At 41.9% G+C, this 132,500-nt stretch overlaps 11 protein-coding genes across 11 annotated transcripts in view; 4 read left to right on the forward strand and 7 right to left on the reverse strand.

The window, feature by feature from the left end:
- Window positions 1–10,073: 10,073 nt before the first annotated feature.
- On the forward strand, window positions 10,074–11,079 carry LOC139645687 (kelch-like protein 10). The gene is made up of 2 exons (XM_071521473.1): window positions 10,074–10,219; window positions 10,515–11,079. Exons 1-2 carry the CDS (start codon window positions 10,074–10,076, stop codon window positions 11,077–11,079), a joined length of 711 nt encoding a protein of 236 aa, XP_071377574.1.
- Window positions 11,080–23,506: 12,427 nt separating this feature from the next.
- On the forward strand, window positions 23,507–26,748 carry LOC139645671 (uncharacterized). The gene is made up of 5 exons (XM_071521456.1): window positions 23,507–25,075; window positions 25,205–25,428; window positions 25,801–26,008; window positions 26,180–26,304; window positions 26,422–26,748. Exons 1-5 carry the CDS (start codon window positions 23,507–23,509, stop codon window positions 26,471–26,473), a joined length of 2,178 nt encoding a protein of 725 aa, XP_071377557.1. The 3' UTR covers window positions 26,474–26,748.
- A 306-nt stretch (window positions 26,749–27,054) lies between these two features.
- LOC139645681 (histone-binding protein RBBP4-like) lies at window positions 27,055–32,956 on the reverse strand. The gene is made up of 12 exons (XM_071521466.1): window positions 32,820–32,956; window positions 31,937–32,087; window positions 31,678–31,823; window positions 30,808–30,981; window positions 30,509–30,624; window positions 30,153–30,313; window positions 29,857–29,983; window positions 29,574–29,651; window positions 29,071–29,147; window positions 28,932–28,989; window positions 28,681–28,791; window positions 27,055–27,965 (listed from the first exon to the last, which is right to left on the reverse strand). The coding sequence occupies exons 1-12, from the start codon at window positions 32,833–32,835 to the stop codon at window positions 27,903–27,905; spliced, it is 1,278 nt and encodes a 425-aa protein (XP_071377567.1). The 5' UTR covers window positions 32,836–32,956; the 3' UTR covers window positions 27,055–27,902.
- Window positions 32,957–33,622: 666 nt separating this feature from the next.
- Window positions 33,623–43,499, forward strand: tert (telomerase reverse transcriptase). The gene is made up of 16 exons (XM_071521471.1): window positions 33,623–33,838; window positions 34,458–35,784; window positions 35,895–36,084; window positions 36,175–36,328; window positions 36,835–37,002; window positions 37,200–37,361; window positions 37,472–37,573; window positions 37,668–37,753; window positions 38,007–38,123; window positions 38,275–38,346; window positions 39,137–39,325; window positions 39,670–39,796; window positions 40,599–40,660; window positions 41,117–41,241; window positions 41,472–41,609; window positions 42,421–43,499. Exons 1-16 carry the CDS (start codon window positions 33,623–33,625, stop codon window positions 42,522–42,524), a joined length of 3,339 nt encoding a protein of 1,112 aa, XP_071377572.1. The 3' UTR covers window positions 42,525–43,499.
- A 321-nt stretch (window positions 43,500–43,820) lies between these two features.
- On the reverse strand, window positions 43,821–51,068 carry slc6a18 (solute carrier family 6 member 18). The gene is made up of 12 exons (XM_071521458.1): window positions 50,924–51,068; window positions 50,022–50,162; window positions 48,935–49,072; window positions 46,860–47,041; window positions 46,359–46,469; window positions 46,146–46,258; window positions 45,906–46,034; window positions 45,643–45,799; window positions 45,081–45,285; window positions 44,696–44,855; window positions 44,271–44,433; window positions 43,821–44,018 (listed from the first exon to the last, which is right to left on the reverse strand). The coding sequence occupies exons 1-12, from the start codon at window positions 51,066–51,068 to the stop codon at window positions 43,821–43,823; spliced, it is 1,842 nt and encodes a 613-aa protein (XP_071377559.1).
- Window positions 51,069–52,465: 1,397 nt separating this feature from the next.
- LOC139645673 (sodium-dependent neutral amino acid transporter B(0)AT3-like) lies at window positions 52,466–65,253 on the reverse strand. Its single transcript, XM_071521459.1, has 15 exons — window positions 65,109–65,253; window positions 64,274–64,362; window positions 63,873–63,983; window positions 62,493–62,640; window positions 59,979–60,119; window positions 58,884–59,021; window positions 58,000–58,181; window positions 57,295–57,405; window positions 56,698–56,810; window positions 56,243–56,371; window positions 55,992–56,148; window positions 54,527–54,731; window positions 53,476–53,635; window positions 53,202–53,364; window positions 52,466–52,669 (listed from the first exon to the last, which is right to left on the reverse strand). Exons 1-15 carry the CDS (start codon window positions 65,251–65,253, stop codon window positions 52,466–52,468), a joined length of 2,196 nt encoding a protein of 731 aa, XP_071377560.1.
- A 5,381-nt stretch (window positions 65,254–70,634) lies between these two features.
- On the reverse strand, window positions 70,635–81,163 carry LOC139645674 (sodium-dependent neutral amino acid transporter B(0)AT3-like). Its single transcript, XM_071521460.1, has 12 exons — window positions 81,022–81,163; window positions 78,706–78,846; window positions 77,233–77,370; window positions 75,906–76,087; window positions 75,591–75,701; window positions 75,203–75,315; window positions 74,847–74,975; window positions 74,607–74,763; window positions 73,341–73,545; window positions 72,448–72,607; window positions 72,181–72,343; window positions 70,635–70,838 (listed from the first exon to the last, which is right to left on the reverse strand). The coding sequence occupies exons 1-12, from the start codon at window positions 81,161–81,163 to the stop codon at window positions 70,635–70,637; spliced, it is 1,845 nt and encodes a 614-aa protein (XP_071377561.1).
- Window positions 81,164–81,874: 711 nt separating this feature from the next.
- On the reverse strand, window positions 81,875–89,432 carry LOC139645675 (sodium-dependent neutral amino acid transporter B(0)AT1-like). Its single transcript, XM_071521461.1, has 12 exons — window positions 89,234–89,432; window positions 85,572–85,712; window positions 85,260–85,397; window positions 84,992–85,173; window positions 84,038–84,148; window positions 83,828–83,940; window positions 83,584–83,712; window positions 83,173–83,329; window positions 82,881–83,085; window positions 82,619–82,778; window positions 82,165–82,327; window positions 81,875–82,033 (listed from the first exon to the last, which is right to left on the reverse strand). Exons 1-12 carry the CDS (start codon window positions 89,430–89,432, stop codon window positions 81,875–81,877), a joined length of 1,857 nt encoding a protein of 618 aa, XP_071377562.1.
- A 1,612-nt stretch (window positions 89,433–91,044) lies between these two features.
- LOC139645669 (sodium-dependent neutral amino acid transporter B(0)AT1-like) lies at window positions 91,045–96,071 on the reverse strand. The gene is made up of 12 exons (XM_071521454.1): window positions 95,873–96,071; window positions 94,743–94,883; window positions 94,518–94,655; window positions 94,002–94,183; window positions 93,766–93,876; window positions 92,981–93,093; window positions 92,761–92,889; window positions 92,362–92,518; window positions 92,049–92,253; window positions 91,805–91,964; window positions 91,473–91,635; window positions 91,045–91,254 (listed from the first exon to the last, which is right to left on the reverse strand). The coding sequence occupies exons 1-12, from the start codon at window positions 96,069–96,071 to the stop codon at window positions 91,045–91,047; spliced, it is 1,908 nt and encodes a 635-aa protein (XP_071377555.1).
- A 3,824-nt stretch (window positions 96,072–99,895) lies between these two features.
- Window positions 99,896–110,694, reverse strand: LOC139645667 (sodium-dependent neutral amino acid transporter B(0)AT1-like). The gene is given in 10 exon segments (XM_071521453.1): window positions 99,896–100,059; window positions 100,167–100,371; window positions 100,475–100,637; window positions 100,817–100,945; window positions 101,184–101,323; window positions 101,375–101,491; window positions 103,760–103,941; window positions 104,017–104,154; window positions 106,163–106,303; window positions 110,496–110,694. Coding segments are annotated over 10 exon segments (1,578 nt in total).
- Window positions 110,695–114,680: 3,986 nt separating this feature from the next.
- Window positions 114,681–132,500, forward strand: part of fhod3a (formin homology 2 domain containing 3a) — a 57,857-nt gene continuing 40,037 nt past the window's right edge. Inside the window, exons 1-3 of the mRNA XM_071521469.1 lie at window positions 114,681–114,845; window positions 120,146–120,255; window positions 123,991–124,058. Coding sequence (XP_071377570.1) covers window positions 114,681–114,845; window positions 120,146–120,255; window positions 123,991–124,058 — 343 coding nt within the window. The remainder of the gene's footprint in view (window positions 114,846–120,145; window positions 120,256–123,990; window positions 124,059–132,500) is intronic.

Genomic DNA, 132,500 nt, shown 5'->3' on the forward strand with positions numbered 1-132,500 from the left:
GTTATATTATGATATTTAAGCAGATACAATATATAACAGCAAAACTATAAACGATGTATAGCATCCTATAGGAATATTATAGGAAATTATTATAGGAATATTAAAGTGATACCATAGGAGTTAAAAAATACCATAAAGTACGAGAAGGTGTATGCCACATACACACTGTAAATCCTTATAGGGATATTACAGTGTGTTTAGCTGTGAATGTTTGTGTGTGTGTGTGTGTGTGTGTGTGTGTGCATGTCACTAGGATTATTCAAATTGTAGGCTGCTGGCTGGATAGCTATCTATCTTTTAGACCAGAACATAAGGGCGGCATCAACATGTGAGATGAAATCTGATTAACACACAGATTTCAATAACTGGGGTCGTGACCCAATGCTCATTATCGTTTCTATTCTTTCTGTTACCTCCCATCCTCCCTTTCATTCCATTGCAAAATGTCTATAATGCTACATCATCACATTAAGCGTGACCTGAACGAGGATTAATGTTTCACGTACTTCTTCCACATAGACATCACAATCAGACCCGACCCTATTGTTAGCTCGCGGTACCGTCGCCGTAGCGACCGGTACCTCACAATAGCGTCGCCCGGGTGACGTTTACCTCACCGGCAACACTTTAGGTCTGCGGTGATGGATGAGGGCTGCAGGTATCTGTTTACCCAGGTGAAATTACCTCGCTCATCAAAGTGTGTGTGTGAGCGGTGAATGATGTCCGCAGGAGACATTGTGCGGCAGCATTAAACATTCACACTCCTCCCTGTCCACCGCACGCTTTTCTTTGCCCTCCGCTCACTCCCTTCATCCTGTCACAGTGTATTATAGTTGTCCTGAGTTGTGGCCTGTAATATAGCAAAGGCTCTATGTAATGTAGAGTGAATCACTAGTGAGTGGAGGAGCTGTTTACTTTTCTGTTACCCTACCAGGTCTGTAATCTGCGTAATGGTGTGCTGCATCTACACGACCACGACAAACACACACACACACACACACACACACACACACACACACACACACACACACACACAAACACTTAAGCAAAGAATTGAACCCCTTATAAACATCTTCACAAGGCCTGCCTCTGTGACACAGTGAAATTCATAGATACACACACATACGCTCACACACACAAACACAAACAGCTGCATACGCACACACACACACACACACACACTCCAAAACAATGAATACCCACACAGACACACACATGGAATCCCAGGGATTGTGTAAAATGACCTCACCGCTGAAACAGCCGAAGATGGGCTGCACTGGACAAAGCAGGTAGTTGCAGGGGCTCTGCAGTGCTCTCTCTGTGTGTGTGTGTGTGTGTGTGTGCGTGTGTGCGCGAGTGCGTGTGTGTGTGTGTGTAGGTGATGTAATGAGTGCTGGCGCTGGGTTGGCGCCGCCCTAAGCCTAGCAATATGCTGCTAACACACAAACACTGTGATACCGTCTGATACAGGGTAGCACTGGGTCACACACACACACACACACACACACACACAGCACTGTAGACATCCACTTGCAACTTTAAACATACAGTGGTTACATAATAAGCATTGAAGACAAACACACCCACAGTGGTGCTGAATAGAGGCTATTAAGCGAACTGTGAAGCAAATCAAAAACAGTTATATGCGGTAATGAATAGGCAAAGAGACTGCAAAAACTTGGGAGACAGAGACAGGGACAGAGAGAGGGGAGTGTGTGTGTGTGTGAGTGTGTGTGTGTGTGTGCTGAGGGGTTGCTCTAATTAAAAAAGCATTGAGAGAGTGTTCCCTAAGAGTCCTCTCAAGGCTGAATGAGGCTTTGTGATTCGCTGTAATCTCTCCTCTCTATCGCATAACTCTAGCCCCAATCTGGCAACCAGGCAGCCACACACACACACACACACACACACACACACACACACACACACACACACACACACATGCACACTAACAGACCTAGATACACACACACACACACACACACATACACACACACACATAGAGCTCTGATACTCTGCTCCCAGGAATTCAGCACTTCAAAGAGTGTTTTTTTTTTTTTTTATAGGAGAGGAATCTCTATAAATTATGGCGGGCGGGCGGGTGGTCAGCGCTGGACGGCCGAGCTCTGGCTCACTGAGCCACAGAGCTTAGCCAGTCATGCAGCAATGACACGGCCAATGTAAATCCACCAGGGCAAAATATTTCATCACAGGCTACATGTATATAAACCATTAGAGGACACCATAAAGATCTCTGCGCACAGTTTAGGTCAGGTTCATTACCATTAGCTACAGAGACCGGAAGGTGCAGCAGGTTCATCAGAGGACAGAATCAGTCTGCTGTGGGATTTGGGAGAAACTGAAAACAAAATTCATTTTGTGTTTTACTATCCTTGATGTGATGAGCTGAGAGGTGGACTTAACAGCTACAAAACTTCCACTTCTGCTAACTTCTTTTTAGACGATGATGAAAGACTAGAGCTATGCCTCAGATGGGTGGATTCTAGGTGGCAAACTTTGTACACTACAATGCATCCAAGTTAAATTTAGTATTGAGTCTTAAAACCTGATTTTCCTTAAAACAAGTGAAACAAATCTGTCATTGGGAAGAGGTCATTTCACTTGTTTCCCATGCAGTTTCACCTGTTTCAATAATCTTCTTGAACCAAGTGACAATATTTTGAAACAAGGTGGGTCCTTGATTCAGTAAAATCCCTTGTATGTGCAAATGAATTTTCATTGGAAAAAAATAAAATTATTTTTTTGTCACTTTTTAAGGCTCAATATTACACTAATTGAACAGTATGAATGGATGTGTGTAGTAAGCCTATGTGGGCTTGGCATGACAGTGAAATCAAATCAAATAAATCTAAAACCGTCAGACAGGATAGTCATATGGTAGTTTCACACAAAGCAGAGACAGTCAGTGCTAGCAGACAGGGAAATATGAGGATGTGTATGCATGTGTCTGGGGAAGAGACAGTGTGTGTGTGTGTGTGTGTGTGTGTGCTTTTGTGTGTGTGCATGTGTTTGTGTGACAGCTTTCTTTGTGCAGACTGCGTTTTTGTCTCGTCAGGCTGGTGTCGGGGGGTAAAGTCACCCAGCGGGTTCGGGGAGAATGAAAAACAACAGCAAGGAATAAAATAAAGGTGCAATGCGCTGTTCCTTAACTGCTGGGAAAACAGGCCTCCCTCGCTCTCTCTTCCTCCGTCTGAGACAAAAGGAACAGAGGAATACAGGAGAGAGACCAAACAAGGAGGTATCTCACACACAGGTGAGACAAACAACGCAGCGATTCACATTGGTGAATAAAAGGACAAATCTCTCTGTCAAACCGACTCATTGCTCCCTTTGTCAGAATCAAATGGGACTTCCCGGAGTACAGACCTCCTGTGTGTGTCAAAAGGAGGTCAAAAGTTCACTAAAAGTCACTCCTGGAACTGTAACCCAGCTGGACGTCCACGATTGAATGTGATCAGCTCTTTTCGACACACTTGACACTGGTCTTGTTCAGTTTTAACATCAGAAAAGTCACTGGGAATGACTGCCAAAAAAATATGGTTCCCACACATTCTTACTATCAGCCTTGACCACATCCTCTGCTGGGGAATTATTAGCCGTACTACTAGTTAATCTTTGGTTTCAAACGGAGTCACTGCCTGTTATCCATCCAGTATTCATAGTCCTCCATAGACCTCGCGAAACCACAATCTAAGACATAACAAGGGATCATGGAAGTTGCTTTTAGGTGGAACAAGTACAAAAACCACAACCGCTACATGTCAATTTCAAAATGGAAATCGAACAAAACAGGTTGGAAAAGATCGTGAACTTGGGTTTACATGAGTTGTTGGATAGTGACAATAGTGACAGACACACACACACACACACACACACACACACACACACTCACTGGCAGGAGAGAAAGGGACGGCTTTAGAGGTGGAACAAAAACAGGAAATGGGGACTGTGGGTAATCTCTGTGCCGCCAACCAAGCGAACGCATCAGTAAACAGAAGAGGGGATTAGACCCCTGTGTGTCTATGTGTGTGTGTGTGTGTGTGTGCATGAATGAGTGTGTGTGTGTGTGTGACTATTGCCAGCACATAAATGTACAGACTGATGTCCCGATGATAACGAAATCCCTCATACCTTTCCATCTAAATCCAGCCGTCAGCACATGGCTCTCTGAAATATCATATCATGACAGACAAAACAAAATAGAATTATAAGAGCTGCCAAACAAACACACCAGGACTCAACACGGTGTTGCTCAAGTGAGTGGCTGATGGTCTTAACTTGACCTTGGCAAGGAAAATCCACCCTGAAACATGATTTTTTAGTCCTATGACCTTGGAGAAAGCCCAAACTCTCTTGATGATATCAGTCTGATTCCCTGGAGCTGATAAATATCTTCTTAATGATATCACAGATTACAGATTACAGTCCTTGTTTCTAGTCTAGGTTTAGGTTGAATTCGCCTTTTGGGTTGAGATTCCCAGTCCAGTCAGAGCAGCAGATTCGTTCCCCCATCTTCCGTCGTAGACCGAAAACTCATCTCTGCAAAAAGTACTTTGCATTGCACTCTTCCACTGAATGATTTCCCCTCTCTACTCACTTTGCTTGGTCTTACAAAAATCCCTTCTGTCTCTCTCCTTCATTTAATTCCCTTCCTAGAACTTTGCTCTTACATTATCGTTCTGTGGTCACAGGAATATTGTAAGAGCACTGCAGCCTTGATGTCTGCAATCCTTATATTTGGTTTCTTGTCATTTTTGTAGATCTTGTAATTGAAGCTTATTCTGCTGTGGACAGAGTGTAAGTGTAAGGTAACGCCCCACTCACCTTTGGCAGGGTCGTGGTTTTGAAATCCCAGTTTGACATCCGTGGCCCCGATCCCCGTCCGGCTCACCCCGTTGCCGATGCTCTTCTTCCTCCGGCTGCCCTTCAGCCAGCTGAAGGCCTGTCCCAGGGAGCTTCCGGGCTTCCTCTGCCCGCGCTGAGCCCTCGCCTCCCGGGCTAAGATCTCAGAGATGTCCCTGGGCACCAGGTCGCCCGTGGAGCTCCTCCGGGACATCCTGGATGTCGGTCCTGGGAGCTGAGGCCTGGCACCTCACCCCAGCTCAGCGTGCCTTTACTCGGGGAAGGGTCGCCGGGTCTGAACCCTCCCCCCCCGCCCCCAGGGATTGGTGAACCCCTCTGTCCCTCTTTCGCCTCGCTCAGTGTCTCTCTCTTTTTCTGTCTGTCACCACCTGGGACAACAATGAGATCAACAGGGTCAGAGAGAGAGAGAGACAGAGAGAGAGAGGAAGATGGAAAGAAAGAGAGACAGGCTGGGAAAGAGAGCATGAGAGGGGGGAGAAGAAGAGAAAGAGATGAGAGAGCAAGCGAGCACGAGGCCAAGAGAGAGAGGAGATTAATTAGAGCAAAGAGATTAATTGGAATAGGATAAACTCACATGGGATTATTACAAAAAACGAAAATGAAAAAAAAAATGGTAAAAGAGAGAATCAAAGCAGAGCAGATGAGAGAAAAAGACAAAAATGAAGAGGAGGAGCTGCAGAGCCTGACTACACTGGAGCCCGCTGTTACAACAGTGTACCAAGACCATTCCCACATTCCCACATTGTCCTACTAAAAGTTTTCTCTTCATCCGTCTGCCCCCACTCCCCCTTTTGCTATTCTCTCATTTTTGTGTGTATGTAGAGAAGAAGCCCCAGGGAGGAGAGTTGGACCACTGCAGCGTCTGTATTTGTGTGTGTGTGTGTGTGTGTGTGTGTGTGTGTGTGTGTGTGTGTGTGTGTCTATGTGTGCGCGTGTGCGTGAGTGTGTGTCACATGTGGTTCACATCAGCAGAAACGTGTGTGTGTGTGTGTGTGCTTGGGAGAGTGAGTGAGAGAAAGAAAGGAGCTCAATTAGATAGAAATAGCAATGGAAAAACACTTGGTATGCACGTACATTCAAAGACTGCAGAACATGAACACACACACAAACACACAGATACACACACACAAACTCTAAATTACAAAAAAATACAAAGTCAAAGTACACAGACAACATATAACTGTATTCAACTCACTCAGCGAGCTTGCTGTGTCCTCTCCTCCTCGGCTCCCCTCTTTTCTCTCTGTCTCTCCCTCTGTCTGAGAACAGGCTACTGAGTGTGTGTGTGAGTGAGTGTGTGTGTGTGTGTTCAGCAGTGTGAATGAAGCTCCATGCTCTCTGAGCAGTCAGTCCCTCCCTCTGCATGAGAGCCAGCCTCTCCTCCCACCTCTCACAGAGCTGTGAGGAGTTAGCCGAACCATTCCAGCGCCAGTCGCCTCTCCTCGCTCTCCAGGCACCTGAGATTTAGCATTGAGCCTCAGTGTTAAGTCCTTTACTTCAAGCAGCACGGGGCATTGCTGGTTTCTTGCACTGCGGTCAATGCAAGTGCATCCACCCTCCCTACCTTTCTCCTGCTTTCCTTTGTTTTTTCTCCTAGCCTCCTTTGCGGGGATCAGGTGCAGTCGTCCCCTTCTCCCCCAGGAGGGGAACCCCAGGGTCAGGAAGCATTATGGCAGCCATGAAAAAAAACAAAAAACAAAACAAAAAACAAAACAACAGACACCTCAGACCAGATTGTCCACTCTGGATCACACCACAAGCCAGAACAGAAATAGCAAACCTGGCTTTACCCTTACAGCTTTAGCAGAGAGGTCAGGGGTAATGCTTTCTTCTTGAGGTATAAAAAGGATATAAAAAAAAAGGAAATCTGACAGTGAAATAACACAGAGCAGTCCAGTGGTGAGAGGTGGACAGGTAAAGGTGAGGAGGGTCCAGCTTCTGGTGCTTCTTCTGCAGAGAGAGGGAGTGTCTCTTTCCTGTCACTTTGCAGCGAGGCGGAAACCGGACACCCCTTGTTAAACATGACAGACACACACACACACACACACACACACACACACACACACACACACACACACACACACACACACAAACACAATTAGGCAGACAGGTAGGGTGAGTCACAAGGGGCCAGTTCCCTTTAGGGCTTGTCCAGAACTCGCCTTCAACAGACAAGTCCTTCCACTGGCCTCTGACGTGTGTATGTGTTTTAAATTTCACTGTGGTGGGGACAAGAGGAGCTGACATCATTGTGTGTGTGTGTGTGTGTGTGTGTGTGTGTGTGTGTGTGTGTGTGTGTGTGAGTGTGTGTCGGGGGGGACACTTGTCGGAAGGGGGTGGAGTGTGTGTGTGTGTGTGTCCTGGGACTGGCTCATCTGGTTTGAATGTAGAGTAGACCCTCAGGGGTAAGAGCTGGAGAGGAAAAAGGATGGAAGGAGGAGGAGGAGGAGGGGGTGTAGCAGCCTTGGGGGAACAGACAGAGACACACCTGTGACTTCAGTCTACAATACAATTTGTCTATTAGCAACATGAACCTTCATTCAACTTACATTCTGTGCTAACAGTGCAGTATTTCCTGTATTATAAAATCATAATATTTATAATATCTTTATCCACGGAAAGTTGACTGAACATGTAGGCTGTTTTTCAGCTTACATGTTCGCCCCGCTTCACATTCACACCTGGGAGCTGCCCAGTACAACCACAATCTTTTACTGGTGGCCACTGAGCTGCTCCACTGGACCAGTAGGGTGTTAAAGGAGCCCTGATCTATGACTTTTATTGATCTCTATCGGCAACTAGTGGGAACTGCAACAACATTGGCGAAATTTATCTCCTCCTAAGTCTCTAGCACAATGTCCACCTCCCACCTCTCCTGTCCCCTTGAGTTACGGCAGCCTGTAATTGACACAAAGTCACATTTTCACAATAGAGAGAAGTAAGCTGGCTAATTAGAGCATTGATCCAACAGAAAAGTCTAGTGAAGGTGAGGTAATATATCATCATACTAAATACTGTAATAATAATGCTGCTTTGTCATGTGCTTTTTTTGGATTGAGAATGAGGTTTTTAAGCTTTCGTAGCTGAAATGTCTTGCGAGGCTTGTCGCTCGTTCGTAGCACCATCCTCCATCAATGAGCAGTTGAAAAGGTGAGTGGGGGGCGGGGGATCATTGTGTGCTCTGGGACAGTAAAAATCGTACTTATTGCCCCTTTTAAGTGCCTTGCTCAACAATACTTCACAGTAGTTGTTTTACATTCACTTTCCCCACCCATGATTTTTCCAGCCAGTCCAGAGGTTTGAACTGGTGACTTTCCGATCACAAACCTGCTTCTCTACCCTCTAAGCTCCTGGCACCACCTAGACTTGATTCTTGAGGGGTGAAACAAATATGATAAACCATTTTTATCCAAATGGTAAGAAAGGAAGAGAATTATCAGTGCAAACCATTGTCATACGATGAACTACCTAACTATTAAACTGTCATATACACCAGGTCTATTTCATCTATAGTCAGGGACCAGTGGGTCACGGTCTTCATTTAGTTCCTGTGATGAGCCCACCTAATTACCTGTCTGTTGGGATTCCTGGGCTAACTCTGGCACACGACCTCAGGATATTACTGTCACTCAGACCTCAGCCCTACCTCTGCTTTTATGTAATAAGCAAAAGAAAACTCTATAGAGGGAAAAAATGCATTGGGTTTTGTTATATGCTGCAAGTGCAACTCAAATGGCCTTTGAAAGTTCATTCCTCAAGTAGATCATATGTTATAAGTGATAGTCTACAGCTTTTTGCTGTATGTCTTTTGCAGACATTATGGAGAATTATAAGGATTTAATCTTCAGATGAAGACAAGGCTGCTATGTGGAGGGGAGCTGAAGATGACTAATATAAATATTGTGTCAGAATTCAGACGGCATGCTGGACTCCCTTTACATAAAAGCATTAAAAGTTTGCTGTATGGTTTGAGTGTGAGATGATTTCTGTGTGTGATGAGTTTTGTTGTAGTTATGTGTCTGTGTGTGTGTGTGTGTGTGTATGCCTGTGCATAAGTATGTCTTGGTGTCTAGGGAGGGGTTAAAATGAGTCATAGTTTAGTTCACTCATGCTGAACAGATTGAAATGTTTTAACGTTTCCATGGCGATCCAATAGAAAACAGCCACTCTCTGTATGTCTGTGAGGGAGCTGCAATATGAGTGTGTGTGTATGTACGTGCCATAAAAGGTACAAAATCATTAACCACCAGAACTCTATGAGCCTACTGGGGAATGTATCACCAATCCTCTCCCAACTCTGTTTTCCTCTGTTTCTCTCCAATCTTCTTCGCTCAACTGTGTGTTAGCTGCCTTCACTGGCAGGCACACTAATATTCCCTCAATATCCTGGAAAGTGCTCCATTTATGGATTTACCTGGGATAATCTGTCATTATCCAAGATACTGATGCATGCAAACATGTAATCCTGTTGATTGTTAGTTTTTGGTTACCATTACCAGCAGTATTTTCCAGCTGAAAGCTGAGGTGACACGTATTCTTTAATACGGTTTATCACCTGAAAGCTGATGTGAACAGCATTTACCAGTGGGAAGCTCGTATCGACCGTCTTTCCCATAAGACATGACAACTACCATCAAAATGTATCTTAAACTTATATAACATAGAAATGAGTTGCATACACTTATCAAAATAGCCTAACGCATGTCTAGTGGCCCACTGTGTTTGCTTAATTAACAAAATAAGCTATATTATTGTTTATACATGTATGTATAAATAGTTTTATTGCATTTTGGCATATATTACTATAACTGCAGTCAAAAACCCACTTTGGAGCAAAAATGCAAGAATAGTGATAAAAAATCTCCATACAACAATTTTATTCTATTTTCATGGCCTTAATTACATCATAGTAAGGTGTTGTTGGAGTAAAAAAGGTGTCACACTATAAAATAAATAATGAAAATAATGAAATTGTGTTTTTAGTTGTATTTCTGTGTTACTATAAAATCCACTGCTTTAATTTCTGTTTATTTTGAGGCTTTGTGATGCAGTAAAGAGATTCTAGAATCTGACCAAGAGATGCTTGAAGGTTCATGATTGTCACATGCAGACAAACTGGTGAAACCTGTCGAGAAGGACAAAATCAACCTAAAGAGTAGAGTCAATTATATTGTGTTGATCGCTAAAACAAAATGAATGAACGAGCCAAACAACCAAACAACCCGGTGTTTAATGAGCTGCGTCTGGAGGGCAAACTGTGTGACGCTGTGATCAGAGTCGATGGCGTCACATTCAACGTCCACAAGATCATCCTCTGTGGCTGCAGTCCATACTTTCGGTGAGTTGGTTATCTCGGTGGGGAGATGTCGGTGAAGTTCTACTCTATAAATTAGGAGGAAAACAAAAGCATGCTTCCAAAATGATACAAAAACACATAGTTTGTCACATAGTGCTTTACAAACAACAAAGGACCTAAAAAACAGATGAACACAAGAGAGAGCAAACACATCACAAATAGTAGTCAGTCAACATTAATTTGGAGGTCTTTGTTAGAATACAATTTTAAAATACAAAGCCAGATTATATCATCCCCAAAATAATCCTCTGTTTTCCTCTCCATCCTGATCCCGCAGCGTTCTCTTCACCCACGGCTGGTCATCCCCACAGCAGCTGTTGTACGACATCCCCGGTGTGTCGGCCAACATGATGCGCCTCCTCATCGAGTTCGCCTACACCGGCTCTGTTCCCGTGACCGCGGAGAACGTGGAGGAGCTGTTGGCGGCAGCGGACCAGCTCTTCTTCATGGGCGTCATACGTGTCTGCTGCCAGTTCCTGGAGGAGCAGCTCTGCCCGCAGAACTGTGTCGGCATCTGGAAGTTCGTGGACATCCACTACTGCCCCGACCTGAGGCGCAAGGCCGTCCAGTACATCCTGGACCACATTGAGGAAGCCTCTGAAGAGATCCTGATGCTCTCTCCGCAGCAGCTGTTGGACATGGTGGATACCCTCCTGCGGGACGATCCCAACGTGAGCCAGCAACACGTGCCGCACCCTGCCCACCATGCTGCAGCCGCGGGACGACCAGCTGTTCGTGGTCTGAGGCTTCGACGGCGTCTCAACCTCCGTGGCGCATGGACTACCCAACGTGGCCGAGTACGCCGCGCCTCGCGACGCCGTGTTGCTCCTCGGCGCCGCTGAGCCCGCCGGCGGGACCGGGGGATCCGTCTAACAGTCTGGATAGGGCTATTTTTAGCCCAGGCCCCCCCCCTCCACCTTGGCATAGACTGGCATTTGTAATTAATTAATAAATGAAATTAATTTCTCTTTGCATCTAACAGGAGTGGTACTGTTGTTATTCTAATAATTTCTAAGGTTATTTCAGGTTGTGTGACTCTTTGTTAACCTTGTGTTATGAGACAAGAGTTCAAGCCCCCATAACAGTGAGCATCCACCCTGCTGACTACTTTTATATTATATACTGATTATACTGATTACTTCTATATCTCTACAAGTGTTACTTCTTAATGTAATATAGCTCATTAACATCAGTAGACCTACAACACAGTAGCATCCAATCACTTATAAAAAGGCTTTCCATCCTGACATCTGCATTTCTTACATCCAGTACACACAATGCCAAGTTGTCACATGGCAAAGCAAGTTTCACTGTTCAGTTCACTATTCGTGGCAATATTTAATAGATGGTCAAATAGTGCAAATCACCGAGCAGGGTGAGTACCAATGAATTTACCAGGAGACACTAACAAAAATGACTTGAGTCTTGATCTACGAGAAGTTACATTTGTTGAGAACCAAGGCAACATTAAACTGTCAGATTCTTGAATGGAGTTTCTCCACACCAGAGAATGAAAGGTTCTATATACAGGCTGAAGCAGAGTGTGTAAGTGTGTATCACTGCCTATTCCTGTTATCATGTGTACCAGATGGGAGACATATATTCACAAATGTGTCCAGACAGGCAAATATGCACTATAAAATATTCATATTATCGGATTTACAAATGGAGGTAACATATGTGCATAAATCTGCGCAGAACGTGCAAATGTGCAGTGTTATCAATCACCTTGTAAAATTTACAGATGGAGGTTCATAGGCTGTTCAGTTCAACCTTTAACTGTGGATTAAATGGAGGTTACTCATTCTCCTTTCCTCTCCGCCAGAGGTGCGACCGAGTCAAAGTTTGCTCCAGTCCCAAGTCTTGAGGCACAAGTTTCAAGTCAAGTCTCAAGTCTGAGTTTGAATTTGACAACAAGCTTTAGAAAAGAGGTGAAAACAGCAACACAGCTGGCCTGCGTGTGGCTATGTAGAAGAGCTAAATCATTTACAGAGACTGAGAACAATGTTGGAGAGAGAACATCTGCTTCACACCAAAAGGCGTGGAGAACCAACCTGTTCTGAATTCATTGACCTGAACACATGCAGAAGGTGCTCGATAGAGAGCCTTAATGGCAGAAAAAAATTTCCCATTGACACCAGAGGTTAACTAGGATGCTGTCGGGGGCCAGCAGCAAGGGTATATCCCGAAATTCTAAAAAGCCATTCAATAACACACAATAAGACTCCAGTGTTAATCTTCCCAATTATATTGGTTGTATGTCCCAACTATTTTTATTTTGCCAAATAATAAAAATTTTCCTTCTGGGCTAATCTAAAGTTAATTATATTATTATTACTCCTAAACACTCCAAAATGAATGGATATATTCCTCTAAGGATTGTCTCTCCGATAATAAAGGGTATGTACCTTAACTATTTTTTTAACTCTCAATAATAAATGTAACTAATTAAATATAGCCACTAGCGGCGATGACTGGGTTCATGCCAGTAGAGCAGCCAGAGCTGAAACGTGGGAGTTTTATTATATTTAATTATATCCCCGAAATGAATTTTGGGGATATAATTATTTAAGGTAGTTGTGGCAATAATGCTGTGATGCTGGGACTACTGAGCTAGATAGGTTTCAGATCCAACGTATTTCAGTGTAGCTGTAAGTAGCTAGCTATATCACTGGCTGGAGAACACAGATAGGCAGGAAATCTGTTTTGTGTTTTTTTTCATGAGAACATGGTTATAGGGATGGATAATCAAGAGCTGGTTATTAAAGATGCATATAAAAAGTCCATCCCGCATATGACCTTAACTGGAATATGAGCTAGTGTCCAGAACACTATGTGCATCTAAACATAGTTACCGAAAGTCCACTTCCAAAAACCAGAAAGCACTACTACAATGTCCCTGTATTAAATAAATAATAGTGAAACCTCTTAGAGCAATCTGTGAGTTTTCTGCCATCTCTACAGAAATAGGAGCCCAGATACTCTGCTGCAAACGACCTGCCATTCCATTCCAGTCCAGCCCAGGCTGTCATGAATAAGAGAACCTCGGATAAACCATTCACTGGTCCCTATAACATACAGCATTGTGAATGAGCGAACAGCCAAAAAAGTAACTAACTAGGTTTTTCAGTGAAGCTGGCCACATTGACAGCATGGATCAGTGAGCAGCGAGCCAAGGCTTTCTCGCCTCAAAAATCATTTGCATTGTTTATTAAACTTGCAAAGTAAGTTGCAAGTCAGAATTAAATCAGAATTGGTACAGTTGTCAGAACTGATTAAATATTACTTTTTAGAGCATTAGATTCCATTATTGCATTGATAAACTATTACATTTTTCATTTTAGATTAGACTCATTTTCGGGGAAAAAAGTAAAAACACACAGGAAAAGAGCGCAAATTAACGTTTATGGCCACACTGAAAACCAGTTGATTTGTACCTCAGAGAATCTGTTTGGACCACGTCAAGAACTTTCAAGGTGATATCATCGGACGTTCACTGGCTCGCAGTGTTAGGAGTCGCCGTAAGACTATCTAAAACTCAACAAACTATATGAATACAGCTGATATAAGGCATAAAACAAGGTCCAAAGATCAAGACCTAAACAGCTGTTGCTTGGATATTTTTTAACCTTTATTCATCCAGGGAGAGTCGAATGAGGTCGCACACTGTTTCCCAGCATTGCCCTGCTGGGAGCTGCCCAGTACAACCACAGTCTTCTAATGTCGGCCAGTGAACACTCCAGTGGAGCAGTTGGTGGTTAAGTGCCTTGCTCAAAAGCTACTGCTTCCCTGGATAGTGTTGCAACTACGCTGACCAATAAAGTACACGACAGTTTCGAGACTGTCTAATCACACGGTACCATAATCGTACAGTACAAATGCACCAACAGCATGATGAACTGTTTGTCGGAGAATTGTGTGTACGTGTGGGTGTCACATGTGACTGAAAGGAATGAGGCAACAGGCAGGAAATCCATACTGCCGGTTGGGATAAGCCCCCCTCTCTCAGACCAGCATTATCATTCCCAACCTGCCTTTGTCCTGCGACGGACACATTCTTTCTGCACCAACGACTGCTTCTCCCTCCGGACCTCTGAAACAGTTTCAGCATGCAATACTGAAACTAAACGAAGTGACACTGAACTAGAGACGCTCCCAGGTCTCAACTGCACTTATCATCTGTCGTTTGTTCCGTCACCTCCTTCACCAGTAGTGTTTGTGCGTGTGCGTTTGTCAATTCATCGTCTAGAAATGCATCTCTAAGAACCGATGAGCATTTCCAAGCACTGACCAAGAACAAAAAACACTATTCTTCTCAGCAGCCAAAATTACATTCCACAGTCCACTATTTATAACGTCCACCGACTAAGAGAGGATGGGAGGGGTGGAAAGAGAGGTGAGAGAGAGAAAGAGAGATAGAGACAGAGAGAGAAAGAGAAAGAGACTGAATGCTTGTAATAATAGTGTTAGAGAAGAGTGGGAGAGGTTCCAGTGGGATATTCAGCTGTGAAGCACACAGAGGGGATTCCTCCGCACAATAGAGACAGCTTTGTGTGTCTATGTCTACAACAGATAATAGCTCTAGGGAGAAAAAGTGGAAAGATAAAGGTAAAAGGAAGAGGAACAGGGCAGTGCTGTGACCCCCACCCTGCTCAACTCTCCCTTGCCCAGACATGTTGTTGCCCTTCCCTCTGGATTCACCCAGTCACTGTCCCCACATTCCTCTGACCTGCCCCGTAATGGAGACACAAAAAGGCTACAGAGGGGGGCAGAGAGGCGGAGGATAGAGAAAGATTGGGGCAAATGTGACCGTTTCATTGCCTTTCCTAGAAAAAGGGAAGTGGTAGGAACGGTGATGGATGGGGGAGAGAGAGTTATGGCACTGGCAAGTGGGTTAAGTTAGGTGAGGAGAAGATAAAATATGGGCTGAGCCTGCTGAAGATGAAGCTGTAAGAGCTGGCTGTTGTGTGCTTTATGGTGCCTCCAGGGAACAATGTTGCCTGAGAGCCTGAGAACAGAAAACTAAGGCTAAGGGAGGGCTATTTTCTTATTAGCCATTGGTCCTGCCCTAAAATAAAGCAATAACACTATGTTTCATAACTCTCTCAGTTTTACTACACTGTGTCAAGCCGCTGTCTGTCACTCCTCTGGACAGGTATGTAATTACTTTCCACTGGCTGGGAATAGATCGCCATGTCAAGCACACAAATCGCACAACACACACACACATATACCAGTGTGACCCATCATTCAGTATGCATTGCCCAGTTCCAGACAATTACTTTTCATTTCTGTCACTAAAGACCTCTACCTGACCTTCTCCTTGTCAGGGAGATGACAACTGCTGCTTTGAAGCTGCCCTTAAGCACACATCTTTATCAGCTTTAGTGCTTTGGACTTTAAGTAGTGAGGTAATGGAGAAACTGACGAAATGTAAAAAGTGACTCTGAAATGTATGAAAGTTGACTCTAGATCGGTGTTTGAGAGATCTATATCTGTCCGATGCTATCTGGGGGAGGCGGAGGCGGGGTTTCCATGTGTGTCTAACCATGTCATAGGCCATCTGTCTGACCTGTAAGCCGTCTATCAGTTTTATCAGCCAATCAGGGTTTGCCTCTGCCTGGGCAAGTTGAAGCTGGTCTGTTAATGATGCTTGCTTCAGGTTGAGTTGACCCTTCCTAGACAAACACACACACACAGACATAAATTAAATCAAGTGAGCTATAAAATATGTGGTGGAGTGGTGCATGACCGCCGACGCTGCTCCTCGAGTTTTTTTTTTTTTCTTAAAGATGAAATAATAAAAAAACAACAGTCGGAGTAAACATGGAAGGCCATCTGTGTGTGCTGTTCAGAGTGAAACCATCTTCGCTGTGGACAGTGATGTACTTCTCAGGATTCAGGACTGGTCAGAGCCAAAACATACTGGCTGTGTACAGAACCATCTGGCCAGCTATCCACACACACTTAACAAGCACGCACACACACAGACACACACACACACACACAAAGAGAGGCTTCACTCAAATAAAAACCATGTTGGAATACTTTGGCCAGAATAGCTTAGATACCAGATACTTTATGATGAAAGACGACTTAGCTGTTTTTTTCTTGTTGTTTTGGCTATCCTGTCCATTTGGCCTGTTGTCTTGTTTTGCTGGTATACTGGTTTGGCAGCATACTCCAACACAGTAGTTTGACACTGACATCGTGCAGAGGAAAGTAAGGATGTGGAGGTCAGGGTGGTGGATGGGCGTACACATCTGTCTGCGACCCGGGTTCAATTCCTAACTCGTGCCAAGAAGTTTTCTTCTGTGAATGAAGCTTTCATTTTCAGCGGAAATCTTCTTATTCAACCATGTGAAACATCTTATCCTAACCTTAACCAAATTGTTTTCGTTTCCTGAGCTTAACCAAAGCTTTAGTTGACTAAACCTAACTCTAACCAGGGTCCGAATCCCTACCCCACACAATATTTATCACATTGGTGAATGTTTATATTCTGTTTTCTCTATATATTTGTTCACGTTAATGATTTTTAGGTTTATTGCTTTCATTTTTATTTAGCCTGTAAAGCACTTTGTAATCCTGTTTTGATCTATAAATAAAGGGAATCAGTATTATTATTATTTTCATCATCATCAGCATTATTATTATTATCATAGAGACAAGCAGTGAACAAACCAATATACTGTACTGAGAATTAAAATTGTACATATCTGGTAGTATTTAGCTGCACCATCCATATGTCCTGTGTTTTACCCTGTAGATCCCATTACGTAACAGGGGGAGCGTTTGAGGTAAGAAAACACTGATATGTTGTGATAAGAGTGAACTGCTCCTTTAAAAACATGACATGAATTATTTTTGCAGCAGGAATTCCTGAGAGGGTGTGGTTACTGCTGGGTTGTTTGGGACTGGACAAAAACAGGCCATAGTTTTCCATCCATTCATCCATCCACCCACCACAATATTTCCCCGTTCTCCCTCTCTCTTTCTTTCTTTCTTTCTTTCTTTGTCTCTGCCTCCACTCTCTCTGGGGGGTCGTTTAAAAGAGACCCTGACGTCACAGTCAGGAAGCCTAATGTGACCTCTGTCAAATCAACTTTATTAAAACACCCGGCTTGGCACTGGAACATGCGATGAAGGGAAGCTGAAAACACTTTTTCTATGTGGTGCTGCTCTCCTAAGAACCCATTTCTCAAAACTAACAACAGGCATAAAGAATAGATTTGTACAGTCTAAGGACTGCATGGTGAAGGCTTTTGAGAGAGCGCAAGAGCAAATTTGTTGCCTTTTGAAAAGTCATAAAATTCATTTTATTGTGAGCAGCCATCACAATATTTACTGCGGTGCCTCATACTAACATTTAGACTACACCATTAAACATCTCGGCAAAATGCAGTCCCTTAAAAGGATGCAAACAGGGACACACACATGCGCACACACATTAGCTCCCATCTCAGCTATATGTGTTTGAGTTTGGAGGCAAGCTGCAGGTGGACAGTATGTCTCCATGAAGCCCTGTTGATACATGGTAGTGCTAAAAGTAGCACCGGTAAAGGCCTGGGTGAGCCTCTACTGGAGAGAGATGAGTAAGACCAGAGGAATGCTACATTTCATTCTGACTGGTCTCTTTCCCCAGCTGGACCTATCTTTCTGAGCGAGATCCAGGTGCACAAAACTGCAAAAAAAATATCCATCTGAAGACGTCATTAAATGTAGTTTGATCCTTTAAATCATATGTTTCTTAAAAAAAGTGAAAAACATCTGCCAACTGGATTAAATAATTTCACTTGTTTCCGAGGAAAATCAACTTGTTTCAAGAATTTTTATGATAAAATGTTCATTTTAATAAGATTTTAAGACAGGACAGGAGACTAAAAGACTTAAGATGGATATTTGCAGTGCACTTGCTATATAAGCATACAGCAAATGCATAGCTTAAACACATGCATGTACGTACATATGCAAAGACACACACTCACTTTCACACACACATACAAAAAAACAGCCTGTTCCACATGGACAAACACATCAAAACACTAACCCAACCCCTCTTTGAATCCCTCTACTATCTAAGATCTCTATAACTATCCATTCAAATCTTTGGTCACTGATAGGAGATAAACTGTAAACACCTCCTCCGTGGTTTCATTGTTGAATATATTCACTCTTTAGAGAAGAGAGAGTGAGGCTCACTGACCGAACAGATGTGATCTCATCTCCGTCAGTTCCTCTCATCTCTCCATATCTGCTGCTTTCATCTGCCGTGTCCCTTCACGGGAATTGGCTGTGACTGTGCTACAACATAAAGGTGGTGCACTGAATTATAGAGGAATGTGAAGAGAGGCTGATGTAATATCGCGAGCATAACATAATCATTACAAACATAATATCTTTCCACAATAATATGTATCTGGGCTCTGCCCCAATATTTCAACTATTTTCACCCCTTTTGTGAGTGGGTTGATAATTTGACTACATGGACGACACCAGGGTCTTCTGAATTCTTCTAACTCAACCACCTTTTTTAGGGAAGTGAAAAAATCCCTCAGGGAAGACTGCATTTTCTTAAGAGAAGTAGATTGAATTAAGTTTTGGGTGAGAGAAAAAGTTAATCAAAAAGCTATGGAATCAAGCCATGGTTGCTCTGTGTCTTTCAGGGATTAGTGTGACTGTCTTCTTTAAAAGGAGGAAACATGCTTAATCCAGAACAGTGGAAAAACACACTGAAGAAGGGCATGGGGCCCCCTACTTCATTATATTAAGTGATCCCTTAAGACCATAAAAAACCAACTGGTACAAACACCGGGTGGCTGATGACAGTAAAAAGATGGTGGCTAACAATCATCTAGCGGAGGCTCTCTCTTTAAAATAAACAGCGGATAAGGTCACCGTCATTAAAACACACTCAGCCGTAGTGAGATGACACTGTACGCCGCACAACTTGACAGATGGTTGGGAACAACACAAGTTAGAGAATACAAGCTAGAGGTTGGAAAAGTGGGCTTGTGACCGGACAGTCGCCGGTTCAAATCCCCAAACCAGGTGGGAAAATGTGCTTGGGGAAAGTGAATGAGTAACGCTCTCCCCTCCCACAACAACTATGTGTCAAGGTGCTCTTGAGCAAGACACCGTTGAACACATATTATTTATTTTTCTCATGGATGCAATACCAAGGAGGCAGAACAGATTGGCACCATTATGTGGGGCAGATACTGTGAAGGTGAGGGAAACATAATGTGAAGAAAAGTAAAACTAAAAGGGGAAGATGATAAGAGAGAGAGAGGAGGAAGATGAGAGGAGAAAGAAGAGGACACACAGAGAGGATGTTCTGGTCAGTTTGGACAGTACTGTAGTTTGGAGCAGATAGGAGCAGGCTAGTCCAAATATGCTGGACGCATATGGTCTATCTCAGTGGGACATTCAGTCCTCAACCACAGCGCCTCCCTAAATATTTGGTTTCCTCTTGTCCTCTACACCCCCACACACAGACTGCTGATCTCTCCAACTACAAAGGAAATGACAGAAATGAGAGGCAAAGAAAAAAGTAAATAATAGCTGAAAAGATGATGATTTTTAATGACACGCGAGTGAGGAAAAGACTCAAAGTCTCTCTCTAGATCCTAGTGGGTGCGGGCGTGCACGTATACATCAGCACAAATGTGAAGCAGGGTGTTAAATGGTGTGTTGAAACAGATAATCCCTGGACATAACGTCATGTAAATTACCACTTCTCTCCCAAGGCCCGGCCTTGCCAAAACACAGCGTCACAGCAGTCAACATGGGTGAATTCATTAAACATTACATCTTTCATGGAAACACTGAATCAGAATCCCCGAAGAATTCACCTCACCATTTTACAGAGTGTGAACTGCAAATAGAAGGATATGAAATAAAAGAGAGTTACATAAATATTCTGAAGTGGAGCTTGTAGAGGAGTCAAGTCTGGCATACTGCTGTCCATGTTATAGAAGAAATTGGCTACACAGTGAGCCATCGTTTCGTCTCTCTTTCTATCGCTTCATCCCTCATCACTTCTTACAGGCTTGTTCTACACAGGTAGCGGGGCCTTTGCCTTCCAATGGCAATTTGTAAGAGAGGAAGAGTGAGAGAGCAAGTTCGAGAGACACGGACAGAGAGAGAGGAGAGAGAATCATCCTCAGTGTTAAGGTAAATCTGTATCATTTCTTTATGGCCCATTTGTTTGAGATTGTGGATAATATAAATCCTACCCATGATATAATTTTGACTATCACTTGAATTGCTGTTTTGACACAAAGGCCTACAGAAAGTCTGCACAATCATGGCCAGTCAACATTAGCTTTTATGTTGCCCTTAGAATGAGAGGACTTATAGTGAGACTGTGTTGCCATCTAGTGGTATATGACTGTTATATGCTTTCATAAATAATAAGAGGTGGCAACAGATAAACTAGAATGATTCTGAATCCTATTCTCTTATAATAATGATGATCTACAGTTATAAAGCGCTTTAAGAAGAAGAAAAAAACCCGAAATTGAAGTCAAAACCAATGAAAGCAAGGTAACAAATATAGAAGCAAGGCACATAAAAGTAAACCATAAAATGGAATTAACAAACAATTAATAAAAGGCCATTACATAAAAGTAAGTCTATCAACATGAGTTTTAAGAAGAGAAGAAGTTCCTCACACAGATCGCTCCAAAAGCTGCATTTCAATGACCATTCCTCAACATCTGTCTTTCTCCACATTTCACCACCAATCTCCTGCTTTTGTTCCACATCTCCCACACCTTTCCATGCCTTCTCCAGCCCAGTCCCATCCTCTCAGTCCCGTCCTCAGACCGCAGAGCAAGACCACCTGTGATGCATCATATTGGGGTCAGAAGTTTAGGGGAAAACCAATCCTCCCGTGGGAGGGGGCCAGAAAAGTGCAGGGAGCTATTTAAAGGCGTCTCGATAATGAACAGGCATGGGCGGAATCCTGGAGCCATGTTCCCTCTCAACATAAACACACGCACCATGACACCCCCCACCCCCACCCCACCCCTTCATCAGTCTTAATAGATGCTCCCAGCTGTAACTCTCCCAGTCTTTCTAGTATCAGAGGGAGGGAGTAAAGGGAGGCGTATGTGCGTGTTATGCTTCTCTTATGCTTCTCTTATTTCCTCAGATGCCATGGGATGATTTCAAAGTGGCCCAATGCAAAGACAAATGTCAATCTTAACAAGTCATTTAGTTTAGTATTGAATCTTAAAATCTTGCTTTCCTTACAAGTGAAAAGATCAGACAATATTTTAGATAATTTCACTTGTTTCCAATGCAGTTGAACCTACAGTTTCAACAGTCTTGAAACAAATGACAGATCACTCCACCAGTATCAAGGATTCAAGAAAATTCCCCAAAATTCTAGAAACCAAGTTCATTTACAATGAAAACAAGTTAAAGGATCTCGCCTAAAATGTTTAAAAGATTTTAAGACTACAGTAAATGAGTTGCTAAGATAAGACATATATTTTATGCAGTACCTTTGCTCATTTGCACAATATTAACCATCATGGCAAAATCTGAATTCACATATGGAAACTGGTTTTGGAATTGTAGGCAGAAAATATGGGAACCAGGTGTTCATGGTAAGCCTTTGAGGTCCATGTTGGCAGGTCCGTCATCTCTCTTGGGCAGACAACAGCCAGGCTGCTGTGGCTCCTCTTTCTCCCTGCCTAGTGTTTATTAATAAACCTAAACAGATTCAGCGTAGTCATGGTCACATAGCTACACACTGCCTGTGAGAGCGGAGGCTGGGTCAACTCACTCCACCCCGCCTCTCTCACTTCATCTCCACACACTCCTCCCGCTCATTCTCTGCCACTCGCTTTGTCGTTCAAACCGCAAATACCACTTCATAGTTTCATCCCCTGGATACTGTGTGAGGACAGAGGAGGCAGGGATATATGCTCACAGGTAAGTCTGATGATATTGATATTGACCAAAGATGATGTGACAGTTGACAGTTGTTCTGATAAAGTTTGCATGGAAAAGACTGAACAAAAGGCTAAAATACGAACCATTCTTCTAGCTCTCAATGGTCAACCTTGAAGACTGTGGAACTAATTTAACAATCAAAAGTACGAATAATAAGTTGAAATTGAACAAAAAGATGTCCGGTTGATCTTGAAATGAAACGAGAAGTTTGTAATTCTCCTCAAATGTAGGCCACTGCTCTCTTTGGGTGTTGGAGGGACTGGAGGAATGTGCCCTGTGCCCACGGCTGCCCTCCAGCAGGACAGCTGGTCACTGGGCCAGGGATAACTTCCAATCTGGCACTGGTAATACTTATGAGACAAAATAGACAGAACCAAAAAGAGAACGAAGTTAGAGGCTCCTTCAATCTGAAGAATCAACCGTTTTTTTTCTCCATGTGATCTAACCCAGTTCAATATAAACAGTCAAACTGCATCTTGAATTTCAGTGAAGGCGGCGTTGGCCAGGAAAAAGGAGCATCAAACAGCAACTATCACATGAATGTCACAGCAGTCTTCCCTGCCCTTTCTGCATTACTAATTGCTGTCTGATGACACTATTGGGTCAGTTTGATCAGTTTACTCTCAGAGAGTTTCTGGCCAGCCTTGGCGAACACTTCAAGGGGTGAAATTACAGCTGCATTATTCACCAGTGGAGTATGAATGCCCCATCCACTGGTACAGTGATGTTATGATAATGTACTCACTAATGTAATCTGTGTAATGCCACTTGTTGAAGCAAGCCGTTTGTGTGTTTATATTAGCTGTGTTACAGTGTTGTTTGTTACAGTGGCACTGTGTGACTGCCATAGAGTACATGGTGTGTGTGTGTGTGTGTGTGTGTGTGGTGTGTGCGTGTGTGTGTGTGTGTGTGTGTGTGTGTGAGACCATGGCCCAGCTGTCAGTTGGTCCCTATGAGGCTTCCTGGCAAGGGGGCAGCTGTCAATGAGTAGCATTCCTCTTGCTGAACTGCCCCCCTTACCCCTCTCTTCATCCCCCATGTGCTAACGACATCAACATACCTTACAGAGAGGTCTGGCCAAAACATTAATCCAACTCCTCCACTAACATGTCATCACAGGCCCGGCCTAGTATTTGTGAAATTCAACAGCAGTGCCAATAACCAAAGATATCATATGTGTTCAATATAAATTAGGTCGGCTGTCTAACATGTTCATCTGCTTTTGTCAAGAGACGGGTCTTGGTTGAAAAGGAGCTTGTTATTTCAATGGGACAAGTGGCTACATGAATAAAGGATAAACTGATGGAGGACGACAACGTATCATCATCCGGGTTTGAGACTCTCTTCATCCAGGAAGAGGATGGGGAGCAGGACAGAGCCGTGATGGGAGAGAGAGTAGAGTGCAACACAACACAATCTGGACTCACCTTCGCAGGAACACAGCTGAATCAGTCAGCTCCAATTCAGCCATACTTACAGGAGATGGATGACTTATTGAAGAGCTGCGAGGAGCTTACTGGAGTTCCCTTTGGCTCTCACTTCTCACCCAGTTACGCAGACACAAGCCTCAGTGGATCGACTCAAGGTCAACTGAAAGAGTATGTTACGATGGACCGATATAGAGAAACAAGTATATCACCCCAACCATATATTTCAACGACCTACATTGACACTCGAATGGATAGGGCAGGACCAGAGGAGCAGCAGCAGCAGGACTTGGGCTCCATCATCAACAGGTATGGAGGTACAGCAGGAGTTTCTCCCCAAACAGAAATGTCCCTCACCTCAGCAGGCACCGCACTGAGTGGATCCATGGTGGAGTACCAGGGCCAGTTGCTGGGGATGCTGGCCATGCTAGAGAGCTGTATGGAAGAGGCTGGCATGGACTTTGACCCACAAGAGTGTGCTACAGATGCAAACCAAGAATATGTATACATCAGTCAAAATCCTAGTCTTTATAGGGCCACAACACTGGGGCCCATGGGACGGAGGACAGAGAGTTTCGAGACCCAGTCAGTGCCACTCCAGTCCTGGGCTGGTCAGCCCATTCAGGGGGCTACAGAGAAAGGATCCATGGAGAGCCAAGATGGAGTAACACTGGGTTCAGCTACAAAGGGAAGCCCACAAAAATCCTGGCTTAGCGGTGAGGACATGGGGGGTATGTCAGTGGAAAGAATGCAAAGGTCAGGGACTGAAACTGGGGTTTGCATGGATTTCAAAGTAGATGAGGGGGGTTTTGAGTCTCAGTTAATGCTTTCAGAGCCATCAATGCCCATGAAGAATACACGAAATGAAACAGGATACTGTGAAGGGACACACACAAGAGGAGACATATCTAGGATGGATATGGGAGATACTGGATTGCCTGCTGAAGGAAGTCCAGAGCTAAAGATGGAAGTGACTGATCCGAGATCTGGCATGGATGAACTAGAGGCTTTGGGGTCTCGGCTGGAGGAGTGTATAGAGGAGGTACAGCAATTGGAGAGGAAGAGGGAGGAACTGCTGGTGGAAGTGCTGGATCTGAGAGGGCAGAAAGAGGAGAGAGAGGAAGCAGAGGGGAGCATGGAGGAGAAGGAGGAGAAAGGGGAGACAGAGGAGAGAATTGAGAGGAAAGTGGCAGAGCTGATGGAGGCACTGAAGAGGGAGGCCGAGGTGAGGAGGGAGGAAAGGCAGAGGGAGGTGCAGAGCCTGAGGGAACAGAGGGCAGAGGAGGAGAGGAGGGTGTGGAAGGTGAACGTGGAGAGACAGGGGCTGCAGGAGGAGGCTAGGAGGCTGAAGAGGAGGCTGTTCACCATGGCTAGGGACTGCGCTCACAGCCAGGCCGCCCTGACCACCCAGCAGCGTGAGGTGGAGCTGTTCAAGAGAGAAGAGGTAGGAGAGCGATGAAGTGTTTTCTGCAACTTTCAAGAATCCCTCTATAACCTAGTTAGCACTTCAAAGCAAATCCCCACGTAAAAATCACCCATTATCCATCCCTGTCTTCTTCTTCCCATGTTCCAGGAGAAGCTGGAGTCCCTGGTGCTCCAGCTGACAGAGGAGGGCTCCCAACTCCGCTCAGCCCAGCAACAGCAGCTCTCAAGCCTGAAGGAAGAGCTTCATGCCCAGGGCTCCAGCCAGACCTCCAGCACCCAGGAGATGACCCAGGAGATGACCCAGTGCAAGAGGCACTCCTGTGGGGACATCCAGCAGTATCTGCAGGGTGGGCTGAAGGCGCTGGAGGAAAGGTGCTGTTATTATCTGAGTTCTGGTCTGGCCTGACTGAAAATCTTAATTCACTTCCTTAAATAATAAGTGAAGTATATACCGAGTCATTCTGAAACATGTAATTTTAAAATTTCATTCCCTACACTTGACAACAGGTATTTTCTTGTTGGTGATGTAAGAATTCAAAATTTTGACAAATCAGGGTCCTGTCACACACCGAGTTCCCAAGTAGTATTTACCAATTTAAAGCTGGTGTGAATGGTATTTCCCATATGATGTGAAAACAGGATTGGAAACTGACAACAAATGTTAAGGGAAATCGGCACTTATGATCTCATACTACAGTTTTAGCTAGAAACACATTTGAATTGTCAATGGTCCCTATGGCCCAGGTATGAGCCCATGTTGCTGACCCTGCTGAAGAGGAGGGAGATAATAGCCGCAGCCTTGGTGAAGGCCAGAGAGCAGGCCCAGGAGCTGAAGGTCCAGCTGGGACCCTTGAGGGAGGAGAGCCAGAGGCTGGGGCTCCAGAGGGCCTGTTTGGAGGAGAGACTCAAACTAATGCACATACAGAGGAAAGAGGATGTGGGGCAATATAAGGTAAGACACTGTTTTATAGCTGACCCTGACCTCCTGTGGAGGGAGAAAAGGGAATTTCCCAACAGGCAAAAAATTAAGTATTATGTTATTAAAAGGCAGTATCATTTTGGTAAGTATTTAGTTATTTGTCTGTCAGTTTATGAAGCCACTAAAGCATTGAAACCCTTACAGGAGACAGTGTATTTTCTGGAGGAGCGCAGCAGAGAGCTGAAGACAGAGCTAAAGATTCAGAAGAGGAAAATGAATGAGATGGAAGAACTCAAGAACAGCCTTACCAAACAACTCCTACTTTACAAGTAAGACATCCGGACTGCATCATTCAAAATAGTTCATACTTTATCAGATGACTCAAAAACATAAAGAGCGTTTATAATATATAGGCTAAGGCCCTAATTAAAGCAATCTTCTTACAGGGCTGCCATTGAGGACCACAACAAGTGTGACCATAAGGAGGAGAAAACATGACCGCATGCTCTACCTGATGTCAATCAAATGAGTTCTGTGGTTAATTTAGTAACAAGATGAGGATTATTTTCTTATTTTATCTAGGGCATAGAGAACTCCAGAGGTTCAATGGATGCACTTTGGACACATCAAAAAAAAATAAAATTCCACAACACTGATTTCTGGAGGTGTCTGTAAAGATGAACCAGACTGCTGCTTGTAGAAAGGGTTTTGTTATGAATAAAGGGTTTATGCTTTCAATGTAACCTGAGTGCTGCTGATGAGTTAATAACTGAGTAAGAGAGCAGAGACAGGTTGGTGTACTTATAAGGGCTGGAAATCTAAACAGTGGGACAGAGTAATAGAGTGAGTAAGCTCAGGGGACAGAAAAGGATGAAGACGTCACACCAGACTCAACATAATAAAGGTCTGAGCAAATCCTGTGTGATGAGGTATATCTAAACTTCTCAGAAACAAATGGTTGTTTAAAAATACTTCCAAGCTTAGCAAGACACTTTGAACTTAGTAGGTACTGAGAAATGTTACTGAAAATGGATGAACTGTGCACACAAAGATTAATGGAAAAAAAACATTTTTATTAAGAATGCACTCACTGTACAATTGCAAAATATGCAACATAGAAAAAGTTCCAACTACTAATAATCTACATGACGACAACAACATTTAGATGACAAAGATACGACTACGGTGAGGTGGGACCAAAAATAGATTTTTCAAAATACAGATTCAATCAAAAAATTGTATTTCACTTTTGAATTGACAGATCAAAATTAAAAAAAAAAAGTGGTTTCATTAACTTTGCAGAAAAGGCTGGTGTGAAAAGTCCAGAACAATTAGGTGGTGATCAGACTGAAGCAATGAAAATGTGAGCCGCATTTTGGACCATAAGGTAGCAAGTGGACTACCTCTCGACCTACCAGACTACCTGCAACTGTTGCTATGCTACAACAAAAATCCCTAGCAAGCACCGTTTGTTGAAGTTGGATGGCATTCAACTTCAAATGTGTTGTGCTCTGCAATGCTCCCAACAATTGTTTGTACTCTAAAATCATGAAAAACAGCAGAGAGATATGCATCCGCACCTCTGCTTTGGGCTTTTAGTATGATCACCACCATAGTATCTATAAAGGCAATTTATATAGACCAAGCACCTTGTATAATGCAGTACAAAAAACAGATGTGGGTGAAACTTGTCAGGCAATAAATTAGTTATTTCAACCTATAAAGGAGAGTTCTTCATAGTAAGTATTCCAAAAGGGACTGGGGCTAAAGATGAACACGTCCTCACCTCTCCTGCGTTCCTTCATTCACGTTGATTTGAGACTAACTGTCCCAGCAGTAAAGAAGAGCTGGTTGTGAAGAAGTAGTTGAGTGTGATGGCCTTTTGGCAGTATGTGATGAGGTTGTAGAGTCAGAGGTATAGGAGGCGTTATGCTGTGGCTTCAGGGTCTGTCGAACCCTCAGGATCTTCATCATTGTAGATGTTCTCTGCCTACAAGGAGAATCAGCATGTGAGACATTCACCCATGTACTGCCAGAACTGTTAGAAGTATCTACATGTCAATTACAATAAGGCATTTTTGATCCCTGGAGCTGGACAGCCAAAGAAAAGATGAGGAACTCTCATTTGCTGCCAGTCAAAGTTTACATAGAAAACAGTACAGAATGACTAACTGCTACCTTTTTTTGGTATCTACTGGAGCACTGTTATAGAGCACTGTTATAGAGGACAATGTGTTATACAGTAAATCAAGTTAACACACAACTGGGTTAGTAAACCTACCATTCTCTCTCCTTCTCTCTCCCTTCTTCTCACTGTGCTTTGAATAAGGGCTCTACAGATGTGGCTAGCCTTGTTGACTCAGAAGTGGGCACTCAAACAGGTACATCAAAGATCGAGCTTGGGTGGGATTTTTTCCATTACAGTCAGTGGTTGAAATGTTGGGGAACTTTTCACTACACATTTCTTGTTGCCTGCTCTGATCCACAGGCTGTTGTATTATCCCCCACAAAAGAGACAGGGACTCCTGAGAGGAGAGGCACCTGTTGTCTGTGACCTTAACATGTTGCTGTTGCATGATTGACATCATCTCATTTTACTTCAAAAATAAATTATTCCCTCTGAGACATTACACACACAAGGGAGGAAATGTCTTCTCTACCTGCCCATACCCAGCATGCCTGCTTGAGGTGTATTCTTGTCTCACCATTTGCCAGACTTGCATAATGTTGTCTTCAGACACCGAGCAGATGACCCAGGGCTCGTTGGGGTTCCAGGAGAAGTCAGAGATCTTGGCTGTGTGACCTCCATGGATGAACTGGTAGAGAGGAGGAAAGCCATCACTGTCATTTATAATGATATAAGATGTGTTACCAGTATTGAACAAACTCTAATGACTGCAAATTGTGCATCCACTCAACTAGATTGAAAAGTTCAGCAGACATCAATAAACCTTACCAGCAGCTCAGGAGGGCCGTCCTCTGTGTCTTCTGGTGATTGCTCCTCACCAATTTTACTACAAACACAGATAGAAGAGTTAAACCTGGTTTACAAAACAATATTACAATACAACTAATACTACTGCCTGGTTGTTTACCTGAGGTCCCAGACGTTGAGGCGTCGGTCTGTTCCACTGGATGCCAGGATGGTCTCATTATGGGGTGACCACTGGACCTGGAACAACCAATCAGAGAGCTCAAGTCAGAACGCCGTGAATACTGATAGGGTTGCACAACGTTGATAAAACACCTCAAAATTATATTGGATTTTTGTTTGCTATATGAATTTCAGTGTTCATGTGTGCTGGGGGTATTAATGCTTAGGATTTGCTCATTTTTAATTCTACAAACATTTAACAATAAGTAACTTGATTTGTTGGTCAGGGATTCTTCACAGCACCAGAACATCTTGTTTGCCTGGAACCTTATGATAAGGTATTACAACATGTTGTGATTTGGTCATTGCAGTAGGCAATATTGCAATTTCATTTGTACTTTTCCCTTTCTCCTCTTCCCTTTTTCCCTTAACTGTACAGATTTAAACACAATGGATCCTGCTATTGTCATTTCAAGAAAACATCCAATGTGAGAAATCTCTTACCTGGAAAATTTCGTCCTTGTGCGACTCAAAGGAGTGCAGCTTCAGTTTCAGGTTCCTCAGGTCCCAAAGGGCCACAGTCTGGGAAGAGGAGAGAAATGTTACACATACCTTTCAGGTTTTCCTTATCTGTGCAATGACACTGCAGAAATAAAGCAGTAACATTATCAGAGGTATTTATTAAGTTAAGGAGTTACACTGTACACTAGATATAGCAGAGTTAAGCCCCACACTATAACTGAAACTGAATGAAGGTTAATGAACATGTGGTGGAGTATTGCATTACCTTGTCCGCGGAGCCACTGGCAAGGATGAACTCGCTGTATGGGTTGAAGGACAGACAGTTGACCTCTGCTGTGTGGGCGTCCACTGCGTGGCTGGGCTTGGAGGTGTTGTTAGAACGAGTGTCCCAGCTGAGAGGGAAAGGAGAGAGATGCAGGGTGATGGTCATTCATTGACCCGTTTGAAAAGTGACAGATGCATATGAACTGGGCAAAATGATATTATTTGGAATAATTATTCAGATGCATCGTTTCATTCGCTCGTTTAGACTTCACTGCTATTTATTTTCAAGTGTCTTACATCATGAGTTTCTGGTCATCTGCTACGGATCCGAAGAGGGACTCGTGGAGCAGGTGCCAGGAGACGTCTTCCACCACGGCTGTGTGGCCGGTGAAGATGGTCTTAGCATCCACTACCTTCCCCTCTTTTGGCACTGCGCTGATGTCCCACAGACAGATTGTCTACAGATGAGAAAAAAGTGACCATCAATATTTCAAATCTCAAGTCACACATACTGTATGTTCATTTCTAAGTCATGGCATGAATATATTGTTAATACATGCTACTAATTTGGGAGCACTGTAGAAGCCTCAAAAGAGATGGGAAGAGGATAAATGACAATATTTCTGTACAATTGAATGGGAATCTTTTCTTACATGGTCATCAGAGGCACTGAGCAGGCAGCCGGAGACATTTGGATTCCAGGAGAGACCGTAGCCTTCTTTCTGATGGCCTCTGAGACGCAGGTCAGGACGACATTCTCCAGACACATCTGTGGACGAAAAGGAACAAAATACATATTGTCTATTTATGTTCACAGTATAAATAAAAGCAGGTACACATTAATTAGGAAGAGTTTTCTGTGGGCCGACTGTACCATTAGCATACTCTACTTTCAAAACATGCATTCAACAACATGCCATCTTAAGTAGTGTCTTGTGTGTATTCTATGTACCAGGCTTGGAGGGGTGCTTGGTGTAGTCAAAGACCAGCACATCTGAGGTGGGGGTCTTGGTGGCGATGATGCAGGGGTTCTGGGGCATGTAGCGGGCACGGTTCACCTCTCCTTCATGGTTGATCTTGATTTCAATCTCGATCTTGCCGCTCACTGAGCCGAAGCCTCCAAACTCTGCAGGGAAAATAAAAGGGGACCTGTTTGTACACATGGAATATGGGGGCAATACATATCTTTCTGGCTTCAGCCACTTGATTAAGACTAAAATAAGGTTGTTGTACAATGTTATGAATTGGTCCAGGTTTGTTTTTTTTGACATCATGCTGTTTCTGATGCATTTAATTATTTACAGAATTGTGAGGCGGTAATAAAGATACTTATGAGAAGAGTAAGTTAGGCCAAACACTAAAATACTGGATTAAATGTGAAGAGGATTTAACTTAAACTCAGGAACAATACCAGATGTTAACCAGGTTGTGCATACTCTGATTATGACTTTAATACAATTAAGATAATCAGATGAAGGCGTTTACATGACCATTTCAATAGTTATTGTCTTAATGGGTTAAGACTGAAGTATTAGCGTGGACCTGCTTTATGAAGATGCTAGGCTGATCATTCAACTCTCCTGGTCAATCCCACAGAACAATGTATACCAAGCGTTTTTTTCATAAATTATTCTAATGTCTTTGAATAGACATTGCTGTTTAGACTTTTTGCACTATGGGACAGCTGATAACATCAAAACAGCAGGCTGCCATTTTTGAGAACAGGGTCCATTAGAAGTGAGTGTGAATATGGATGCCAGTCTGCCCGTCTTAATGTGCATGACATTCACTTGTCTATCAGGGGACTGCATTCTTCTCCCACCTCCTTTTTCACTGTCATAATGTGAGGCGTCAAATTGGGCATCGTCGTTGGGCAGCTGGACGCTGGCAATAACCAGGTGATTCTGCTCATCAGATGTGTGAGTGCCCAACACCAGCCGGTGCACACTGAAATCCTTCCCCTCTGGCCTGGGAAGGAACAAAAAATAGTGTTTAACATTCACATCATTATGACTAATGCAATCATTTGAATGTGCATATGGAAGAGAAATACTGTAAGCCCAGTGTGTGAATGTGTGTACCTAGAGACGTCAGGCAGCCACTGAGCTGTGAGGCTGGGCCATTCTAAAGCGTGGGTCATAACCAGGTCATACAGGAAGGGAGTGTTTTTCTTCCAGATCTTATACTCCTCATTTATCACCCTCTCCTCAACTGCATCATCAAATGCACCTGCTGAAAGAGAGAAGACAGAGAGAACTCAGACCTAGTGATACAAAACACGGTATGCAATACTTAAAGAGATCCCCCGACAATTTCAATTTTGTTTAGTGTCTTTAATTGTCACTTGCTAGCCTTGCCCATTCGTTTCAAGGGTTATGTTATCAATGCCATTTTTGTTGGTGCGGTGCCAACTAAAGTTTAGACCGTACGTCAAGTATTTCCCATCAATGGTCACGACATTAAGGTCGGTCAAGATGCTCAATCAATACATGTCAGTAGCTGTCTAAAACTGCTATATTATGGTTAGCCCGTCCCCGCAACTGGTAACGTTACTTAAACTAACTGTCGGACATTTCTAATAATACAGCATGTGTAGCAAGATTTTGAATTGTTATGGTTTAGCAACCATCACGTCCATAGTAGTTGCTAGCATGTCAACGTATTTGCTATAGAAGAAAGGCACAGCGTTAGCTAACGCTACGGCCAAATTAGCTACTGAAGCGTGGATAACATCAACAGCTAGCAAACGTTGCCCTATGAAAAACACACACTGTAATCGGGGACTAAGACAATTACTACGCAAACAATGGAAATCGACCCGGGTTGTGTTTGCATGAGTAACAAGATGGTTGGCTCGAGAGACGTGGTGGCTTCTTGCTAGCTAAGCTAGCCGACTAGCTACAACATATCAGTAGCGTTAAATGTCGCCAAGAAGAACAAAAGTGTTCGATGCGTTTACTTTACCTTCCTTTTCTGTCATTGTAGCTAGGGTAAGCAGCTGATAGACCACGGAGAAATGTAATGTTAACTGAGATGCGGAGCCCGGTAGCTTCGTCTCAGGTCCCCCTGCCTTGTGCCAACCTTCCCTGCAACTGTTTAAAGAACAGGCTAAACTAAGCTAAGCTAGCTGGCTAGCCAGCCGACTGAGAGACGTGGGTTTGTTCCTGTTCGCGCGCTCTGTACAAGTGAGGGAGCATCCTTCCACCAATCAGAAAAGCAGAACCACGACTCGTGTAGATCAGCGGTTTAACCAACAGAGGGCAGAAGGCTCCCCTCCGCATCTCTCTCAAACTTCAGCCTGCATAAACTACAACGTACGTACAGTTTCAGAAAGGTTATTTGAATAAAATGACAGCTCTTGCAAAAAAAAATAAAAAAATCTTAATACTGCATTCCATTGTGGTTAAGAAAACCCTTTTGAAAAGCATTTCCCCATGAACAGTTTATATGCTTCCTTGTGTGCAAATCACACTCAGATTTTTATGGTCTTTTTCTGGCTCGTTTTTGCATAATCGCACACCTATTCATAAAATCCAACAACATCCATTTTCTGTTTCGCTATTGGTCAGTTGTGAATTCCTTTGTGCAGTATGAGGGTATCTGATTGGACACTGAGTGTGACTTGCTCTCTCATTGGTTGGGGCTGAAGCGGGACCCTTAAACGCCTAATAAACGGATGTTGAGCTCAAATGTCTTGCTAAGTATAGCACAGATACTGTCTGCCATGTCGTGAAAAACATCACAACAGGTTCAGTCAGTCAGTGGGTATGTCTACGGCTGATATGTCTCGGGTTCTTGATATTCTCCGTTCACTGTATCCGCATGTACAAACACTGGAGGAGTTTGCCGACAGTATCGTGTTCAGAGAAGGACAGAGAGCAGTTCTCATTGAACAACCGGACACAAACCGCTTCATATCCTTCGTGCGGGGCGTTTTTGTCTGCTCTGACAAGAAGCTGCAACAAGTGCCAAGCTGCAACCAGGTAATATGAGTTGGATTAAAACCACCCCACATGTAAATTATGAAGTGTTGACACCTGCTGTTTCTGTGGTGTGTTGCCAAGCTAGCGCCCATATACATTACCAGCTGTGCACTAATAGCGCCGATACACGCCGCTCTATCAGTAAGCCAAACTCTGTTTAAAAAATCCGACAGTTTAACGTTGCCTTGCTTAGGGTAGACGTACGTACTTGTCAAACACGACTCAAGTGCTTTCTGAATCTATAGGTTCTTCCAGTAATTTCGGCATACATCTAATCCACCGAGCAGCTCTTATTCAAATAAATGTAAACATTTTACAATCTTCTTCCACTAATATACACTGTGGAGGGCTGTAGCGAGCAGTGTGAACCAATTTTAAAGTTAGATTTTATTTATATGAAATGCTGCTTTGCGGATCATCTATATGGGGATTTTAAGACAGTAAAAAAGGTCTCATGTTTCATGAGGGATGCACGATGGGCAGTAGGCAAAGCAAAATTAAGCTGCCAGCTTTCATAATGGAAGAGAGAATGGAACATATCAGGGCTTTTCACATTTCACTCAAATGAGAGCTGTTTACTTCTTTGTTCATGTGACTCTTCGTTTTATGCTTTCCACAGATCTGCACTTTTCCTGAACTGTTGGCTTTTGTTCTAAACAACCTCAAGCGGAAAAAAAAGAGGAACGTCCTGGCACATGGCTATGGTTTTCTCTCCCTGGCCCAGGAGGAGCGGGATGCAGACCAGTTCAAGTTTCAAGGTGATATAACTCAAAGCGCTGCCTACATCCATGGCAGTGACCTGTGGAAGAAAATCGCAAAACGTCTCGGCACAGACATCACACGGTACCTGCTGGAGAGCTGTGCCGTGTTTGTGGCAGTCCCTCCTTCATGTGTGTTCCAGGCGTGTGGAGTTCCCGTCTACGACAGGGTCTCCATGTCTACTGTCTCCTCTGGTTTCCATCTCCAGACCCGGTCCAGGACACATAATGGTAGTCAGTATGGAAGGTATCAAGGGAGTGCAGTGACCTTGAAAAGGAGACAAGAAGTTGGGAAACCTGATATCAGCAAAAGGAGGAAGAGCAGAAGGGATGTCTGCAGAGAAAAGGGCAAAAGGAAGAGAGAAATGGATCACAAGGAAGACGAGGAAAGAATTACTTATTCAGGAAAGAGGAGACGGGTAGAAGAGGATGGGCCGACACAGGGAACCCAACAGGTCTGCTATGAAACGGGGGATGATGGGCAGCACAGGTCAGTGGAAACGACAGTATCTGTGAAGCCTTTGGAGTGTAGTTGCACTGATTCTAAGCAGCCTGTTGAAATGCCAACAACCGTACTTCCCTTGGAGGGAGGTCCCAGTTGGAGATCAGGGCTTTTCCCCCCTCTACCTCCCTCCCAATGTTTCATCCGCACCCTTGGAATCCTGTATGGGGGGAGGGGCATGCGCGGCTTCCTTCTCAACAGGAAGAAGAAGGGTGGAGCTGAAGGGCCGAGGAGGCTGCAGGGGCAAGACTTGGTGAGAATAGTTTTCTTTGAGGGACTGGCCTATCTCAACGGGCTTGAGAGGAAGCCAAAGAGACTTCCCCGCCGCTTTTTCGACATGGTCCCCCTTTTTAGCCAGCTGTTGCATCAACACAGGAGATGTCCCTATAGCACAATACTGCAGAAGGTGTGCCCACTGGTGGAGGAGGGAGACGGAGAAGGACAGGGGAACTTAAGCGCTCTCCTGCCCCAACACTGTGCACCTCACCGGGTCTGCCTGTTCATCAGGGAGTGCCTCTCCACCGTGGTCCCACAGGAGCTGTGGGGCTCTCACCACAACCGGCTTCACTTCCTTGCCAAGGTCAGGGCCTTTCTGCACAGCGGCAAGTTCGAGAGGCTCTCATTGGCTGAGCTGATGTGGAAGATGAAAGTGAATGACTGTGATTGGCTGAAGATCAGCAAGACAGGTGAGATTATAGCAGATAATACACTTTTTTTTTTTTACCAACTTCAGATTCGACCGAGGTCTTTCCAGCTACTTCCACTTGGTCAGCTTAATCACCCCTCTCATCCACAGGTCGCGTCCCACCCAGTGAGCTCTCGTATCGGACGCGAGTGCTGGGTCAGTTCCTGGCTTGGCTGCTGGATGGTTATGTTGTTGGCCTGGTTAGAGCCTGTTTCTATGTCACTGAGAGCATGGGGCAGAAGAACGCCCTGAAGTTCTACAGACAGGAAGTCTGGGCCAAGCTGCAGGAGCTGGCCTTCAGGTACACACATGTACACACATGCAAAGGCACACGGTCCTAAGTTACAGAACACAAAGTCACTTCTAATTGTCAAACATTTGTGTGATTTAGAGGTCACCTCTCCAAGGGCCAGATGGAGGAGTTGACCCCGGCTCAGGTGGCGTCCCTCCCCAAAGCCACCGTCACCTCCCGCCTTCGCTTCATCCCCAAGACTGATGGCATGAGGCCTATCACACGAGTCATGGGAGCAGACGCCAAAACTAGGGTACATTTTTGACAGTGACATGACATTTCCACTGTCCCTGTCCATGAGTTTTGTCACATGCTGCCATTGTATGTTGTGCTGTATGGGTCTTGAAGGTAGGGCTGAACGATTTTGAAAAAATATCTAATTGCGATTATTTTGACTGATACTGCAATTGCGATATGATTTGCGATATTAGAGGGAATGATCATTTTTGCATCATTATTCTCATTTTCATTTAAAAACATATTAAAATGATTATGGTGTGATTTTTGCGGGGGTCTGTACCAAACAAAGATGTTTTCTTAAGTCTATAGAATATGATGTATAGGCCAGGACATCTCTGCAGCACCACAATATTTAATTTAAAATGGTATTTTGACACACATTTCGCCTTTAACAAATATTGCGCCTCCTGTGATTTGAAAACTGCAGTAGGCCATATTGCGATTTCGATAAAATTTCGATTAATTGTTCAGCCCTACTTGAGGGTGTACAGATTTTTTTGGGGGGATTTTCCCCTGTAGCTCTACCAAGGGCGAGTCCGGGACCTGCTGGACGTGCTGCGGGCGCGTGTGCGCTCCATCCCCTCCCTCCTGGGCTCCACAGTGTGGGGGATGACCGACATCCACAAGGTCCTGCACTCTCTGGCTCCCGCCCAGAAGGACAAGCCACAGCCCCTCTACTTTGTTAAGGTTGGGTTTCTTCCCCTCCTGTATTTGTCTTCTCAGAGACTGAACGCAAATTGTATTTTCGTAAGCATGCATCTGAGTAATGATATTACTACTAGAAAAAAAGCATTATAGTTTTAGTTTGCTAGGCACTGTGGAAATAGGTTTCAGGTATTTTCTACCTTCACTTATTCATTATCTGTCCCTTCTCTGTATTTCAGGTGGATGTGAGTGGGGCTTATGAGAGTCTGCCCCATGACAAACTCATGGAGGTGATTGGCCAGACTTTGTCACCTGTCAAGGACAAAGTCTTTACCGTTCGTCGCTACGCCAGGATCTGGGCTGATCCCCATGAGGGCCTGAAGAAGACGTTTGTTAGACAGGTACACACATACACACACCCATATGTGCGTGTGTGTATACACACACACACACACACACACACACGATCTTTGACCCCTTTGTAGAGATTTTCATATGTTTCTTAATATAGGCTGATTTCCTGGAGGATAATATGGGATCCACCAACATGAAAGGGTTCTTGATGTCACTGCAGAGAAACGGCAAAGGTCATCATGCCATACTGGTGGAGCAGGTGAGACAATGTCTAACCATCCATTTCTTTTAGATCTACTTTTCCTGGAAGTGGACAACACACATCAGTGTCTCACTACAATTGTTCTTTCCAGCATTTCTCCTCAGATCTTCATGGCGGAGAGGCCCTGGAGTTCTTCACCCAAATGCTCACTGGCAGTGTTGTTCAATTTGGGAAGAGGTAAGTATCGCACTTCTATTTTAAGTTACCAGCAATGTGTGTGTGAGAAGCTTGTCATACCTCCTGCTGTTACTTTGAGAGTATTGAAAAACCATTTGAAGTTCCATACAGTTTTAACTTCTGCGCTAAGATCTCAAAAGAAGACCGAAAAGAAGCAAATGCTGTAAAGAGGCTCCTGATGGTCATGCAGCCTAAGGTAAGGTTTTGGCAGTTAATTTGATTGCGGCCCTGTGGGTTGCCATATGTGTTGCAGAACGTACCGTCAGTGCCGAGGGATTCCTCAGGGATCAGTTGTGTCCAGTCTGCTCTGCTGCCTCTGCTACGGCCACATGGAGAACTTCCTGTTCAAAAACATGACAGAAAAAGGAGGGTAAGGAACGCCATTGCTGCAGACATTTCAGTTGACATCAACTTCTCTGGATGTAATAACCTATTGTTGACAGTAGAGTGCAGTCTTCCTGTATTGCAACTCATTTTCTATGTATGTGTATATGCTATTTCTCTCTCTCTCTTTCCTGTAGATGTCTGATGAGACTGGTGGATGACTTCCTCCTGATCACCCCTGACCTACACCAAGCACAATCCTTCCTCAAGTATGACACACACCAACCTGTCAGAAATGTTATTGTTCATGTTACACCATGGTTCTCAACCTGCAGGCCACGGCACTTCGACTTGCAGCCTTCAACTGAGCGTGCCTTGTTATTTATTTATTAATTTTTATTTTTTACAAACTCAGAACATCATTGCTAATGAATTCACAATTCATACAATGTGCTTCAAAGAAATTAATACTTTGCACCCTTAGAAAAACTATTTTTCTAAAATTAAAAATGTTCCACTGGCGTGTGATTGGCGATTGGTAACATAAGATAAGATAAGATTGCACTTTATTGATCCCCTGGGGGAAATTCAGGTGCCACAGCAGGAACAATGCCAAGGAAGTCAAGTACAGGAAGGTAATAAAAGAAAATAAATGTAATGTACATAATATAAAACTGTAATAGACAGTGCAAATAATAAATGCAGAGTTGGATAAATCCATGGATATATTCCAGAGGTACGTAATATCTGTTTGCAACATAGTCAAGAGTTTAAGTTAGTTGTACCGGTTAGGGGAAGGGGGGTCTAAGGGGCTAGGGTCCAGGTGCCAAGTTATTGTGCAGGTGAGTGGGGGGTGTGGGGGCTCTGGGGGGGGAGAGATGGTGACGGCTGACTGGCACTGAAGGTGTTGAACAGGCTGCAGGCACAGAGGAACGCCTAAGGCCCCCCGTCCTGCAACATGGAAGGCTGAGCCGGTGGCTGAAACTGCTCCTGCTCAGCCTCAGCTCATCATAGATATAACTAAGCAACTTGATAATGCCACTTCCTCTTTCTGTGCAGGACCTTGTTGGTCGGGGTGCCACAGTACGGGCTGGTGGTCAACCCCCAGAAGGTGGCGGTCAACTTCCAAGTGTCAGGAGGTGTGGGCTCTTGTCCCGGCATTCGCTTGCTGCCCCCTCACTGCCTCTTCCCCTGGTGTGGACTTCTGCTGGACACACACACACTGGACGTCCATAAAGACTACTCCAGGTGATTTTTACACACACACACACACACAGAGGAGGAAAAGAAGCATTGTGGTCGATTGTAATTGCACCATAGTTATAACCTCTAATTTGTCTTTTACATAACATTGAGGCTTATTGGGCTTTTGACCTTCTTTATGGTTTCTTGTAAGCCGAGCCGAGTGTACTTTGTACTTTCTCATAAAAAATCCTTACGGACAACTCCCAGTCTAGCTTGTATAAATTACTCTGAATATTCTTGCTTAAAACGCAGTAAACTTTTTAATTGCAGCACCACTTAAACATTTCCATTGGTGAATTCTTGTTTTTTTATGTTTTGTTTAGCCCTTTCCTTTTCTCACTTCACAGCTATGCAGGCCTGTCTCTTCGCTACAGCCTTAAATTAGGCTCCTCCCACTCAGCCGGACAGCAAATGAGGAGGAAGCTGATGGGTATCCTCAGACTCAAGTGCCACGCCCTCTTCCTGGACCTTAAGGTCAGAATTTAGAAATTCCTTTGACTTTATTTCAAAATCCTTTGACTGCATGATATTGACATAATTCACTGCTCCCACAATAGTGGTTATAGTCTGAGGACTTCCTGAATATCATGAGAAGTTGTGTGAGATGGGTCTCAGTCGCTTGGCTTACACTGATGTCTCACCGGTTAAGACAGAACTCCACTGGAAGTGTCAGACATGTGGGTTTTCAAACATAACAGTTGTTATTCAATGGCTCAATGGCCACTGAAAATGTCTCATGGTGTATCAAACCACCATTTACCTCTTTCAAGGGAAAAGGACATGGTTGCATGATAATCAGGGTTTTCATGTATAGAAATAGGCTACAGAGAGCCAACACGTAGTTGAGGAAAAGATAATTAATGAAATCCAAAAACACCCTGTAGTATACAGATGTAAAATCAGTGGCCTGTTTGGCTAGTAGCATAACAATTGTTCATGTATGGACAAACAGTGAACACACTATAGTCTTGCTGGTCTCCAAATATATGAAGCACACTGTGGAACAGGCCATGGAACATAAAATATGACGTTGTAACATTACCTACGACAAATATCACGTGTCAATTATTGATCGCAGGGAGATAATCGAGAGTCTTTAGTGTTCCTGTCTGTCATAACCTTTATTGCACTTGAGTGAAATGCATCCATGGAGCGGAAGACCCACATATTACTTGTTCTTATTCAGTCCATTTCAGTTCAAGTCTGCACTTCCACTTCTATACACTACACTGAAGCTAACCTATTAATGCTTTAATAGATTAATTTCCCTTCTCAGACCAATTCTCTTGAGGCAGTCTACACAAACATCTACAAGCTGGTGCTGCTTCATGCATGCAGGTAAATACTGAGAACTGCGGCCTGTTAATTTTTCCAAATGCCAAATCTTATTTAATTTTTGACTTTATGCCTTAATTTTTTCAGTGCCACATAATATGCATAGTTATCAGTGTCAATTCAGTTGTGTTATTTAAGGAAAATATTAAATAATTGCCATTGTGACTAATTTTCTCCCAATACCCACCTTAAGTACTGAAAGATGGTGGTAAACACAGAGCAGGGACTTTAGACTCTTCCTACTTCCCCTCTAACATGCTCAGTGGTTTTGGCTTAATAAATAGGCCTATAGAGATAACGCTGCTATTCAAACAAGCACAGGAGTGGTTCTCAACCAATACCTGCTCCGAGCTGAAAACTAACCACACCACCCTTCACCTCAGAGTTTATATGTCTGAATGGGCAGGGCTTTTTCTCCAAAGCGCAGTGCTTTACCATTTTATTTGTTTGTCTCTTTAGGTTCCATGTGTGTGCCCATAGTTTGCCCTTTGGTCAGACGGTTGCCAAGAACCCCGTCTACTTCCTGCAGATGATTTGGGACATGGCTGAGTACACCAATAAGCTTGTGCGACTCGGCAACAAAGGCAACATTTCCCTTTCATATATCTCTCTCTCACTCACACACACACACACACACACACACACACACACACACATATAAATCAATGTGAAAAGTTACAAGGTGAAAACTACTGTATTTTCTCTCCACCATTCTGTCTTTTGCTCTCTCCCCCTTTCTCCCTCTCCTTTCTCTCTCTCCCTTTCTCCCTCTCCTTTCTCTCCTCACCCTTGCACCTCTCCATCCTGCCTCCAGGTATGATTCTAGGTAGTAAGGCCCAGACAGGCGTTCTCCAGTATGAAGCAGTGGAGCTGCTCTTCTGTCTTTCTTTTCTGCTGGTGCTGTCACGTCACCGTCCTCTCTACAGAGCTATGCTCCCGCACCTGCACAAACGTATGTACCTCAGGACATGGACACACACACACACACACACACAGGTATCACACGCAAACAAGCTTGACACAACTGTACTTGAAGAGCACTATTGTCATGACATTCTTCCATTATACCATTATAACCCCCATAAACACAATATGAAAAGATCAGCAGTGCAACATCCCAGAAAGGCCAATACCTGTGGATCTGGACTTTGTGAAAGATACACCCCACCCAATGACACTAGCTATAGGGAAATGTTTTAAAAACCCTGGCGTGACCTTAAACAAACACAATTCTATGCTTTTGGCAAGTCATGTTCATTGTCGCCTTCAATTCAGTTGTAATTTTACAGCTGTTACTAATTGAGAATTATACAGTTCACCTCCAAGACACAGGCTTCCCACACTCCTGAATAAACTGGAAAAGGCCTGGAATTTTTTTTTGGAGAAGTTATTAAAAATGATAAAGGGGAGAAAAGTTTTGGAAAAGTCACAAAATATTATTTGTGAAGTTAATGATTTGTTTTTTCTTGAATACTGTCAAATATCACAAAAAGCTGTAGCTGGCTCCAAAACAGGCTAGACCTCCCTATCGAGGGAAAAATATTGTTGACAGATGCAATGATATTATAATCCTTGATTTTTAAAGTGAAAAACAAACGTAACAACTTAAAGTCAGTGTAGTCGATGGTTACTATTTAATTCAGTCTCATTCAAATTTGGTTGTGGAAATTTGAAAATGGGTCATGGAGAAGTCATGGAAAAACCCTGAAGGCAAATAAACTAGTCTGACGTCTTTCTCTGTTCTGCTATCTTTCTCCTGACAGGGAAGCGCCGTCTGGAGAGGTGCCTGGGGGATCTGAGACTGGCCAGGGTCAGACAGGCCACTAATCCCAGGACCCCAGAGGAGTTCCTGGCCATCCAGGCCTAGACAGCCAGCTAGCCCCCATTACAGCCTCCAGCCCAACCAAGAAGCCCTCGACAGGTGGTAAGGTACGGATAAGAGCCTAGTCCAGTCTCTCTGCTGTGTCCATATGTTGACATTTGGTCTATTTTTTTCAAAAGCCCTTTCTAATGATTACCCTCATTGAAAATTTGTAAGCACTGAAAGTTTGACCTAATTTCTGTCAAAATGAAGTTGCTGTGCAAAGCAGTAGAGTCAGGGTGGGGATGTGTTGTTGTTCCTCCTTCACCTCCTGAGTGTCATGTCCCTTCCTCCTGATTCGTTGTCTTATCCTCAGGCTTGGTGGCAGTGCCCAGACTAGCAATATGTTGAAGTCAATGATTAGAGTTTTCCTGATACTCAATGGAACAAACAAACTATAAAGTACATCTGTCATACACTGTCAGGAAAGATGGAGGCAGAGACAGGGAGAAAGAGTCCCTACTCAGCTGATATGAAACACTTTAGTGATAAGCCCTTGTCATAAAGCTCCCTATAAAACAACAACCACAAGATCAGTAAAGATGGATCATTAAGAAAAAAGATCGACTGATATAGTAAATCCCATCTGTCATCACAGTGCCTTTTCTCTCTCAATTCCCACTTTCCATGGTTGTTTTCGGACATATGTTATCATTAGATAAGTGTATTATATGTAAATGTGTTCACTGAAATATTGTAAGCCATTATAGTAAATGGATCAAATGATTTTGTTTTTGTACAAGTAAAAGTGTTTTGTTTTTAGGTTTTATGCCACTATAGTGCAATTAATTCATGACCACTTTCAGAAAGCTCCTTTTGGGAGTGGAAGGTTTCCCTACAAACAGTAGGAAATACATTAATCTTTGACAGTTTGATTGAGAACTTGTTATAATTAATGTGATATGATGTGAGAGTTGTCCTACTCCTCACAAGAGTGTCCGTTACAACAATGTACATAACCGATACTCTAAGGAAAGGATTGAGCCATTCACTGTTTAAATAAAACCAGTTTTGTTATTATTGTGGAAACAAATGTAAACTGTCACTTGTCAAGTCATTTTTTTCTTTCGTCTTCACATTGATGAATGTAAATATGATGTCAACCATCAAGAGGAACATCTAAATCACTGCTCATGGCGACTATACTGGCAATTATATCTTGGTTTTCTGATTAATACACATCCACGAAAGCAATGATGATCATCAAAGTTGGGGATGTCCTTTTCAGTTCATGATGAAAGCCAGTAAAGTTGTTACTAGCAATATTCCCTTGAGCCTTGAGCACTCGGGCTTCTTGTGTTTCTATGTTTCGATCTCATAGCCGTTGTTGTTGTAAGGATTGAGGCCGTTGCGATTGGAGGACCTCCTGTGGACTCCGCAGCAAATCAGTTTGTAGAGAGCCACCAGCGGGATGGAAATCACAGGCAGCACACAGAGGAGGATGATTATACCAAACACCCAGTCTGGGTAGGGCTTCACCTCAGTTTCGGGGAACTTTTCCTGAAGAGAGAGACGGGGAGATAGTTAGGCTGTAGTCACCAAGCGAAAAGATAACTTTGAAGATGCTTTATTACATATTCAATTGGAGCTAAAGGCGACTGCTAAATGTCATTTTCAGCAGATTAAAAATAGGCACAGTTTTTGCATGTACTCTTATGACATGATTTTTTTTGTGATGTAATGGATAGGATGGGATTCAAACCCATGCCAACATCCCTAACATTTCCTTATCAGCACCCTTGGCTTGCTTACATAGTCTGGGTTCCAAGCAGGATAGGTGGGGTGCTTCTGTGCCTGGATAACCACGTAGGCAACCAACACTGCCAGGAGCATTACAGGACTGATAAACGTCCAGCAAGCCCTCCAAAAGAAGTTGGGCTTCTTCCCAGTCATGAAATAGATGTCCTCACTGAAACTGTCAGGGGGCAAAGGAACAGTCAGAAGAACCAATGAAAGTTGCATTGAAATAGGTTGTGAAGCTCATAAGACTATTTTTAGGTTTGCTACAGATCCTACAACAGCTACAGCAGCTAGGCTTAATGAGTTTCAATGACTTTTTTCAACTCTTGCAGCAAGTCATTGTACACTGCGATCTTACTATGTCCATAATGTACTAACAAAATGACTTATTTAAAAAAATGAACAGATAGACAGACTAGAAGAGGAGAAAAGATTACTTTTTCATTCCATAGACATAGATCACTCCAATTATCTCAAAGAAGGCAATGACGAGCAGAGGTACAGAGCCCACGTAGCTATTGAAGATCTCCAGCCAGTAATTCCCTGAACCCATGGTGAAGATCAGAGCCATCAAGAAGGATACCAAGCAGATGACCGCTGAGGAATTGAGAGAAGAAAGGCATTTTTACACAAAGGAATCCAAAATAAACAGTACTGATTATTTTGTCTGCAGACCGTCTGCTCCCTTCATTCCAGTTTAACAGGGATCACAAGAACAAAGTGTTACGATACTGTTCTAGCATGAGACCAAGCTCATGAAGTTATGTACTTTTTGCCTCGAGAACAACTTGCACCTTAAGGCCTACATTGAGTGGCAGGTACCTGTTACTAGTTCTTTAGGGATCCACTTGGGCACCAGTTTCAGGTCATTGAGTGGTGTAAGGATGCCCTCTATGTCGCCAAACATAGTAGAGAGACCCAAGCTGAAGAGCATGACGAAGAACAGTACAGCCCATACCTGAGAGCCTGGCATCTCTATCACCGCCTCAGTGAACACAATAAATGCCAGGCCAGTACCTGATGCACTCTGGGAGAGGAGGATGAAAGAGAGAGTGAGAAGAAAATAATGAGGCTTGAAATTATAGTAAATGCCAGATCACTTCCTAACGTACTCTGGGAGAGGAGGATTGAGGGGGAGAAGGAGATTAGCAAAAGAGGCCAGACGAGAGCGAAGATAAATGAGGATATGGATGAGTAATAATTAAATGAGAGTTTGGGTGAGGAATTGAGTCTTATTGGGATGGAAATTGTTTCAAAGATCAGTTTTTGCAGGGCTCATCTGATGGCCTGATTGCTAAACACCCATCCCGGAAAGTTTTGTTGCCAAAGTAGAACCCAGTGTACAAAATGAGTCCTCAGATATTTTCTAAATCAGCTACAATACCTGGTCGAGGAAAGATTGCAGATTGCAGTGCCTCAGGTTCAAACTGGAGACCTCATTTGGAAATGTCCCATTGAGATATTCAAACCAATTATCATAGCTGTCCACTGTTATGTTCTGGTCTGAAATCTCAAACTGGTTGGTCAGAGCCAAGATGTTGCTGCAGATGGGATACAAAATAATCTCTGAGGGTTTCCACGTGCCTAGTTGGTATCAGTAAGCAAAGAAGAAACATTACAGTTACACAAAATGTATACTGTACTTACTGTTCTAGACAGGAGTTGAAGTTGGAGTTAGCTTTAAAGCCCAGGATGGAAAAGATGGGAATGGAGGCGTAGATAGATGTAGCGCTGTTTATCACCCCCACCAGAACAGCATCCCTCTCACAGTTATTTCTGATACACAGAACAGAAAAAAACAACAGAGCTTCACAATAATTGCCCCATTTTTACAAAGGCTGTTGAGGAATTCCAGTCTTATGGTAACTATAAGAACAGAGAACTCACTTCTCGGGATTGTAGCTGGAGAAGGCTATGAGGCCTCCAAAGGCCACAGAGAGAGAGAAGAAGATCTGGGTGGCAGCGTCCAGCCACACCTGGGGGTTCTTCAGAGTCTCCCACTGAGGGAAGCATGTGGAAACAGCATATCAGGTCATCGTGTCTGTGTGTGCAAGATGCAACTTTCCCTCGACTGAGAGAGCAACAAATGACCGAACTCACATCAGGGGTGAAGAGGTAGATCAGTCCATCGCTAGCTCCAGGCAGAGTGAGGGCACGGATCAAGAAAATGGTCAGTACCAGGTAAGGGAATGTGGCTGTCACATACACAGCCTGAAGTAAAAAAAAAAAAGTAAAACAATTGACAACTAATTTTCATCCCTCCAGGATGGAAGAAAATCCAGTCTCCAATGAACAATTGGCAAGTCTACTAACAGTCAAAATGATCCAGGAAGTGTCAATGAAATGAGAGTTGAGGTGAGAAATGGAATCTTGCATTGGGGTGGGAGAATGGAAATTACATTTTCTTCAAAGAGCAATTCTTGCATAGCACATCATATCTGGTGCTTTCAGATTGCAAAAATGCTGTTCAGCTCTCATTTTTGAGGCTGTCCTTCCATATCTCAAAAAATAATGGATGTAAGTGCCACTGGTCTCAAAGACTCAGTACAGCGGTTGATTTTGGACTTGGACATCATTATTCGTTTAACCAGTTCCACCCACCTTTCCGATGGTTTCGATGCCTCTGATGAAGCAGACGTAGACCACACACCAGGCGGTGGCCAGACAGACGACCATCCACCACTGCAGGGAGCCGTTGATCTCGATGTCAGGTGTGATGTTCAGGGTCTCCCGGTACCAGAAGTAGTTCGATGGAGTGCTCACCACACACTCCTCGTTATAGGCTGTTTGAACAGTCATTGCATAAACAATTAAAAAAGATCAGGAAACAAAGAGCAAACAGAGGATCTCAAAAATAATAAAAGCTTACTCTTAAAGTTCTTAGAGTTTGTTTTGTTTTATACCTGCATAAAAATCTAATAATAGAACTCAATTCATACAATTTTTATTTTTATTTAATATTTGTAAGTTCAATGGGATTTTTTTATTTCAGCATTGGAGTAATACTAAAAGTGTGCCTGGATAATTTTAAGTACTATTTGTAGCATTATAAAACATTGATATATCATTATGAAATTAATTATGATGGCTTTGTATAACTAGATGGCACTCAGTAGATCGCATACCTCTGCCAAACAATGAAATTGTCAAGATATGCCAGTTCATGTCGGAAGTTAATTTCTTCCATACCCCATTATGTCTGCTGATAGGCAAACAAAGTTTGATGGTGTTATATGAATTGAATATATGCGTACGGTGTATGCCTTTTTGTGAGAAGCCACAGCCACCACCAAGCCCCCCTTTGGCCAATTGGTATGACAAGTTAATCAGTTCTTTCTTGCCCCATGACCAATCTGTCCACAAAGTTTCGTGCAAATCCATTGATAACTCTTTGAGATATCCTGCTATCAATCAAACAGACGTAATGGGGCGAAAACATAACCCCCATCCAACTCCGTTGGCAGAGGTAATTACTGTAAACAAATGAGAGCATGGTCGAGACGAGTGGTAGCCTCTATCTCACACCAGTGGTATTGGTAGGCCTAGTGCTACTCAGTATTATGACCACATTTCCCATAAACCCCCTTGTTCCTGTTGCAAAGAGGTTGTTGCTACTCGTCCCCTCTCCCTGGTGTCTCTCAGCATGCATTAGTTCTCTCTTTCGCTTGACTTAACAGGATAAACATGTTGGAACTGATTTTTCAATTGACCTTTCATTCATTCCACCATCTGCCATTGCCAGAAACACTGAAAGCTTTAGCTCCATTTACCCTGGAAGATCAGCACCCTCTTTCTGTTTTGTGCCGTAAAGCAATCCAGTAAATTTCCCACAAAATCCGACCTGAAAATTGCAGTGTAGAGGCCAGTAGAGACTACCAATCTTCTCTGTGATAGTCTTGTTCATTCTCAGTAATTATGTACCTTGCGAGGCAGCTGGATTCGCGAGATCACGATCACGCGAGAATTATGCGTTTGTGGCCGAACCACAGTGGTGTGGACCAAGCAGTGTCCTATGAGGTCAGCTAGGGGCGTGGCTTAGGTGTGGCGACAGCGAGAAGCGACTGTTCGTTCACAACAATGGCGGCTCCTAAAGAGGCTAGCGTAGATGCTGCTATAACATCAGTTATTTCTGAACTGGAGAGTATTTCTTCATTGAAAGAAGAGCAAAAAACGGCACCGAAGGCTTTTCTGGATGGAAAAGATGTTTTCGCTCTTCTCCCGAGTGGCTTCGGCAAGAGTTTGTTTATATGGTTTGTTGATCTGATTGGTTGAAGTTAGCCTGTGATAGACGGTGATAGACAGATGGTTCATCCAATCACCTGCCAAGTATTTTTTGAAAGAGCCTGCCTTTTCCAAACAGTTTCCAAGGACGACTTCCCAGATGGTTCTGTGTAACAAACCATCTGGCAAGTCAGGTTAAGTAATTATACTAATGTCTCAAAATGTATTTAGTATTGAATTAATGATGTTAAAATGCTACATGTTGCACCTTTAACCTGATATAATCTGCTATCAAACAATATTGCTGTTGTTGCTATGGCTGTAAAAGTCGCAGTCACAAACTATATAGTGCTGATTGCATTCATAATATTCTTTAACTGTGGGATAATAAATGTATGTGCCCTAACAGTCGTTGACCTACATGTGAATGACTGACAAGGGGGAGTCCTTGTTACCTGTGAGGTTGGCATTGAGTGGACAGTGGCTCCAAGGCAGGGGGTTTTGGAAAGAGTGGAAGAAGTACCAGAGCACCCAGGCGATGATGGTGTTGTAGAAAATGCCCACCAGAAATGACACCAACATGGAGGCAATGCCTACACACAGGAAATAATATTATTCACTTTAGGAGGTTAAAAACAGTATATTGTATGTATGGTACAGTAATGCAAGTAAAGTAATACAGTGATATAACTGGCCGTGCAATGTGCATTTCTAACCCATTCATGAAGAATCTTTGTGTTACAAATGTAAATGACTCTGTTGAAATGTAAATGAATTTTTCACTTTGGTAGAACATTCACCCTTTCTTCCCCAGGCATACCTTATGAGTTAATCCATTGCTAAGGCTTTTTTTTTTTTGTTAACTCTCTCTACATCAATAATTAATAATAAGAGATAAAATTACCAGAAAAAAATAGCAACCATGGACCAGGGTCAGTTTTCCAATAGCAGTTTTCCAATTTGAATTATTGTTTAATTTTATTTTCAGGTTGGAAATCTATTTCAGTTTACATTGAGTTTGTTTTCAGTTTTTGCTTAGTTTCTGTTGTTCAGAAATGTTTAGTTGTAGTTTTTATTTCATGTAGGTTCAATTTAACTTTTAATATTATGACTGATTAGTGTGTCCTGAGTTGCTACTCATTGGTTCTTATTTTTATTTCATTTCAGCTAGTTCTGGAGGCAGTATAGTTTTAGTTTAGTTTCAGTTTTTCTCAAATGCTCTAGTTTTTATATTATATCACCATCTTTGCATGCAAGTTTTACTTAGTTTTATTATTAGCCATTTATAATAACCTCGCTACAGACACGTTCCTGTAGCTCTGTGAGTTAGAAGTGTGATTATTATTTTTCAGTTTTTGAAAGGAAAGGAAGTGAGTGACATTAAAATTGATTCTGGGATAGTAAATAATTAACTCTTCATGACCTCATATGGAAATATGCAATCTAAAATGTAAACAATTCTTACCAAAGGGTAATTGCTTAAAAATCAACTCATTCAGCAGACGCATATTACAGAGATTGTAATTATTCTGTTCTACTTACCGACTCCACCCAGAAATGGTGAGATGGAGTTCCAGACACCGACACTGCCCATGCGGAGCCTCTGTCCTATAGCCAGCTCCAGGTAGAGCAGGGGAAGACCCTCAAATACCAGCGCTATCAGGTAGGGGATGAGGAACGCACCTGAAGAGAGGAGGGGGTAGATGGTTTCAGGCATTAGCCAGGATACTTAGATGATGTTTCATGCTATGCTACATAGGGACATTGTCATCCTGCAAGACACGGTTTCCGTCCAGAAATGAAATACATCATAGGAAGAGGGAGATCAGTAAGAATTATTATGTTTGTAGTGATTTGAATTTGCCAGGTCCTCAAAAAGATGATTGGACTTGAATTATGCCAGTAAATGTAACTAAATCAATATACAACCATCGTTGCTCTTCACGGTAGGGGAGCTATGTGTGTGTTTCTATTATTTTGTTCATATTATGTAGATCTTGGGCTACAGTGACTCAAGGTGACTAACTGAAGTCAAGGTAAGATAGATGTTCAGTTTATCCTAAATCACTGTCTGTGGGAATCTTAATCTCAGAGTCAATATGTAAAGTTAACAGACCCTATGCACATTCCTGAGATTGGGTGTTTACTCAGCTCAGCCTGACCCCAAACCTTTAGGATTCTGTTAGCTGAGGGCTCACGATATCTCACCAGGAGCTATGAGGAAGTAAATATTGGAAATGGGTCTGTTCAGTGGAAATCTCTGATATATCTGAGTATTATGTTCACCAAAACCAAACATGGACCCAGAGATATAGCATTGCTGCTACTACTGCTACCTCTACATTTACATTTCTAAACTGCCTGTGATATCAGATAAGTATAATAGTTTTTATAGCAAGCCATTATGTCATTGATGAATATGTGAGGCAAAGCCAGCATCTCACCTCCTCCATAGATTTGGCATAGGTAGGGAAAGCGCCACACGTTCCCCAGTCCTACTGCAAAGCCGATGCAGGTTAGCAGGTACTGAACCTTGTTGTCCCACTTGGGTCTCTCCTCCACTTCAGTGGAGTCTCCTGTTTTCACCATCCTCAGCTGGCAGCAGCTCACAGGTTTAGCACAGCTCCAATTCCAGTTAAGGTCAAATCCAATGATGTAACTCTCACAATTCTAATATTCACAGCAAATCTGTTGATAGAGTATTTTTTTTAAATATTTGGTCCTGTTTTTGTTTTATCTCCAGTGCGTACCAGAATACATTTTGTTGCGGCTGCTTTTTATTGTGCCTTTATTTAGATACAGTATCAGCTTCCCAGGCTAAATAATGTCCAGTGATCCTCTCCTTTCCTCTCCTCTCTTCTTTCTGACTCTCCTTAGTGGGTTGTTCTCTAATGCCCTCTCAGTTGCAGCTTTGAGCACTAGTGTAGTGGATACAGTTTTTATGGGTTTGACAAGAAAGCAGGCCACCAGGAAGGGAGTGAAAACAATAGGCATGATGATTTAGTGGTAAACCTCCCTGCTTGTTTAAAACAGGATTGTACCAAGCCCCAGATTAATGGATAACCCGGTGATGCTACACCACTGTTAACCAGACCTAAAGCAATTTGGAAACAGTCAATAAAAACACATCATGGGCTAGACAGTTGTATCATGTAGAAGCTGTATCTTCTTTGTTTTTTTATTTATAAATCATTAAAAGATTTTGCTATGGAATGTTGCAACAGTTACTGAAATGACCAAGAGGCAAAGTTCAGTGCATATTGTAACAATGTAGAAATGCCATCTGTTTATAGACTTTACTGATAAATCTCAGTTTTTGGTGAAAAAATAGAAAAATAAATATCAAAGTAGTATTTATTGTAGCAGATTTTAATCAAATACAGACCACAAATACAGCAATATGTAGGCTATCACAGTTGTTTGAGTGCTTGCATAACAATGTATTTACTCTTAGTAAATACATTGTAGTGGCTGTTTAGCATAAAAAAATAAGGAAGTCTATTTTTATATCAATATCTGCTATTGCTACTGCTATTGTTATTGCTACATATGCTAGAACTTCATATCTGGAATCTTCACATAATTTGGCACAACAAAAGCTACTGTATCCTATTACCTCTACTAGAATTAAAACACTTATGTAAACAATCGTGAAACACAAACTATTTCAGTAGCAGTTGTGCTTGTGTAGTATCTATGTTTATCACTTTCAGAGATGGCTGCTTACACTGAGAAATAGTAAACCAAAGTATTTTCAGGAAAATACAATATTCATCACGACGGGTATTTGATTATGTTGATCAATGGCTCTGAACATGTGACTAGTGAAGCGCAGAATCCCAAGTAAGATGAGGTGAAGTGCAAACAACATTCAAGTTGTATTCTGAGGCTTCTAAAAGCAACTGGAAAAATGACTATATGTCAAGTGAAGACATCCTAAAAGGATATCTTGTGTTGTAGAATGTACAGTCTCTCAGCTAACTAAACTATGTATCCACAGTATAGCCGTCGTTGGCATAAGGGTTGGGCCTGTTCCAAGAGACTTCAGAGGACCTCCTAGAGATCCCACAGCAGATCAGTCTGTAAAGAGCTACCAGGGGAATGGGAGCTACAGGCAGCGCAGAGAGGACGACAATGATGGCAAACACCCAGTCTGGGTAAGGCGTCACTTCTGTTTTGGGGAAATCCACCTGATGGAAAAAAAAAACAATCAGTCAGGGGTGTATTCTACCTACTGACATTGCCAAGTCACAAATCAGATGGGCTTACAGCAAGGCAGTAATAGCTGACCAGATATTATTATTAGCTAGTTAATAAACTGACATTATCTAAACACAAATGCTCAGATGTATCAATGGTGAAATGATCATTTCCCAGTGAAAAAAAGTTGAGATGAGGAGTTATGTTTAGAAACGCAGCCAGCTGTTCTCAGCCACTGTTGGCCAAGATCTCAGGACCTCCAGTATGGCCGCCAGCGGGTGGGTAACATCACCTGAAAGCCCTCTGTAAGTCATCTATTCTTCCCTGTATCTACACTTAGGCTTACACTTAGTTAAGAACATTACATCCAGTAATTTACCATCTTGCTACTGGTCTCAACAACAATAGGCTAATGGGGCGGGTGACCCTTGTGGATTGAAACGGCTCGCTCAGCAGTCCAGAAAGGGAAAGCTAGCCCTGCTGGCTTGAAACTATTTCAACCATAGTTGTATGTAGTCTTACATAGTTTGGGTTCCATGCAGGATAGGTGGGGTGCTTCTGTGACTGGACAGCAACATAGGCTAGGAAGACCACTAGCAACATCAGAGGACTAATAAACACCCAGCAGACCTTCCAGAAGATGTTGGGTTTTCTCCCTGTCATGAAGTGGATGTCCTCACTGAAACTATAGAGCAGAAATGATCACAATGATCAATACAAACTGCATTAAGTCATTTCTTTAGTCAAAAGAGGGTGACACCCAGAGCAGAGAACACAACAGGAAAACCAGCGTTACCGTCTCAGTCCGTAGACATAGACCACCCCAACGACCTCAAAGAAGGCGATGATGAGGAAAGGAACAGAGCCCACATAGGAATTAAAGACTTCCAACCAGTAGTTCCCCGAACCCAGGGTGAAGATCAGAGACACCAGGAAGCATATCAAGCAAACTAATGCTGAAATAGAGAGAGTGAAGGTTTGCAGTACAAATACATGGAGTCCTTACAGGTTGATAGAGATAGGGCAGATGAAGAACTAAACAAAAGCAGATACTATGTGCATAGTATGTGTTTGATTGATGTGTTTGATCAAGATGATCTTGTTGGGATCAAACACAGGACACCTATGGAGATTCTGACAAAAAAAGGGAGAATTTGAACCCACTTTAATGTTTTTTACTTGTGGCACTTAAATGTATAGGGCTATACTTCTTCAAGGCCGATGGGTTCTTCTCATAACATCCTGGTCAAATAGTAATCTAAAAGAAAGAGTTGGCCTTGCCTTTGAACAGTTTTGACAATATGAGACACAAACAGAAAGGTACAATATCTAAACTGATATAATAAATACATATTACAGTGTTTACCTTATTTTCAAATTAAGAACCATTGACTTCTTGCACAAGTTGTCCAGCTACTTTAAATTATTTCAAAGACTACAACACAACAAAAAATGGACAGTTCATCTGAAAATCTGGCATCCAGCATTCCAATATAGAAGAAACACGTTCCCCTTAGATTACCATGGAAGGTTTTCCAAAGTTTAAATCATGCTCAGTATTAGGCTATTATTTAACAGTTTTGTAAGAAAAATTATTTAACGGGTTTTCAATGGTGGTAATGGAAGTTCCAAAGTGAACTTTTTACGCAAAGGTGCATGAAGACATAATTCCATCCCAGTGTAACAAAACTTGCTGTTAGCTAGATAACTACTAAATGCAAAACTAGTTTCAAGATTCTTGGCAGGCTATGTTCACAAGCTGTCTGTCTTCCTCAACAGTGTTCCAAATATTTTTATGCACTTCACACTTGGACAAAATGTACCAACAGACCACTGATAACTGGTACCTGTGAAGAGCTCCTTGGGTATCCACTTGGGTACCATGTTTAATTCATGGAGGGGGTTGAGGACTCCTTCCAAGTTTCCAAACATAGTTGAGAGACCCAAGCTGAAGAGCATGATGAAGAACAGTATGGCCCATACCTGAGAGCCTGGCATCTCTATCACCGCCTCAGTGAACACAATAAATGCCAGGCCAGTACCTGATGCACTCTGGGGGAGGAGGATGAAAAGCATGATAAGAAAATAATGAGGGTGCCTGAAAATACAGTAAATTCCAGACCAGTTCCTGGCGTTCTCTAGGTAGGAGGAGGAAAAAGTTGGAGCAGAGAAGAATAAGAGAACATACAGTAATGTATTACTTATGTCAAGAGGATGCCTGTTTGCATATTTTGATTTTATTTTCACCTCCCTAATGTTTGCTGCATATCCAACCCAAACTGCCAACTGGGAAACCTCTAAATGTTGCCAAAGTAAAACACAGTGTACAAAATCAGTTTTGTACACTGTGTTCACTGTGTACATCCGATACACTGAGGCCCTCTTTACACCTTGCATTAAAATGCGTTTTGGGTGATTGGATTGCAATCGGATAGTGCTTGACCACATGAAAGTACAGGTGTAAATGCACCCAAGACGCATTGAGGACGGATTGTGATCCGATCAGCCAAACCACCGGAGGTGGTCAGGGACGCATTGTGACCACATTGAACACGAGTATAAATGCAATTGCATTTTCAATCCACATACAACAACTACGTGGGCGGAAATACGTAATCGCGCCAACTTTCGTCTTCGGCATTCCAGTTGTTGAAGACAGCTGTGTTCACGGCAGACTCCGTTCTCTCCGCAGAGCCACAGCATTTCATGGTAAATGCGGTAGCAGCGCGGTGTTCACGGAGAGCGCAGAATCTCCTCCTATTGTCCATTTTTGCCGGTTGTCAGCTGTCACTTGGCTGTCACTCGATTACACTTACTTCCCTGGTAACCAACTAACATAGCAACCATTAACCAATCATAGCCTCTGAACTGATTGCAGCGTTTGCGGAGGCCTCGGCAGTGTTTCATTTTTTGAGAGGAGCGCGGAGCTCGGTGCGGACCCTCCACAGACCCCCTGCGGAGCGCCGCACTCGCCGCACAGACCCTCCGCACCGCGAACACCAGGCACACCGCAGAAACCATAGTCCATAGCTTCACAGATGGGTATCATCTTTTTTTTTTTTTTTTGGACCCATGCAAATAAGAGGAGGATGTGACGTTCGGTTGTTTGAGCCGGACAAGTGATCGGATCTCAATCGGATCTCAATGTGGACACTGGAGACATGTTAATACCAGGTGTAAATGTAATCAGGTTAAATCATATCTAGATACAATCTGGATACGAGACGCATGTTAATGCAAGGTGTAAAGAGGGCCTGAGTGTACACAGTGTATACTGATTCACTGTATATTTTCTAACTCGGTTAAAAATACCTGGTCGAGGAAAGTTTGCAGATTGCAGTGCCTCAGTTTCAAACTGGAGACCTCATCTGGAAATGTCCCATTCAGGTATTCAAACCAATGATCATAGTTGTCCACTGTTATGTTCTGGTCTGAAATCTCAAACTGGTTGGTCAGAGCCAAGATGTTGCTGCAGATAATAAAGCAATATATATCAGTTTATAATTCATGAGGCAAAACAGCAGCTAGGGATTAGGTTGAAAATATTACATTCACATACATACCTGTCAAGACAGGTAATGTAGTTGGAGTTTGCTTTAAACCCAAGGATGGAAAAGACAGAGATGGAGGCATAGAGGGATGTAGCACTGTTCACCAGCCCGACCACAACTGCATCCTTCTCACAGTCATTACTGATAGACAAAATGTGAAAGACAAAAAAAAGTTTTATACAGTATTATATTTTACATTTTAGGCAGTTTATTGACACTCAATAGTAGAATAAGTTGAAATGCCTATCACCAGTGTTACAAGCAACCAACTGGAAGGCCAAAGGTCAGAGCCATAGTGCACCGACAATATATGTAATTAAATACTCCTGTGACCATTGAATTTCATAAAATAGACTTGATTAGTTGGCTACTGATATAAATGTTAAGGATCTTTTTTTTTACTCGAAGTTAATACAATTTCATTGATCATAGTGGGATTGTGAAAACTGTCCCCATTGGACACTAACTTTGGAGGATTGTAGCTGGAGAAAACAATGAGGCCTCCAAAGGCCACGGAGAGAGAGAAGAAGATCTGGGTGGCAGCATCCAGCCACACCTGGGGGTTCTTCAGAGTCTCCCACTGAGGGAGAAATGACATGTCATATAAAAAAAAGGGCAGAGGTCAAACCTCTTGACTTCAATGTCCCCTACAGTCCAGAAGAGAAAGTGAAAGAGATAATACTAGTTCTAAAACTATTACTAATACTAATGCTGTTGCTGTTACCACAAATAATAAGAATCCTAATAATAATAATGCCACCACTACTAGTACTACTTCCACAGTACTACAGCAACAACCATTACTACTCCTCCTTTTACTATCACAAGTACAACTACTCATACTATTGCTACAACTTCTACTATGTCTGCTGCTGCTAATACTACAGTTGACAGAACTAATATTACTGCTATAACTACTGCTACTATGGCTACAACTACTGCTATTGCTACAACTACTATTACTAATACTAATTCTAATATTAATATAACTGCTGATAATTAAATACATTTGGTGGACACGATAGTGTGTGTTCATGTATTTTGAAATGGATGACAGCACTTACCTCAGGAGTGAAGAGGTAGACTAGTCCATCAGTGGCTCCAGGTAGAGTGAGGGCACGCACCAGGAAAATAGTCAGTACCAGGTAAGGGAACGTAACTGTTACATACACAGCCTGGAGAAATATTAATTTAAGGATGAGTCCAGTCCTCGTTTTCTGAGGCATCTCACATGCTGCTTTGGTGGACATTTCCTGTCATATTGGTGCTACTTTATCAGCTCCAGACAAAGAATATGCAAATAATTCTTTATCTTTATTTTAATCTGCTTGGAGTACCCGATGGGTGGGGATTACTATGTCAGGAACACTGCCAAACACAGAAACATATACTAAATACATTCAAATACTCTCCCGTGATTGTCTGCTGTTTCTGACACCCATTGTATTCTTTGTGGTAAACCCATCCCATCTGGCACATAAAAAGTATTTGCAAATACTAGTTGACCCAAGTCAGGTAGATCTGTACATTGATTTAAGATGGGATGGAAGAGGTGTGAAACGTTCCTTTTCTACCACCACACGGTATGCCCGACATTTGGTTATCTGCCCATATCTATCCTATCCTATCCTCTATCCTTATGTGAATATTTTGACTAATCTGAGCAATAACAATGCCATCTTGGTCTGAGCCTTTTGTGTGAGGTTGGTGAAGTCGGGTGTCCATGTTATGATTTGAGCCTGGGTATTAACCACCACTACACCACCCACCTTTCCAATGGTCTCGATGCCTCTGATGAAGCAGATGTAGACCACACACCAGGCAGTGGCCAGACAGACGACCATCCACCACTGCAGGGAGCCACTGATTGCAATGTCAGGTGTGATGTTCAGGGTCTCACGGTACCAGAAGTAGTTCACTGGAGTGCTCTCCACACACTCCTCATTATAGGCTGTAATGTAATGGAGAAGGGATGAGACACATGGTAGCTGTATGGGCATCAATTGGGTATGGGAATGTATTACTTACTATACCTTAGCTTAAGTGAGTCCAAATTTGACCTTGTTGTTTTAATCATGATAATGGAGAACAAAAATCAAGTAACAGTAGGTAACATTATTACCTGTGGTATTGAAGTGACATTGGTGGAATAAGTAATTTAACTGATTAACGTGTCGTGCTAGCTGTCCCACACACTGAGCCCCACTCTTTGTCATTAATTTACAGATATCCACGTCTTCTGCTGCCCTAAACTTTAACGGTAGGTAACGTTATTGCCTTGTGGTACTTAAGTAACATTATGGAATTAGGTAATTGAACCATGTCGTATTGCTTCAGTGCCTAGAATTGAACACGCGCCATGGGTCTGTACAGGATCTGTGCTTGTTTTTCTTGACCACAAATTTTTAAAAATACACAATTGGTTTTGAAGGGATTTCGTAAGCCCAAGGGTCAGAGATTTTTTTTCAATCCACAGAGTGCCATTGTAATTCTTCAATTCACAAAAAAACATGAAAGTCATCAAAATTGGAGAAAAAGTGATAAATTGAGCACAACTCTACTTTTTTGAATGTATATTTTACAATACATTTTGAATATACTGTAGATCAGGAGGTTCCTACCAAGTTCTGGTGAGGTTCCTGTTTCTACCTACCGGTGTGGTTATCATTAAGTGGGCATTGACTCCAGGGCAGGGGGTCCTGGAAGGAGTTGAAGAGGTACCAGAGGACCCAGGCCACAATGGTGTTGTAGAACAAACACACCAAGAAGGAAACCACCATGGTGGCTATGCCTAAACACAGAAAGTACCATTATTCTAACTGCCATATGTAAACTGGCATATGTGCTCAGGACACCCATGTATAGCATGACTGCTATTTGCAGTACATCAAACCAACAGTGTATTTATGATCTGATATTGAAAGTATTAAGGTAAAACTAACATCCAAGAATCATTTGTTAAATAATTTGCGTTTCTTTTTTACAAAAACAAACAGAACGGTATATCTGATGAAGCATCACTTGAAATTAAATGAGAAATGACAAGGGATGATTAACAATAAATAATACTGGCAATCATTTACAGTATACTGCATACCTGCACATAATAATATTGCTCAATATATTTTCCATCAACATATTCTCAGCTACATTCCCACATACTCTATCGCACTGTCTCTCAATACACTGATCCTTTAACCTCCATTTAAAGTTGGTACGTGTAGCATTTTAATATCAATAAATACATTACCAAAACATTACGTTATTATGTAAAATTATAATTAGTATGATTACCGTAAACAAACAAGGCCATTGTTGAGATGATTGCCAGCTCTACACTAAATTTTATATATTGTGTGCCAACAGGTTTGATTTTGTGAGAAATCTTGATTGCTTTAAGGCACCAAAGGATATTTCTGTACAGCACTAAACAGGAAGAGGGCGCTGTTCTTCCAGTGCAAACGGAGCAAGTAGCAATATCCTCTTTACGACAGGAAGCAATGGGGTTTATGGGAAATATTCTCTTAATTTTGAGAAACACTACCATTAGCAATACCACTACCGAAAGATTTGTCTCATTTGGATACAGTAATTATACCAAGGTATCAGAATTAATTTGTCAACGATATATTGAAGTTTAAAAATACTACACAGCGCACGTTTAAACATACTCACATCCACAGGTTCATCCTCATGCAAATACAATCATACAATCATTGTGTCGTCATTGTCATTTATATCTACCTACCGACTCCACCCAGAAATGGTGAGATGGCCTTCCAGACTCCGACGCTGCCCATGCGGAGCCTCTGTCCTATAGCCAGCTCCAGGTAGAGCAAGGGAAGACCCTCAAATACCAGCGCTATCAGGTAGGGGATGAGGAACGCACCTGAAGAAGAACAGCGGTGGTGGTGAGGGAGTTCTATCAGGTTTTTATACAGCTTTAATGACATTTAATATGTATATTTAAGGTAAGTGTCACCATTTTGTAATGACAGTGCATAAGTCTCCTTTAAACACTATCATAAACATTGATAATTGATATTGTAACTGCAGAGATTCCATTGTCATAGTATGGATTAATTATCACAGGTAGGTTTCAGAGTCTGGTTTAATTGCTATCCATGTCGATGTGACAGGTTTAGTATTAGGATCCAAGAAACCCAAGGGAGTAAAGTAGAGAAAATGCATTGGCACTAGGACCCAGGGGAAAGGGGAGAGGATAAATTAGGGGTGCATCCCAAGTCTCTTATTTGATATTTCCTCGCTCCTCGATCCTCGCTTGAACCGGAAGTCATTCTGGTCCGTCATTTTGAAGGTCGTCCCAAAGCTCTTATTTCTGCTCCGAGGAGCGAGGCTCGAGGAGCGAGGAGGTATCTCTGAGGAGCTATGAGCGAGGATCGAGGATACACGAGAGCAGCCTTCCCGGAAGACTTTCAGCTGAACGCCATGACGTCAATTCTCCGCCCCTACATCTGGCAAATTTGAACGAGATGGCAGAGAAACAGTACAAGTGTAAATGCCCGTTATTTTATGCTTTTTGATATATAACGTTAATGCAAGAACATTTGGAACCTAAATTACGACATCGCTTCACATGACGCTTCAGAGGAAAGGACGTCTCATTTCTCTAAAAACATATTTCCTTGTTTCCTCTCTCCTCGCATGGTTTCCTTGCGTCTCTCCATGCATCCTCGGTGGGAGGGACTAAGACGCAAGGAAAAGACGCAAGTGAGGGAAACGTGGATGCAATTTAAGAGACTTGGGATGCACCCTAGGAGTGCCGACTATCACTGGGGCTGTCTTCCCCTGACGTCTTCCCTTCAGTGAGCCCCCTAGTGACGAAATGCCTGATGTACAACAAGTAAACCCTTCTGGTTCCCAGCAAGGGAAGAAAGGCCAGGGATCAAACCTGAACAGCCCTTACTACTTTTTATATAAGTGCTATACATTTACTTTATCTATTCTAGCAAAAGGCTTTTCCAGCAAGAAGTCTGTGCATTTGCCCGTCCGTCACGCACAATATCTCAGACGCTGCTGATCGGATTTTGATGAAACTTTGGAGAATGATGATTGACATTGTTTCATTCCGTCATTACACTGATTGCTGTAAGGAGGGCGCTAAAGCATTTGTTTAATTGTCCATGTTGGAGAGAGAGTTCTCTCTAACCAAGATTGGCCCCACTACAACTCTTCATCATTGATCATTCATGGGGGTGACATGTTTATTGTTTACTTGTTTGACTTGGTAGGTGTAAATTTAAGCTCTTAACCGCCTGAAATATGACACTGGGGCCCTTTTAGTGAAATCACTCAGTGTCAGTGGTTTGGGGAAAAGTTGGGTTCCAAATTACTAGGCAGTGGAGTGGTGCTGCATAGGCATTAATTGCTCATGTACTTTTGGCCCTTCTCATATACAGTAACTTACATATATTCACCTAATTCATGCATTCATGTAAATTCTACTGTACAGTAGATTCCAGTCACCTGCAGGTTTCTCCTAAAGACTGGTGATTTTCTGTACTGACAACTAATGTCTGTATCTTAGACACCAATCGCCTAACATCTGTAAAGCCCCACCTTAAATTGTACTGAGTTTTTGATGAGCCTACCTTTGCATTATGCTTAAAGTTCATGTGTTTTGCTTTCTTTTCTTCATTATTTTTCTTTGGGACATTGTGCTGACTACTAGGCCAATACAGGGGGCTTGGCAGTTAGGTCTGCTATAAGGAGCTGTAAGTGTATGGGTTTATGGTCCTTGTTACTAGGCTCTAGTGATCAGGCCCTGCTTGGTTTTTAATATCCATGTTAGGATGTTTAGTTTCGCTGGCTCCTTCCCTTCATGCCCTAATGCTGTGACTGAGAGTTGATACAACAGTGTGCCCATTTCATACTCTGATCCTTTTTGCCCAATACATTTATTGTTCATACGGAACACTGGTCCCATTCTGGGTTATCTTGTTGCAACATGTGTACAGCAATAGGGCACCCTGACCTCCACTATTCAGTATTGGTGATCCTTTATGGTTAAACCAGTAGTAGTAATCTTGGTATTCAGACTACACAAGAAATGTACAGTCATAATGATAACTATTTAGTTAGTTGCTACTGTCTGAGGAGTGTGCACAGAATACATAATTTAATCATTAAATGTTATAGTTCAGAAATTCTGAATCAAGTCGTACAAAAGTTCTCAAAGAAAGTTATTCAAAAGTGCTACTAAATGATGCTAATACTATTTGAACCATAGACAGCATCTCACCTCCTCCATGGATCTGGCAGAAGTAGGGAAAACGCCACACATTGCCCACTCCCACAGCAAATCCAATGCAGGACAACAGGTACTGGGCCTTGTTGGCCCACTTGGGCCTCTCTTCTGTCCTTGAGCCCCCTAAATCTGCCATCCTCAGCTTCAGTTGGATCGATGTTGGTGTTATCTAGCTTCTAGAGACGTACTACAGAGATTTGTCTTTGTGATTGAATGGCTCTAACACAGTGGAAATATACCAAGGAAAGCGTGCCAGGAATTAGTTTAATGGATAACCTAGTGGTGGCCTACTGTTGCAATGCAGCCTAGAGGTTTAGGAGCCACCAAGAAACACTCAGTTCTCAATCAAGCAAACCTTAATGGCAGACAAGAGTATATATTATTCATATGTATATATTTTTCACACAGGTATTGTCTTTTGATTGGAAGATATTTTTAGATGGAAGATTTCATCAGTCACTTACATGATAAAAAGGCGAAAAGTGAAAATAAATCTTCAAAAGAGTCAAAAATGATTTCATACATTTTAATGGCAAGATTCATGAACAAACTATAAACAAATAAAATCATATGGTGCCTTGTAGAACAAGAATGATCTAATGCAACAAGTAACTATAATGGCAGGCATATCAGCGCAATGAGTAACAATATATAACTAGAGTGGTCATATGATATTGTGTCAAACATGAGCATACTTGCAGAGCATCAGTATACATTAGTTTCAATAAAAGTTCAGAGTAGTATTAAAAAGTCAGTATTAAAAGGTCAATATATAATGGTCTTTTGTGAAATCAACATGGCAACTTCAATTGCATTTTTTTTATTTGCTGAATTTTATAACTTTTTAACTTTTTTGTCAGACTGGGGATTCCTGCCAAAACAAAGATGACCACGTTGACCCATGCAGAGTACGGTACTAATGCCACAGACAGGAATTCCTCCTTCAAACCATTAAGCGGTATAATTAGTGCATTTGGCATGTGAGGGCTAACCACAGTGAGGTAAAGTATTGTTAACCCCTGACAAGCTGTTATGATATGCTATATTGTAACAACATTTAACTCAGAAATGTTTGACACATCATGATTTTTTTTTAAGACATTTTGCCTTTATTTGACAGTTCAAAGTAGATTTAGTCAGCAAAGATTGGGAGAGAGAGCGGAATGACATGCGACAAAGGCTCTGGGCCGGCCCAAACCCAGCCCACTGAGCCACTAGGACGCCCTGACAAAGTATGAATTTGTATATTTTGCAATGAAGTGATGAGAGTGCTAAGAGGAAAAAAGCAGCAGACAGGAAAGATGAAAGATTGGGGCTGAGATGAAAGCTGATACACCCAAATGAAACATTATTTTCATGAAGCAGTGTGCTTACAGAGTTGGGGTCCCAGACTAAGTAGATCAGCTCTTCTTCGACTTGGGTCACCAAGTCCAAGAAGACCAAGATAACCAGGACGATTAGAGGACTGATGAACCTCCAGGTAGCCTGCCAATAGATGGAGGGCTTATGTCCTATCATGAACTCCAAGCCATTATTATTATTCATTATCAGTCAACTATAATGATCTTGGTATGGACAAATTTCTGTAGCTCTTGCGCTTTAGAAGTATGATTTACTAGATGCGTTTTAAAAAAAACATATGGTTAACTATTCACAACCTCATTTGGAAACATGCATACTAAAATGTAAATGTTTCTTACTAAAGTGAAATGTTGTTTTAATATTAACTCGAATCATTCAGCAGACAGATGCTGTAATTATTCTGGGCTTCCTACCGACCCACTCTGTCCTATAGCCAGCTCCAGGTAGAGCAGGGGAAGACCCTCAAATACCAGCACTGTCAGGTAGGGGATGAGGAACGCACCTGAAGAGAGGAGGGGGTAGATAGTTACAGGCATCAGCCAGGATTAATGGACTTAATTCAGACTTAATTGCCTCAGGCCAGTGAACAGAGAAAGAGAGTAAAATAGAACAAAATCTTTATGATTATGAGTGGTCATCTGGGCCCTTGACCTTCCATCTTTATGAAACAAGTGAAAACTGCTGTCTGTCATCTTGATCAAGCCATTAGGTGACACTGTTTCCCTCCAGAAATTAAATACATCATAGAAAGAGGGTGATTATTCAGAATGTTTGTTTGTAGTGTTTCGAATTTGCTAGGTCCTCATAAAGATGATAGTAAATGTAACTAAATCTGTATTAAAGCCACAGTTGCCATTCACTGCGGGTGTGTGTGATCCTGAATCACTGCCTGTGAGAGTCAATATGTAAAGTGAATAGACCCTATGCACATTCCTGGGATTGGGTGTTTACTCAGCTCAGCCTGACCCCAAACCTTTAGGATTCTGTTAGCTGAGGGCTCACGATATCTCACCAGGAGCTATGAGGAATTAAATATTGGAAATGGGTCTGTTCGGTAGAAATCTCTGATATATCTGAGTATTATGTTCACCAAAACCAAACATGGACCCAAAGATATAGCATTGCTGCTACTACTACTACCTCTACATTTACATTTCTAAACTGCCTGTGATATCAGATAAGTATAATAGTTTTTAAAGCAAGCCATTATGTCATTGATGAATATGTGAGGCAAAGCCAGCATCTCACCTCCTCCATAGATTTGGCATAGGTAGGGAAAGCGCCACACGTTCCCCAGTCCTACTGCAAAGCCGATGCAGGTTAGCAGGTACTGAACCTTGTTGTCCCACTTGGGTCTCTCCTCCACTTCAGTGGAGTCTCCTGTTTTCACCATCCTCAGCTGGCAGCAGCTCACAGGTTTAGCACAGCTCCAGTTCTAGTTAAGGTCAAATGAATGTGGGGTATTTTGTGATTTCTTTTTTTTCTATGTCATCCAGTGTTTCCATTTTTTATCTCCAGTTTGTGCTAGAAATTTTGTTGCAGCTGCTTTTTATTGTGCCTTGATTCAGATTCAGTATCAGCTTCCTCATCTTCAACAAAGGTTCATTGGCTTAGGCTAAATAATGTCCAGTGATCCTCTCCTTTCCTCTCCTGTCTTCTCTCTGACTCTCCTTAGTGGGTTGTTCTCTAAGACCCTCTCAGTTGCAGCTATGAGCTCTAGTGTAGTGGAAACGGTTTTTATGGGTTTGACAAGAAAGCAGGCCACCAGGAAGTTATTGACAGTAGGCATGATGATTTAATAGCTGAACCTCCCTGCTTGTTGGTAGGCTAGCTGAAAGCTAGTTGGTTGGCTGAAAGCTAGCACACCATTGTTACTGTATTTACTTTTTGACTATTTTTTGTTGCCATTTATTTATTTATTTATCATTCTCCCCAAAACTTTGGACTTGCAAATTGTGCAGCTACTTGCAGAGATGTGTGGAATCAGTTATGACAGCAATATTCCAGATGGTGGTGCTGTAACCACCGGTCCAAAGGAAAAGAATTCAAAAGTTTCAGAACTCGTATCAAATATCCAGCTATTCTTGTTCTACAGATTTGCCTGTTGGACCTAGCCCGGTTCCAGACTCCTGAATCGCGTCCCGCCCATTTTTCAGATTTTGTTGTTGTTGCTCTATAGTCAACAGCGTGTTCTAGTTCTACTTGGAGAAACAATTGAGCCAATCAGCACCTTTGCGGGCGGGACTAAAATTTGAACCGTTCGTGCAATGGTTTTTCATTGGCGTTTTGGCAGAATAATATTTGTTGAAATCAACCCCTTAAAAAACATATTGTCTTGGCAAAGATATTTTTGTTAAAAACGACCGAAATCTTGGTGAAGTTAGTAAATACACTGAGCACAAGCGGCCAAAACCACTACTGAAACCAATATGAGTGCACAGCTTCAGAAGACTGAGATACACAAACTGATGTAACAGTTTTTTGATAATAACAGTGATTTCTGCATGGGCCTAAATACAACTGAAGGAATACTCGCACAGTGCTACGAGTAGACACAGAGCCTTAGTGACAGCAGTACAAATATTGTATTCAAATGCAATGGACGTCAGTGATAAAACTGAATACTTTTTCCACTGTCTCTCTTTCAGAAATGCAAAGTCCAAAACACATGAAACTTTGCACAGACATACTCACACATCCTAAGAAAATAGCCAAAATTCAATGTGTCCATATGATGCACTGCACACACTAGCCCATATATCTAGTTGTTTAAAGTGTTTTGTATTATTACAGTTTTGAGGAATAGATGGAATATCAAATGATAAAATATTTTTCTTGAGAAAATACAGCAAAACAACTACTGACCAAAGGTCATTTTGACTCTGTGTATTCTAGGTTAACCATATCATTTGCCTTTTACGTTTGTGATAATCTTTATGACAGAATGGTTATAGCACTGACTGCCCCACTGTCCTAACCCCAACGAGCCTGTTTCCCCAACATATCTTTAAATAACATGGCCTATTTCCCCATCCCTGCAATAATTAACAACAGGCCCGGGAAACGTTTCAAACATGGTCATGCTACTGTCAGGTTAAACAATTCCTGTAACAACTCACAGTCAGTCAAGCCCATTACTCCAGTTGTTTTTGCACTTCTTAATTTAGTTCTAATAAGTCTTTCATTCTTAACGATCTAATTTCATCCCATCTACTGACCTCTGAAATCTAATAACAGTTCTTGATGATTTCACTGAGCGTTTATCATCTGTTATGCTCAAATTTGAACAACTCCCTTGCCACAGATTTTTAAAATATTTCAAAATCATTTAACTTTATGCTGCATGTTTCTGTCTCCACACATAACCGTGGCCCGTTGACACCCTCTTGATCTTGTTTTTACTCTTGGCTTGACCCTGAACTCCTTGTATATGATTGAGCACGTTTACATGGACTGCAATATTCTGATATTAACCCAATTAAGACAGTACTCTGAAAAAGACACTGCCATGTAAACAGCATTTTCTGATTACCTTAACCCGAATACAGTCATAGTCGGAGTAAGCAATAGTCAAATTAAGACATGTGGAGTACCGTATTTCCTCTAATATTGGCCTGGGCCTTTATTTACCTCAACTGCAAAGGGGACCAGGCCTTTATCGGAAGCAGGCTTATATTAGAGACAGGCCTTTATTTCTAATTCCCTGTGTTTGATAAGTATATTTGCTCATATTTTAGTATGAAGCCTCCTTGTTTTCTGATCTGCTTCTGTTGGGGTTCGTTAGGTAGCCGTTTTTTTGTTACTGCAATGCATTACATAATTATGGTAATCGACGGCGGCATGCTCCAGAGACTTCCGCCAGGAGTTTACCGGTGTCCACCGTTGTTTTTAGCTGCGACCAGCAGCTCTATAGCTCGCTCTGTCGGTCGGTCGGTTGGTTGGTAGGTTGGTCCACAAAAATTTCCCCACCCTTTGGCGGCCTATAGCCGCACAGTACGTGGTCGCAGCTATGGCGAATTCACGCTTGTTTCCTTTGTTTTTTTCCCCGGCCTGTATTTGGAGCCGGCCTTTATTTGTTCGTGTCGACCACGGCCCCGGCCATTAACGGAGACCCGGCTTTTAATTGACTACCGGCCACTATTAGAGGAAATACGGTATTCCAATTTTAGTCACATTATTGAAGTGCAATGTAGACATTTGGACACCTTAATCGCACTATGACGTCCTATCAGAGTTTCTGCAGCATTTTGCGACACTTCGCGGTGGCATGAAAGATATCTGGCCGACAAGCAGTACAGCAGAGGCCTGTTGTAAAAGCTGTATCCGCCTGAGTCTATTTGTATAGCCGTAAAAATAATGGCTCGAAGCACAGTGTTTTGCAAAATTAGCAAGAAAATACTCATAAGGGTATACACCACGGTAGCAACATGACAGAAAGGGTTTCAGGTTAAATTCCGGAGGGAAACTCGGTCGTAGGACATAGGGACATAATGTGGGTGTGTGTCTTCAGTCATTAATCGGACTATGCTCTGTAGCATGTAAACGGGAATATGAATGGAATATTCTATAAGCAACTCATGAAAACACCTTAATCGAAATATTGTCTTTTTTAGAATAAGGTCAACAGTCGGATTATTGCAGTCCATGTAAACGTAGTCATTGATCATCAATATTTTTGACACTGTTTTTCAGTCAACTGTTGTACATCAGATTCGTACAATATACTCTTGCATCTTTAATGACCTGCAGCTAAGTTTTGTAGTTTTTTCTCTAATATGGCCCATTCTCTAATATTAATGACTCTGTTAAAGCTGCAATAAGCAATTTTTCTGACCACTACAGGGTGACAGAAATCGCAACACACAGTGAAGCCACTGCACTACGGAGGCCTACGAAGGACAAATGGATGGATAAATGCTAAAATAGCTGAGAAGTCTCGCTGGTTACCAGTGTCACTTTGCCAGAACCTTCTCCTGCTGAAGGTTACGTGTCCCACAATGACAAGTGAAGAGGTAGGTAGCAACTTTACTAGTTTACCAAGTTTACTCGCTCGCTTCGTCCATTACGCCATTAAGATAATTTTTTTCAGAAATGGGAGGGGGAGAGCTTTTAAAGCTTTTAAATAGCTAGGGAGGAGACAAGCTAGTTTTAAAAAAAATAAAAGCTACTGAACGGACCAGGAGGAGCTTCATTCCAGAGCGGAATTTGACAACAAGCTTGAGAAAAGAGGTGAAAACAGCAACACAACTGGCCCACGTGTGTGGATATTGGTTTATCATTATGTCTCAATGAAATCTCCACATAGCACACATTAGTTTCAGGATTGGTTATAAGGTCTGATATTACTTATTGCAGGTCTTATTGATTTAATGATCTGTGTTCATCAGCTCTTGATGCTACTGCTCCGTATAAAACTGGGTCAACTCTAGCTGTTAATCCATCCCCATGGATCAATGACAGCATCTGGTGCCAAAGTAGGGAATATAGAAAGGCTGAGCATAGATGGAAGAAATCAAAACTCAACATTCACTACCTTCATATGAAGGATTTATTAAGTAATCTTAATCAAAACATCAAATCCCTCCCATTCATGAAAATCTTCTTGTAATAGCAGAATCGATGAAGCGAGTGAGTACACTTAGTAAACTAATAAACTTGCTACCTACCTCTTCACTTTGTAATGTTTGTCCTTGGTAGCCCTCCGTAGTTCAGAGGCTTTGCTGTGTGTTATTTACAAATGTGTTGGGGTTTCTGTCACCCTCTAGAGGTCAGAAAATTTCACTTATTGCAGCTTTAAGGAAATTCTACGTTTTTAGGTTGGGAAAAAAACAGCAAAATAAATGGTTGCTAAAAACCTAAAGAATCTACTGTGAAAAATTTCCAATCCATTTTCTTTCATTTCTTGTTAATTTGTCTTTTCAGTTTATTAGTGTCTATTTGTTTACATATGTGTGCATGTGTGAGTGAGTGCATGTAATGTTATGTATATGTATGTTTGTATTTACTGATGCAAAAATTCCTGCGCCTTCAGCTAGCCCACAGACTTTTATGTGAAACTATGTTGTCTAGTTTAAAATGGGATTGTATCAAGCCCCAGATTAATGGATAACCAAGGTTAGCCACACCTAAAGCGACCCATTTGGATTGAGTTAATAAAAAAGACATCAGGACTTGGACAGATGTATAATGCACAAGCTGTATGCTGCTTTTATTTTATTTTTATTATTATTATTATTTTTATAAATCATTAAAGGACCTTTCTTGCTTCAGTTACTGAACTGACCAAGAGGCAATCAACCATGCTATATTGTAAAAATATAGCAATGTCATCAGTTTATAGACTACAGTGATAAATCCATCTGCTCAAAAATATCAAAATAGTAGTTATTGTGGCAGACTTGAATCAAATAGGCTATGATAGACCACAAATACAACGATATGTACTACACTTGTTTGAGTGCATGTATAATTGATTTAGTCTTATTGTAGTGGCTGCCTAGCATAAAGGAGAATGATATATAAGTAGTAGTATATTTGTGATATCAATATCTGCTACACAGTACTAATAGAATTAAAACACTTATGTAAACAATTGTGAAACACAAACCATTTCAGTAGCAGTTGTGCATGTGTAGTAGCTATGTTGACCACTGATGGCTGCTTACACTGAGAAATGGTAAACAAACAGATTTTGAGGAAAATACAAATACAAAATCACTGTGTGGTATTTGAGTTATTTGATTATGTTGATCAGTGGCTCTGAAGTGAAGTAAACTATGTATCCACAGCATAGCCATCGTTGGCATAAGGGTTGGGCCTGCTCCGAGAGACTTCAGCGGACCTCCTAAAGATCCCACAGCAGATCAGTCTGTAAAGAGCTACCAGGGGAATGGGAGCTACAGGCAGCGCAGAGAGGAAGACAATGATGGCAAACACCCAGTCTGGGTAAGGTCTCACTTCTGTTTTGGGGAAGTCCACCTGATGGAGATATTTAATAAGAATAAACAATTACTAAAGACATTACACATGTATTTACCAACACACAGGGTTGATGTAACAATATCTTGTGCTTTGGGAGACCTCCCATGTTGAAACTGATTGGGTCAGGCTATAGCATTAGGACTGCTGACACACTACTCAAGCTCTGCTGCAAATTTCTTTCCAAATTTAGGTAATGGTGACACAGGAAACTATAACGTCTTTATCTTTAGTCTTTACTCCAAAGCACTGAGTTGTAGCCTGAGAAGAGTCAAATCAGTTATCAGTAAACAACTGATAGTTACGCATGGTAACTGTGAAATGCCTTCACAAACTTAGTGAGCGAGCCTCTGTTTAGACAGGGGCTTGCAGGCCAATATGTCCCCATGGCACATAAACGACTGCTGTGTGCATCTCAGCATAGCTGTGCACATAGCATGCCATTGCATGCACCTGGCACAGATGATGCAATCTCTCGTCATTCTTCCCAGCATGGGGAGGAGGATAGAATTAAAGTAAATGGCTGCATATCTGATCGGACCCTTCAGGCACAAATGGACGGAACAGAAACACACCCAGTGTAGCTGAGCCGTAACAGTTTCTGAATCTCCTGTGAGAGAGTGCTTATGCTCTCCGGTGAGGACATGAGCAATGGCTGGCGGGACACAGTGAAACTGGAGTGCATAGCCCAGTCGATGCGTTTTGACCATCCATTCTGTTAGAACACAGCAGTTCCACCATTCCTGCTAAAACTCCATCACGGAGGGCACGGAGCTGTGGAGCAGAGGCTAGAAAGCGCGCGTACATTGGCCCTCTCCACCACTGAATAACCCAGTGGCAGATCAGCTCACGGGGGCCCAACTGGAAAGGGCCGGTGAAAAACTGCCCAATTGGAGGTGCTGGGGACAGAGGGGTAACGATGGCTAACGATGGCTGACTGGAGAATGGTGGTCTTGCCTCTGCTCTATGGTACTCATGGTATTTGGAAGATGTCACTGGGGGAGGACTGCTGTCTCCCGGCTGGGACCTCCAGGCGCAGAGGATAAGGATGTGTCCTTATGCCGCTCTTTCTTTTTTGCCACAGGCGTCGTCCCTTTTCCTCCTGCGACGTCGAGGGGCAGATGTGAAAGACACCAGGGGTAGATGGCATCTGAGCTGTGCTCTCGCTCTCTCTCAGGAGTTCCTCCTTGTCTTTATGTCTCCAACATAACATTAACATCCATAACATTACATCCAATAATTTCTAACTTTGCTACTGGTCTAAACAACAGGCTAATAGGGCGAGTGACCCTGCTGGCTTTAAATTAAACTATTATAGGCTTATATAGTCTTAAAGTCTTACATAGTTAGGGTTCCATGCAGGATAGGTGGGGTGCTTCTGTGACTGGACAGTCACATAGGCTAGGAAGACAACTAGCAATATCAGAGGACTAATAAACACCCAGCAGACCTTCCAGAAGATGTTGGGTTTTCTCCCTGTCATGAAGTGGATGTCCTCACTGAAACTATAGAGCAGAAATGATCACAATACAAACTGCATTAAGTCATTTCTTTAGTCAAAAGAGGGTGACACCCAGAGCAGAGAACACAACAGGAAAACCAGCGTTACCGTCTCAGGCCGTAGACATAGACCACCCCAACGACCTCAAAGAAGGCGATGATGAGCAAAGGAACAGAGCCCACATAAGAATTAAATACTTCCAACCAGTAGTTCCCCGAACCCAGGGTGAAGATCAGAGACCCCAGGAGGCATATCAAGCAAACTAATGCTGAAATAGAGAGTGAAGGGTTACAGTATATACACAGGGAGTCCTTACAGGTTGATAGAGATAGGGTATCCAAATGTAGAGGTAAACACAAGCAGATACTATGTGCACATATGTGTTTGATCCCATGTATACATGGTACATGCACATAGTATGTGTTTGATTGATGTGTTTGATCCCAACATGTTCTTGTTGGGATCAGTCACAGGACTTATGTTATGGGGATTCTGACAAAAAAGGGAGCATTTTGAATCTTTTTTGTTGTGCATTGGCCTTGCCTTTCTAGAATTTAATAATCTGACACACACACAGAAAGCTACAATATATAATATGATATATACTAAAAAATACTAATATATATATATATATATATATATATATATATTTATATATACATAGCCATTTCCCTCAATGTATGTTGTGTCTCTTATTTTCAAATTAAAAAAAACATTGCCTTCTGTTTGCACCAGTGTAACAACAACAACAACAACTAGCTGTCTAGCTATATAACTTGCAACCTTAAAAATGTTGCATTTCATTATAATCTACTGTATATCACACATGCTACATGGAGAAAGGGGCTATATCAAGAGCACTACTGAATGCAAAACTAGTTTCAAGATTCTTGGAAATCTATGCTCACAAACTGTCTGTCTTCCTCAGCAGTATTGCAAGCATTTTTATGCACCTCACATATTTGGACAAAATGTATCAAGAGACCGCTGCTAACTGGTACCTCTGAAGAGCTCCTTGGGTATCCACTTGGGTGCCATGTTTAGTTCCTGGAGGACATCGAGGAGGCCTTCCAAGGTTCCAAACATACTTGATAGACCCAAGCTGAAGAGCATGGCGAAGAACAGTACAGCCCATACCTGAGAGCCTGGCATCTCTGTCACCGCCTCAGTGAACACAATAAATGCCAGGCCAGTACCTGATGCACTCTGAGGGATGAGGATGAAAGAGAGAGTGAGAATAAAATAATGAGGAAGCATGAAAATACAGATGCCAGAACAGTTCCTGACATACCTTACAGGAGGAGGGAAAAGTTGGAGCGGATAAGAATAAGTGAATATACTGTTAGTCCTGTCAACAGGATGCCTCATTGTTAATTTTAATTGTTTCACTTTCCTACTGTTTGCTACATGTTGTGGCACCGCTGCACGAAAACTAACAGGTGACCTGTGAGATGCTGTATCCGGACCAGCCGGAAACGCCACTTGGGGTAACAGGTCCAAACAAGACTGAGAAGAAGATCAAACGGAGGCCAACTGGAACCCATGCCTAGGTGAGACTGGTCCATAAACCCCAGCCTGAACAGTGCGGTCCCCTGATTAACAGATTCCCTCTGCTGTTTTTCTTGTTGGAACCAGGGTCACCTGTCGTGGAACTGCCTGAGGTCTGGCCTCAACCTCAAACCAAGAAACAGCTAAAGACGTTCCTTGGCCTATTTGGATATTACCAGCATCCCTAACATTGCTACCGTTGCAGCTCCATTGCGCGACTTCACATGGAAGAGGCTACCCAATCAGTTGAAGTGGTCAACTGAAGCGGACAAGGCATTCAATTCCCTGCACAAATGCTTCTGTGGGGAACTGGTTCTGCTGACTCCATAATTCTCTAAGTCTTTGTCCTCCAAATGCTTCTGAGGTGGGTACTGGGGCTGTGTTATGTAGGTGCAAGATGGCGCAGAGCCCACCATCAGCTACATTAGCCACAAGTCGCTTAGCCATGAGATGGACTACTCCACAGTAGAAAAGTGCCTGGCTGTAAAGTGGGCAATGGGGAAGGTGAAATACTCTTTGCTAAGGACGAAGTTAACAGTGGTCACAGATCAAGCGCCACTGAATTGGATGTCTCTTAAGGAGAAAATTAACCGTGTAATCTGGTGGCTCCTTGTGTTACAGGACCATAATATCCAGCCTAAACTGAAACTTTTGAATATTCCCAAAGTAGAATACAGTGTACAAAATTAGTTCATCAGATATTTTCTAAAGTACAATACCTGGTCGAGGAAAGTTTGCAGATTGCAGTGCCTCAGTTTCAAACTGGAGACCTCATCTGGAAATGTCCCATTCAGGTATTCAAACCAATGATCATAGTTGTCCACTGTTATGTTCTGGTCTGAAATCTCAAAATAGTTGGTCAGAGCCAAGATGTTGCTGCAGATAATAAAGCAATATATAATTCATGAGGCAAAACAGCAGCTAGGGATTAGGTTTAAATATTACATTCACATACATACCTGTCAAGACAGGTAATGTAGTTGGAGTTTGCCTTAAACCCAAGGATGGAAAAGACAGAGATGGAGGCATAGAGGGATGTAGCACTGTTCACCAGCCCGACCACAACTGCATCCTTCTCACAGTCATTACTGATAGACAAAATGTGAAAGACAAAAAAGGTTTTCATTTACACAGTATTATATTTTACATTTTAGGCAGTGCTTTGAGACACAAAGCCACTTACAACACACACTTACCTAAAATAGATTTGAACAAATGTGAAGAACAAATTAAATTAAAATATTTTTTACTATAAGTTAATACAATTTCATTTATCATAGTGGGATTGTGAAAACTGTCCCCATTGGACACTAACTTTGGAGGACTGTAACTGCCGAAAACAATGAGGCATCCAAAGCCTACACCGGTAGAGAAGAAGATCTGAGTGGCAGCGTCCAGCCACACCTGGAGGTTCTTCAGAGTCTCCCACTGAGGGAGAAATGACAATGTCATATGAAGTGAGTGAAAGATAATACTAATACTAATGCTATTATTACAAATAATAATAAACTACCCACTACTGCAGCTACTACTGTTATACCTACTACCACTACTACTACTGTAACTACTACTACCACTGCTACTAATAATAATGATTATTATTATTATCATTATTATAATTATTATTATATATGTTTCCCTATTTTTTTCTTTCTGAGGTCTGTGGCAATACTAATACTAATAAAATGGATGACAGTAGTTACCTCAGGAGTGAAGAGGTAGACTAGTCCATCAGTAGCTCCAGGTAGAGTGAGGGCACGCACCAGGAAAATAGTCAGTACCAGGTAAGGAAACATAACTGTCACATAGACAGCCTGGAGAAATGTAAATGGGGCATCATAAATACTAGGTATATCCTTATGTGACTATTTTGACTAATCTCAGATGTGAAAGAGTACACAACAGCAATACCATCTTGGTTTTAACCTTTTGTGTGAGCTTGGAACAATCAGGTGACCATGTCATGATTTGAGCCTGGGTATTGACCTGTTACTTATATCCACCTCTACACCACCCACCTTTCCAATGGTCTTGATGCCTCTGATGAAGCAGATGTAGACCACACACCAGGCAGTGGCCAGACAGACGACCATCCACCACTGCAGGGAGCCGCTGATCTCGATGTCAGGTGTGATGTTCAGGGTCTCACGGTACCAGAAGTAGTTCGTTGGAGTGCTCACCACACACTCCTCGTTATAGGCTGTAATGTAATGGAGAAGGGATGAGACAACTGGTCGCTGTATGGGCATCAATTGGTTATGGGAATGTGGCACTTACTATACCTTAGCTTAAAGGATAAGGCCGGCGTTTTTTAATGCATTGCTTACCGTCAACAAATCCTATGAAAATAACAAAATCAGCAATGATTTTGTTTTGCCAGCAAATCTCGTCCATGTAGCCGGTGCCCAATGAAGCCATGTCCCAGCAGCCATAGAATTCCATTGTATTAAAAAAACGATTAAAAACACGTCAAAGAGCCATGCTGTTGCTCTGGGCAGCATATTTCATCATCACAATGCACCGGGCCAGCCGACTTTTTTCCTCAAACAACTTAATAAGCCGGCTGTAAACACTTTGCGATCTCAGGAAAGTAGTTCCGTAGCACCGAAAATAGTCCCCGGCATAATGAAGAATTTGTTCCCATTTGAATTTGATTTGGTAATAACTACAACAGCCTGACTTTTCGTGGTAACAGTTAGCGATTTTTAAAATTGAAACTATGCCTTTGTGAGCTGTATTTCAAGGTTTTCAGCTTACAATTGGAGCCAATGACTTCCGGGTTGACGGCTAAAAATGGTACGTGGGAAGTCAGAAAGTAACAGGAGTAGAGCAAACGCATTGTTGATTTTGTTATTTTCATAGGATTTGTTGACGGTAAGCAATGCATTAAGTGAATCCAAATTTTACCTTGTTTTAACCATGATAATAGAGAGCAACAATCAAATAAAAGTCGGCAGAAATCTATCTAAAAAAAAAAAAAGGTTTGATCGAACATGACTATTATTATTATTCCATTTAATTAAATTTACTCTTTTTCTCAGATGAAAATGTTAACTTTTCAGGGATTAAAAAGACTAGATTTATTTTTAGATTGATGACCATGTTTTTTTGAAAGTACACAATTGGTTTTGAAGTGATTTCGTAAGATAAAGGTTCAGAGAATTTTTTCAACTAACAGACTAATTCTTCAATTCAAGTAAAACCATGAAAATCCTCAAATTTGGAGATACAGCAAAAACTTGAGCACAATTCATAAATACATTTTATTGAAATATATTTTATGCATTTTGAATATAGATCAGGAGGTTCCTCTGAAGTTCTGGTGAGGTTCCTGTTTCTACCTACCAGTGTGGTTATCATTAAGTGGGCATTGACTCCAGGGCAGGGGGTCCTGGAAGGAGTTGAAGAGGTACCAGAGGACCCAGGCCACAAGGGTGTTGAAGAACAACCCCACCAAGAAGTTAATCACCAAGGCGGCTATGCCTAAATACAGAGAGTTCCATTATTTTAATTTCTTTATGTAATATTTGGACAATATTGAAAGTATTAGGGCATTCTAAGAACCCTTTTTTTTTAAATGATTTGCCCTATTTTCTTTTTTACAAAAGCACAAATAAAATAAGTAATATATCTGACAAAGTGCCTCATGAAATTATGAGATACTACAAGCAATGATTAACAATAAATAATATGTATATGCATACCTGCACAGTCGCTCACAATATTTTCAATCAACATATTCATTCAGCTACATTCCCACACAGTATATCCCTCAATCTTTCAAATACACTCTGATCCTTTAACCTCCAAATTGGTACGTATAACATCAATAAATATATTACCACAAAAATGACCACATTAACGTTAGTATTAGACCTTGTTATAATTACGGTAAACAAACAACCATTGCTGATTTGGTAGGAAATCTACTGGATTGCTTCATGGAACAAAGGGAGACTGCTTTATGGCACAAAATGTTATATTTAGCTGGGAAGAGGGCCACTGTTCTTCCAGCGCAAACGGAGCAAGTGGCAGCATCCTCATTGCAACAGGAAGTAACAGGGTTTATTTAATTTTGAGAAACACTAGCATTAAAGGTCCCATATTCTACACTTTCCAGTGTTTTATTTTATTCCTTGAGGTCCATTCAAGGCTGTTTGTGTGGTGTCATGTACCAAAAAAACTCAATCCATTTTACACGTTCATTTTCCAGCATCTCTCTGAGCCTTAAGAACAGGCTGTTTCTGTTGCTGTGTCTTTAAGGCTCATTAATATTAACAACCCCTCTGTTCTGATTGGCTAACCGTTTCAAGAGTGAAACGTGAGACACCACAGACCCGGCAGCTGCAGACAGAGACAGGTAGGGAAAACTCTCTGGTAATAAACAATGACAAGTGCTCAACTGCTTTGAAAAAAAAACACTTTGTTAAACTATTATTTCTTACAGATATGATAATGAGCAAACCTTTGTGACGCCACAAAGTTACGTTTAGAGGCTCGGTTTTTTAATATGGATTGTGTGGATTTAGTTGGCAACCGTACTCCTTTATAATCAAAGAGGCATTTATGGGACCTTTAACAATACCACTAGTGTGAAATAGAGGCTACCAATCATCTCAACCATGGTCTTATTTGTTTACGGTAATTCTACCAAGGTATCACAATTAATTTGTCAGTGATATATTAGTATGTAAGTATGTAACATGTAGCATGTTTAAACATACTCACATCCAAATGTTCATCCCCTTGCCCCCCATGTGCTTATACACACAAATACACACCATAATTTTGTTGTCATTGTTATTTATATCTACCTACCGACTCCACCCAGAAATGGTGAGATGGTGTCCCAGACACCGATGCTGCCCATGCGGAGCCTCTGTCCTATAGCCAGCTCCAGGTAGAGCAGGGGAAGACCCTCAAACACCAGTGCTATCAGGTAGGGGATGAGGAATGCACCTGAAGAGAGGAGGGGGTAGATGGTTACAGCACAGTTAGGCACCAGCCAGGATTCTTTGGAAAGAGTAGGTTATCCATGAGGTTATCTTGTCAGTGGCGATGAGGGTGCTCTAGCAGATTTTTATACAGCTTTTAATGATATCAATACACCACTCTCTTCTGGCATTTTGCCCTCTACCTTTAAAGCAGCCATTATTAAACCTGTGCTTAAAAAACCTAACCCTGATCCTGATGTCCTTAATAAATACAGGCTGATTTCAAATCTTCCCGTTCTTTCTAAAGTCCTGGAAAGAATAGTAGCTACCCAATTAACTGATTATCTCTGCAGCAGTGGACTATTTGAACCATTACATTCTGGCTTCAGGTCATTTCATAGCACTGACACCACACTCACAAAAGTGGTAAATAACCTACTACTACTAGTCCAATTCTTCCTCAGTTTAGTTCTACTCGATTTAAGGTGCGGCCTTCGATACAGTTGATCACAATATACTTCTACTCTCATGGTTTAAGTCTTATCAGATACAATGCACAGTGTTTCAACAATATAATCTCTGAATGCTCCAAAGTTTATCTTGGCGTACCACAAAGTTTAGTGCTAGGCCCGTTGCTATTCTCTATTTACATGCTACCTCTTGGCAAAATTATTCATAATTGTCATGTCAATTTTCACTGCGATGCCGACAGTACTCAAATCGCCATGCCTATCAAGCCTAATGATTCTTTGCAACTTGCAAAACTAGAAGCATGCTTATCTACAGTAAAAAATGTCATTAAATTTCCTGCTACTAAATGACAAGAAAACAGAGATGTTAGTTGTTGGCTCAAAAACACAAAGGTCTTGTGTCGCAGACATCACTTTAAAGTTTGGGGATTGTCTAATTAGTTTGGAGAAACGTGGGTCCTGCCGAGTTGTCTGACAGACAGTGGTGGGGGCCAATTTTACATACTGTATGAGCGTGATGCAATGACAAATGCATGTATGGGACTGCCATAAACCAGATTTGCATTGAATGTTGTAATCTCACTATTTTCGTGAAGCAGTGGATGGCGCAGGTGTACAAGCATCAGTAAATGGAAAAAAAGTCTCCTTTGAAACAAACTTTAACACTCCATGTTGTTAACAATTCAGCGGTTTTCATAAATATGTAATGCAAATGATTGTATGTATGTCAGAACTTTTTATAGACGACTCCCCATTCAGAGAGATAGGAGTCTTGTCTTGACAGTCACACTGCCCGGGGGCGACTTTCCTTAACCCTCCTATTATGTTAAAATTAACAGACATCTTTTATGTTTGGGATCAAATTGACCCCACCGATTTAAACCTACAAAAAATGATTGTAATTGAAAGTGTTACCCAAGTTTACACTTCAGATCATCAGCAAGTAACACATAGCAGTTAGTCAATAATGGAAAAAACACCAATAAAAAGTAAATTAGTCACCAAAATAGTCTTTCAAAGAGCTGTGACAGGACCTTGTTGGCTGAAAATCTTCAGGCGAGATAAAAAAAAAACTCAATATAACTGACCGTCTTTAGGGCCCTAAAGCATGGGAATGTTTTTTAAAGATCAAAAATTGCATGGGAAAGTTCCCTCAGTTATCAGTGAAAACAAAGAGAAAGAAAATATGTGTAAAACCTTTATATTTTCTCTGGTTTTATAAGGCTTTTCTGTTTGAGGTCAAAATTACCCCAAACAACACTATTGTATACAAAATGTGTGCAGGACCTTGAAAATGTATCATCATGTTAAATTTTATATTTACCAGTTTTCCCCATGAAATTAGGAAAAGTATCAAGCTGAAAAAATAATTTTAATCATGTTTTTAGAGACGTTAAATGCTGAATGGGATCAACTTGACCCCAAACATAATAGGAGTGTTAAAGGGACTTTGATCCATAAAAACCATAAACCATAGACAGCATCCCTCATAGCACTGCCTTGTAGCACTCCCTCGTAGCACCTATGTCCTGTTGGACCAGAACTTAGCTTGTTGCACTGTCTCGTAGCACCTTTGTCCTGTTGGACCAGAACTTAGCTCTGTAGCACTTACTCTCGTTGTTCTCTCCTATCTAGAAACTTGCTTGTGTTGTATGCAAATCTCATGTGTAAGTCGCTTTGGATAAAAGCGTCTGCCAAATGTGAAATTGTAATTGTAATTGTAATCTCACCTCCTCCATGGATCTGGCAGAAGTAGGGAAAACGCCACACATTGCCCACTCCCACAGCATATCCAATGCAGGACAACAGGTACTGGGTCTTGTTGGCCCACTTGGGCCTCTCTTCTGTCCTTGAGCCCCCTAAATCTGCCATCCTCAGCTTCAGTTGGATCGATGTTGGTGTTATCTAGCTTCTAGAGACGTACTACAGAGATTTGCCTTTGTGATTGAATGGCTCTAACACAGTGGAAATATACCAAGGAAAGCGTACCAGGAATTAGTTTAATGGATAACCTAGTGGTGGCCTACTGTTGCAATGCAGCCTAGAGGTTTAGGAGCCACCAAGAAACACTCAGTTCTCAATCAAGCAAACCTTAATGGCAGACAAGAGTGAAAATACAGAAGTGAATATTAAGTTATTGTCAAAAATGATTTCAAACATTTTAATGGCAAGATTCATGAGAAAACTATATACAAATACAAAATAATATGCTGTCTCGTAGAACAAGAATGATCCAATGCAACAAGCAACTATAATGGCAAATCAGTGCAATGAGTAACAATATATAACTAGATATGAAATGAGTGGCCATATGATATTGTGTCAAACATGAGCATAAAACCTGAGTACATAATTGCAGAGCATCAGTATACATTAGTTTCAATAAAAGTTCAGAGTTGTGACTTGAGAACATATGCATGGATATAAATAGAGAACCCACTGTTTCTAGTAGCTGCTAATACACAGTATTAAAAAGTCAATATAATTGGACATTTATGAAATCAACATGACAACTTCAATAATTTTGCATTTTTTATTTGCTGAATTATATAACATTCAAACACTTTCAATAAATTGGCTTATTTAGTTTCTCGACAGTATTCTTTTCTTGCAGCAGCGAACAAAGACCAGCCTACACAAAGCATACACAGGGACTGTCAGACTGGGGATTCCTGCCAAAATAAAGATGACCACGTTGACCCATGCAGGGTACGGTACTGACGCCAGAGACGGGAATTTCTCCTGCAAACCATTAAGCGGTATAATTATGCTATATTGTAGCGGAACAACATTTACCACAGAAATGTTTGACAGATGAAAGCTGATACACCCCTAACCCTAACAAAATTATTTTCTTGAAGCAGTGTGCTTACAGAGTTAGGGTCCCAGACTAAGTAGGTCAGCTCTTCTTGGACTTGGGTCACCAGGTAGAAGACCAAGATAACCAGGACGATTAGAGGACTGATAAACCTCCAGGTAGCCTGCCAATAGATGGAGGGCTTATGTCCTATCATGAACTCCAAGTCCTTATTGAACCTGGCATAAAAGAGGATTTTCATTAGTTTTGAAGAATAACAGCGTTTTAAAAATCTGTCATGAAGGGATATAAAGGGATCCCTGTCACACAAGCCTGCCATCTCTAAAATTCTGCTCACAAACTGCAGTAGTTTGATACCTGCCCATGAAAACATGCACAGCAACGTATCGTTTTTTCTTTGCAGAACCAGTCAACAGATGTGTAGTTATTTTGCAGTAGGTCGCAGGATATTGAGATGTCATTCAAACACTACAAGCTGTTGTGTTATAGAATTAGTTTAAAGCACTAACCTGTCTATGCCATAGATGTAAACGACAGCTATCATCTCAAAGAAGCCGATGGTCAGAAGTGGAACAGAGCCAGCGAAGTTGTCAAATAGAGCTAGCCAGTAGTTCCCTGAATGCTGCGCAAACAGGAGGGCAATAATGAAAGCGACGGTGCATGTTATACCTGAAACCCAAAACAAGGAAACTCATGTTACGACAGAAACCAGATCACCAAGTGATCTGGAAGATGACTTCTAAATTTGGGTGATTTTTAAAATGGAATCACCAGTCAACGCCTCCTGGGGCCATTTCCGAGGGAAAATATTAAGGTCTTTTAAGGGAACCACGACTCCCTCGATGTTGCCAAACATGGTTGAGAGCCCCAGGCAGAGAAGCATGATGAAAAAGAGGATAGACCAGATAGGGGAAACAGGCATCTTGGTGATGGCCTCCGTGAACACAATGAAGGCCAGACCTGTTCCCTCCACACCCTGGACAAAACATATCATGGTTACAATGCAGATAGTAGCAGAAAACAACAATGATAAGGAATAGTGCTGAATTTTGGTCACAGTTACCTCACTGAGTAGTTTCTGCATGTCACAGGTTTTGATATTCAATTCAAAAACAATATCTGGAGAGGAGCTGTTGAGATGGTTCAAGGCCTTCTCATAATTGCTTGTAGTGATGCTGTCTTCAGCGAGATCAAATGCATTTAATAATGCCATGATGTTTCTGGGGGGGGGGGGCATGTTGTGTAACTGATTAACATGCATACACAGCAAATAACATGTCAGGGCCTTATAGCTCTGCATTACTGAAGCCAACACCGAAGATGTAATTCATAATACATAAAGGTAGATTGGAGTTTAGTTCTACTCTGATGTTCACTCCTTGGAATGGAATCCTTGAACTTTCTCAAAAACCTTGAAATGATCGACAAACCTGAAACCCACACACTGTGGCTTTGAGATTTTGTTGTAACTCACCCGCTGATACAGTTGTCATATTTCTCTGTGGCCCTGAAGCCGATGATGGAGTAGATGACTGTGGCAGCGTAGACCGAGGTGAAGCCAGTGACAGCAGACAGAATCAAAGCGTCTTGCTTGCAATTGTTGCTTGGGAAAAGAAGTAAGCGAAAGAAGCATGACGCACCACACTGACTTCAGGTCTGAGAATAGCTATCTCTGTGAACACAAAACTTCACAGTGCTTTGGAATGCCAGTCCCTTACTGGATGGGGTTGTAGCTTGAGAAGGAGATGAGGCCTCCCCACCCCAAACCGAAGGCGTAGAAAACCTGGGCGCCCGCATCCAGCCAAGTTGCTGGGTTCATCAACTCATCCACCTTGAAGAGAAAAACATACCATGTGGCTTTGAGTTAGTGTGAAATCCTGACATAAACTATTTATAGTACATGAACTGGATGGAGATTTGAAACGTACATCTGGTATGAAGAGGAACTTGATTCCACTCAGGGCGCCTTTAAGAGTCAGTCCTCGGATCAGGAAGATGGTCAGCACTATGTAAGGCAGGGTGGATGTGATGTACACTGCCTGAGGCCATGACAGAAATAACAAAGGAAGGAACCAAATTGATGGTCAGACTATGCCCGGTTTTTCAGAATTTTTCTTCTGGATCAGAATTACACCAATTTCTTCTTAATTTTCTAATCTGCTTTTTTGCAAGCCCGGATCAGACTAAACTGAAGTCAGTTTTTAGTTTTTTTTTAAATTCACATAGGATCATTCTGACCCAGATACCATACAGTAAAACCAAGATTACAGAAAGCACATATGTCCATCTGCTGGCCAAATAATGGTACAACATGTTAGGCCAACAAGACATGAGTGAACTAGATGTAAAAGTGTAAAAGACTTAAGTATACCATGTATAAGAACCTAAGGACAAAATTCAAAGTCTCATTGGATGGCAAAAAATATTCAAAACAAAACTTCCCATTTCTCAGGAAACTATTTTCATTCATTAATACCAAAAATATTTTAAAAATAAAGGTTCATTAACTGTCATCGACATTTAATAAAATATTAACATTAAATACTATTTTTAGTCTATATTCGAGATGTATAAGCTGTATTTTCCCCACTTCCTCACCACTTACACCCCAATTTCTTGGTTCTATATAAAGCGCTTCAAATCCATAGTCCAGTCCTCCCCTCCAGTGGATTTCAAATTATTCAGATTTTTGCCATCTCCGCTTTTGAGAAAACAACATTTAAGATTGATTAAAGGTAGGACTGAATTATCCAATTCACAATCTGAATGACCAGAATCTTTGAGATTTCTTAAAAAAAACTGGGCCCAGGAGATGATAGCATCACTGTTATGTGTCTGTACGACCTTATCATTCATGGGGATTGACTAAGGGTTCAACTGACCTTGCCTGATGTCTTGATCCCCCTAATGCAGCAAACATAGAGGATGGTCCAGGCAGCTGCCAGACAAAGCACTATGGGCCAGTGGATTCCCCCAGAGTCAGATATAGTGGCCGAACTGCTCAGAGTCACTCGGTAAAAATAGTAATCCACAGTGGAGCTCTGTTCACACTCTGCCACAAAGCCTGCAGGGGGCGACAAATATACTGTCTGCTGCTAAAGCTGTATAGAGGGTAAAGGAGTGGAGGGGCATATGTGTGTATTCAATTACCTGTCCCATTTTCATTGAGTGGACACTGGGTCCAAGGCAGTGGGTCTTGGAAGGAGTTGAAGAGATACCACATGATCCAGGCCATGATGGTGTTGTAGTACAGTCCGACCAGGAGGGAGACCAGCATGGAGGCGATACCTGAGTGGGGGAGTGTCGGTAACCGTAACATCACACTCACTGACAGCCTCATATTCCTCCTAAGTTGAGGCATTTAACAATGTGCAATAGTAGCTTTGTGCTTCTGTGGTGGCATAAGGTCATTTCTCTACTGTTTTTGACAAATTGTTCCTGGATGTCTAGTTGGCTTCTTACCAACACCTGTCAGGTAAGGGTTGATGGCCCGCCACACGCCCACGCTGCCTTTCCTGAGGCGCTGGCCGATGGCAAACTCCAACAGGAGGAGAGGTGTTCCTTCCAGGACCAGCAGGATTAGGTAGGGAATCATAAAGGCGCCTGGAAAATGGAGACATGATCAGTGGCCGTGTCCGAATTATCCTTCTACATCGTGTAGCTTCTGCCACAGTAGGCTTTTTCTGTATCCCATATCTGAAAATGGTTTAGCAGGTAAATATTTGTCAAAGGCAGGATGTTAAACATGTATCTATGTTGAAATTGAGAGACTTTGGGAAAATACTATTCAAATAGTAAGTATTGCAGATGATGGCATGTGATAGTGATTGTTGCTGGGGTTCAAGCCCATAATATAATTGAAATCAACCACAAACAAAGTGAGTTTTAAGTGAAGAGTTAGCGTTTGTCAAAACCCTCAAAAGAAGGGAAATTCAATGTATGACAAAGATTATGACATATAAATAAACATCGAACAAAAAGTTCGGAAATTTGTGTTTGGTAGATTATTTCTCTGTTGTAACAATGCTTCTTGGCAATACATTTTATACCATTGGAAAGCCTGTTTATTTCCCTTTTAAATGGTGCCCCATTTGTAAGGAACATGCATTTGTGGGATGAGCAGCACAGCTGAGTATGTGGGTTGCGCTCATGAAAAATTTGCCAAATCTTCTCTGCCAATGCCAAACAGCTTATTCTGCTGTTGCTATTGACTCTTGTTTTGAGCTTCCGGTACCCCCAGGTGCTGACAATCAGGTACCTGATTGGCACCTGCACTGGAACCCGAACATGTGGAGGAACGTTATGTTCAGCGATGAGTCCAGATTCTGCCTACGGAAGTTGGATCGTAGGGTCAAAGTGTGGAGAAGACGGGGAGAACGCTATGCTGATTGCTGCACCGATAGAGTAACACCTTTTGGTGGAGGCAGTGTGATGGTGTGGGGCGGCATCTCCATCACTGGAAAAAAGAGGCTTGTCATCATTGGAGGCAATCTCAATGCAGAGAGATATCGAGATGAGATTCTGCAACCAGTGGCAATCCCATATCTCCACAGTCTGGGACCGAACTCCATCCTCCAAGATGACAACGCTCGCCCCCACAGAGCGGGGTTTATCAGAGATTACCTCCAGAATTTGGGAATAGAGAGAATGGAATGGCCTGCCAACAGTCCTGACCTCAACCCAATTGAACACTTATGGGATCAGCTTGGGCGTGCTGTTCGTGCTAGAGTGACCAACACAACCACGTTGGCTGACTTGCGACAAATCCTGGTTGAGGAGTGGAATGCCATCCCACAGCAGTGTGTGACCAGGCTGGTGACCAGCATGAGGAGGAGGTGCCAGGCTGTTGTGGCTGTGTATGGTTCTTCCACACGCTACTGAGGCTCCTGACTGTTTGTTAAATGAATAAATTGTAAAATTGCCATTTTATGTCTTGTTTCTTCCTTGTTACTGATAGACTTCAATCATCCAATCCACCAAACAGCACCAAACAAGAGTCAATAGCAACAGCAGAATAAGCTGTTTGGCATTGGCAGAGAAGATTTGGCAAATTTTACATGAGCGCAACCCACATACTCAGCTGTGCTGCTCATCCCATAAATACATGTTCCTTACAAATGAGGCACCATTTAAAAGGGAAATAAACAGGCTTTCCAACGGTATAAAATGTATTGCCAAGAAGCATTGTTACAACAGAGAAATAATCTACCAAACACAAAGTTCCGAACTTTTTGTGCGATCTTTAGATGCATAAACATTCAAAGATTATAATTTGATCCTCACTGGAGATTTCTTAGTAATAGATTATGCATTGAAAGAGGTGACAGTTCTGTTGTTACATGAGGTTGTGACAGGTGAAATAGTCAAAGTACTACTTTTTGACAATCCAGTGATGTACTTGAATGACATTTGTTGTGACTCCAAGTAAACGCTGGAACATAGTACAATTGTCAGTGTTAATTTAACTCTGAACATGTTAAAATTTACTTAGAAGAACACAGAGTCCATCACTTTCAGAGCTAAATTAACTGACACTTCTACTGTGAGTACTGTGAGTATCTGACAAATAACATTAACCATCATCAACATCAGTACAGCAATGCATTGATTCTACATGTGTGTCAGCATTTTGGGTTCATGATGGAATTCATTTAGTATTGTCATATTCTGCATATATGTGAGAAATATCCTCAATGTGCCATTGTATGTGACTTGGCCCGCACACAGTAGGTAGTGTCAAACTACTACTAAAAAGTATTGGCAGATGAGTTGGGAATTAGCTTAGGTGATGATCATTACCATTGCAGTTTGCAAACACTGGGCCATTTTAAATATGCATGTCTTAGAAAAGTGTTCTATCTCTGTGGCTTAAAGTCAAGATGAAATGAAAAATGCATTTTTAACCCTTTTAGATCACATCCCCGGTCATATTGTGCACCTATTTAACAATATATGCCAAAAAAAATACAAAAAATCAATTTCTTTGTATTCTTATATCAAAATCCAATCATGTTTTCTTCCTGTAAAACAAAATATGCCGTATGCTTACGTAAGCATGAACCAACCAATTTCAACAATAATATCATGACATCCACCCATCAATCATTCTTCAACCTCTAGCTAGCCACACCGGTCATATAAAACCGCACTTCACCGCTTCTGGGTCGTAGCTGACAGAGCAATATGGAGAGAGATAGGAAGAGATGTGTGTTTGGATATCAGTGGGCAAAAACTTTATTTTCATTTCCAAAACAATGTCGCTGAGGTCTAATTCATTCATCTCTCCCTTGTCCTCATGATCTAACAACAGGTGAGGGAGGTGTGTGTGGAGCCAACAGTCCTCTGTAGCTCAGTTTCTCTCTGTAGCTCCGTATCGCGCTAAACTCACTGTTTAGCGGTCCAATCAAATGCGAAGGATTTGATTTAAATCCCTCTTGTAACTGTACACCGCTCAAATATTTTGTTTCACTGGGAAATACGTCACAGTACAGAAGCTAAAGACGCTCTAACTTCCGTTTCAGTGGGACTTTAATCATCATCTGCAGTGCCCCAAAAGCATAAAAATGTCTCAGCAAACATGACGTACATGTAAATGAGACAAATGTCAAACGCACAGAACTTGGCTGTCTTAATGTATCCTTGACATCCAACTTCAACCTAAGCCAACTGACCTCAGGGTCTGTCTTATGTAATGCCAAAGGTTAGCTATTACCTAAACAGACCTCACACTCTGAGAATCATTAACACAACTTGAAGGTGATTCCATGCCATGCCGTTGTGTCCATGAATGAGTGATAGATTTAAGTCATCCTCTTTGCCTCAGACACAAAAATATAATGTATTTTAGCGATTCTATTAAAGGTGAAATGGTAAAGACACATATACAGCATCAGCATTTGTCTTTTGTAACACTTCCAAATACATTTTAGACAAAATACACAGTTACAAATACACAGCTAAACTACAATAAGTCCCTATAGAAATATTATAGTGATATTATAGGAATTAAAAATACCATCACAGACACATTATAATTCATCAAGGATTTCAAACAATCACTAAGCGACTGGCAGTTGTTTGACAGCTTCACCACAGATGTCCCTTTACTCTTCATCCCAGCGTACCTCCTCCATGGCTTTGACACAGGTAAGGGAATCTCCAGACGTTGCCAAGCCCGATGCAGAAGCCCACACAGGTGAGGATGTACTGGGCTTTGTTGTCCCACTTGGGCCTGTCCCCGGCCTCCTCCTTCTCCATCCTCTCCAGGTCCTCATGGGAGGGGATCCGGTCCTCCAGTCCTGGGTTAGGGAGTACCAGTCTCATGGTGTCTGGTTCCACATCTGCACAAAAGCAAAGAACTACCACTATACTGTACTTGCAAGTCAAAGTCTCTGCCACTGTAGTGACTGATTAGTGTTTGTGTATCTATGTCCGTTAAGTGGCAATCAGCAAAGTTGAAACAATTTTATGATCTTTTTTTTTATCTGTTGTGCTCAAGTTAACCCATGCCCTTCTTGTACTTTAGCCTTTTGACTACCGTTCAACAGCCATTTAAACAGGCAAGGCTTCTTGTCCAGCCTGGAAAACAAGATACTCAACACTTTTTTAATAACGATTACATTTAATCACTGGAGAAGCTCATTTCTTTCTCTAAATAGAGAGAGGAATGGTTTGGTACTTACTGCTTTGGTAGTTTGGTTGAGTCTTCAGATAGTAGACATGGATAAGAATTGGAATTATTAAAATGAAATAAATAAAACTGATGCTTATGCTCACATTTGAAGCATAAAATGAGGCAAAAATATACAGTAGCTGTGCCATGTTCAGGGCTCTGATTATGAAACAAGCAGCAATGCAACAAGGGCAGAAACCCATTATTACATGAGCAGCTTTCCATGGCCTGAAAATTCAAAAACATCCTGTTTGCAAGAGAGCACTAAAACACTGGGTTTATTCTGAAGGCAGTCATTCAAAAACATTATATATCAATATTAAAAAGTTATGTCTGTCTGATTTCATTACTGAAGTCGAAAATTATGTGTTGCAAGTGTTGCAAGGCAAAAAGTGTTTCTAGGTAAAATTCTTGAAAGTGCTAATAACTACATGTTTTATTTTCATACCAGAATAGGTGTCACTTTTTTCAAATAGTGTACATTTGATTTTGGAACTAAGCTCTTCATTGTGAACCTCTGAGAGATAATTATTAACAAAATCATTAACTCAAATAATTAATTAAGGTTTATGACAGTATAGCCTGTATTGTTGTGTGTGTGAAACTAATGGACTGTGTGTAGGACACTGTGTGTACTGTGTATAAAACAATAAATCTATGGAATAGTTCTTAATAAAATGGTAAAAAACCCTACACATATTACGAAAGTACCATGCCTAAAAAACTGACGCTATGAATATAATTATTATTTAGCATAATAAAAAATTGATAAGAAACTGACATGTATATGTTTGACATTAATTTATTGTTTAGAAACGCTCCAATATTCTAGATTATTTACAAAAAATCTAACATTTTCATCAAATATTTAGCACAAGAATATAATAAACTGACAATGTCAATAAACGACATACACTTGACTCTTGAAACACGACACTACAAACTATATTACATTATTGCATGTTGTATCAATTACCCTCTTCAACACTTCTCACATGATATACAGCTGCATATTGTATATAAAAGGCTCCCTAAATTTAGAATAATTTTTCAGAGATAAAAACCCTTTGTAAAAAACAGTGAGTTGAAATAATAGCAGCTTTGATTTAACTCATTAGTCTGAATTTAACAATATCCGGGTGTGTTCTTCTATGCATGTGCAGGACATGAGGAAGAAAATAGCAATAAGCTGAAAATACCAACAACGCTAAAAGTGAGTCCATGTTTGCTCATCTTTCCATTAAGTATCCAAGGAAAATATATTTAGACTTTCATTTTTTCACTCATTTGTATTTTGGCATCAACAGTCTCGACTGTGTCTTTCCTATAGTCCTCTTCCTTGCAGCATTTGTTCTGGATGAGTTTGAAGATGGTGAATCCTGGGATGGACAAACAGGGGATTCCAGCCAGGATGAAGATGATGACATAGACCCAGGAAGGATATGAACGCTCTGCCAGGGTGGGGAACTCCTCCTATGACCGGGGTGAAGGAAGACAGCAGGATCAGCAGCAATTTGTGATGCACATGAGGTTTTAAATAAGAAATACATCATCTCACATTTGCTTGCCAGTGAGAAGACCACCATCATGAAGACAAACAATTGAGGAAAATACATCAAAACACTGAACAGTTTCTGACATTGAAACTTAATTATTTTCAAAATAAAAACTGCTGTGATAAGCACACTTACCGCTTCCTGGTCCCAGACCGGGTAGGTGAGATTCTTGGTGACTTGAGTTACAAAGTAGAAAACAAAGATGACTGCCATGATGAGTGGACTGACCAACCTCCATGTCACCTGCCAGAAAATATTGGGCTTGTGGCCGATCATAAACTCGATGTCCTTATTGAACCTGTTGGGGAGGCAGCAAGAGGGAGATGTGGGGTCTCAGCTGTCTGTATCACACCTGCTCACAGCGATAGCATTCATAAAACAGTCCAAAAACACTTTTATTAGTCTAATAAGGTAGCCTGTGCGGGTGTTAACAGTGTGTTTGCTTCTTGACGCAGCACTGGACTCACCTGTCTACACCGTAGATATAAATAACAACAAACATTTCACAGAACGCGATGACCAGGAGGGGGATAGAGCCAGCAAAACTGTCAAAAAGAAGTAGCCAGTAGTTTCCAGAGCGCTGGGCAAATATGAGGCCGAGGGCCAAAGAGATTAAGCACGTCAGACCTGAAAGGAAATACAAAGCGGTTACACTGACATCTCTAGATCTATTTTGCTAGTCGAGATTTGAAGCCAAGCCAAGTAAATTACCAGTGAAGACTTCTTTGGGCCATCTTTTGGGCAGAACATTGAGGTCCTGCAAAGGAACCACCACTCCCTCGATGTTGCCAAACATAGTGGAGAGGCCCAGACAGAAGAGCATGATGAAGAAGAGGACGGCCCAGAGAGGAGAAACAGGCATTTTGATGATGGCCTCCGTGAACACAATGAAGGCCAGTCCTGTTCCCTCCACTCCCTGAATGAGAAAACACCAAATGCTTCAATGTTTGTCTCAAAATGGATAAATTATCATTGATAGATGACTTAATAAGTGTGGTACATATCTGTATTGTAGCACACGGACCTGACTGAGGAAAAACTGCATGTCACAGATCTGGATATCCAGTCCTTGAATGATTTCTGGGCTGGTCTGGTTGAGGGAGGTCAGAATCTCATTGTAGTTGCTCTCTGTAATGCTGTTTTCGGGGTAGCTGAAGGTATTCATCAGCTTCAAGATGTTGCTGCAGAAAAGGACTTGGAGGTGAGATAAACCTGAGACTAAAGACAATCATACTTATGGCATGTAAAGGCTTCATTTGCCATCATATGTCATATTTATCATTTTGCCCCCAAACCGAATTCGAATGACAATTTGCACTAACTTCCACTGGAATTTCAACAAAATTTCAACAAAATTTGGTGATATAGATTCCATTTTCACTGGCACCTAACTGATCACCTAACAGAGTAATTAGAAACTCACTCTCCCACGCAGTCGTCATATTTCTGTGTGGCCCTGAAGCCGATGATGGAGTAAATAACCGTTGCAGAGTAGACTGAGGTGCAGCCATTGATGATGGAGATGATAACTGCATCCTGCTCACAGTTGTTGCTGTAAGAGACGATCATGAAGGGAAATCACATGAGGAGAACTGCTCAAGAGAAGCTTCCCCTGTGACCTTATAGATGAGGCAGTCGCTTACTGAACAGAGTTGTAGCTGGAGAAGGAGATGAGACCTCCGAAGGCCAAAGAAAAGGAGTAGAAAACCTGGGCACCTGCATCCAGCCACGTCGATGGGTTCATCAACTCATCCACCTGAAAGAGAATAGAAAAATGCATTCACAATAAAACTCAATTTCTCTTTCCACTTGTAATATTTCTGTCCTTTAAAACTGACAGTGAACACCTCACCTCCTATGATCCTGACAATCCATTTTCACACGTATGTTATAATCTAAAGTGCCTGCCGCCTGTTTTTGAGACCTCAGAATGGAGGGGCATTGCATTTACACTTTGTTGTTAATGTGACCAAATGCTTCCCTGACCACTTGATCACAGCTAGCTTTAAAGTGGTAATTTGTGACTTCCTTGTTTTTCTTTTTATTGCTTTGGTGCTTAGCGGTCATTCGTGTTGTGCTGTGTTTCTGCACTTCCTAGAGATCACTTATCAATCTACTCATCTGATCTACCTTTCTTGGATTTTCTGTTGATGAAGTTTGAGTTTTTGTAGGTGGCGCTGTTTTCTTTGCCTGTTCAGTCATGGTGGCTATCACTGCTCATGCTAACTACCCAGTTCTTACATACCTGACACCGGGTGTTTAGAACAGCAAATGTAAAAGCTTCCATGGACTGGCTATAGGTTGAATCACTATTGTGTTATATCAATCTGAGATAGAGAGTAGCAAAACTGATATTTACTTCTATGATATTGTCATGTATCATTACTTTAATTGACAGATGTTGGTTGGTTGTAACATGAGTGCTTACATCTGGTGTGAAGAGGAACTTGATTCCCTCTACGGAGCCTTTGAGAGTCAGGCCTCTGATGAGGAAGATGGTGAGGACCAAGTATGGCAGAGTGGAGGTGATGTAGACAGCCTGAGGAATGAGAGAAGTGATAGAGTAGGTGATAAGGTGTTCCTAAGACATGCAGGCGTACGCGATAAGCAAGCTGGCATCATTCCCACATTCAATTATCCTGAATTGGAATTTGACTTTCAGACCTTGCCAGTGGTCTCGATGCCCCGGATGCAGCAGATGTAGAGCAGAGTCCAGGCAGACACCAGGGCCAGCACCATCCACCACTGCAGACCTCCGGCCTCATCGATGGCTGCTGAAGTGTTCAGAGTCTCTCTGTACCAGAAATAGTCTACTGTGGTGCTCCTGGCACACTCTGTCACCAGACCTAGAGGGGGCAATAGACAGACAGTGTAACTCCTGCTGTTGTTGCTACAGCTGTTGATTCATGAAGAACCATAGTTACTCTAGTCCTGTGATCACAGGTGGAGTCCTCTAATGGGGCTCTATTGGCTTAGCCACTCATCTAGTGGCTTCAGCACACTGAAACGCTATGAAGCCTGTGTGAAATAGAGTGTGGACTACAGAAAGGGCAGATGATCAGTTGGTTTTGCCTAATGTTAGATGATTTTGTCAAGCTGTATCAAAAATAAATATCCACTGCTATTCACTATAGTTTTTAACAGTACCTCTGACTGTTATCTTGATATTCGAGGGCATACCTGTCCTGTTAGCATTGAGAGGGCACTGACTCCAAGGCAGGGGATCCTGGAAGGAGTTGAAGAGATACCACATGATCCAGGCCATGATGGTGTTGTAGTACATGCCCACCAAGAACGACACCAGCATGGATGCAATACCTGTTACATAAAGAGACAATTAGTCACATGGTCTATTACTTTTGTAGACAAGGAAATGTCCTCCTCAATTTTCATGCTTTTACCCACCGATACCAGTCAGGTAAGGATTGATTGACCTCCAAACCCCCACGCTGCCCTTCCTGAGGCGCTGGCCGATAGCGAACTCCAGGTGCAACAGTGGGATTCCCTCCAGAACCAGCAGGATAAGGAATGGGATCATAAATGCTCCTGGAAGTGCAAGATTGGGATGTAAACTGAGTAAACTACTGAGTAACAGAACAATCATTCACTTTTCATCGTCACTTCAGTGAATGGAAACTGAATCTTTAACTGAGGTGATTCACAAAAACTGCTCCCATGAAAACATCCATAAACTGTAACAACCTTTGTTAATGTTTTATTATCCACAGTAGATACTATTTTTAGCCATTCATTCATCTTTTGAGGAAACAAAGGAGAAGTAATTCAGTCTAGTAATTTCAACATCTAGTAAATTGTATCTCTAATAATTACTGAAAATAATGACCTCTTAGGGATGAAGTTAATTTTAAAGTGCAGTAGCAGTCATTTTTGTAAGGCAATGATAGTATTTTGATAAAACAGGTTTAGGAAAGCCTGATATGTGATTGTCATTTCTGAAGATAATAAAGAGCAAAATTATCCCCAAAGAAAAATGGTGCTAACCCATTGAGTAGTCATTTGAAAGACATCTAAATAGAGATGTCTAGGCTTAAGTTAGGCTATATAGGGTTAAAATGTATGTCTATGTCTTCTGGGGTGTATGACAAAAATGAAGCATTATCTTGTACATATGGACTTCTATTTTTGTTATTTACAGTTGTTTATGCATTGTTTAAATATGTACGTAATAATGTGTTTACTGCTTGGTCTAAAACTGGGCTATACTGTATAGCCAAAAAAAAATCCTGGGCAATATGAGAGCTAAAGTATAATAACAATGTTGAAACCCCATCTACTACTCAGTGGGAAGATATTCTCCATCTGTGCACTGCCACAGATAATGTATCTCTGCTGTCTAGTAAAATATCACTGCACCTTTAAACATAAATTACTGATTGATTTCAACATCTCCTTTAATGCAGATTTGGATACATTTAATGATTTATCTACAACGGTCACTACTTTAGTTGGAGTCTGTAGGACTTTGGGACTGTGTCATGACTTGAACAGTGCACATCTCTGCCATCCCACCCTACCTCCTCCATGGCTTTGACACAGGTAAGGGAATCTCCAGACGTTGCCGAGTCCCACACAGAAGCCCACACAGGTGAGCAGGTACTGGGCTTTGTTGTCCCACTTGGGCCTGTCCCCGGCCTCCTCCTTCTCCATCCTCTCCAGGTCCTTATAGGAGGGGATCCGGTCATCCAGCCCAGGGTTGGGAATCTTCAGTTTCATTGCGGCTTCTTGTAAAGTTCTCTCTACGCAGAAAAGTAATATTTAGCCGTCCAGTCTCCTGGTGTTAGTCAGTTGCTGGCTTTACCGCTCCCCTAGAAATGTGTAAATGGCTGTATCCTTCCTCATACAGTGTCGTCTGTGATAGTGACAGATTACCAATGGAGTGTCTGTCTTTGCGTCCTTTACACGTAATGTGTTTTTTCAAGGGGCATGAAAAGGCATTTATGCTGACCTTTGGCACCTCAGCTGGAGTTATCTGTAGCTCCAACAATCTGTGAGATATTATGTATTGTCAGCGAGTTTAAACAGAAAAAGGTGCAACCATCTTGATAATGGTTAATATATCATGTGAAGTGCCGCCACTGACACTTTTTTTTCCTCAAAAGGTGAGTTTAACTAATAGGAATTTGCTAAAACCCTAAAGTCCATTAGATCAAACATGGAAAGAAATGGAGAGAATAACTTATAGAGTTAGAAATGAAGAGACAGAGTATAAAAGATGTTGGTTTAAGTGGATAAGATATGAGGCCATCAATTAATTTATGAAATTACTTAAACTCAGATTAACAAAATAATTTACAAAAGGACAGAGGCAGATCTTGGGAAAACAAATAATCATATAGACATACTCAGTGCACACATCTTAGAGGAGGAGTAGACACACACACACATACACTCTTTTTTTTTTTCGTTTGTTTGTCCCGGTTATCTTTAGTTAGTATAATTAACAAACTTTTTAGTTAATTTATATAAGTGAGTGTAGGTATATCCATATGCATGTATGAAGCTATGTATGTACATATAAATATTTGTGTGCATACATGTGTGTATATGTATGTATGTGTATATATGGATGAATATGTAATTACTCGTGTACATTGTGTAATGTACGGATTGTATTTATTGCGTATTGTAGTTCTTATATTTTGTACTGTATTGAGTAAAAACAGGGCAATTACAGTTACTACATTTCAAGATATAATTTGTAAGCCTAATTCTGAGGAGAGTATAGGCAACAGAAATATATGGTCAATCTGTCCTTTCATTGTCCCATATGAAAATGCTTATACAATTTCACGCATATTTCAAGTACACTCAGCAATCACTGACTGACCCAAGGGTAGAACTGCATCACTGGTGGGGGACAACATGTTTACTATTTGCTTGTTTTTTTTGTCTTTCTTTTCTTCTGTTTGTATCACCGTGTGTATAAAATAAAAATAATAATAATAATAATAAAAATAATTGCAAGGACATGAAAAGGTGAGTCTAGTATTATTGATGACTTCATGAGCCCCTTTGAAGACAATCACCTCTGACAGACAACTTGACAACAGACCAAGTGACACAAGAAATAAAATAAGCCTATGGTAATATTCTCATAAAGGTTAAGCGGGATGGTAGGTGCTTGTGTGTGGAAAAGTTACTGCACCACACCTCTCACAGGACAGTAAGACTGTATTGATGACCTTAACATTTCCAAAGCATGCATCAACAGCTACAACAGCTTGTCACAGGCAGTTTGTCACAGACAGAAAGGAAGGATAAATTAATCTACAGTCACGGGCAACACATTTCCCGTCGGACTTTATCTTAATTGTCAGGCCAAGCCTTTTCCAGTCCTTGAGAAATTGTTTTATTACATAGGGATGTACAGTCATATAATTTTAGTATACATTCAAAGGCATATCAGTTTTGAATTGATCAAATCAAATTGATGTAATATGTTCAAGATTTTTTTACAAAATATGTCAAGCTACATTTTGATTTGTGAGATAGGAACAGTTTCACCTACACTGTCATGGCTCAACAACTGCTTATAAATCTTATCAGTGTTCCTTTCTAATACAATTATTAACCAAAGCGAGACTGGTGTCTGGTGACTATTTTATCGGCTGACAATCTATGGAGGCCATTTCAAGGATGTCCCTAAGGCTGCCTGTGTGTGTGTGTGCGTATGTGTGTCATTATTATTGGTCAAAAATTGCAAAACCTCATCAAGATACGTTTAACCACCACAGACACTTAAAGTAACATATCCGTGGTTACATTTGGACATGTGGAAGAAGTCACACTTCTACCAAAATACGAAGTATGTCCTTCCAATAGTGCAAGTGCTGAAAGATGTCAAGGCAGGATAACATCATTGTAGCATATAGCAGTTTATTCAGCTTTTCACAAAAGATAACAAAGATAATGCACAATTTCTTTTATAAACACTATATTTGTCCAGTAAAATATCACACATTTGTCAAGTAAAATATCTAATTTTGTTGCCATTGCCATGCAGAAAATATGGTAACAATCTTAAAATCTTAAATTACTTCAATTAATTAATTTAATTTAAACAAAATAAAGCAATACAAATAAATAACTGTTGTGTTTTATTGCACTTGCCTCTTTTTAAGTAGAAACAAGAGTTTCACACCAATATACAGCTCCACTGAGTAGGATGGTAGATGTGACCATGACAATGCCCATGATGATCACTATCATTATCTGAGTATGAGGGTATATTTTCTAGTTAAGAAATATTAACATCACCATAGAATAAAACTAGAATAAAAAAAATATACGTCTACAAAGCCAGCCTCCCATTCATATGCTGATGGAACAGCTGTAGGCTGTGCATGTGGATTTGACATGACATAGATTTGAGACTTGGGTTCTCTATTTGCAGCTTTTAGAGAGCTGATAATGTCCACAAATATTGATTGAACTGTTTAAGGCAACAGGAGTAGCATATAATTTCTTTAACTGAGTGGTATTTCCCTTTAACATACATAGATATATACAGTATCAGTGCATCCCATTTCAAAAAAGAACATATTTCTCAGCTTACCATCTTATAAAATAATGTTTGCATTATTAAATATTACAGACATGCAGCACAATCCCATGAAATGCTGATGTCATTCTATGACTGTGTGGGAGTGTCATACATGTTGACTGTGGCAGAGATGGTGTTGAGCTCAGGTTTATAGATGGTTTTCTTGCAGCAGCATCTTTGGAATAATTTGTACAGGGCAATTCCTGGGACCAAAAGACTGGGAACTCCAGCCAGAAGGAAGATGATAACGTAGACCCAGTTAGGATAGGGCAGTGTCTCCAACACAGGGAAGTATTCCTATAAACATGACAAGGAAGAGATGTCAAAATGAAAATATATCTTTAAAAAATGTTTTTATGTTGAATGAAGAGTCTTTTCATTGGAGCAACAGTTCATTAATCATACCGAGCTTGGATTCCAGGCGATGTATGTCACTTTAGCACTCACGTTGGTGACAAAGTAAAAGATAAAGATGACAAAGACAATCAAGGGGCTGACCACTCTCCATGTGACCTGCCAGAAGATGTTGGGTTTGTGTCCAATCATGAACTCGATGTCTTTGTTAAACCTATGAAAGAAAATATATGTGACTCAGGACTGCCTCAATATGGCACATTCACTAGCAACACTTTACTTGATTATGGGCTAATACATTCATAAAGCCTGAACAAGCATCATAGCAACTTTAAGACAAATTTTTATATTTTATAATGTTGTGTTTATACATGCTCATATTTATATATGTATGTGTGTATATATATACAAAATATGTTTATACTATTTATATGTACAGATATTTACTGATATTTACATATATTTATACATACACTCTTACAAAGACTGTGTCATTTTTAACACATCTGTGTGTCTTCTCTGGGACAACACAAACTATTTTTCAACACAACATATGTTAATGGAAATACATTTCGACACAACATGTGTTGTTATTAACATATCATGTGTTGAAAATTCAAATTCAAATTGTCTTACACACTTACCTGTCTATTCCATATAGGTAGGCTACAGCAGTCATCTCACAGAAGGCGATTACCAGCAGAGGAATGGAGCCAGCAAAGCTGTCAAACAGTGCTAACCAGTAACTACCAGACTGCTGGGCAAAGATTAGTGCGATCAAGAAGGATGTCAGGCATACGATTCCTGAAACCCAAAACAACACAATACTTATTTACAATGTTTCTCATCAAAATCCCCTACTTCAGAATAGAGATATACTGTCAATACAGCGTCAGGTCTATATCATTTACCTGTGAGCACCTCTTTGGGCCACTTCTCAGGAAAGATCTTTAGATCCTGCAAGGGAACCACCACTCCCTCTATACTTCCAAACATGGTGGAGAGCCCGAGACAGAAGAGCATGATGAAAAAGAGGACAGACCAGAGAGGGGAAACAGGCATCTTGGTGATTGCCTCCGTGAACACAATAAAGGCCAAACCTGTTCCCTCCACTCCCTGGAAAACAACAGAGCACATCCGCAGCTCACAATGGACTCATTACTGGATGAAAATACAGAAGTTATATAGTAGTCATGATGGTATGCAGTGGAAATCATACATCGCTAAGGAGAGTCTGCAGGTTGCAGGTGTTGAGGTACAGCCCCTGTATGACCTCTGACCCGGAGACAGTGCTGTTGAGTGTTTGCAGCAGTTCATCATAGTTGCTTTGTGTGATGCTCCCCTCTGCTAGATCAAACGCATTCAGCAGCGTCATGATGTTTCTGAAATGTGGAATTTGGGAACATCATTAACTGCGAAATGGTTCCACACTGCGCTTGTAATGTTATTGCTATAGTTGTCAAACAATATCAACATTTTCTTGCAATGTTAGAATGTTCCTTTAGTTTTGCATGAATTGAAATAGGCTACAACTAATTCATTTCAGATTGCATTCACGTACTCATTGATGCAGTCATCAAACCGCTCCGTGGCCCGGAAGCCAATGATGCAGTAGATAACAGTGGCGGCATAGACAGAGGTACAGCCGTTAATAATGGAGATGATAACAGCATCCTGCTCACAGTTGTTGCTGGAAAAAAAAGGATTAAGCATAAAAAAAAATAAATCCAAGTCAATAGTTGTATTCATAAATATTTGCAATGTAAATATTAGCATTCTGTGAAGCAGATGCTTAAAATGAAATATGGATACCACATGGCCCCATCAGCTAGTAAAAAAGAAAAGTAGACATCTTTATTCTGTTTATCGCCACTGATAAGATTAGGTGCCATATGGACTCAACACACAGTGGTCCAGTAGCCACTTACTGAACAGAGTTGTAGCTGGAGAAGGAGATGAGCCCTCCGAAGGCCAAGGAGAAGGAGTAGAACACCTGGGCACCTGCATCCAACCACGTCGATGGGTTCATCAACTCATCTAGCTAGAAAATGACAGCATCATCAGCAGAGTGTGATGTTTTCCGTGCTAGTGATCGGCAGAAATTATTATTAAAAGGTATACTAACATCTGGTGTGAAGAGGAACTTGATTCCCTCTACGGAGCCTTTGAGAGTCAGTCCTCTGATGAGGAAGATGGTGAGGACCAAGTATGGCAGAGTGGAGGTGATGTACACAGCCTGTAGAAAAAGAAAACAAAATCTTAAAAGGTGCTATGTGTAGCATTTTTAAACACCACTAACACCCTATTTACTGTAAAAGGTGACAGCATGGTCAAGACGATTGGTAGCCTCTATCTCATGTTTGTGGTGTTGGTAGTGCTAATGTTTCTCAAAACAAGCAAATAGTAAACATGTTGTCCCCCACCAGTGATGTAGTTCCACCCTTGGGTCAGTCAGTGATTGCTGAGTGGAGTGAAATTGTATAAGCATTTTCGTATGGGACAATGAAAGGACAGATTGATCATATATTTCTGTTGCCTACTCTCCTCAGAATTAGGCTTACAAGTTATATCTTGAAATGTAGTAACTGTAATTGTCCTGTTTTTACTCAATACAACACAAAATAATAAAAGAACTACAATACGCAATAAATACAATCCGTACATTACACAATGTACACTACAATACAATTTATAATACAATATACAACATAACATACAACACCAGGAGCGTGAGTGTTATGAATAATATAAATGCTAAATGATAAGTGATATATGGTATTGCACAGTAGGTAAGTGGTAATATGATATAAGTAGTCAACACTGACGGCACAGTGGTAGTGCAGTGATGAGTGCAATAACAGTACAACAGTCCAACAACTGTACAATAACTACAGTGTCTTGTGGTTAGAGGTTTGACCAAAAATTCTCCATTGACTCTCACTTCAACACATCAACCCAGTCTGATGTCTCCAAGTGTGTAGCGTGTGTAGACTATTATGTTACCTATGATAACTTTAACTGTATTGCTTTACCACTGAGTCCCCATTCATTGTCCCCCACGTTGTATGATAACTTTAACTATATGACCTGCTTTACCACTGAGTCCCCATTCATTGTCAATGCCGGCCCCTAGCGGCACAAAGTCAACATTACAGTGTGACTAACTAACAAATGAACTAACGAACTAACGGACAGAGACCGATCCATAGTCCCCCTTTGGTGGGGGACAATGAACACATTTCCCATGAACATCATTGCCTCCTGTCAGAAAGGGGATGTTACTACTTGTCCCAACTCCCTTCCTTTGTGTAGTAGGAACACTTGTTTCAATGTCAATGCAGTACTCCTTCTTAGCTCGACACTTGTCGCTTGTCAGGGTATTTAAGGCAGCTGTGGCATCATGGCTGCCTTTCCTTTTCTCGGCCTGTTGGTTGCCATGCTGGCCCCTCTTTGTGACTCTGAGGTAGGTGATGCAGTCATGAGGTTGTTTAAGGTTCTTTTTATGTACCCAATGACTGAGTTTTATTTTGTTTGTAATCTGTGTCTCCTCCTGGTGTCTGCTGGCTGAGATTTGTGACTTAAGGTAGGTAGGTTTTCCAACTGTTTGTGCACCAAGCACATGTGAAGTGGTACTGCAACTGATCAATCTTATCTGCTGTAGTTCCTGTCTGCCCTTGGGTGCTGTGGATGCTTACCACCCCGTGTTTGCTTAGCCAATGCACATTTTGTCAAGGTACTGGTCACTGTAGTTAGGGGTAAGTAGGGTACAATAAATACCTGAGGTAATTGTTGTTATTATAGTGTTATAGACCTGTTACTAATGTGCCTCTTGTATTGTAGGTCTCTATCAGCTGCTGTTTTGCCTCTATAGATAGTTTTGCATTTACTGTGTATGTGTGTTGACTTGCTTGTTTTATCTTGTTGCCAGTTGTGTCTGGTACTTTTAGTGTGAGCCAACTGGTTTGTTTACTAATGACCTTTTTATGCTCCAGTCCAGTGATTTAATATTTCTGTTATCTCCCTATAGTGGAGCAGAGTGCTGGCTTGTTGGGGAGGCTAGACACCCTGGTGCAGTTCCCTTCACCAGCTTGTAATGGTAAAAGAGCACTGGGACACCATTTTTCACCTGTTTGCTGTGATTGCTGGACCCCTGGACACTCCCTCAGTTAGTCTGCCTCTCCATTGCTGGCCTCAGCCCACTCTCCCCTTAGTTTCCTTAGTTTCTTAGTTTTCCCTTTGTAAGTACTGGAAGTGTTTTAGTAAAATAATTACATTTGTTAAATATTGATTGAATTATTGTAATAAACATTTTGTTACCTCCTTTCACATAGGTTTGATTCATTTTTTGTTCTTGTTTAACCCATTCTCTTCACAGTCCCTTCCGGTCATTAATTATTCAATAAATTTGCATTTCTTTTGGAATCATTTCTGGTAGAATATCTTGCTCTCACAAGGCATCAATTGAGTGTTTGCTGTCGTTACACTTAATGCTGTAGCTGTCTACCTTGCCAGTGGTCTCAATCCCTCTGATGCAGCAAATATAGAGCAGAGTCCAAGCAGCAGCTAGACAAAGCACCATCCCCCACTGCAGGCCTCCAGACTCATCTATAGCTGTTGAGGTATTCAGTGTCTCTCTGTACCAGTAGTAGTCCACTGGAGAGCTGCGTTCACATTCTGAAACTGGACCTGCAGCGAGTGAAAATCAAATAGTTAGACTAGATCGCAAAAGGTCGGACTGAAATTGAAGGAATGAAGACGTGCCTGTGAGGTTGGCATTGAGTGGACACTGGCTCCATGGGAGGGGACTCTGGAAGGAGTTGAAGAAGTACCACATCACCCAGGCAATGATGGTGTTGTAGTACATGCCCACCAAGAACGACACCAGCATGGATGCAATGCCTGTTACAGAAAGAAAAAAGTTAGTGACATGGTGCGCAGTTGGCTTCATGCAACTGTCCTGCTTTTACCTACTGACACCAGTCATGTATGGATTAATGGACCTCCAGACTTGCATACTGCAAACATGAGGAATGCACACAATAACCAATAACTGGAGTTGGCTGTGACAAGGATTTTAGTCAATTTAGGTTGTTCAACTGTTCATCCAACTCCTTAATTGACAGGATTAAAAATTCACACAGGACTGATAATCAGGATGCCCTAACACAGTGTAGTGACTGCACCCACACCGTCATTGTCATCACACATCTGGAAGGGCCTTGCATCCTGTGTGAGTCTTTGCCCTGATAACGGATCAGGAAAGTGGATGGAAAGTGGTTGGATCGTAAAGGAGGCCACTGACCTCTTGGTAAATCACTCCATTTTCACCCTAAGAGCTGGTATCAAGGACCAGACCTGGTAAATAACCATAAAACACCAACACTCAGCCCTGTCTTTGGTAATCCCCAAAGACACAGAGAGTCTGAGATGACACCCATTGGAATGTTGCCAAAATCAAGAGAAATTTTTGATACAGACTCATGAAACCTTGGGTATCACATTGTGGTGGACTCTAATGTATATGTCTAATTTTATGTGTAACTGTGATGTTTTATATAATAGTTATTTACATTATTCAATTTCGTTATCTTTACATGGGGCTTAAATAGCCATGTTTGATATTAAAGTGTTCAGGAGTTTAATAATGTTAATGTTACGATGGTCAATTATATTGGATAGATCTGGGAACCAAAAGTATGGTTTCATGCATATGTAATGAGCTGTAACACTAGACATGCCAGCCCACGCACACACCCCTCAACTGATCACAACAAAACCAAACACACACATTTCCAATGCGGATTTCATGCACTTTACGTGGTCGCGACACGTGTGCTAACGGAGTCTGACAACAACTTTGTTCCAAAGTTTGTCTCCAAAGACGGACTCAACTGCATCATCATCATCAAGCCAAGTAGAAGCCTGTTTCATCCGAAACAGTGAAGAGAGCCTTGCTGCCTGCCTGTCTGCCTGACAAATACACACACACACCAGCACGTGTGTCTGTGTGTCCTGCCTGCTACAACCTCGCTATCAGCTATCCTGCTGAGGTTAACTCTGAAGAATCATCGGAACCTCCAGAGTGGGTCGGCGTCAGCCTTGAGAGACCCACAGCCCTGTCCAGCAGCCTGTGTGCTCCAGCCTGCGTGCTTCACCCTGTTGCGGCCTGCTGAGATCAACTGAACAGACGTCGGATCTTCATCCTCCAGCACCTCGTCGAGCTGAGACTCCTCACAGACTCCCGGCCTCAGCGTGCTTCATCTCCCTCCGGACCTTCGCTGGTGTCGTATCTACTGATCATTGTCCACTGGGCATCATATCATACATCACACATAGCTATTCCATTACATTCACACTTCACACACATATCACACACTTTATTACGGCTCCCTACAGTTATAGTAACCATTCAGGTATTCAAAGATTCATTTGAGTCAGTTTTCCAGATAGTTATACTGTCGCCCCTTTACTCCTATCTTGCTGACTCATGTCTTCCACTGCTCATCTTCCATGATTGTGTCTGCTAAAATATTGGTTTAATTATCAGTATTGCATATTCACATGATCATCTATTCCTATTGCCATTGATTCATCACAGTTCATAGGTATACCTCTTGTATATACTGTACTATATTCACTTGTACTTACCTGATTATTGAGTGTGCTTTAGTTTAATAATAAATGTATTATTTTGCATAAAGTCACCTCATGTGCTCATTGTGTGAGTTTAAATTCAAACATGCCGAGAATTCACTCCTTCAGATGAGACCTGTTGATGCTGTCTGTTATCTGGTGCCCCGTTCTTAATTCTCATTGAAGCTAACTCTAAATTATATTGATATCAGACACCATTAATACCTATCATCACCACTACAACAGATGGTCCCATATTAAGTTTTACACTCACCAACACCAGTTAAGTAGGGGTTAATAGCAGTCCACACCCCCACGCTGCCCTTCCTGAGGCGCTGACCAATAGCGAACTCCAGGTGCAACAGTGGGATTCCTTCCAGAACCAGCAGGATAAGGAATGGGATCATAAATGCTCCTAGGGACAAATCAAGGAAAGCTTAGATAAGGTAGCATAGGTAGCTTGGGTAGCACATGTACCGTGCTTACTGTAGTCATGTGGGCTCTATGGAACGTGACAGCCTGGCAAAACTATTACAGTATAGGTGATGTCTGATACAAGTTTTGCAACACCACAATATAAGTTGTCATTTCTTTGTGAAGTGTTGTATGCATGTTTTGTATGTGACACAACAGTCAGAGAATAGAGTCAACTTTTTATTGGCAGCAGCAGAGCATCAGCCTACTCTATCTTTATTCTTTTAATGATATTCCATTCATTCTATATAGTTATTAATCTTTTCAAAAGTTTGTGAATACTTCAGAGACATAAACCTTTTGCAGGAACAGATATTGTGGAGAAGCATGTAAATATGGTCCCGACTAACAACAGGGAGTATAAGGAGCTTTTATTGTCTCCATTATCATGTATGACGATGCAGGTGGGATCAGCTCAGAGCTGAAAGTTCACTTTGCTGTCAGGACTTTCTGTGAGATAGCAGAGATCTGACACAGCTGATAAACATGAGAATAACATGCCAAATAAAAATCCTTGCGTACAGTAATGTGAGTGTCTTGGGATGGGGGCATGGCATGTTGGCATACAATTACATGTTGGCTTAAAAGAAGCAGTGGCTATCAAATTCAGTGATTGGTTGTTACCAGTGTCACTGAACCACACTGTAAATCACTAGTCATATGAGCTAAATGTTATCCTGCTGGGAGGATATATGGACTATCCCATATGGCATCACATGTTTTTTACCTTAACGTCAATACCACAGAGATAGCTAAAGAAAGCAAGTATTCCTCAGAGTCTATCTTTACATGGACAATACAGTGTTGGATTTCCACTACTGATAGGTTTTCAAGTTCAGTCAGTATTGTCCTATTGGTTGACAGCAATCAGCTAATGATAAGCAGATTGCCTTCTTCCCTAGTTGGACTTGGCCTCTTTGTCATGCTATATGCCTGGCTGTCATGCTATTAATCCCGCAATGGTAATCTGAATTTTCCTTGTTTTCTTTTTTCTTTTTTTTTGTCTGTTCAGTTTTGTTGCTAAGTGCTCATTGCTATGGTGTTTCTGCACTGCAGCTCCCAGAGGTCACCTGTCAATCACACAGTATGTCCAGGACTGTGATGTATTTTTCCTCCTTTTTCTATAGCTGCAGTTTTTGTTTCTGTAGGTGGCACTCTTTTATTTGTTTTTTCAGCCATGGTGGCTATCACTGCTCATGCTAACTACCTAGTTCTTCTTCTGTTTATTCCAAACAAACCGCAGTTGCCACTGCCAAAAACATTAAACGCATCACTTCCTGTGTGCCAAAATATTTTTCCCCAGGAAAGAGTTACCAGACAGGGATTTGGAACAGCAAATGTTACAGTTTTCATGAACTGGATATAGTTTGTGATTTGTGATAGAGTTGTGATAGAGTAGAAAGACAGACATTATTTATATGAAAGGTTGGAGATTAATGCTTTAATGTACCATAGCACCAAACATCTACTGGTAAATGAACAATGGCATCAATTTTTATTCTCTTCATGATAAATAAATGCTGGATGTAAGAAGCTGCTAACTTGTAATGTACTGGTTGTCTGATGAGTGATGGTCCCTATGTAAGAAAGCAGGTAAGCAGGTAACACCCCTCAACACAAGGCCATGTTTATGTTTGTATGTGAAGACACCCATCATAGACAAGTGGAAAAGTTCAAGGAATCTGTGATAACACTGTTGTAAATGCTCATAAATCTGGGAAGAAGTAATTAGTGTTGATAGGGTCGGACCGCAAAGTGTCAAAAAGCGATGATGATGTCTGGCATTTTTTAATGACTCAAAATCCTGATCCATCATTTATTAATGTTAGAACAATGTTTTCCCTCTACCGCCACTCTAATGCTAATGCCTTATCTGACATGATTTCATAAAAAAAGGTGTCCACTGCCACTCTCAGGACATTTAAAGTTTATGAGCTATACAAGAATAGGTCATGGAACCAATCTGTCATTAGTTATTGCTTCTTTACTGCTGTCTTTTACCACCATTTTACAGTATAAACTGTGACTACCTGAAAATAAACTAAAACCAAACCTTTAACGTTGCAAATGAGCACTCAGTAGCTATTTGCTATAAAATGTTACACCGATGCTCAGCCACCAGTAAGAGTGTTAATATTTAACCTAAATCATCTAAATCATTTCCTAGTGTAATATTATGAGTGCACTGTGCCCCATTCTACTGAGACTGCCCTTCATAATGACCATAAACCCTATAAAATGTAATTCAGGGACAGAGGATGTTTGCTCACTCTGTATTTCCTCAGGATTGACATTTCCAACTCAGCACAACATCCCCTGTGCAGGGACGCTGGAAGTAGGGGTGCTGAGGGGGCTGCAGCACCCCCTACTGGCGGGGGGCTGTAACTGCAAGGCTATGCCCCGTCACACTGTAAATTTCAGATGCTTTGTGTGTTCATTGTTTTAAACTTGGTGTGGTGGTGCTGCCGGACGATTCATTATGTAGCTCGCTCCCTGTCTCTCAATTTCCTGTCTCACTGGTTACAGGCAGGGGTTAAAGTTAATAAGTTAATAAGTAAATAAATCTGATTGGCAGTTTCATACATAATAAGCGAGTTCATAGGCCTGCCAACTCTCACGCATTGACCGTGCGACTCACGCAATTGACATTTTTCACACGCTCTCATGCCACAAGTCCATTTTCCCACGCAGTGAAAAACAAATTCATAACTGATAACGTCGCAACGCGAAAAAAGGACACTGACAGCGCACGGACAGACAAGACAGAAATGTATTATATTGTAATTTATTCCCATCCATGCTGCTCAGAGTAATCTCAGTCTGCGGCTCTTCTGCATCTCTCCCTCTCCTCTCGCGTCGTGCGCACCAGGCAGGAGTGTGAGTGAGTTGCTATGGCTAGCGATTCCCAATAATAGGATTTTAGGTTAGTATGCCTATGCAAAATCATGAATGTAAGCACCTCAATGCTGAAATCTAGTAATATAACATAATTTTACATTTTTGGTTAACATTATACAGGGTTGCTGTTTCTTGACTTAATCCAAGAGGTTAGGTGGTGTAGAAATGCAGGAAATTTGTTTTTACTATTTTTTTCTGACTGCTGCTTACATGTACATGTATGTCAATAAATCAGTATTCATATTCTAATAATTTATGGAAAATATAACTCTCTAAATGGGGACAGTTTGCATAATGAGTAAGTTTAGTTTGATACTCTAAGTACATTTTGCTGCCAATACTTAGGCTATGTACTTTTACTTAAGTAAGATTTTGAATGCAGGACTTTTACTTGTAATGGAGTATCTTTACATTGTTGTATTGCTACTTTTACTTAAGTAAAAGATCTAAGTACTTTTTCCACCACTGGAATTGATTATATAATATAGTAAGTTACGTTATTTCTTGTTTCTGTCACAGATCTGGTAGTGCGACATGCTTCGAATGAGAGCAAGAGGATGTCTTTGTAGTGTGGAGTTGCGTTTTGGAGTGCGGTCTTCAATGAATTCAGTTATTATTAACTAATGACAGACGTCATTATATAGACTTTCTCTCAGCACCCCCAACTCTGACTGACTTCCAGCGTCCCTGCCTCTGTGTCTCTAGCAAACACACACATGCCCCCCAAATACATTGTTGTAAATTATGCATAAAAGTGATGCTAGCAAAAGTATAATTTGAAAATGTAGGGCTAATAAAAAATAATGAATTCAAGAAGACATACAGAGCATTATAATTTGTATGATCACCAGACAAAACATAAATGCATCATGCATTCATGCATTATGTGTTGTGCTGGAATTTCTTGAATCACTGAATAATTATAATTTATAAAAGGAATTATTATTATTATTATAAAAAGGAGTTTGCATTACCTTTAAAGTGCATCTATTTTGTCTTATAGAAAAGATAATGACTAACAATGCTGTTTATTTGCAAACACGGACACAATATGACTCCCAGTAATTCTGCAATGGCTGAAACTGAGTTTTTTCACCACTGACTGATTAAAAACTGCAATAGAAATTTATAGATTTCTCAATTTTTATCCACGTTTCATTTCTCCACTCTGAAGACCAGTTTAACACTCATCCTCTATTTCATATAAATCCTATTCAAAGTATAAAAGAGCCAACCTCCTCCATGGCTTTGACACAGGTAAGGGAATCTCCAGACGTTGCCGAGTCCCACACAGAAGCCCACACAGGTGAGCAGGTACTGGGCTTTGTTGTCCCACTTGGGCCTGTCCCCAGCCTCCTCCTTCTCCATCCTCTCCAGGTCCTTATGGGAGGGGATCCGGTCCTCCAGCCCAGGGTTGGGAAGTACCAGTCTCATGGTGTCTGGCTGCAGGCAATCAGGCTACACTTCTGGATCACTGAATCACTTCAGTCTACTATTCAGTTCAGTTCAGGCTTTCTCCCTGGCAGCTGGGAGGTTCGCAGTGCTGCTGGCTCTCTAAGATCATGAGAATCAATGACGTGTGTTCATATCAGCAATACGAGGAGATGTGTATCAGCTACACAAAACTTGCCTGTCAATAACTGATAGCATGTGTGTATATGGATGGTGGGAAATGTGTGTATGTATGCATGTGTGCCATGACACACATGCATACATACAATCTGCACAAATACCTGTAAATGTGTGTTAATTAGGAACATATCCTAAAAATGCATCAGAATGCATACCACCAAACACACCAAAACAAAGCACTAAGTTGTAGTTACAGTTTTAAGAAAAAAAAAAAAAAAAATTCCACTTCTCCACTTTTTAATCATTTATGAATGTTCACCCTCTGATTCCAATTTAACATTTCCTGGATTACACCCAAAGTTACCAACCCAGAATGTGAAAGTGCAAGTGTATTAGGGAACTGTGAATGAGCAACCTATTGACAGAAAGAAGTAATAGTAAAGCCACAAGACGTAGATGCTGTCGGCTGGTGCTGAAGAAGAGCGGCCGGGGCTGTAGCGGAAGGAGTTGTAAATGTGTGACTAGAGACAGGAGAGCAGAAGAAGAATAGTTTGCCGTCACAAAAGGTGTAGGCACTCACTTTTCCTTAGTGAGTCCAGATTTCATAGTTTTTAACATTATAATGGAGAGCAAAGATCAAGCAAAATCAGGGGAGCATTCAGGATCAGTGTTCCCTCAAAGATAATATGGTGATCTTCTACATGTAATAACATTCTACATTTATCACACTGACCAAATAATAATATCTAGTCAGTCATCAGTCATTGCTCCACATTGTATCCAGAAATGTAGTTCATATAAAGGGGGTTGGAAGTTTTTCTGGCTCTGGTGCCATATAGCCAACAGCTCAGTCAGTTGATGCCCATGTCTATACAGTACATCCTCTATTTAAGCTAATGATTTACTGGAACAGTGCATATACAGTACTAAGGTAAGGTACGGTCAAGGATTATCAGGCTGTGCATGTATATCTCTCAACCAATATAAGAGATGTGAAACCAAGTTCTGAACTGTCTTGACACTATTCATAATTTGCTAAACTTCTATTCTTTTACCTTTTTTTTTTTTTTTCCTTACCTTACCTTACCTGTCAGGTTGTTTGAAAATAGGTGGCTGTCAATGGTGCAAAGGTAGCTGGGGCCCTTTGAGATAAAAGTGGCAACTTGTTTCTCTGCAATGTGATTGTTTCACTATTCTGCTGAGACTTCAATCAAGACTGTCAGACTGTGTTGTATAGTGCAATTCATTCACAAAAAACACTCAGTGTGCTTTACATAGAAACAATGAAAGCAAAACACAAATGCAGGGGAAACCCACCATATATATGAAGAAAATATACTGTACATCTAAGTAGAAAGTCAGAGAAGAGAGAGAGAGAGAGAGAGAGAGAGAGAGAGAGAGAGAGAGAGAGAGAGAGAGAGAGAGAGAGAGAGAGAGAGAGAGAGAGGAGGATTTCAGGGAGGATTTCAGAGATTACAGCAAAGTATTACTAAAATACAGCCATAAAACAGAGGAAACTAATGTTCCCATGTTAAAGTTCCCATTGTTATCACCCTTACAAAAAAGAACTATAACAGCAAATACTATATTTTTAGGATACATAGAAATGCTAGATACCACAGGAGTTAAAGAATATCATAAAGTACAATCAGGTCACTATTAACTCACTTGAGTGGCACAGACGCACTATAGAAACATTACAGGGATAGTGGTTTGATATCAGGGCATAATCTCTATGTGTGAGGCACTCTTTGTACTTTGTGTCTTACTTTACAACAGGTAGGCTATGTAACATCATGTACACATAATCTTCCACATGAAATATGAATATGTGTGCTTTTCTCTAGGTTCATACGCATTTAAGTAGGGGCTTTCTGCCCTCCAGTGGTAACAATAAGGAAAACATCTTTGTGATTTAGCACTGCGACATTAAAATTAGACATTTTCTTTACTCATACACATGACATATTTATTTATACATATTTACATACATATTTATGTTTTCCAAAGATAGTCATACAAAGGTTTATCTGTGGCATATGAAGATGTCACCAGATTCAGACAGATGAAAAAAAAGGAAAGAGCTCTCACTCTACCCCTAAAGTAAATGAAAGCACATTTTGAGAGCATCTTGCTTCCTTGATGCATTTCCTGTTTAAACAGGATTTTGGGGCGGGACAAAACACAGGGAGGGATCATTCAAAAGTGTAAACCAGTGGGAGATCAGTTAGGGAAAGAAAGGCAGTTGTATTTGATAGGAAGGGCAGAGGGGTGGGATTGTTCAAAAATACGTGATGGTTTTATTGGTTGGAATTTTTATGTTCACCTCCTGGTACACGATGAAGTCACCACTAGAGATTTTCCATTTTCAGGGAAGTAAAAGTAATGAGATTTTGATATAAGAATACAAGAAAATGTTTTTTTTTAATCATTTTTTGGGGCATAAATTATCATACAGCTGTATGGTATGATAGAATGAGCTAAAAAGGCGAAAATTACATTTTTCATTACAGTGTGACTTTAATGGAAAAGTTGCGATACATGGCCTACTGTTAAAGAAATCTTCTGTTGAAAACATCTAAGGTTGGTATTTTGGTACATACTTGAAAGTTTTGATGATGATTAGGTTTCGAGAAAACAATTTGATTTCAGGTCTGTAACAGATCGGTTGCTATTGTATAACTGTAATTCTAAATTGCTTCAAAATTGTCTAAAAATTAAAAATTCTTCAATTTAACTTGATCAAACTTGCAGATACGCTGCAAAATTGCAGTAAGAGAGCAAGAGCACATCAGTTGGCCCACGTTTGCAGACTGGATGGTGAGCCAGTGATGTATCTTCTCAATCGACGATCTTTGGCGGAGTTGCCTGGCAAACCAACTGCATTTAAAACTTCATGCCACATGAGGTCGTCATCGCTTTAGATTGCACTTGGACGCGCAGGCAAATCCTAACACCAAATAACTGTAATATTTCTATAATATTCTGATTGGGACTTACAGTGTGTCTGGTACTTAATAGTGAGTTATAGCGACCTTATCGTACTTTGTGGCGTTTTAAAAGCAAGGGCGTTACTGTAGTAGGCTATTTATAGGGTTATAATATTCCTGTAATATTCTCATAGGGACTTACAGTGTCTGTGGTACTCAATAGTGAATTTAAAGTGACTTTGTCGTACTTTATGATATATATATATATATATATAGAGATTTTTATTATTTATTTTTTTTTTTTTATCTCCTATGGCATTGCTCTTTATCTAATATTTCTATAGGTGGGACTAGGCTACTTAATTTGCTGTGCTATTTCTATAGTATTCCTCTAAAAATGTATTACAGGATTACCACAGTTCCTTCTCATATGGGAAGCCACTGCTAAGCCGGGGACAGTGAGCCGGAGGGAGGGGGAGGAGGGAGGGATGAGGCAGAGGGGAAAATAGATAGGGGGGTGGATTTGCTGGGGCGCAGACAGACAGCAGACCGGCTGTCCCAAGCTGCGCTGATCCTTCACTCTCCGGCACCAAGCTGGAGCCCGCCTGCCTCCCCTTGATCACCGGCCACCTGCCTCTCCGAGAATAACACAGGGCAACCAGAACCAAAGCAAAGCAAGGAAACCAGCGAGGCGACACAAGACACTGACCGCTTTCTTGTGCCATCTTATCGGCATACAGCCCCCCCTCTGTCCCGCCGGAGGAGAGGCTGCGGTGGCGAGCGTCTGTGCGCACTTGGCGACCCGCTGAGTTTGTTGTCGTTACCAGGAGAGGAGCGCTCAGCGACGGAACTCATTGCTGGTGTAATTATTACTAAACCGGGTTCCCCCCTCGGCGGAGCCACTTGCATGGATGCACCATGGCCACATTTGTCTGCAGGGTTCAGTTTTTAGATGACACCGATCCATTCAACAGCACAAATTTCCCGGAGCCGACGAGACCACCGTCGTATACCTTCAGGGAGGATATTCCCCTCATCAACCAGATAGCAGGCGTCCACCGGCTTCTCAAAGCTCCACACAAGGTAGGGTCACCCTCATGACTGGTGCAGTAATCCTGGAATAAATTTAGGACCATAGCCTAGTATATTACTGCAAAACACCAACTGTACTACGTCCTATACATCTTATTGGAATAGTATAGGTGATACGATAGGAGATATAAATAGCATGAAGTACGATAAGGTCATAAACTCACTGTAGAGTAGGACAAACACACTATAAATCCCTATAGGAATATTATAGCAGTATTAGGTCAGGGTCTGATTCAGGACACAGACGTAGGAATACTGTTATATTTAATACAGGACTATACGTTTATTTTGCTATAGACCCGACTGCTGTTTTTTCACTTAAAGCCAACTGCAAATAAACTTCCATGCCCCACCATTCAGAAGCTATTTTGAGACCAGATGCAAGTGCAACTGATTAGTTCTTCAGCTCCTGGAGAGAAACAAGGTTGCAAATGTTTGCCGCAAAACTCAGTTTTGGGGCTTTCTTTGGTTGAGATTAAATGTCCTTATTTTATCCCATTTTGGCAAGTATCCACCCTGCTGAAGTGTCCTTGAGCAAGACACTGAATCCCTTCCAGCTCCAGTGGCCTTTGACCCAAGTTTCCCTAGGGTGATCAATGAAGTGTCACCTCATCAGTGGTATTATTTCTATTATTTAAGTGCATTTAGGCCCGTCTTACTGCTTGATGTATGTGGTTCACTCTGCTTTTCATGTCACAGTGACAGGTGGGTGCAGACGCATTAGTGCAACCAGATATATCCTGAGTTGCCTCATTCATCTGCAAGTGACAGTGACAGAGAGAGAGAGAGAGAGAGAGAGAGAGACGGGGGGCACTTTCTAGAGTCAGTAGAAATACTGATTCCACATTGACAACATTGACTCACACACACACACGCACACGCGCACACAAAGGCATGCAACAACAAACAACTTTTTTTTTATTATCGTGTATTTAATTGTATGCAGAGGCTTTGGCAATACCGCTCACCTGTTCGCTTGACATTCATGCCAATAAAGCAGACTGGACTGAATTGAACAGAGAGTGAAAGGATGAGAGAGAGAGAGAGAGAGCGAGAAAGAGAGAGAGAGAGAGAGCGAGAAAGAGAGAGAGAGAGAGAGAGAGAGAGAAAGAGCTCGACTGCTGGCACACAACTCTGACAGCCAACCAATGTGTTCAACAGCAGAGTGGTTTTCCAGACCAGTAGCTCTTTTGCCGTCCCATCTTTAAAAGCCACAAAACAAATGAAAAATGGCCCGCAGCACAGAAAAGCTTATGATTACAACCTATGCACGGACAGATGGCACAGCCCGTGCTCGTGTTTGTAATTTTGTTCACATCAGGAGGCACTGAATATTGCACTTAGATGTAGATTATAGGGATGAAATTGAACTGTTGCAAATTTGCCTGTCAGACCGTCATGACACTGAAAGCTGATGTTAAAAAGGCTTGGAATATTATGTGGAGTGGGTCTGTCAGTCATGAGATGGAAACTGTCAGTGCAGCTCAGTGGTTCAGCTCGTTTGTCTGAGCAAAAGCTTTCTGAGCCATTTCTCAGTCTCTCTTTCTTCAGGAAAACCAGTCTATCGCAGTTTTCCTCCTCTCTCTTTTCGTCTTGCTCTTTCCTCTCGCTCCTCTCCTCTCAGAAAAGCCTGAGCCTACTGTATTATTATGTTGTGATGGGAGAGCTCTCTGATTGGCTGGCCGGGCTGGATGTAAAGTATAGGTCACTTGTCCCAGAATTCCTGTGGCCGGGGCCTGGATCCCTCCGACACTTTGTTCTCCTCACTTTGGGTGCTGTGGTTTTCCTGACCTCTTCCTCCATCTCCTCTTGTACCTCTCTGACCATGGACCGATTCATAGACTGAAACACACACACACACACACACACACACACACACAAGGTTAGGCCGACTAGCCAAGGCTAAATCAGTGTGTCACTGGTTTGTGAATGTGGGATCTGCCATTCATTTTGTCCAAATTGCCAAACAAAGAAGTCTCAGGTCCACGTTTCTTTTTGACGCCCACACAAGAGATTATCATCCTCTTCCTCCTGCCTGACAGTTCCTCATGTATTTATCACATCTATGATTACAAATGAAATACATGATCATTAGAGGCTCACGGGAGATTTTGTTACATGTCTTGCCACAGTACCTAACTCTTGACCTCCTTAGGAAAGAAAATAAATTAAACTTATTCCACTGCTGCACTCATTGTAATTTGCTTTCCATAAGAGCACCATGCAAAAATGTAAAAGATCATTGAGTTAAATTAACTAAAGAAGATAGCATTGAGTTAAGTTAGCCAGAAGAATACAGACTAAATGTTCAGCTCATTGCAGAAGCTCCACAATCAGTCAAACTGCAGTGTTGCGGAGAGAAGTTCCCATTTCCCTCAAGAACAACAAAGCCCAGACTTCACAGAGCGCAACTTTTATTTCATTACCAAAGTGTTTCCATTAAAGCAACATCGAGAGATTTAATAGCCGCGCAGAACACACCCTCTGCTCTCTTCAAAGAGCCCGATCCTCTGCGGCTCTGATTCAGAAAAAAAAAAAAAAAAGTTCTTAAAAAGTCATCGTCTCAGTTACGTAAGGGCGTCGTTAACAATCGACCCGCCGTGATCGCCAGCAGGCTCGGTGTTGTTTTAACGTGGAAGTAATTACTCCCTTACCCCCTTTTTCTCTCCCCGGCTCTTCTGGGAGAATTTGATTAAATGAGTGTAAAGTATACTAGCCACTAAGTGTTTCCCTCGCCCCGGCCTAGAGCCTTCCAGTGCGAAGAGCTTGCGGTTGGTTCTGGAGCCACCTCTCGCCGGCTTCGTCCAGCATGATGTGTTTTGTTATGTTATTGCTCCTATTACTCCAACGAAGTGTTTTAGGAAAGAGACACGCTTTGGAGGGTGCGCTGTTAAGATATTGTGTTACAAAGTGGTCGAGGGCTCAGTTCTCGCTGTCCAAGCAGTATTTTGTGTGATTGAGTAATGTGTGGATGAGGCAGGGTATAGCGAAAGAAAGGGGGGAGTTTGGGGGGGGGGGGGGGGGGGGGGATTCTCTTGCTTGGGACATGTGCTAAACAGTATGGGGCATTTTCAAAGAGAAGAAGAAAGCCTCGATCATTCTGCTACTGAAATGAACACAACATAATAAGTCTAAGATTAGCGGAATATGGATAAAGGAGCTGAGTAATGCTGACAGATCGGGCACAAGAAGTGTTTTGTCTTCTTCTTAAGAACCAGGGCAGTGGGGCAGGGTATGATTACCCCCACCCCACCCCCCTCCACACACACACACACACACACACACACACACCCTCTCCCTCCCCCAGATCAAATCTCAAGCTGACATTTTTGCCCTATTGGCACCAAACGCTTAGAGAACCGACAACACCGTTGCGTGAAGAGTCTGGGTTTTAGCCCGACAGCAACACGGACGAAGCGTTCGGCCCCGGCTTCCTCCTCTCTATCTCCTTGGTCCATGGCTGTGCCCCCTCTTGTGCTTGCAGCCCCTTGCGGACACACCCACCCTTCAGCTCCTGTGTGCATGCTGCCTCCCAGCAGAGTAAATATAGCGAGGTTATATTTAGGCCGTGAGTCCATCTGTCAGTCTGTCTCTCTGTTTCCGAGAGAGAGGGAGGGAAAGAAAGAAAGAGAGAGAGAGGGAGAGAGAGAGAGGCAGTAGGTCTTGTGATCTGAGGTCTCTGCTGGTCAGAGAGTGTCGTCATGCAGCCGGACTAGACTGCCAGGGGACCGTTTGGCAGCACACCGCCAGGGGCCAGGTTAGGTTAAACCCCAGACTGATAGCGTAGAGGCACTAAACGCATGACTCTGATCTCATTCACCTATTCATACATCAGCAGCTGTAACAATGGGTTGCAAAGATCATATCTGGCTGTGCGCAACGCAACGATGTATGTTATTTTTTTATGAGTTGTCCCTTGGATGGCTCCCTGCACCTGCTATCGACTTGTGACCGTGCTCGTAAAACATCAATGCCAACGGTGTTCAGATATATTACTGCTGCACCTGGTCTGGAACTCAGCGGGGTTTCTCATTACACAGGGCATAGCTGGTCAATTCTGACGTCGGGCGTTCCGCAGTGTTACCTTAGATCACAGATGGCAAAAGAGAGACGATATTTTGAACGGCGAGAGGTGTTTTGGAGAAAAGCAGAACCCGCATGTGCATAAATGTACACATATAAAACATATATATAGGAATGAATGCAAACGTTCCTTCCTCATACACACAGACCAGTGTACATCCGTGTTCCCCCTTTACACACACACACACACATATATGCACACACACACATACACACACACACATGCACACACAAACACATGCAAACTGATCCGTGAATGCATACACAACTGTACACATCATTAACATGTCAAATTTCCCAAAACTGGCCTTTAAATGCACTGTTTAAGCCAAAAGTGACCCCCCCCTCTTTCTCCCTCTCTCTCTCTCTCTCTCTCTCTCTCCCTCTCCCTCTCTCCATCTTTTCCCTCTGGTTTGGGTTTCATGTTCTGCAGGCTTTATTGCTACATCTCTACTAGTTAATTCCCTTAACAGCTTTGTAATGCTGAAAACAGAGCCGTGCCACAGATGGCTCTCTCTCTCTTTTCACGGAGCACTGTACGCACTCTCAACTTCGTACCCGCCCCCGTAAACTGGCTTTATTTTATAGGCTCAAATTGTTTTAAAAAAGGGTGTGAAACAGACGCAGAAAAAAAAAAAAAAAGTGAGGGAGCATAAAAAACAGCGGGCTCAGAGACCAGTGTCATTCCTGTGGGTGGTTTATGTACATCACACCCCGGCCTGGAACTTGGTGTGTGTACAGCATTTCCCATGCCACCCTGCACCTCCAAGCGCTCAATACTGTTTTCTTTTCCTTTTTTAGGTAAAAAAGCAGATTCAGAGTGGTGGGCCAATTTTCCTCAAGCATAGTTCTCCCTCAGTTCGATTCAATTCCTTTCAGTTCAGTTCAATCCAGTGCAGTTCAGTTTAGTTCAGTTCTATTCAATGAAGTTCAGTTCAGCTCAGCTCAGTTCAGTTCTATTCAGTGCAGTTCAGTTCCAGTCAGTACACAGTTTAGTTAAGTGCCGTTCGGTTCAAATAATTTAATTTCAGTTTAGTTCAGTTCAGTTAATTTCAGTTCAGTTCAATTCATTTTATTTCAGTTTAGTTCAGTTCAGTTCAATGCAGTTCAGGTCAACTCAGCTAAGCTCAGTTCATTTCACTTCCATTCAAACAAGCTCCTACGTTACTTTAAAAAAGTTTAACATATCTCTTTCTTCCTCTCCATAGCTTGATGACTGTACGCTGCAGCTGTCCCACAATGGCACCTATCTGGACCTGGAGTCCTCTCTGGCTGAGCAGAGGGACGAGCTGGAGGGCTTTCAGCAGGACGACACAGGGTGAGACTGCCTCACATTCATACCTCCTGCAATAACCAGACTGTGTCTCGCACACGCACAGTCTCACTCATAACTGTCAAAACAACTCTAATCATTTGAGACAAAGCGATGAGTCCGTTTGCCCTCCCTCTCCCTCGCACACGCACACATATTCTGAGTTTCTTCATTCCACTAAAATGGGAAGAATCACAAGCTGCTGGATATGGATTTCTTGGAAGGACAAGTTCACGGAAAGTATGAAGCGCTCTGGAAAGCGGGACAGATGCGCCCTCCCTTCCACAGCAGCACAAAGCTATGGTCTCTCTCTCTCTCTCTCTCTCTCTCTCTCTCTCTCTTCTCTCACTCTATTTTTCTTTCTCCTCTTCCCTGTGACAAAATATCACATTTCCCGTCAATTTGTATGCTGGGAAAGTGAGTGTGATCACTTTGTAACAGTATTGTTGTGAAGGCTTTGCAGTTGCGTCAGAAATCTCCCAGCAACCAGTGCTGCCGCCATCTTGGAGGTCCACTAGAGAACGGCAAAACATAAAACAGCTGGGTTACAAAGAGAGACGTCTGATACATACAAATTGTTGGTGTGGAAACAGTAATGTTGTTGGTGCCTGGACAAAAGAATGTAGATTTGCGTCTAAATTCATGTTATGGTGAGTAATTTTGGCTTTAGCGCTAGCAATATAGCGAGACAAGAGTCAACTCAATTAACCTAAACAGCTTTGTGTTTGCTTTGTTAACTAGCTAACTAAGCAGCAAGCTAAATTAGCAAAACAACTAATGTTAATGTTGAACATGAACCTAGTTTCCACTACTAGCTACTAGCCACATAATGTTAGCTATTGTGTAAATCAGTTCGGTTTAAACAAGAAGACAGCGTTGGTTAGCTGACCAGGTGCTATAATTAGCTAGCTGAGAAACAAGCTAGCATTATCTAAACACAAAACCATGTATCAGTGTTGAAATGAGAAGTTCCCAGTCCAAAACACCAAATATATGAAATCTATCAGACACTGTTGAGAAAGCTGAGTCATAAGTTTAGAAATGCAATGAGCTGTTCTCAGCCGTTGTTGCCCACAGCTGTGGACCTCCAGTGTAAGGCTGCATTATGTCACCTGAAAGGCCTCTAGACACACAAGCATTGTCACATAGAGCGCAGAGAAAGACACTTAGATAGCAGCTCTTAACTGGCTGCATATGACTGAGTGTGTGTTTGTGGAGAGCTTTGGCATGGTGATGTGTTTGAGTCTTTGGGGGGTGTGGGGGCAGCGTGACAGGTGATGGCAGACACATAGACCCGGGTGTGAGTGTACGGTATGTGTGTTTGAGTGCGCTTGTTTCCATGTGTACATATGTTTGTTTGTTTGTGTGTGTGTGTGTGTCTTTGTTGCACGCCTGGTAACCCATGTGACAGATGACGGACAGGTGAATAAAGGCGTGTGTGTGTTTTTGAAGTCGAGGAGATCTTGGCGAACTGGTTGGATTGGACAGGCCCGTCTGTCATCCTATCAATCTGAGGCTCTCACCAAGGTCACACTGAAAGTAGGAAATGAATTGCACATTGGGTTAGTTTAAGGCTCTTTGCTTGGGAGAAAAAAAAAGTAGAAAAGCACAAAGGTTGAGGATGGATACTCCTAACTAAGCCTGTCCTCCCTCTGCCGGATGAGTGCTGTTTATATAGTGTCAAAGAAGAATAAACTAATCACACTCAATATCTCAGCCCCACACCACATCTTTTACTTGTGCTTTAAAGTCAGTGTGTGACAGCTGCTTTAGAGTCTTAAAGGCACAGTTCATGTTAGTGGGTGTGAATTTTGAAATAGATGTCTCTCTCTCTATTGTGATGATACTGTGCTGATATCTATTTCTGTTATTAGCCAAGGCACAAATCCTAAGACATACTTCCATTTTTTGATTGCATGCATGGACAATAGATTTAAATGGAGCAACCTGAAAAAGACTCATTAATGTCAGTGTTAAAATGAACATTTTCTGTCTCTTCTGCTAAAGCTGTAACTTCTCCTGTATAAATCTGCTTGTCTTAAATCAGTAAAATGCAAACTGGACGCTGAAAACCTTGTAGCTATCTCCAAAATGTCAACTTTTCAGAAACTAAGAGTGACAACCACTTGAACATTAGAGTTTATCCAATTGGCTCTGAAAAAGTTTCATAAACCCGAGGGTCAGATAATTTTCTCAACCTATAAGAGAAGCATGTACTCCTTCAAATGAAGTTAAAACATGAAAATCACCAAAATTGGAGTTACAAATTTTCATCCGAAAGTGACTGCAGCATATCTTTTTGACGTGATAACTATGCATCATTGCTGGCCTGTTAGCATTTGGTGACACTAAACTCCAATCATTCCACTCAAACGTCTTGTTGAATCCTCTTTGATACTCTCACGTCAAAAGTTCATTTGCAACTGCAAGTCTCCCTATTTATCTATTTACTGTACTCTGAGCTGGATAAATCCTTGCTCTCTCTGGGTCTCCTGGTTTGACTGTCTACCTCACACATTAGCTTATCAGTCGAAGGGTAAGACTTATGAATGTGGGAGAAAAACACAGTTTTGTCCGCATCTCAACAACGCGTGTTAACATTGTGCTCTATTTCCTAGCAAAGCTGATAACGCAGCATAACACAGGGATAGGAGGCCAGCTGCTGCCTTGTTTGGGTGTCTGAGTGTGTGTTTTCCTTGCTGCATGTTGTGCATGGCGAGTGTTTTCCAGCGGTGTGTGTTATCAGACCAGTGCTTTCTCTGCTTGGATGGGATGCTATCATTATGTTAGTGATGGAAGTCAGTGATTAGCTCCTAGAGGTTAGTGGATCACGGCTAAGGTTAGGAGAGTGAGTGAACCTTCAGGCTGGACATCCAATAGTTTGACATAAATGCAATTGGTCAGTGCAATGAGATAGAATTAAAGGGAGGTAAACAATCATTTATTGAGTAATTTGTGTGTTCACCATGTATGGCAACTAAGGAGTAAAGACAGAGGTGCAGGGAATTCTTGTGGTCAAAATACCATCATGCTTTTCCTTCATGTTTGCGTGTGTTCATTTTGTTTTCCCATAGGAAGTATGCCTGTGTATGAGTGTGTGCGCATTTGCACGATGGTATGTGAAGGTGTGTGTGTGTGTGTGTGTGTTGTGTCTGCTCCTGCTGTTCTGCTGTCTGTCCTCCAGGCTCAGATGTGTATCAGTATAAGGGTACAGGCCCAGTACAGGCCACTGTTTGACTGTCTACTCTCTGTTTTCACCTTCCCCAACTTGCCGACCGCCTCTATGCTACAAAAAATGTCCATCATAACATGTCATTTAGTCTCATATTCAGTCTTAAAATCTTATTTTCCTTAACACAGTTGCCAGTAGAAACAAGCACTGATAGCTTGAAACAAGGTAGAATAAAGCAGATCACTCCTCTAGTATCAAGAAAATGACAACTGATTCAAGAAAATTCATGCAAAAAGTTGATTTACATCGGCAGTAAATGAAATTGTCTCACCTGCATTGGCAGATTTATTCAGCTGCTTTGATAAAAAATAATTTAAGACTCAACACTAAATCAAATGACCTGTTAAGGTGGACACTTTTTGCAGTGTAGAGACACATCGTATCATGATAACAATAACATCATGCTCTCCACAATTCTGTTTACTGCCAATTTTATCATACATTTAATCAATACAAACTCTCTCTCTCTCACTCTCTCTCTCTCTCTCTCTCTCTCTCTCTCCCTCCAGAGCCAGAGGGAAGAAGCACAGTGTTGTTTTACGGACCCAGCTGACCGTCCGTGTGCACGCCTGCATTGGTGAGTGCTGTACGACATGTTTATATATGTGTTTAACATGCATTTCTCACACACACACACACACACGTTCAGACACACCAGGAAGCCTGAGTACATAGTGTACTGTACGTTAGAATGGCTGTCCAGGGGTTTACATGTTTATGGTACATGTGTGGGGGTGGACCTGAGACCTGAGACCTCCCACTCTGAAGCAAGAGACCTGAGATTCGACAGCAGGCCACTGGTTTGACTGGTGTGTGAGGTTTCTGCCCATTCAGCACAGCGCCACTTCTCACGTGGGCTTGGGAACAGGGATTCTTGTGATTAATTGCATTAAGCATGCGCGGTGGGAGCTTTGACATGATTTGAGAGAGAGGAAAGTGAAGGGAAGCTCTGTGTGTGTGTGTGTGTGTGTGTGTGTGTGTGTGTGTGTGTGTGACTGTGAAGTGAGTGAAGTGTGTAAGCACGGTGTTGGTGCACTGTGTGCCTGGGCTTTTCCCATTGGGGCTGGTGAATCTATCACAGTGCGATGCCCTCAGTGTGCCCTCTTAGTTTACAGTGAGGAGGAGGGAGGGAGGGAGGGAGGGGGTGAGTATATTGCAGAAAGCTGGAGAATGACGAAGAAAAAGAGATAGCGGGAAGAAAGGGGAAAAAATATGTCATAATAAGAGGAAGGAAAAAGTGAGAGCTGAGGGAGAGAGGGACTGATAGGAGATGGAGCTCCTTTTTGTCTGTTTATATGCTCAATTATTTTCTACATAAAGATCTTTTCTCATTATTCTCTACACTTCAACCTCTCTCTATCCTACAAAATCATGCCACCATTTTGCTCTTTCTTCCTTTCTTCTGGGTCTATCCTCTTTCCTCCCTTCCTCCATGCCATGTTTGCATGGTCAACATTCTCCCTGCCAGTGATAGTAGTGCTAATTCTGGATGCCAGAATCAGTGCCTCGGATTGGCTGAGAGCATCGGAGAAGGGTGAAAGGTCATTGGGGGTGGGGCTTTGGGTATTAAAGAGTGAAAGAGTTCACACACACAATACAGCATACTCTATCTATCTATCTATCTATCTATCTATCTATCTATCTATCTATCTATCTATGTATCTATCTATCTATCTATCTATCTATCTATCTGTCTATCTATCTATCTATCTATATTTCTAATGCATTATACATCTTAAAACAAGCAAAAATAATTTGGGATGCTTCACTGTATCAACAAAATGACACTTGACTCAAACAATTTGATTTGCATTGGAAATCAGCATATTTATCTCACCCCATTGGCAGATTTTTTCACTTATTTTAAGAAAAATTATATTTTTAGACTCAGATCAAGTGACTTGTTAAGATGGATATTTTGGGAATGTAGATTGTTGTTCCCATTTTCCTCTGTTAGGGATATAACCTCTAACCTTATGTTCCATTTTTTCCACCCACTGTAAAGAAGCAAGAGAAGAATTAAGTAGCGATAGATTCCTATGGAGATGTGGTTCCCTCTCTTCTATTGAGTGGGGGCTCACTTAAGTCCCAGGGGTGGGGGGTGTCCGAGACAGATGAGCTCTGCTCTTAAGTGGATGAGAGGAACTGGCCTGAGTGTGCAGCCACCTGCTGCACACACACACACACACACACACACACACACACACACACACACACACACATGCATGCACATAGACGAGCATGTATGCACGCGTGAACGCGCCGCATACACACCATATTTCTCTCGTCATCCTCAAATGACCCTGAGTGATTTGAGTGGGTAGTGGTGTAAACGGAATCCCCCTCTCACGCTCATGCACATGCAACATACACACACACACACACACACACACACACACACTGACTCACATGCTTTTATGAGGGATCTTCCCATAGCTTGTTTTGGTCCGAAGAAAACCAAAACCGGGCTATATTTGCATGCCCCTTTCAGCATAAATCCAACAACTTCTTATTAGAACAGAACATCTTATTGGGAAAAGGGCTGCATCATCACCATATGAGATGCATTTCCTTTTGAAGGGCGAGGGTGAAACTTTAATTTTGACCAGTGCCAAGGCTTGATGACAGAGTTTTCTCGTTATATTGACCTCAATCCAGATTTCGCTCAGCATGGCACAGATGTTGGGCAGCGACCGAACACTGCCTGGAGTTCATGTTCGGCGGTTGCAATTCCACAGCATTACACAGGCATGTAATCAGATAGATCGAGCCAGTCGGCGTGATCCATACTATGCAGATCTACTGACCACTTTCCTCTCCCTCTCATTGTTGTTACATTGCGACTCAGTGTATTCAGCTGTCCGCTCATTCCCATTTAACGCTCACTAATCTGTCCCGGGCCTTGACCTTAAAATCGGCTGAGTAGCGGTCAGCATAACCCCTAAATGAAAGATCTGTCACAATCAAGGATTTACAGGCATCTGATTGCTTGTAGAATCAAGTATCTTTGGCTCGCAATTAGTTGGTCAACATCTTCCCAATCTTACGCAAGGCTGGATCGCGTGTTTTTTGAAGTGATTGCGTGACCCAATATACGGTTCCTGACCACGACACATGGACGCTAAATGTTTGATTTTTGTGATTAAAATGCGGTAAAGGATCACTTCCTTATAGATTTTCTTAATCCGCCACTGGCAGGCCTCATCAGCGAATTGTGATTGGCAAGGATCAGGGGTTGTCTGTTGTAAGGTCAAAGGTTAAGGAGATCCCAGGGATTCAAACCTTCTTTATTCATTCATTCATTGATCTTCTCTCAAGCCCAGATGGTTGAAAAAATGGGAATAACTGCATGAGAAAGACAACTTTCACTCACAATCCCAAGCTGGCATTGCTGCGGAACGGAAAGATCAAATTATATGCGTGCTTGCCAATTTGGGATTAAGGGTGCTCTGTGATGCGCGTGTGAGTGTGTGTGTGTTAATGTGTGTGATTAATGAGGTTTTTTTTTTCTTTTTTTTTATATAAAGAGAAGGACACATTGGCATGGTCAGCAAAGCGGTGACTTTGTCTGCTGGTGTAAGCATTATCCTCCAGGCAATGAGTCTGCAGTGAAGAGACCTTCGTGGCACTTTAATGATCCAGCCCTTGTCAGCATTCAGCACCTGACCCCCCGAGAGATTGGGGTCAGTTTTACAGGATTTTTTTTATTTTTTTTGGGTGAATTACAGTATGTACAGGGCGAAAGGACTGACTGAGTGTCCTCAAAGTGTTCTCAGCTTTTGCTTATTTTAGACAAGGTTTTACCCGGGCCTATCATCTTTTCCCATCTACTTTTATAGCTCTCTCTTTCTCACCCATTTCTTTTATTTGCTTTTTTTGTTTTGCTTTCTTTAGTATACAGTGTCTGTTGTCGATCCTGTGGCCTGTAGTTCAGTGAGATTGCCAATCAGAGCCCCTTCCTTAAGGGTTAATTTTAGCTTCCTCAGTTGCTGCAGACTTGTTGCAGGCCTTAGCTGCGGGGTGGAGAGGGGTGGTGTGTGTGTGTGTGTGTGTGTGTGTGTTGGGGGGGGGGGGTTCTGTAGGTGTTATCTTTAGAAAGTGTTGACAGCACAGAAACATGTGAGGAAGGCAGCACAGCACTGAACCTGGGACACCAAATGAGAGCCTTACAGTGAGAGAGAGGATGCAAGAAGGGAGAGAAAAGGTTGGTTGAGGAAGAAAGAGGAAAAGGGAGACTGAATAGGAAATGAATATCAATGGGAAATGCATGGGAACAGGGAAATGCCATGACGTTTACCTTACCTTGTATGGTGTGTCACTATTAGACATTTTGCTTAAAACTGCCTATAGGCAAGCTATTTATGTTAACATATACCCATCTTATCAGTCTAATATGCACAAATTGAGATCACATTTCACCTAAATGAATGAACCAACTGCATTATTATAAGATGGAAATGTACCATTGCAATTTCTGCACTGACTGCGGAAAAAACTCTTGTAATTTCCTTCTTTATAAACGATTTCATCTCCACCTTGGACTTCAGGACATTTGCACAATCCCAAAGCTTTTCTTTCCCAAAACAGCCTCAATTCCCAAGGGTCAGAAAGGATCTGCTGTAATTAAACACAGTATAAGGCATCACATATGGAGGGGGGGGATGCTATGTGACAGGTAAAGCTCCCTGTAATGAGCGGTACAGCAGGTGAAACAAAGAGCCGGAGTGCAGAACAAAAGACCTCGCATGTGTTTGGAGCCGATTCAAAAACCTTCGCCACTTAGCTCTGGAATTCAACCTGCTTTTTTTTTTATATTTGGCTTCTATACTGTTGGATTTCTGCGCCCCAATTATCCGTCCCTTAACGACCCCCTGCAGTATTGAGAGGGAGGGGCTGGGGTCGGAGGTTGAGGCGGAGGTATAGGTTGACTCACTTTGATTTTCGCCGGCCGCGCTGTTGCATAACAAATTAGCAGGGGGTCGAAAAAAACGGAGCCATGGTTTGTGCTGCATCTGCCTCTCTTCCCTCTCTTCTCTCTTCTCTCTCTCTTTGCCTTCTTATCCCTAACTTCCTCTCTCGGCAGAGGATTAACGATTCCCACGTTACGCCTGTCCTCACATCGCTTGTCTTTTTTCCCCCCCCCTCTCCCTCACTTTTATTTTACCCTACTTTTACACGCCTCTCCCTTACATTTAGATGGATAGATCAGATATAGATTTTGATCAGCAGGATTTGATGGCAGCCAGTGAGAATTCCGTGAACAGAAACGTCTCTTTAAATGCGATGTGACTGGAGAATACAGTCTTTTGCTCTGTGTTGCTGTACCAGTGGGGGTCCAGTGGCAGTGACAGCGGTCTGGCCTTGCGATCTTACAGAAAGAGACGACTACAGCTGGTTGTAACAGCGGTTTAGTGTGTCCGTGTCCCCCCCGCAGTAGGAGATAAGGCCTGGTAATGGCATGGTGTGACAGGGAGATAATGCTTGATAATGGGGAAGGGGAGGGGGGGGGGGGGTGCAGTGGTATAGGATAGCCATGGCAGTGGCACTCCAGACACATTAGAGGGTTTTGCGGATGCGCTGCCTTCTAATATCTATGTTATGCTGAGCCAGCATGCTCTATACATTTCAATCTGACCTCCTTTTCCCCTTCATCTCCTATTATTCTGCATTACTTTTGTCCAGTTGTCTCCATTCCTGTGTTACACCCGTCTCGTTTCCCAGCATCTCCCGATTCCTTTCATCTTTTTTTTTTTTTTTTTTTGGCAGAAACTCCCTCCACAGCTCTTTAACCTTTCTGCATATCTTCCTTCTCCTGACTTGCCCTGTCTGCTTTGTAAATCTATATTTACTCTGCTCAGCTTTGCATATGTGACTCTTTGTTCTATGAAACACCTGTGACTTTAGCTCCAGGAGTTGAGCCCAATGATCCGTCTGTGTGTGTGTGTATGTGTGAGTGTGCATGTGTGTGTGTGTGTGTGTGTGTGAGAGAGTGCAAGAATGTTTTGCTATGCTTATGAATTGCTTGCCTGCTCTTCCTAAACACACGCAGACGAGTTTAGACCTGTCACTCACTCTGTTTTATCGATGCTAAGCTATGATATCTTGATGTGTGTGTGTGTGTGTGTGTGTATGTGTGTGGGTATATTTGTGTTTTGGTCCCACCGACTCATTACATGAAATCAGCCGTTATGCATTCAGAACACAAGGCACCCTCTCCTCCTTTTCATCCCTCTTTCACAGAGAGAGAGAGAGAAAGAAGGAATGAGAAAATCACTGGAATAGTTTCCCCTCTACCCTCACCAGCAGCTGAGGCCCTATGGAGCGACTGAGAGCATTGCACCCACATGAGTCATGCCTTACTTACTGCTGAGGGAGATGGAGTGATGGGATGATGAGGCATAAGGGATGGAGGTGTGGAGCGCTGGAAGCAGTGGAATAATTTTACAGCGGCAGCCGTCGTTGAAGGCCCACATCATGCATCTATCCTGCAGCTGCCCTGCAGAGTACCTTTTCTTCAAATTTCCTCTTAAATAACTGTCTGTCTGGCTATTCCTTAATAGTAGCAGTTCATTATTGCATAAATTTACAAAAGTGGAACCTCTGCAACGGCCACATGTGTAGATCTGGATGAATTTTATGAGGTGAGGGAGGGGAAGGAGGGATATGAATAGACAAGGACCTGGTCAAAACAGTTATTCTATTCTAGTCTGTGCCAGTAAGCCATAAGCAGACAGCAACACCAACAATGTATATTGCACTGCTTACACTTGTGCTGTCAGGCCACATAATCCCATTATAATATGCAGTAAAAATAGTATCTGGTTGTTTATGGCTTCGAGGGTTTGGCTTTGTAACCCAGTTGTACGGTGGAGCCGTGCGCTCTCTATTGTCACTGTGCTCGCTCGCTGTGGTGCGGTGAGTGCTGCCTGTGTGTTACACTGTTGTGCCTTCTGTGGATGTGGCAGGGTTTTCCCTGGGCTCTAGTTATGCTGACAAACATGAGCAGCCCAACTGCTCCGCTCTGGCACAACATGCTGCTGTTTGGGGTTTGCTCTCCCTTGCCTCGCTGCACTTACTGGAAGAAAGCAAGAAATATGACACTTCATATGTGTGTGTGTGTGTGTGTGAGAGAGAGAGAGAGAGAGAGAGAGAGATAGTGTGTGTGTGTGTGTGTGTATGTGTGTGTGTGTGTGTGTGTGTGTGTGTGTGTGTGTGTGTTTGTACATGTATGCACCCAAGTGGGCCTGCACAAGCCTCTGGATGGCCTGTTTTAATCATTTGAAACGATTACATAATGCAATAAAACATTACAATTACCAAAAGCTAAACATCCAGAACGCACTGAAGAATCTGCTGGCTTGGCATGGGACTCAGCCGTGGGGTTAAGGGATAATGGGTTTAGGGGATGTGTGGAGAGAGAGATGGGGAGAGGGATGATTTCCAGGGAAATGGTAAATCACTTACAGAAGGAAACACAAGGGAAAAACAAAGCAAGGAGGAAATGCACCTGCCAGACAGACCAGCAGTTGGCCAGGAGCTTCACAAGTTATGTCATACTCCTCCTATAGTGCTCTGACTTACAGGTGAGGAGAGGAGATGAGAGGAGGAGAGGGGAGAGGAGGGGAGAGGAGAGGAGAGGAGAGCAGAGGAGAGCAGAGGAGAGGAGAGGAGAAGAGGGGGGGGGGGGGGGAGGAGAGGAGAGGAGAGGAGAGGAGAGGAGAGGAGAGGAGAGGAAGGTATAGGGGGAATATGAGAGAGAAGACAAAATGAGTATACAAGACGACATAACAAGGTGTAATAACAGCAGATATTCATTCTCTTTTCCTTAAAAGAGATCAGAGTGAGAAGGTTTCCCTCTGGCACTGGTTTTATCCATGCGATTCCTTGCAGCCCAGGCTATTGTTGTTACAAAATGCCACTCGAGGGCAAATCTACTGGGTACATTTAGAGATGCCAGAGGGATTTAGAGGGGGAAAAAAACAGTAGCGAGGAAGGTGACAACAAGTGAGCATGAGAAAGAGAAGGAAGTGACATTGAACTAATGAGAGCTAAAGAATGAAACATGAAAACAAAAGATGAAACAGAGGAAGGAAGGCTGACAGGAGGAAGGAAGGCAGGAAGGAAGGAAGGAAGGAAGAAAGACAGGAAGGAAGGAAGGAAGGAAGCTGCATTTACTTGGAAAAAGTTGTAAAAAAAAAAAGGAAGGAAGGAAGGAAGGAAGGAAGAAATGAAGGAAGGAAGGAAGGAAGAGCTGCATTTACTTGAAAAAGTTGTTAAAAAAAAAAAAAAGAAAAAGCTGTGGTTTGAGTTATGTCAAGCCACCGTGGTTTAAGCTTGTACTTTTTTTTCCTGCTATGTCTGCTAAATTTACCAGGGTCTTTGGTTATACCAGTGAGTCCAAATCTGGGGTCCAGGGACACCCATGGGTCCTTGAGAGAGTTCCAGAGGGTCCCCAGCACAACCAGGAGTAGTTAAATTTGATCATTATTTCATTCAACTCATGAGAATGAAAGAATATACAGTATAAGGATGACTGTTTTCATCCAAGGCTTCACTGATAGTCATACAATGATACATTGAATCATAACAATAGACATCTTCTCAGATGGGTTCCTCAGGGTAAAATCTTATCAAATGTGGGTCCATGGTCTAATGTGTATCTCTTCGAGGGTCCTTGACATGAAAATGTTTGATAACCTCTTGTCTATACTATTCAGAATAATAATGTAGCATCTTAATTTAGAGATTAGTTTAGAGATTAACCAAGAAATTAACATTGCAGATGAATCCTGAATTCTTAATCCTGTAGCCGGTGAGGTTCATGTCCCTGTATAGATACAATGCACACATACACTATATTTTCCCTGGTGGTTTATTTACACCATGTCACCCTTCAGTTTGACTGGGATTTTATCCCATTAGTCCCTGAGGTTACTGAGGTAACTGTTGGCACCCCTCTAATGTGGTTATGCCCTCTCTCTCTCTGTCTTTCTCTCAGTCTTTCTCTCTCTCTCTCTCT

This window comes from Centroberyx affinis, unplaced genomic scaffold (assembly GCF_046629955.1).
Source record: "Centroberyx affinis isolate AG114_WGS23_722 - 3 ecotype Tasmania unplaced genomic scaffold, CSIRO-AGI_Caff_v1 ptg000890l_1, whole genome shotgun sequence".
Lineage (NCBI taxonomy): Eukaryota > Metazoa > Chordata > Actinopteri > Beryciformes > Berycidae > Centroberyx > Centroberyx affinis.

Excerpts from the sequence above, each read along its gene's own strand:
- LOC139645687 (XM_071521473.1), top strand. The coding sequence starts at position 10,074 with ATGAATGAACGAGCCAAACAACCAAACAACCCGGTGTTTAATGAGCTG. Across the intron at positions 10,220-10,514 it reads GGCTGCAGTCCATACTTTCG|CGTTCTCTTCACCCACGGCT; the intron begins GTGAGTTGGTTA and ends CTGATCCCGCAG.
- LOC139645671 (XM_071521456.1), top strand. The coding sequence starts at position 23,507 with ATGGAGGACGACAACGTATCATCATCCGGGTTTGAGACTCTCTTCATC. Across the intron at positions 25,076-25,204 it reads AGCTGTTCAAGAGAGAAGAG|GAGAAGCTGGAGTCCCTGGT; the intron begins GTAGGAGAGCGA and ends CCCATGTTCCAG. Across the intron at positions 26,305-26,421 it reads AAACAACTCCTACTTTACAA|GGCTGCCATTGAGGACCACA; the intron begins GTAAGACATCCG and ends ATCTTCTTACAG.
- LOC139645681 (XM_071521466.1), bottom strand. Across the intron at positions 31,824-31,936 it reads TGGCTGCCTGACGTCTCTAG|GCCAGAGGGGAAGGATTTCA; the intron begins GTACACACATTC and ends GTTCCTTCCCAG. Across the intron at positions 28,792-28,931 it reads ACGGCCCTCCTGAGCTGCTG|TTCATCCATGGAGGTCACAC; the intron begins GTAAGGTTTATT and ends CCTCTCTACCAG.
- tert (XM_071521471.1), top strand. The coding sequence starts at position 33,623 with ATGTCTACGGCTGATATGTCTCGGGTTCTTGATATTCTCCGTTCACTG. Across the intron at positions 37,003-37,199 it reads AGCCCCTCTACTTTGTTAAG|GTGGATGTGAGTGGGGCTTA; the intron begins GTTGGGTTTCTT and ends TCTGTATTTCAG. Across the intron at positions 37,362-37,471 it reads AGAAGACGTTTGTTAGACAG|GCTGATTTCCTGGAGGATAA; the intron begins GTACACACATAC and ends TTCTTAATATAG.
- slc6a18 (XM_071521458.1), bottom strand. The coding sequence starts at position 51,068 with ATGGTGAAAACAGGAGACTCCACTGAAGTGGAGGAGAGACCCAAGTGG. Across the intron at positions 46,035-46,145 it reads TCCAGCTACAATCCCGAGAA|AAATAACTGTGAGAGGGATG; the intron begins GTGAGTTCTCTG and ends TCTGTGTATCAG. Across the intron at positions 45,286-45,642 it reads TGCAATCTTTCCTCGACCAG|AGTGCATCAGGTACTGGCCT; the intron begins GTATTGTAGCTG and ends CTCCTCTCCCAG.
- LOC139645673 (XM_071521459.1), bottom strand. The coding sequence starts at position 65,253 with ATGGTGAAAACAGGAGACTCCACTGAAGTGGAGGAGAGACCCAAGTGG. Across the intron at positions 56,811-57,294 it reads TCTACCTCTTCACTCCTGAG|TGGGAGACTCTGAAGAACCC; the intron begins GTAAGTGCTGTC and ends TTTCTCCCTCAG. Across the intron at positions 53,636-54,526 it reads ACCCAAGGAGCTCTTCACAG|CATTAGTTTGCTTGATATGC; the intron begins GTACCAGTTATC and ends TCTCTATTTCAG.
- LOC139645674 (XM_071521460.1), bottom strand. The coding sequence starts at position 81,163 with ATGGCAGATTTAGGGGGCTCAAGGACAGAAGAGAGGCCCAAGTGGGCC. Across the intron at positions 74,764-74,846 it reads TACATTACCTGTCTTGACAG|CAACATCTTGGCTCTGACCA; the intron begins GTATGTATGTGA and ends TATTATCTGCAG. Across the intron at positions 70,839-72,180 it reads CTGCATGGAACCCTAACTAT|GTGGACTTCCCCAAAACAGA; the intron begins GTAAGACTTTAA and ends TATCTCCATCAG.
- LOC139645675 (XM_071521461.1), bottom strand. The coding sequence starts at position 89,432 with ATGAGACTGGTACTCCCTAACCCAGGACTGGAGGACCGGATCCCCTCC. Across the intron at positions 83,713-83,827 it reads TCAAGCTACAACCCCATCCA|CAACAATTGCAAGCAAGACG; the intron begins GTAAGGGACTGG and ends TCTTTTCCCAAG. Across the intron at positions 83,086-83,172 it reads TGCAGAAACTACTCAGTGAG|GGTGTGGAGGGAACAGGTCT; the intron begins GTAACTGTGACC and ends TGTTTTGTCCAG.
- LOC139645669 (XM_071521454.1), bottom strand. The coding sequence starts at position 96,071 with ATGAAACTGAAGATTCCCAACCCTGGGCTGGATGACCGGATCCCCTCC. Across the intron at positions 93,094-93,765 it reads AGTTCCTCTTCACACCAGAT|GTGGATGAGTTGATGAACCC; the intron begins GTAAGCACTCAT and ends ATTCTCTTTCAG. Across the intron at positions 91,965-92,048 it reads GCCCAAAGAAGTCTTCACTG|GTCTGACGTGCTTAATCTCT; the intron begins GTAATTTACTTG and ends ATTTCCTTTCAG.